At 42.8% G+C, this 141,755-nt stretch overlaps 6 protein-coding genes across 11 annotated transcripts in view; 4 read left to right on the plus strand and 2 right to left on the minus strand.

Moving 5' to 3' along the window:
* Window positions 1-1,013: 1,013 nt before the first annotated feature.
* Window positions 1,014-5,121, plus strand: srm (spermidine synthase). Its single transcript, XM_076094713.1, has 8 exons — window positions 1,014-2,024; window positions 2,548-2,668; window positions 2,778-2,870; window positions 2,982-3,135; window positions 3,211-3,294; window positions 3,538-3,683; window positions 3,860-3,982; window positions 4,086-5,121. Exons 1-8 carry the CDS (start codon window positions 1,894-1,896, stop codon window positions 4,101-4,103), a joined length of 870 nt encoding a protein of 289 aa, XP_075950828.1. The 5' UTR covers window positions 1,014-1,893; the 3' UTR covers window positions 4,104-5,121.
* Window positions 5,122-8,091: 2,970 nt separating this feature from the next.
* LOC142948913 (somatostatin-1B-like) lies at window positions 8,092-8,937 on the plus strand. Its single transcript, XM_076090935.1, has 2 exons — window positions 8,092-8,196; window positions 8,708-8,937. The coding sequence occupies exons 1-2, from the start codon at window positions 8,092-8,094 to the stop codon at window positions 8,933-8,935; spliced, it is 333 nt and encodes a 110-aa protein (XP_075947050.1). The 3' UTR covers window positions 8,936-8,937.
* A 13,208-nt stretch (window positions 8,938-22,145) lies between these two features.
* On the plus strand, window positions 22,146-28,293 carry masp2 (MBL associated serine protease 2). The gene is made up of 8 exons (XM_076102311.1): window positions 22,146-22,153; window positions 22,229-22,451; window positions 22,540-22,717; window positions 23,195-23,326; window positions 24,384-24,580; window positions 24,759-24,900; window positions 28,119-28,164; window positions 28,263-28,293. Exons 1-8 carry the CDS (start codon window positions 22,146-22,148, stop codon window positions 28,291-28,293), a joined length of 957 nt encoding a protein of 318 aa, XP_075958426.1.
* Window positions 27,440-33,936, minus strand: dffa (DNA fragmentation factor, alpha polypeptide). The gene is made up of 6 exons (XM_076094725.1): window positions 33,680-33,936; window positions 32,142-32,300; window positions 31,882-32,051; window positions 30,068-30,260; window positions 29,082-29,206; window positions 27,440-28,738 (listed from the first exon to the last, which is right to left on the minus strand). Exons 1-6 carry the CDS (start codon window positions 33,771-33,773, stop codon window positions 28,574-28,576), a joined length of 906 nt encoding a protein of 301 aa, XP_075950840.1. The 5' UTR covers window positions 33,774-33,936; the 3' UTR covers window positions 27,440-28,573.
* A 1,516-nt stretch (window positions 33,937-35,452) lies between these two features.
* Window positions 35,453-83,229, plus strand: pex14 (peroxisomal biogenesis factor 14). 6 transcript variants are annotated; one of them, XR_012954721.1, is made up of 11 exons: window positions 35,453-35,558; window positions 37,037-37,087; window positions 54,376-54,460; window positions 60,652-60,777; window positions 63,170-63,255; window positions 64,787-64,889; window positions 68,577-68,674; window positions 74,370-74,461; window positions 76,893-77,289; window positions 78,807-78,900; window positions 80,130-83,229. XR_012954721.1 is itself a non-coding variant. In XM_076094747.1 (10 exons), exons 1-10 carry the CDS (start codon window positions 35,523-35,525, stop codon window positions 78,828-78,830), a joined length of 1,098 nt encoding a protein of 365 aa, XP_075950862.1. In that variant the 5' UTR covers window positions 35,453-35,522; the 3' UTR covers window positions 78,831-79,209. The 6 variants fall into 6 exon arrangements, 3 of the variants coding, with proteins under 3 accessions (XP_075950862.1, XP_075950879.1, XP_075950851.1); XR_012954722.1 differs by having other exon boundaries at window positions 76,893-77,265; XR_012954718.1 differs by lacking the exon at window positions 80,130-83,229 and having other exon boundaries at window positions 76,893-78,421; window positions 78,807-79,209.
* Window positions 83,230-94,380: 11,151 nt separating this feature from the next.
* casz1 (castor zinc finger 1) overlaps window positions 94,381-141,755 on the minus strand; it is a 59,174-nt gene continuing 11,799 nt past the window's right edge. Inside the window, exons 3-20 of the mRNA XM_076102322.1 lie at window positions 126,568-127,131; window positions 120,255-121,155; window positions 118,127-118,192; window positions 115,452-115,542; window positions 112,740-112,904; window positions 110,952-111,124; window positions 109,496-110,364; window positions 105,755-105,887; window positions 105,305-105,368; window positions 104,146-104,300; window positions 103,711-103,833; window positions 103,284-103,604; window positions 102,988-103,186; window positions 101,977-102,148; window positions 100,252-100,400; window positions 97,719-97,929; window positions 96,606-96,959; window positions 94,381-95,858 (exon numbers count right to left, since the gene is read on the minus strand). Of these exons, the coding sequence (XP_075958437.1) occupies window positions 94,591-95,858; window positions 96,606-96,959; window positions 97,719-97,929; window positions 100,252-100,400; window positions 101,977-102,148; window positions 102,988-103,186; window positions 103,284-103,604; window positions 103,711-103,833; window positions 104,146-104,300; window positions 105,305-105,368; window positions 105,755-105,887; window positions 109,496-110,364; window positions 110,952-111,124; window positions 112,740-112,904; window positions 115,452-115,542; window positions 118,127-118,192; window positions 120,255-121,155; window positions 126,568-127,131 (5,978 nt within the window). The 3' untranslated portion in view covers window positions 94,381-94,590. The remainder of the gene's footprint in view (window positions 95,859-96,605; window positions 96,960-97,718; window positions 97,930-100,251; window positions 100,401-101,976; window positions 102,149-102,987; window positions 103,187-103,283; window positions 103,605-103,710; window positions 103,834-104,145; window positions 104,301-105,304; window positions 105,369-105,754; window positions 105,888-109,495; window positions 110,365-110,951; window positions 111,125-112,739; window positions 112,905-115,451; window positions 115,543-118,126; window positions 118,193-120,254; window positions 121,156-126,567; window positions 127,132-141,755) is intronic.

Below are 141,755 nucleotides of genomic sequence, written 5' to 3' on the forward strand. Positions count from 1 at the left end.
GGTGATATTGTACAAAACTACATTCTCAAAATGAACCTCTGAAGCTGCAAAACTACAAATTATGCTCTAATTGAAGGTTAATTTGTCTCTGTATATAATACGGTCAGTATTACGAGCACACAGAAGCAACGGGAAAAGGCCTGTAGCTGGTGCACAGAAAATCGATGTAAGCAATAATATGTCTGAGTGCAAGCATACAGTTTGAGCATAAACGGAGAAAATCCAAGCGCAAGCAGAGCTATTCGAGTTCAAGGAAAGGTGGTTGTTTTTTAATAAATCATCTATCTGCTATGAGCTATCTGTTAGATTGAATCACTTACAGTATATGGTTCAAGTGGCTGCTCAAAGGTCTGTCTGAGTCTCTGATATATACACACTGCAGATATCACATACAAAGGCGTTGGAACAGAATCATTTACATAAAGTCTGGACATTGTTTGGATCCGTTTCTTTGATAATTCGTTCTGTCAAGAGTCAATTTGTCCTAATCTCGGAAGGCGTCGTGGTTGCAAATCAGCCTACGTGTATATACTGACGTGAACACAGATTTACTATCTTCCCTTGGCACCCGGTCATAAGTACACAAACGGATGAGAAAGCTTGCGTGAAGATCGCTTCACACAAGGACACAGACTTTGTGGAATCAGCTGCCTAGATTACACTGGCTAAACAAAAAACATTTAAGTTTTTCCAACACTATCAAATTGAAAGAACACGCTCTTGAATAAAGTTAGAAAAGAAGCTCTATATAATAAGACCTTTCTTCAGGACTGTCAATACATTTTAGTTTACTTTATCCTCTGAATGAAACTGTCTCCTGTTATATACACCTCAGCCTTTTGCAAACAAAGAAACTTAAAAATGTTTAAACTTACATCTGCTGTGGTGGTCGCAGTGACTCAAATGGCTCACCAAAGAGCAAGGGGGAGCCGTTTGCATATGATTTATTCCACTTTCCACAGTAGATCATTTGCACACAATACATGACACTGCAAAATATACACTCCATAGCTATACATACTGTTTGTGCAGTGAATATGAAAATACATAATGATGTAAAAGAAAGTTGTTGGTGTGCAACTGGGAAATGTAAGTTCTTTGGTGATCTGAAAGCCTGAGACTTGAACATTACGGACAATGTATGATGTGATATCAGACATTCAAAATTCCAAGGATTAACATGTTACACTTATTTACAACATGGTCCTTGGGTGTTTCAAGACGAGACACAATACTTAAAACATAAAACTAAACAATGCATTCATGAAATACAAAATGATATCTGCACAAATTAAATACCAGACACCCTCATCAAAACAGAAGTAGTAGTGAATTCATATTTTTTTGGATTTACCTATTTACATGTTTCTTTCACACAAATTCACTAATGTTTTTTCGTTTTTGCACACGATTTCGTCAATCACATTTTACAGTAGCCTTCAAAAACTAATCTGAAAGCTGTATTTGTGCTGGGCAACAAAAAGGGAAGCTTGATGGTTGTACAATATGCCCCAGACGGCCACTTTTAGGCTTGGAGTGTATGTTTTTTTGTTAAAGTATTAATAACTGGAGGCCGTAGGCTACGTGAAAATACAACAAACGAACAGTCATCCTCCCTTGTTTTCTAGTAAGGGCAGGCGCAGTGGCTCCGTTTCACGTGGGCTGCAGCCTATGGGCGTTGCTGGTGTTGTGAAGTCAAACAAACGTTACACAAACCGGTTCATCCCGGCACCCCATTGGCTAACACGACGGTACGTCACTGACGTCAGCAGCGCCCCATTCGCTACATAACGGAGATGTCAATTTCAGCCGGGCGACGATCAAGTGTCACTTTGGTCACATTGCCACACTTTCAAACACGTTAGTGTTATTTTGTAGCCGTAGAAAACTGTCATGGAACACATAAAGGATGGATGGTTTACGGAGTCATGCGCGCTATGGCCGGGGCAAGCGATGAGCCTCCAGGTGGAAGAGGTCCTCTACCAGAAGAAGTCCGATTTTCAAGACATTATGGTTTTCAAGAGGTGAGTACTTTTAGCTACAAAACTTGGCTAACGGTGCTAGCTGTTAGCGCCCTCCAACCAGTGAATGAGCAACCTAAAGCTCGTGGGTTTTGAGAAGTTTCTTCCGCTTAGCTTGCCTGTGAGTTGTTTCCTTTTGTCCCCGAACCGGGTTTTATCTCGCAAACAAACTAGCTAGGTAGCGAGGTGGTGGGGTGACTCCTTCAGTCGATGGAGAGAAACGGTATCCGATACTGACAGGCTAGTCACGGCAGCAATCTCTGAATTTGTTTTTAAGAACGTCAGCAATCACGCGCAAGACACCTGTGATTTAATTTGGCTTTATTGGCATGAAGGTTAAAAAAAAAAAAAAAATCTTCCCAAAGCATCAAAATGAAAAAGTACACCATAATATGAATATCAACACAACATTAACATAACTATTGCTGCATCTTGCTCAAGTTTTGTAAACGTTTATGAGTTCTCAGTTTCTCGTAACCTTTTTAAACGTGACTCTCATGCTTTGCTGTAATATCTCCTTTTTCAGTAAAACCTACGGGAATGTCTTGGTGCTGGATGGAGTGATCCAGTGCACAGAGAGAGACGAGTTTGCCTACCAAGAGATGATTGCAAACCTTCCACTGTGCAGTCACCCTTCCCCCAAGAAGGTATTCCTCAGATAAATTGTTGGGGAATTTAAAGTTGTTGCAGTAGGGCGCCAGCCAGGGATTAGTCCCGTTCCTTGATTTGACAGTCAGCCGCTTTCCACTTTCACAGGTGCTGATTATTGGCGGCGGAGATGGCGGAGTGCTGAGGGAAGTGGTGAAGAGTCCACTGGTGGAGTCGGTGGTTCTGTGTGAGATCGATGAGGTAGGAGCAACAACACCGACGGGGATTCGGGCTTCTCTCTCAAGGGCCATACATTATATTGCACCTGAGCTTCGCCTGATCACATCAGTATTGATGTCGTCTTCTGTGTAGGAAGTCATTAACGCGTCCAAGAAGTTCCTCCCGGGGATGGCCAAAGGGTTTTACAGTCCCAAGCTCATCCTCCATATTGGAGACGGCTTTGAATTCATGAAGAAGAACCAGGATGCCTTCGACATCATTATAACCGATTCCTCCGACCCCGTTGGTGAGTGCCGCGACGCCTCTCTTTGCCAACTGTTATAGGAGGCGGTCAATTTCTGACTTCTGAATTTTGTTGCAGGACCCGCTGAGAGTTTGTTCAAGGAGTCTTACTATCAACTGATGAAGACGGCGTTGAGAAACGGTGGAATTCTATGTTCCCAGGGTAACTTTCATACTTATACTTTATATTTCAGTTTTGTGTTAAAAGCTGGAGAAATGCTGACTTCAGTAGAAGTCATAACTATGCTACATCCAATGTTTTGGCTTTCATTGACTCACCGGGAGCTGTTATGTTCCCCATTCATATAGTCTGACCTCCAACTACCTCCAGATAGAACAATGCTTAAAGAAAAGGCAGACAGGAAATGAACATGCCCTTTCTTCTGCTCTTGTGTCAATCTCACAGGAGAGTGTCAATGGCTCCATTTGGAGCTGATAAAGGAGATGCGAACCTTCTGCAAGACCCTATTCCCTGTGGTGGACTACGCCTACAGCACCATCCCAACTTATCCCAGCGGCCAAATTGGATTCATGCTCTGTAGTAAAAATCCCGTAAGTGTGTGTCGGTCATTCTCCATCTGCCATCCGCCACTTGCTTGATTGTTGTCTGATTGCCCATGAATGCCACTGCCCCATTATACAACCTTTCTGTGGCGAAATAAACCTGTCTGCTGTTTCTTGGTGATGGGGGGGATGTCCATCGAATGACCCTTCACTTTTTGAATTAGGAAACAAATTTCGTGGAGCCAATGAGAACGCTGTCAAAAGAAGAAATGGAAAATATGAACCTTAAATATTACAACCCTGAAATTCACAAAGCGTCGTTCGTCCTGCCTGAGTTTGCAAAGAAGGTAAACGTCGTTAAAATCATTTTCATATATCGGTGCAATTTTTAAAAACTGTTCACACGTATTTGCTTCCTTTTTCACTAAGTGTCTTCTTGACCGTTGACAGGTACTCAATGAAGCATGACCAGCAACAGCAAGACCGTGTTCATCCTCTACCTGGCCCTCTGACCACAGATAAACAACCTTGTTCTAAGGCTTCTTCACCTCCTCGGCACAGTTCAGCACCACTGAAGAGAGTAGCCTCCTTAACATGTTCTGGATGGGAGCACCTATTAATCATCACTGGGTGGGAACTTGCTGAGTTATACAGTGAGAAGTGTTAGTCCGCTCCAATGTTTCCTTCCTTCCTTCCAGTCGTACACACTGTTTTTATTTTACTGATGTATTTGGTTTTTTTTCATTTTTACTCTGTAATCGTCTTATCAGCATTTTGTGACGAGCGATTTAATGGACTGGGCTGAGGTGGGAGAGCATTGCCGTCAAACCTGACCTCAATCTGAAACTGTGTACTGTCTGTCGGATTCACTGAATCTACACCTTATGTAATGCATTACCTTACTACGTAGTACATTGATGTACTTTTCTTTGTAATGTTTGATATCGGTTTGTGCTCATAGGAAAACACGCAGTCGCCATCTGTCGTGACTGCATATTCACAGTACTAATGTGTCCTCTACACACAAAAACACTATAGTGCCTGAAATTTGTTGTTGGTAGGAAAAAAAAAAAAAGACTTGCTTTGAATCTAAGTGTACCAGGCACATAGTGGCCTAGAAGAAACCTCATGTGTCAATAATTGACAAAAGTGTCCCTTTATCACCAACATTCTACAAGATTAACATCAATTTTCTCCGCTTTGACCATCAATTATAACGGTGTTAAAAAAGCAAATTGGGTCTGGTGTTGGAGTTCTGCAAAGCAAAAAATGTGACTGAGATGTGAATTCATTCTGCCATTATGAACCTTCAGTATTGTAGAAGGCTTGTACTGTAGTGAGCCTGTAGGCCGAGTCATTACATTGGTCAGACACCTTCAGTTCCAGGTACAAGCGTCAGTCCACATGGAATCTGTTGAGAAATATCTGAGCAATGAATCTGTGATTAATTTTTTTTTTAAGTACTGTAATAAATTGGTAACATAGACTGGTTGTTCTGTGTTCATTCATCCGCTGACTGGTTCACTCAGGCATTATGCTTTATTTGCATTACCACTAAACACAGGACTAAATTCTGGTTTTCTACTTGCGATATCTTTAAAATTAGTTGCGCTTAAAAAGCAATATTTGAAAAAGGATTCTGTGCTTGTTTCACTCTGGCTTCAGGACCGCAGAAAAATAGTTAGGAAGTAACGATCTGTTCAAGGTTTCTATCCGCTAAACCTGTGTTTTTGAGCTGATCTTTACCAATTGCAGCATCACTTTCCAACCAAGTCCAGGTTAATATGTGATGTGTGTCGGCTGGGGTTCACTGCTAATGGGTAACACTTTAAGTATCCTTATAGGCTCCGGTGTGAACAGCGTTGTAGCGCCAGTGAGGTCCAAGTGCAGTTTCAGTATTCAGGCACTAGATGGCATCCTTTAATCTTTCATCAAATGCATATTGAGAGAATACAACCTTGTATTTTGAGTCTTTCTCTGAATATTAAAGGGAAGCTCCCCTTGGCCCCATTAAATAGTTCAGATCAGTCAGTGTTTTGGGATGTGAGGCGCCACTGTTGCCTTCAGTTGCATCAACTGTAGTGATTGTGTAATACCTCAGCTCTCACTGGTTTTCTATTAAAAATTGACCAACCTGCGACAGTGCAGCGCATTATTATCATACTGCCTTTGTAGTGCCTTACGGTGGCTGTAGTGAAGGTGGTTCGTGTTCATGAGTGTTCTCCAACTGTGATATAGGAAATGAAACAAACAGTGTACCCACTGTCTTCCATTAAGTCAATTGAGGGACTACCCATACATATTTAATTCCATGTGTTTGTTTTAATGATAATAAACACACACAGTAACAGAACTTTGAAGACTGTCGCTTGTCTTTTTAAACCAACTGTACATGTTTCCAGTGCAGTAACACAGATTTACCCACGTATCCAGACGCACCCGTTAAATAGAAAACACTCAACACATAAGCCTCAACTCATCTTTGAGTCTGTGTTCCTTTATGATCCCTTTCAGAGAGCAGTTGAGGTGTTGCTTGAGGCCATAAATGAAGTAGATGTAGTGAAAATGGAGGCTTCCACGCACATTAATAAGATCCGGGAGCACCCAGACCTGTCGTCATGCTGACGTTTTTTCACATGTATGAAGTCTCTTTCAGGTCAGACTGCAGATATTTGTACGGGGCCAATTTGTTGTAGATTCTTCAAACACACTGGATTGCCAATATAGACGTTCCAACAGTCGGCTAATCTTCGGATTGGCTCCGGGCCTTCTTGAGATCTGCAGTGTATGAAGAAAATACCTCAAACACTGTTATGAAAGCACGACAAATCCATTTGAACATATCAACCAAGGCGTACTGGAATGTAGGTATTGTATGTTTCCTGCCGGTAGCAACATCCAAAGACGTCACAACAGTAAACCCTGTTAATTGTGCTATTTCAGCGGTATATCCCGGAGGGCAGCTCCTCAAACACATGAAACTATTTTTTTTCTCCGACAACAGAGTATGTTTTATGCTGTAATCAACTCCCCATAATCAGTTTTGGTGAGGAGTTAAGCTCGTATAGACCAGTATAATTGGGTTTTGCAGTAGTTTAGGAGTAGCTCAGACAAATTGTTTTCTTGAACTTCTATTTAGCTACATGCAATATTTAAACATAAATGAGTCTTTATGTAAGCAGCAACTTATGTGTCAGACAAATGCATATTAAACGTATATTATTTGCTGCCAGACTTGTATAAAGAGTAAAGACGAGCAAACAATGTTTGTGCTTCATTAATATTTCAGCTAATTTTATATAAATCATACTGTCCAGAGCAAAGCTCTGAAGAATATTAACTTGGCTTGGGAAAAAAAAGGTAATTTACTCATTTTGATTATGTACTGGTTGCTGGAAGCCGTTTCTCACTTTCTCACTGCTGGAAGCCGTTTCTCGCCGTTTCTCACTTTTTCCAAAGCCTGCCTATCCTGACCCAAAGGCCATTGTTTTGTGTTTATTTCAGACAACAAATAAAAATCAATCACATTGTATCCACTTAACTGCTCATGTTCATGTCGACCACGGTTAACCATCAACTCCATTGTACACCTATAGCACTAAATTGCCGAAGAAGAACTGCTTTTTTCTTTTAACAGCTACGTTTCCTCCACTAGATGGGTGATGAGCATTTCCTGAAGGCACCGCCTGCAGTAGTGGTCAGTGTCAGACCGCTCAATTGTAATCTGCAGGTGTCAGAGAGGCGCACGGAGGCACTGTGACAGCAATCAGCGAAACACTGGCATAACAACGATAAGTCAGCATTGTGGTCAGTTTGTATTTCTTTCAGATGTTTTGTTTGCCGCTACAGGAAAATGTGACCACTGTGTTCTTGTGTGTTCAAGACATTTAGAGTGCATTATGAGTTGTGGGATTGTCCGCCTATACCTGCCAAAGAGGTCTGGCCTGAGATTGTCTATCACAATTGTCAATACATTAGTTACATGTTGATGTCAAAACCTGGCTTTGGCTCGGTGACGTCGTCGCCCTCTGCAGATGTTCCCAATTTGTCAAAAAGGTTAAGTGTTCAACGGTTCCATTTGTTCTGTCCTGAACCCTTCATCTCCCCTCCTCCTCCACACTCACATATACACATCCCCCCCTAGCACCCTCCACCCTCCGTCATACACCCACCACCCACGTACAGGGTGGTGGGTGTATGACGGGGTAGAGGCGTATAAAAGAGTGAGGGACTTTGGACGTAGAGCAGAAGAAACATCAGTGGATTCCAAATCTTGTGACCAGCTGCCACCAACTGCACTGCACTTTCTCCACCACTCTCCTCTGGATCTCTGAGCTGCTCAGACTCTTCATCTCTCTCTTTCTCAAACACACACTCACTCACACACTCGTATCTCCGTGAGCCTCCTGCTCCTGTGGCTGTAACTCTGGTCCGTCACCTGCACTCCTGTCACAGCATGCAGCTCCTGGTGGTGTTAGCAGCTCTCATGGGGGTTCTGTTCAGCGTTAGAGCAGCCGCCTTGCTTCCCTTGGAGGATAGGGGCTCCATCCATGTGAGCAGGGTAAGGAGATTTTCATTGTTCATTTGTAGTTCATGGGGAATTTTCCCTATAATTGCAACTGTTATTGATAGATTGGGGTACATTTTTTTTTAAATAATAGTAATTCTTATTATTATTATTATGTTATAGTAATAATTAGAACTTTAAAGAAAATGATCTTAAAATAAAGATTGCTTGTGAAATCAACAAAACTAAATCCAATTCAACTCAATTTACTTTGTATAGCTAAAAAAAATCACAAATCACAAATCTGCCTCAGAGGGCTTTACAATCTGTACACATACGACACATCTTGTGATATTTCTATTTTGCATTTAAAATAATCTAGTCTTTAATTCAGCCTGTTTATTTGTACCGTCTTAAATGTGAAAAGTAAATCATGATACTTTACAATTGAGCGGTCCAGTCAGATAGACGTAAGAAGTAACATTTTCACATTTTCCATAGTCTTTTTTCACAATATGTTTAATAATAATATGTATATATATATATGTATCTGATTTGTGGTCAGGAGCTGAGCAAAGAGCGCAAGGAGCTGATCCTGAAGCTGGTGTCAGGCTTGTTGGATGGAGCTCTGGACACCAACATGCTGCCGGGGGAAGCAGCACCTGTGGAGCTTGAGGAGCCGCTGGAGTCTCGTCTGGAGGAGAGGGCGGTCTACAACAGGCTATCATTGCCTCAGCGTGACCGCAAAGCCCCCTGTAAAAACTTCTTCTGGAAAACGTTCACCTCCTGCTAACAGTGCTCTGCCCGCTGACTGTGCTCCTTCTCCCTGCCAGCTCCTCATGAACTGTAGTAGACCTCAGCTGTACATATCATCTACACCTGTCAGACATCGATGGACTTCACTGACACAATGTGTCTGTTTAAATATTAATTATATACGTGTCTTTTTATGTGTACAATATATGTATTTATGTATGTAGCCGTTTCTTTAAGGGTCAACAATAAAGCATGGATATATAACGTTTGAGATGGTGATCACAGTTAAGTGCTTTTGTAAATTGTTCAAAAAAAGAAAAGGTCATATTTTCCACCTGCTTCAACAATATAAATGCAATGTCCAAATTCATGCAAAATGGTGGCTGTATTTTTTATTGTGGGTGAGAATCTTTACTACACTAAAATTGTGGAAATATATTAGGGAATGTATTTCTATATCTGCTCAAAAAAAAAAAAGTTGCAGTCGTAAATGGCGCAATAAGTATTCAGAGACAATTTTCCCCTTCTTCAATGAAAGCTTTTTTTAGTGCTGCTCGTAAGAGATAACAGAGTGTGGTTCATAATACTGATATCTTACTTATTCTGCTTTGCAGGCTACTTGTTGCCGTATAACTGTCTTCCTAGTTTATAGGCAAAGAAAATGTAAACTATATAACTATAATGAAGGGGGAAACGTTTAAAAAAACATTTAAAATTCCAATAAAAGTGCCACAATTAGATCCTTAAATTAAAAGCATAGAATAGATTTCAAAATACAAATCATACAATTACTGGGGCAGGTAGAGTAGGCGACATATGCTGCATGTTGTTCCATCTCTCTCCCTTTTCTGTCTCTCCTCAGCAGTGGTATCTTATTAAAAAGCCAAAAATAATAATAAACATCGAAGAAGAAAATTACCTAATTAAGTAAAAATACTTTTTTATTGTTTTATAAATGCAGATATGTAAAAAAACAACAACTTGCTGTTGAGGGTCTGCAATGTGAAAAGGATTGCACATATTTTATAAGAAGCAAGACAGTGGTCCTTATTAATTCCTAGTCACAACTTGAGGGAGACGTTGCCGTGACTTATCACTGGTCGTTAAATATGTCAGTAAGATGGGAAAGTAGATAAATCAGAAGCATCCCTCGCATTCACTCAATGCTGTCGGTAGCAGCAGCATTTAAGGCACACGTAGTCCAGAAGGTGGAGACCTGTTGTACAATAAAACAGTGAACAAAAATCTAAATAGCAAAAGATGTGCGTAGTGTTGATCGGAATCTGACGTCACAGTTCGACAGTGAAAGCACAGACAAGGCTGCTGCTGCATGTTGAGATTCTTGCTGCAAACAAGACCCTGCTGCGTTGGCGACGGGCGGTTCGGACCTCAATCAGTCACACTGCAATTACCACAGGCTCTCTTTGCCCTTCTGGCAAATTACAACCACCGTGATATGTATGTCTTTTTACCTTACTAAGGTGGGGAGTGGAGTAGGTGCTGGTCGCAATCAAATATCGACTTTCAAGCCGGGCCCACAGTCGCTATTAGTGAACTGATGGATTTAATGTGGGAATTGACATGCAGGTGAAATATCCTGCTGTTTGAGCCAAATCAAATGAGTACTTTCTTTTTTGTTGTATAGTTGTGAATAAATGGCCAATCACAACAGGCTGAGCAAAATCCAACCAACAAAACCAACAAAACAACTCTTTGCATCAAATAGAGGACGGCTGAATAATGGCTGACAATTACAAGAGCACTTTCAGTACACTATTGAATAATAAACATATCAAAAGGCACTTATTTCTTGTACACTGACGCCTTTGCCGGCTCTGAGAATTCAATGAAATGTGTAATTTTTGCCTCGGTGCTCCAGGTTTTCGGCAAACACCATAACAGCCGGCCCTGCAGTGTTGATCGGGTCAAGCTGTGTGTTGTATCAATGCAATATTCACCTCAGCTCAAAGATAATAATTTGTATTCTTTTCATTGAGCTCTATGTACTTGAGATGTAACTGGTGTTTTTGTAAACGTCAATGAGCAGCTGCCGTTTACTTCCAGCTGTAATTTATGCCCATTGCTGTGCAGATGTTTGGCACTGGGCAATAGTCAAATTAAATGCCTTATTGTGAAATGTCTGAATTCTTAAATAACTTACAATAGTGTACCAGAGTCGCTACACACCCTTTACTGCCAGAGTAGAGGCAAAGCTCAGAGTAGCTCACTTTCCTCAACTCAATTTTCTTTCTGAACAGGATGAATAAGAGATAATGGCTCATAAGTGTGCTTGTTTCACAGGTGCAAAGACATGAGTTAACCTAAGTTCACAGTACTGATTCAATTACAGGTGGAACATTAAAGGCCACCGTGATGACATTTCTTTTCCTTTTTATTGACTGTTCGGGGGAAAAAGCTCTTGAATGATCCATCCGAGTTTGCGTTGAAAAAAAGCTGCATAATCCCCTGAAAGCAGCATTTGATGGGGAGTTACAGTTCAACAAATTTCAAAGCGATGTAATTACATGGTTTTGGCAAACGCTGCCTTTAACGATGCTGAATAGACAAAGGCTCCTGTGGGCTCGCTTGATTACAGTTCATCACACAGCATCCTTCATTCTTATGTGCAGTGAAAAGCACCGTACCAAGTGAGCCATATTCAGGTTTACAGCTTGTCGGAGAGACACTGGACTGTGTTAGAACAAAACACACAATCATTTTAGGAATAGAGAGATGTCAAACACAAAAAAAAAAGCATTTCCTCTCCCCAAAAAGGCAGCTTCTGATGCCAATCAGTATTTTTGGGTTTGAGATGATAAACTCAAAACAATTTGATGTCAGTGGAGGTGCTGTCCACTTCTGACTTCATGGCCCTGGGCTCAAATGAGCGCGCAGAGGAGCAACATCAAAGCCGATGCCTGCAAGCAAAGCATTTTATTGGCTTTCCTTTTGATCTGAAGGAGGAGGGAAAGGAGTGCTCAGGCCTAACTGTGTAATTCAAATATAAATGTGAATTCGTATGTGCCGGTGTTTAAAAATAACAAAGCCTTTGGTTTTGTTGGTACTTCTCATACGGGGAAAAAAAACAACATCAAAGGGAACCCACCGTGGTTGCATAAATGCAGAGATTAGTTTTAAACTTTATGGGATGTGATTATATATGGTGTGATATGGTGCGATTTCAGATATATATGCAACCCCATATATATATATTGTATAATAAAAGGACTGCTAGTAGTAAAAAAAAAAAAAAAAATTCCATGAATCAAAATGTTCATATCAACATTTTGTCAAATCACGAGGCGTAGCATAAAAGGGATCGGTTGCTCAAGCTGCCTCACTGAATGCTACATGATCACTGTGTTTGTCTCTGCGTTTCACGGATGTGTCGGAACTCATTTTTTCAACATCAAACGGTTCGCTTACCTGGCCTCGATCGGTCAAGACAGGCCAAATTAACACCCGGCGCTCGGCTAATGCTTCTGAGGAAAAGGGGCTAACAGGCAGGTTGTGTGGCGGCTGTCTCCCTTTTACAACACTATCAAGAAAGAGTTACGCTGAAAGAAATTGATTTACATAAAAGGGACTGTAATGATCTTTTCAAATGACATTTTTAACACATTCAGGTTGCTGCAGCTGACGTATTGTTAATAGCACGTGTTCTGTGTACTCAAAGCATATTGAGTCAATGTGTAGCAGAGTGAATTGAATAAAACAACATAACCGCGTTCATTTTACATCTTAGCAAAGAAAAAGAAAACACATTCCTGAATTCCTGAAATCCATGTATTTCATACATTATATACAGTGAGTGTACATGCTTTGTTTCAGAAACAGAGACGGAAGTTCCGTGCAGTCTGCAAACTGCCTTATTCATCTCTGTCAGCCGGGCTCGATTTGTTTAGTTGTGACATTTGAGATGTTGTACCCAGAGCACAGTATGGTTGACTAACTGAGGAAAATGTGAAGTAAAATAAATAAGTCACCAATTTAAAAAATGTTCTCGGGAAAGGACATGCTGCAGGAATAATGGACCTGTTTTGCTCTCTATTGAGAGATCATTAGCACCTTTTCAGGGAGTCTATACTCTAATCAGTTGATAGTATCATAACGTCTTCCTGTTGTCGTTGCCTCCTGTTTTATTTTTTTATCAAGTTTATCGCAAGTAAGTGTTAACAGATACCTTAACAACAAGACGTCTCGGATTAAATGAATTACGCTTTTTCAAAAGCATCATAAAGAGCTACATCATCAGGAGTAGGGAGCCTATGGCCGCTGAATGATGCCCCCCTGTGCCTGAGCAAAGTGTTCCAGCACACACAACACACACGCCAAAGTGTCCTCTGATGTATTCCTCTCAAAGAGTTCCCGTGTTCGGGAGCACGCGATGGGAATGGAGAGATTGTTTTCCCCAGCAGGGTCTAATGATGCCTGATGGCTTACTCAGCCGCCCAGTGCCAGCGCTAAAAGCTCATCATTATAGGGCCCTCTGCTCTTTCAGCGCTAAAGCCGTGGCCCCGAAAATGAGCTGTCACAAAGCGTGAGGAAGGGATGCAGCACGCCGGTCACTGAAGTGACCCCGTTCATTCTGAATGCCACTACTTTGGGAAGCAGGGCAGGTCTGTGGTGAGAAAGAAAAATAACACATGGCTTCAAAGATTTAGTTAACGAAGACCTTTAAGTGCTGTATGGATGCAAACCGCAGGCAAAAAGTATCAATCTTATCAGTTTAATATGAGATTTCTTAAACTAGAGCTCATTAGTGCACCGACGATGACAACTACCCCCCTTTTTTCCCCTCTACAGTGTAATTACTACCAGTAGACAGAATACATAAGACTAGATAATCCCCAATGACTATGTTGAAACAAGAGTCTACAGCGGCTTTGTGAGGCTGTACTTCTCGGCACAGCCGTCTTTTGAGCTAAATGCTAGCATCAGCATGCTATACTCCTGGGAACATGCCGATGTTTAGAAGCAGGTATAATGTTTACCATCTTTTTTTTTTAAGTACGGCTGTCATTAGTTTTGCAGGTTCTAAAAGGTATTGCAAGTACCGTACAATATAGGCTACCAAAATAAAACAGCAACACAAAAGCAGGTGGACAAGTATTCATTTATGAGACAAAAGGCTTTATATCTGTGATACGCTATGCAGTTCATGACATCCTTCACTTCTGAACCTTTCCAGCCGAATGTTACACCAGTGGACTATAACCATGTTGATGGCAAATCACCTAAAATTGCTCAGTGGGTTATGTTTAGATTTTGCATGCAAGGCCAATTTTACACTTACCAGACCTACCAAAATAAAAGGGTCAGTTTATAGAACACTATATCTCTGTAGCTTTTACAATGCCAGACATAAAATGTTGTATAGAAACAGTTATTTGCATGTTTTAATAACCATTACATTTGAGTCACGTTACGCAGCAAGACAGAAGACTATTGGTGGAGCAGAGGCATTTGGTGCAATGGTGCGGGGGTGGGCTTGTACTTTTGGTGGCAGCGCAAAACATGTAAAGATTAATTGTTTTGTGCTTCGTTGACCAGCTGAATGACTCTCTACACTGACAGCTAATCTCATCACTTTATTTGCTCTGACTCCTGCTGTGAGAATGTGTCGTCCAAGCAAATAATTGGTGTTTCAAGGTTGTGAAGACCAAACTTCAGATCCTTAACCGGGCTGTGAGCCTCGAGAAACAATATATACTGGGGTTGTTATGGCAAAAAAAAGTAACTGCCAAGGTCACTCTCTATCATTAGTTATGTCATGTCCTATAGCCTCTGTGTATCATTTTCCATCACTGAGGGCTGCTGTATTGTCAGTAAACGTCAATCAGAGTGTCCATTGGGATATAGCAGCGGGAGTTACCATCGCAGTTCATTAGTTTGGCTTTTACCCGAAGCATTAGACTCATGACCAGGAGCCACTCATGTTGATAGTGTCATTAGAAAAATAGGACTGCAGAGAGGGAGGAGAGCGCCAGAAGATGATATTGACTGTCTTGTTTAAGCACTCCAGTGTCCTGTATGATGTGTACACCATAGGTCTCTAATCACAAGGGTGACAATCCTGTGATTAGCTACTAAAACAGTCCTTGTTTTGCTCAGCCTTTGCACCTGTTATAGATCGGTTGCCACAGCAGCAGATGAGGGTCTCAAGTAATGTTATTTTCCCCCCCAGTATGTAGCGCTGCTTAAGACAATTTTCAGGACAATTGGGCCCTTGTGGGATGACAATGCACCTGATTGCCGTCGCTCTAACAACACGACACCCCCTGTATGTCAAATGGTCTGACCGCAATACAGAGACACACGCGCGCACAGAAACACCCACATCCTAAATGTTACCACAGTATAACGGGTGACAGTGATGGTTTCCTTTTATTAATAGCATGTGAAGTCCTTTGCTGCTGCCGACGAGAGTCGTGCCATTACTCAGATCGGAAATCCATGTTTAATGTTCAGGCTGACCATCATTTTTCTCAAGTCTAACAGACCCGAAAATGTTTAATCAATTATACAAGAAATAACCCACCATTAATATCCCTGCTGGAGTTATTGAATCATGGCCTGTCAGCACTATTATATAGTTTCATATCAGTGACACGCGTGTGTTCACAATGAGTCGATGTGTTATGTTAAGAGATATTCACTGCTGATCACTTGCAGGCTTACCAAGAACTTAATAGAGGTGAGTCATTTCTTTTCTTGGAGGCATTTTCTAACTTGTGAAAGTTATGTTGGGTGAGCAAGTTACAAAGTCTCTGCTAGCTTTAAATTGTAATTCAGTAGTTTGGTGAAAGAGAGCTGTTTGAAATGTGATTAAGGAAAAAGCACGGTGGCGTCAGGCGCCCTAATGAAGGAAAGGATTCAGGGGCGAGAGCAGCACCTGTGTGCCATTTCTCATCATTGCTTGCTCCCACCAATGTCACTGAATGCTTTACTGCCTTATGGCAGTCCACTGAATTGCTAAAGCTGGGGCCTGTTTGAATTAGCAAGGAAATGACCGTATTTGTTATCCGTGAAAAAGAGCCGTGCAGGCCAAATCTAAAGAGTAATGGGCTTGACGTCAGGAATGGAATCCAGCACAAAAAGGCTCAACATGAATTCATCAGGAGCCATTCTTTGCCATTAGCATCTGGGGATGCTGGTTACCGGGATGAGCAATAAATTATACACTGAACATGTGGGTCTAGCGTTTGGGACACTTTGTCGTAAATGTCACAGCGATATGCTATCATTGCATTTATCCTTAAGTGAGACAATACAACCCTGGTTAACACATTTCAGTGGATTTTGAGGATAATTGATTTTTAAAAGCTCTCTTTTAACCTTGATGTATTTTGCATCCAATATCTATTCATGCATTCAGGTGTATTGGGACAGTATGTCTGTAAAATAGGGGCAAACACTTCATACAATAACTTGCATAACAACAAAATGAACCACATTCACTAAAAGGTTCACCTGTTGTTTTAACCAGAACACGTTATTAAGATGTGCAGCATTCACCTGCCATCAGGAAACAGAACAATTCGTGTATTCTTAGAAACCCCGAAAATAAAAATATATACTGACAGCATTCAATCAATTCGGTTTCACAGTCAAGCGTAGTTTGAAAATTTATTTTACAAGACAAACAAACGACTTGTGACTGGATTCGTTAAGATTTAATATTTGTTAAAGTTGGCAATTTGTATTCATCTAAAACCATCCTTTAAGGCAAACTGCAAGATCATTTGGTCCATTTTCCCGCTGTGTGTTCTCTTTGAACCAAGATGAGAGCACAGCACCAATAGCATTCTTTATTTGCATTCATTTGCGAGTCCTATTTTTACTTCAATTATTTTCTCTGTAACCATGCCTAAAGAAAACTAAAGTGAGTGTTAAACAAAAATAACGTCACGAGACATTTCTAGGTGTTTTTGTTGTTTTTTTGCCATTTAATGTATTCTCTGTGCCCACGCACAATAAGCAATAACAACGGCAATGTTAATGGAAGCATTAGACTGAACATGCTGCTACCCACAGAACAAAGAGAAATGTTAATATATATTGAAGGCATTCAATCAATTCTGTTTCTTTGGCTCGTGAACATCTGGCCCGGAGGCAGCAGCACGGTGAGTCCCCGGAACGGCAAGAAGCCACAACATTCAAAACCCTTTTTCATTTGTTCTGCGAATTAAATGTGTATGTTCCTGCCAGAAACATTTTACATTTCGGCATTGAAAGTTGAGGCGCTGACAATCAGTGAATAAGTATCTGATACTAAGAGGCATCTTGGCCCGTGTTGCTTCTAAACTGCCTTTTATTTGTAGTTTATTTGTGCTGTGGAAGCCGTGTCTGCATAACTACAGCGGAAGAGCAAATTACAGTGGATTAACTCTACATTGTTTCTCGGTGTTGAGCTAAAGTGACACATCCTCACTTATTCAAGTCCTTAATTACAGTTTACAGCATGTGGGGGGGGGGGGGGGGGGGGGGGTTGAGACTACTGTGATTGCAGCCAATAGAAAGGACGAAGAGGATGAGGATGGTAGAAGGATGTTGTAACACTCATAAAGTGTGATACCATGTACATTTTTTTTTTCCAACTCAAAATGTTTAGAGGGATGTGTAAACTGTGCAAGATGAGGAAAAAATATTTGCCTCCTTCCAGCATCTTATTCACATTGATTTGAAGCGCTCTCTCTTCCTGCATCACTATCGCTGCCTCTTGTTGACTCTCCAGATACTCAAACAACCACTGTCCTTTCTTCTTTTCAATTGATCTCAGGTGGCCTACTCTTCATTTAATGACTGACTGACTTCCTATAAGGAAGCACTTCATTAAGGCATGGTACAGCGAGCAGGTGAAACAGCTCTGTGTGGACAGTGTCTGTCTTGCGCACATGGACAGTCAAGATTTGATCATGCTGAAATCAAAACAGCCTCTGCCTTGTGTCCCTGCATGTTTTGTGTGCATGCTCCGTGTGTGTGAGAACATTATCTATGGTACATGCACAAACACATCACTGGGTTTAGTCTTGCAGATGTGTTTTGTTCATGACGCACATGTATAATAATTGCCCCAATATTCATATGCACCCTGAAACAGGCAATGATGACAAACGGCACACAGGCGCTGCCTGTACAAGGTTGTCTTCCGATGTTAAAACTGAACTGCACAATATTATTCTGAAACATAATTTTTTATTCTTGTGTTTGATTCCTTGTATTTCATTTTTTTCACGTTAGTCTTTTATTACTTTTTTATTTTTCCATTTTGGTATACTATCATAGCTTTAATACGCTGATTGTGTTATTATCTCCTTCATTATCACCTGTATTGTTGAATACTGCCACACCTAGCAACAATAAAATGAACGTTTCTTTCACACCTTAAGGTGTGACCTAAGGATGTGAATGGTGTGACCTAAGGGTGTGAATGGTGTGACCTAAGGGTGTGAATGGTGTGACCTAAGGGTGTGAATGGTATGACCTCAGGGTGTGAATGGTGTGACCTAAGGGTGTGAATGGTGTGACCTAAGGGTGTGAATGGTGTGACCTAAGGGTGTGAATGGTATGACCTCAGGGTGTGAATGGTGTGACCTAAGGGTGTGAATGGTGTGACCTAAGGGTGTGAATGGTATGACCTCAGGGTGTGAATGGTGTGACCTAAGGGTGTGAATGGTATGACCTCAGGGTGTGAATGGTGTGACCTAAGGGTGTGAATGGTGTGACCTAAGGGTGTGAATGGTGTGACCTAAGGGTGTGAATGGTATGACCTCAGGGTGTGAATGGTGTGACCTCAGGGTGTGAATGGTGTGACCTCAGGGTGTGAATGGTATGACCTCAGGGTGTGAATGGTATGACCTCAGGGTGTGAATGGTGTGACCTCAGGGTGTGAATGGTATGACCTAAGGGTGTGAATGGTGTGACCTAAGGGTGTGAATGGTGTGACCTAAGGGTGTGAATGGTGTGACCTCAGGGTGTGAATGGTGTGACCTAAGGGTGTGAATGGTGTGACCTAAGGGTGTGAATGGTGTGACCTAAGGGTGTGAATGGTGTGACCTAAGGGTGTGAATGGTGTGACCTCAGGGTGTGAATGGTGTGACCTAAGGGTGTGAATGGTGTGACCTAAGGGTGTGAATGGTGTGACCTAAGGGTGTGAATGGTGTGACCTCAGGGTGTGAATGGTGTGACCTAAGGGTGTGAATGGTGTGACCTAAGGGTGTGAATGGTATGACCTCAGGGTGTGAATGGTATGACCTCAGGGTGTGAAAAGGTTGTAAAGCTGGGCAGCTAAGCATGCAATGGAAAAGTTGCTGGTTGTCAGTAGCTGTGGGCATTTGGAGGGAAAGGTTAGGTTTTCCATTTTAGAACAGACTGCAGGGCAGATAACACTCCTTAACCCACCAATAAATCTATTTTTCCAGTCAATAAAGCCAACAAGTACATTATGAAGGATCAGCTGCTTTGCAACTACTAATAACAACCGATTTGACATTTCAATGCCAATCACTGCAATGACATTTAGAGAGTAGACTTACTCTCAGCAACGGCAAACCTTGAAACACTGCTTTCAGCAAGGGACATTCTTCTTAACAACACTTGCAGTGAGTCATTTTGTGACAAACCATATTTCATATATCAAAACGCTATATACGTATATCCCCAGATTGTCTTAAAGAGATCATTTTGTGTTTACAAAGTCGGATTGTTGGCCCATTTATGATCGTCGACACCCCAAAATAAAGATGCTTTTTATAACAACAAATGTTTTACATTCAAACATCTCGTGTGGAAAAGGCTCCTGAATTCCCTGATATGAACATTCACTCAGCCCGTCTTAATCCCCTATCAATAGCAGCTATTTGTAATTTAAGCCTTTCTAGAGTATTATTAGTTTTATTATCTGTTTTTTGACGGCTCACAATGCTCCAAGATTAGTCATTTAAATGAAAACAGAGTCATCTGTTAGAGCATATGTAAAAATCTGCATTTATTCCATTACAATTTTTCAAATGCTGCTAGTGCTGTAGTAAGAGTTAGCGATAGATTTATAGCTATATATTTGAAAATAGTTTGAACTGTCAATTGATTTGCTACTACTTGTGTTTATGTATTGTGTAGATAAGGAAATTGTCTTATTATTAGGGTTTATTTACTTTAAACTGAATACGCTTGGTTTATAGCTTACCTCTTCTTCTGTATATAACCATACACCAACCAACAAGTGGAGTGTGTTGAAAGTATTACATAAATATACTAGAAAACAATTTAGTGCACAGCAGATCATCACCAGGACCCACTCTAGGCCCTTCCCTGGTTGCAGTGCTTCTTCAGCAACACAAGGTAGCCATCTCCAGCAACATGAGAGGAGTGGCTATATATACGAAGAGCGAGATCAAATCTCTCAAATCAACCATCAACGTCACGGTAGGTGCCCAAGTGGTGTCAGAGGAAGTACTCCTGACTGTGTTAGAAGATGTCAATCAAGTCTAAGAGAGATGGCCAGAAGGTTCCAACAGCATGCCATTCCATTTATAAAACACAACATATTCTTTCGTGAGGGAGAAAGAGAAGATCTCTCTTTACCAAGTAGTATAACTGGAAGAGATATGTTTTAAAGTAATTGTGCAAAATGCACTAGATGCCAGTAGGAAGGCATTTATCAGGAGGTTTATAGTGTAATGAGGGGGGATGCAGCTCCGTGAAGGGTAAGCTGAAAAAGCCCAGGATCATTCTCTATTCTCATTTGCAAGATCCCACTGAGTTCCATGGAAATAAAGCCTAAAAGCTCCCACTCCCAGAGGCAACGGAAATGAGATTCTGGGTCTGAATGACGCATAGAACATAAACGCCGCAATCATTATCAACTGTTTTTTTATTTTTTATGATGAAGTAAGCGTTTCCAGGAATGCTTTGTTTTGTGTAAGAGGGTGTCATTTCTGCTGGAGCGTCAATACCTGAGTGGCAGCTGGATGATATCCAAGAGGAGAACATCTGCCATCAGACTCCACAGTGGCTCCACCTCCCACCAGCTCACAATCAGGCAAAAAGGAAAAGGTTACGGCACCATTTAAAAAGAGTTCCATCAGAGAGGTCATTCGCAAAGAGAAAAAAAGCTTACGTGGATAATTATTGTAATTCACTTCAAATACTAGCCATTAGTGCTTTATCGTTGGGGAAATGGGTGTTGGTCATTACAAGCTTACTTATTATGTTGCTGGTTGAAATGGCCCCATCACTATTGAATAACATCAATATTCATATTCCATCAAAACAGAAAGCATAATTACTCTACAATTCCCTCATTGTAAAAGCCTGTACAATGAAGTCCAACCATAAATTTGGCATGTAAAAAATACATTTTTTTTTTTAAATGATGCAATCTGGTTTCCATCACTCTCACACGTCCACAGGGCCTGAGGCTCTCTGCCCCCAGACCCTGTCCTGTCTCTCTCCCCAAACCTGCCATCCTCGTAACATCCACTGGATGCCCTCAGACTTTCTTGCCAGTCCTGGTCACCTGACACCCCCGCCTATCTACACACCTGTTCCCACTTTCCTCATCAGCCTGCCTTGTGACCATTAAATCACTGAACTAATCTTGTCCATCTGCATTTGGGTTTCTTTTCTTGCTGCCTGAATTCAACCTCATGCTAAATGTTGTGGGTACAGTCAGTGCATTCATTTTCCGAAGCTTGTACCAGCAATCATGACAGCGGGTCTGTAATAATTAGTAGCGTGAGTCTGATCTGACCAGCATTCCTTTTTAAAAAGCTTTACAGCACACTAAAGTGTGTTACAGGTCAATCTGCGTTTTTTTTGTTAACATTTCAATTCAAGATTTTATGTTAAAATTTTCAATTCAAGAAAGGAGTCTTAAATTGTTTGTGTGTTTTTTTTTTTAGATTTAGTTTGATTTAGACATCCATATCAGTGCTGTCGGTCACCTTCCTGTGTTTGGTGAACGCAATTAATTATAAAGGAATATGTGTAGTTGTGTCATATTTATCTAAATTATAATGCCCCACGTGTAAAAACTGCTAGGAGGTGATATAAGGGTTAAACAGAATCAAATGAATATAAATGATTCTGGCATTCACCAGTTTGACAGATTTCTGCGCCAGAGGGAGGTGGGGAATGATGACAAACTGATCATGTGCTCGTCTCACTTTGTTTACCTAAATGTCGGCAGCTGGGTTCATTTACCCTCGGCTCACTGGGGGTGAACTATTCCAAAACACGCGAACATGACCAGGTGAGTGTCAGTTAGCATTTTATTTGTGCAAAAATAATCCTTGAAACTACTGCCATCACACCTAATTTTGCCCAGTGGGTGCCGTGTACTTGCCCTATTTTCCCTCCTCCGTGTCTCACTGAGTGTGGAAATGACAGGGTTATATGGCAGCTTCACTTCCCCCAACTTCCCCCAGCCATACCCTGACAACCAGCTCGAAGTGTGGAACATCACTGTCCCAGATGGCCACAGGGTCAAACTCTACTTCAGCCACTTCAGCATGGAACCCTCAGCCCAGTGTGAATATGACTACATCCAGGTAACATGCTGGAGAAACTCCAACTCCCATTCTCTGCACTGGAGTCCGTGGCTTACTGACTAAAATGCCTCTGACCTTGTCAAACTAGGTTTTGGCAGAGGGGAATGAAACCTTGCGGTTCTGTGGTGAGGAAGAGAAGAACTATGAAAGGACCCCGAGGAACACCATCATCCTATCAGCCGGGAATCTCATGTCAGTGGTCTTTAGGAGTGACTACTCTAACGAGGGACGATTCACGGGCTTCCAAGCATTTTACACTGCAGAAGGTGAAGCAGAATAGTGACACGTGTTGCCCGAAGGCAGACACAGTTGTTGGTGGCTGTAATTGCACGAAGCAGGGTGTAAGGGAGTTTATAGCAAAATAGGAGCAGGATTATATCATCACAGGTAAATACAGTAATGTTTTAAAATTCATATTTAGAAAGAAATCGGTTTGTCCAAAAAACATAATTAATTTAAACATAGATTGACAGTTTATTTTTCTTTTCCATGTCATTTTCATCACCCAGTTACTTTTTGGATTGAAGATTTGATGCCTGTTTTCATGCAATTAATACTTCAAACTTTTCTTTCAACATCTAGCTGTTGTTTACGTAGATTGCCAATCAACATTTCTGTGTGTTAAGACAAACCAGACTCATTCGGTGCTTGATTCTGCGGATAAAGTCTGCGATTTAAAGTATGTTGGAAAATACATATCTACTGTATAGTGTTTCATTCTCTCACCTCTCTGTCTCTAACAGACATCAACGAGTGTCTGTCCAAGATAGATGGGGAAAGAGTGTGTGATCATTTTTGCCACAATTACATCGGCAAATATTACTGCACGTGCAAACAAGGATACCTTCTCCATGACAACAAAAGATCCTGCACAGGTAAGAGCCACGCAGACTAAAGCTCAAGAGGCATGTCCATCTGAGCTCAGTCAAAGTCAATCAAAAGTTGTATAGTGAGGTTCAGAGTTAAGAGCCTGCTACAAAGCCTTTAACTATATATTGATACGGTTTATGGTGTTTATGGTGAGCTTCAACATACTTCCACAGCTTTTGTTGACTATAATCAAAAATAGCCATTTGGCGATTAGGTGTTGGGGTGTTGAAAATACAAAATGCTGCTAATTTCAGAAATTTTTACGAAAAGTCTGGATGAAAATACGGTCAAATGGTAGTGTTGTAAACATACACACTTATTGGAAAGCCAGGCCATTTGCTTTTGTACTGCAGAACAAATCTTCAAATAACAATTCTAATATTTCCCAGAGGGCACACAGTTGATATTGTATTAGATTGGACTTCCTTCTATCATAGCCGGCCTCTGCTAAATAATTTCAGACTGAAAAGGCGCACTGATGCATCAAGTAGTTGATCTTTTCCAGCTGGTGTGTGGCAAGGTTAATTACTGTCGATTCCTGAGGGAAAATCAACTTCAAAGTGGCATTAAAAATTGATACCTGTGAAGCATAAATAGTGTACTGACACCAGGTAATTAATCACAATTACCAGTTGATGTGCCTTAAATTATTATTCTTTGCTCGAGGAAAAGGGGGTGGCAAAACAAATCATGCAATGAATAGGCAAAAAATGATTACCTGCCTAGAGATTGTACTAATTATATGAATTACAGGAACTCGGCCTCTTTGCGATACTCATTTGTTTTTGTCCGTAACAACATCTGCACACTTGCCGGGGCAATAATGCAAAGCCAAATGAATCCCATCATTTACGATGCCAGTAAATGTCTCAATTCGACAGGAAAAAATGTTTTCTTCTAAACCAAAAACTTTTTCATAGCCGGTAGCTTATTGTTGCACGTAGATCATTAAACGTAATCATTTAAATTAACATGCAAACCCTGAGGACTGGACAAGATATCTAAAACATGCCTCAACATGTTGAAGTGGGATTCTAATGTGTGTGTGAGTCTTCCCCACAGTGCCATGCCACAGCCAGGTGTTGACCCTGCCATCGGGGGTCCTGACCAGTCCGGGCTACCCGAGCCCCTACCCGCCCATGAGTCAGTGTGACCACACCATCCGTCTGCAGGAGGGCTACAGAATAATTCTGCACTTCCTGGACCCCTTTGACATAGAGAGACACTCAGATGTCCCTTGTCCGTATGATATGTTGAAGGTTAGTCATGTGACAAGCAATGTATTCCTCCTCATGCCCGTAGAGGCAGTTTGTTACAGACCTGTCCTCCTCGGGTGATATACTATACGGCCATGCCGTTTCCTGCATAATTTTTTGGCAGACATAAATCAGTCAGGCCTTTAATGAATCGTCTCATTTGGTCTTCCCCTTTTGCAAGATTTCAACAACTGGACAAGAGTATGGACCTTTCTGTGGATCCGTGCCACCAGGTCGCATTGACACTGGAAGTTACCAAGTGCGTGTTGCGTTTAGATCCGACTCCAGTGGGAAAAACAAGGGATGGAAGATCAAGTACACCAGTATCAAGGCGGAATCCTGATGGCTTGTTGACATGAGCAATGTTTGTGTACTTATACGCCATCTGTCAATTTTACACAGTGACTTTTACAACCTGGGACTTTAACACAACCGTGATGAAGCTTGGATATTGTGTTTGAGCATGAGGCTTGCAGAATCAATATTGTGATGATACTTTGGTATGACATTATGAAACTGGTGCTACAAAAATACTCTCCAAATTTCAAGGAATTTCATTGATTGCATCTAATTTCTAATCTAGTTTAATCCTCTTTTAACTACTTTTGTATTAGGTGTTTCACTGTTGCATAACTCAAAAGACACTTTGACTTAATAATGTACACGTAAAAATAAAAAGCCCATTAAAATACTGTAAATGTTTTGTGACCACAACATAGAACCTGAAGTCGCATATGATCAGACAAGCATTTTAATTAAACAAAGAGCGGGTCTTCCTCAAAGCAGTGTAGCTCGATGCAAACCGTTCTGCTCTTTAATGCTCTGGCAGAAATAAGAAATGAATTCTCTGCAGTATTCTGGAAGTCAGTCAGTCTGGTCTGAGAAGTGGTGAATGTTTGTCGTTTAACCTTCATACATTATGCAGCTTGTTCTCAGCTCTGCTCCTTTTATCAAAACAGTCATTATAGGGTTCTTCGGCATGAAATTGCCTCTCATTTCACACCTTTGCATTCACTCGCTAACATTTCGTCCGCCTGTGCCCCACAAGTAGTACGGCAAAAGAGCACGCCTGAACGAGTGGATGCGAGAAAGAAACACACTTGTGTTGATTTCTATCCAGTGTTATATCCAGGGATCCTTTTTTCTTGGAATTAGTCCAACACGACTTTTCTGTGAACTTTCTTTTAACCCTCATCATGTCGACTGAACTGTTATGCTGCTACATGCGCTGCACTGTGAAGGCCAACACAACTTGGCAAGGTGTGTACTGACCCATACGTCACCTTGGCATTTGCAACCCCACAAAACCACAAGGCCTTAGGTGGACATGTGTTCTCTGAAAGTCATCTGACCGCATGGAATAAGGTTTGTTTCCAGCATGAAATTCCCAGACAGTCCTCGGGGGCAACTGGGTGCTTACAGAGCAAACGGGCAGTTGTTGCCCGAGCACTGTTAACTCATAATCGTATCCACCAAAACAGCGTGACTAATGCTCAATACCCCACTCACTTCTAACTGTTCAGCTAGTTGGAGCCAATTCCACAGCAATTACACACAGCATGAAAGCCATTAACCAACTGTTGGAAAATATGTAGCAGCAGCAGCATGCAGCCAGTAGGCTTATAGCTAAAAACCCTTCATCTTGAGCATGAATGTGTTGTACTGTATGTGAGGAGAGAGCTATAAAAGGAGGCTTACTTATTTCTGACCATGGGAAGAATTCATTAATCAGTATTTTAGTGACTCTAAATTTTATTCTCACAAAGAACAGCTCCTATAGCTTTGAGCCCAACATTGTATTTGGCGTTAGATTTAGGTCTTCAGAGAAAGTAGTCTCAAGAATGGCGTCTGTCTGTGAAATCCGCCATAATAATAATAATAATAAAGGTCAAGAGATCTGTCGAAAGCTTGAGGGCTGGTGGAATTTAGAAAACCCTTCTTACCACCATTCAACATGTTTATAAAAGGCACCTTCAATCTAAGAATGTACGCTCATATACAAATTCCCATGTAACATTTGTCGTGCATGTTCAAATCAAATAGAGTGTGAACGCACCGGAGAGCTGACACGTGACAAAGGGTTATACAACGGCAGAGAGAGAGAGAATGCTCACCTTTGGGGAAGCCGCGTGTCGTAGACTGAGTAACTAGGAGATCTTGATGAATAACAAATACTAAAGTACAAGACAGTGGTGTCATCTCAATCTCACGGCGACACAAACGGATGATCCCTCCGCAAATTCACCCGTCATTCATGATCACTGTTCAAGAGACCAGTGATGAGACGACAGGCATGACAAAGGCTATCTTCTACATGACCTGAGTCACATGGACCTGCACACATAGTACACACACCATCTTACATCACACAGCCCCGACACTGATACATAACGTCTATAATAGATGGTCTTAAGCGAGCTCTCATCCAGAAATATTGGTTCTGTGCAACTCAGAAGCTGTCATTCTCACCCATAATGTGTTCAGTGAAGCTTCCCCGTATGACCTGAAATACTTCTTATCCTGTCATACCCTTTATTGTTAGAGTGATGAATTAGTCGGCGTACCCTTTTCAAATGAAGCTTTTATACAAATACATTTGGTTGACGTCCGCATTTGCATACATCTCTCAGTAATGCATTTCTCTCAGTATGATCCTGTCTGCACTCCACGTCAGTCTATCGCAGTGCTGTAGAAGTTCCTTTAGCATCGTGCCTTATGTAGAGAGTTCCTGTGCTCATCATATTTGGTATTTCTACCATTCTTTGTATTCCACGTAGAGATTCTCGAAATGGTCACACATCAGGTGATGACATTTCACACCACATGCATGAAGACTGGTGGTACAACATGGAAAGGATAATGCCACATTCAGGTAGTTTATTTACAAAAAAAAATGTTCATGTTCCCTGTAGGGGGGCCTGTTTATTTTCATCACAAGTTAGAAGTTATTTGGGTCCAATAGTGGCCCTCAAAACTGACAAAAAGGTCAAATCAAAGGAACCAGCTGATTGAAATAACAACACCCATCCCAAAAGATCCCATATACTCAAGATATAAATGTAATTTCAGTGAAAGCACCTACATTATTTCAAAGAGATACAAAACAAATGCTGGAGATCCACAGGGTTTCTCTAGCTAGTTCAAAGCATTTTTCTAACCTATAGTGCACGGGGGGGGGGGGGGCAGTATGTAAACAATAACACCAGGAAGTTCATTTAACAGTTTATATAAAACCTTAAAGCAATGACTCCACATATTGGGAAGAACGCTTTGATACCACTCTCATTCCTATCAGCTAAATACGAAGCTGCCATAAGCATAGCTTAGCATACAGACTGGGAACAAGGGGAAACAGCTAGCCTGGCTCTGAAGGTAACAAAAGCTAGCGCCCCTTAATCTCATCGTTTAAATCGCACCAATGAAGTACAAAACCCACAAGTTGGGGTTTTACAGGGATAATGTGTACTTCTTAGGTGTTAATTGCTGAGCTTACCAGGGGCTGGTGCGAGCTGGCTGTTTCCAGTCGTTATGCTAAGCTAAGCTATCGGGCTGCAGCTTCATACTGAACGAGTGTTCAGAGAGCGATGGCATCGATCTTCCGAGCGAACAAGAAAAGCGAATTGGCATATTTCCCAAAATGTTTTGCTTTTCACATGGATATGTTTATCTGTGATTATTTTCACAGCATGGCACTCACCAAAATAAGGAGCCAATAGAAAAGTGGTTAACGCCAGCATGTCTTTGATAAACATGACCTGTGCAAATGACTCTGCTTCCTCTTGAGGCAAAAAGCATTCAAGTGGTTTGCAAGTTCAACAGAATTATGCAAACGTCAACATCATTAACATTCATGGGTTCTAGCGTTATGGATCCTATTATTAACCCAAGGTAAATCCCATTCTTCTGACCCTGAGGCAGGTTGTGTGAGTTCTTATCAGTCTCTTCTCCGGTGAAGCCTCGGCCCAGGCGTTTTTCTAGACCCTCCTCCGCGCTCTGCTAACTGGACTCCAGCTGTGTGTTGCTCCTGATGGACTGCACGGCCTGAACCTGCTGGAGACGTCTGGTCAGCTCGGCTTCGCAGGCCTGCAGCAGCGCAGAAGTCCTCATTCGGTCCCAGCCCAGCACCTGCTCCATAGCTTGCACCCCTCTGCTCACAACCATCTGAGGAGACATGGAAGAGGCTTCATTTCAAACAGTGCAAATGTGAATATGTGAGACTGTATATTACTGACTCATCATTTTAGATTGTTGTGTTTTAGACAGATGTCTGCAATCCAATCAGACAGCCTTGTAATAAGTGCTCTCTTTATATAAGTAAGTAAATGGCCTTTGGATTACACAACAGAGTCACTAATAAACTATGCATGTGCTGCGTTAGGACTTGCAGTTTTCCATAATTGCTTCATCATTTTCTCAGCTGCTTATTAGACTCGATGGGTTTTTGTTACAGCACAAGCTGCAGAAGTTCTGAGGCATACTGGATCAGCGGTGTGGGGGGGATTACCTGCAGATCCTCAGTGGAGAGTCTGGTCTCTGGGCTTGTTTTGCCTTTCAGGACCATCAGTGTCCTGGTCATGAATCCGGATGCAGAGTCCACCTCCATTGCATCCACCACCACGTCTCCGGCCTCTGACACATTAAAATGGATTCCCTTTCAGGATCATTTGTTGTACACGGGTATAGTTACAATGAAACGCAACACGAGGGGGGATTATTCAGCAGCAACAATGTTTCCACCTAGTGGCCAAAAGGCACAATCACCGCTCTTCTCTCATGAGCCATAAGTGTTGGCACTGAGAAAAATAACATGTAAAGAAAAATACTTGTTTTTAATTTATAATTGATTAATTATCTTGTCATAACTACATGCTTTGCTACAATGCAAATACAAAAAGTGAAGGATGTCAACATGGGTGTATAAAGATATTGCTGTTGAATAATAATAGTGTGCTTAGCTCTTAAAAATAATACATATATCAAGAATTATTGTGATTGTTTTAGCCTTTCGTGTTGATTACGGGTTTGGTCAGCTTTGTCCCTTTGACTCTTGTCCACAGAACAAGCAGAGGAGCCATTACCTTCCTGCAGGCCTACACAATCAAAGGTTAATATTGATTATTTTTGCTGGTCGTTGAACTCATGATTATTGATCAGAGCTATTCATTCCAATTTTCATAGGATAGACTCAGTGGCTTTTTATGGCAAACATCCATCCATATATATATATATATATATATATATATATATATATATATATATATATATATATATGTATGTATGTATACCCTGAACAGGCCATCACAGGGCTGACACACAGAGACAGACAACCATCCGCCGCACTACACCAACGTGCCACCCTCCAAACGATACAATAAAAATTAAAAACAATTGAAAAAAAGAGTGTACACCAAGAAAAAAGTGTCCAATATTATTTATAAGCATTTCCAAATTGTAAAAATGAAAAACCACCACACTATGACACAGCCATACCTTGGCTTTGGTCTTCCTGCTGTCCGTCCTCTTTCTCCGCAGCTTTGAGGTAGAGCTGGAGCAGCTCCTTGGACTGCCTCTCCTCCTCTCGTCTGTCCAGAACCCTCTGCACTGTCTCCTGCAGGTCCTCGGCCTTCTTCACTTGGAAGCCCAGAGCAGAGGCGAGCTCGAGGCACGGCGCATCCACTAATGTCTGGAACAGCAGGTGGCACAAAAATATCCTTTCTTTGAGAACACTACAGTATGTCTATGAGGTGCTTCGACAGCAACAACAAATACAAGGAGGGAATGAACATCAAAGCTAAAGGTATAGCAGATTACACTGTGAACCTGCCTCCTGCCAAAAGGTAAATATTGCCTATTTCAGCTTTAAAGGACAAAACCAGAATAGTGAGTATATACGGGCAGTGTGTGCAAAATCAACTAAAAATACACAACAGTGTCTATTGTACTGATGGAACATGTCACCAAGTGCCACACTGTGGCCGATGCATTTGTAACAATTCCTGAATAACAATGGAGGTCTACTGTGTGACGCCTCTCCCACTGTCTTGGAGGCTGTCCTAGCCAACCTGGGCAGTCGATTGGCCGACATGGGAGGCTTGTCAGCTGATTAGGCTCACCTGGGCCACTGCGCTATGAATGCTGGCCTCCGTGCTCACTGTCTCGCCCTTTCTACAGGAGTTTGTTTTTGGTTGATTTTGTAAGGGAGCAGCATTTGACCCCAGTTTGTTTGGTTTGCAAACCCATAGAGGGGATGCCAGTTTTTTGCCTTTTTGTTCTGGTGGAATCATTGCATAAGCACCCACCACCAGTAGAGACTACTGCCCGAAGACTACGGTTGAGACTACTTGGCTAGTAAGTGGTATTAGTTAGACAGGGCTCTGTGGTGGCTCTTTGACTTCACCATTACACGTGTTTCAGTCCATGTATTTGTGTCTTGCGGGCTTGTGACCTTAAATACACTGCAACATGGCTAGGAGAGTAAAATACATCTGTGCTTTGTCTGGTCTTTAACTTGCTTTGAGCCCTGCATATCTGAAGATGCTTTGGTTCATGGTATAATTTGGGTCTGTAGGGGAGGAACTAGAATATGAGCTGTGGGGAGGTTGTTGCCTTAAATGCCGGCAACTTGGCAGCTTTGGTAAGGGCTGTAGCCCACGCTGTGTTTTGGTTTTCATTTGAACTTTGTTGATTCTATATGCGTCTTGGGAGGACTTGGTTGGCTTGTTAGCCTTTGTTTTATAGGGACCTTTGGGTATGCTACTTTGGTTAGCCCTTGGTAATTCCAGGTTGCTAACCAAAGCACTATTGTTATTGCTGGCCTCTGTGCTCACACTCTCTTCACACAGCTGGCATTCATCCAGCATAAATGTCTTTGAGGTTTTGCACCTTCAACACCTCCACAGCACACATGACAACACGTCCATGCACAGCTTTCATTGCTGATCTAAACACACTTATTTTGTGTTGACCTTTTAGTTTAATACATTTTATTAGAAATAAATCTATTGCATGGACTCCCTCCTCGTCACAGCCCCTGGGTTTGTTTGATGATGGCAAACATGACTTTGCTATATTAGCCTTTAGTCACACAGATAATGAAGCTTAGTGAGAGCAATCTGTAGAGTCTGTCCATGACGTTTGTTAACGATAAGGATACAGAATATTGCCAGCCTTATCCTTTAACAGGACAAAGCTGATGGTGACTACTGAGGAAAGTGGTTTTCAAGTACTATTACCTCGTTTTCTTCCCAGTGCATGCTGGGATAAACATGACTGCAAACACAGTCGGTGAAATGAAGGAAAGGTACCTGTAAATCTGCCTCCGACATGAGGATGATGCTGGCAAGGTCCTGCTTCAGCTGCTGAGCCAGGTCCAGCCAGGGTGCTGCAGCACTGGAGACGTCCACACTATCGGCCTCCACAATATCAGCCTCCAGCAACAAAGAATCTCTGGCCATCCAGGCCGTGCCACCATCCACTACGACGAAAAGCAAATTACTACCTGAACATGCACTTCATTATAAAATAAGAAACGGAAATGTAGACAAATCCCAGAACACCGTCTTACCCCTGCGAACTGGTGACCATGTCTCTTTTTCATGCAACAACATGAACTTTGTGTTTAAAGGTAGACACAGAAAGTAGGCTTGATCCTCTACTATCGTCCCATCATTCTCCAGGACCACTGTGACAGGCTCACCAGGACTGAACCCAAGAAACTCACTTCCTGTGGGAACAACGGAGAAATGGCAGATTTTACAGATCTTTGGTGGATATCCTTTCTCATGAGTGGCACACAGGACTTTGATACGCTTTAGCCATTTGTGTAAAGGCAGTAACAACCATATTGTCTCTGGTGGATTTGCCCCTGGTAGTTTCAGTGGCGGTCCCCACTGAACCTTTACTGTGACATTTGAATTCACATGTGAAGCATCTTGGTGATACAAATGTTATGGTTTCAACTTGGTGGTTTTGATAACCACCAAGTTTAAATGAACAGTGCATGATTTAGGGGGATTTCATTACTATGTTTTATTTCATTTCTATGTTTTCACTTGCGTGTAATCACCAAAAACTAAGAACTGTTGTATTTTCTTTAGCTTGCAATGCGCTTTATATCTAGATAGGGAGCGGGTCCTCTTCAGGGAGTCTACAGTAGCCCAGAGAGGACAAACCGAACACTGGCTCTAGAGAGAGCATTTCATATTTCTACGCTACCTGAAGACCACTGAAGTGTTCCAACACCCTTGGAAAGGGAGGGGTCTTCAGTTTGATGCAACTTTAGGACTAGATGCCACTAATCCTACACACTGCTCCTTTAATAGAGTAATACTGAGCTGCTTATTAGCTTTTTGTTTGTTTGTTGTATTCATGTACTGGTCTGAGACGGTTTAAAAGGAAGGTACATAACTCAGTGCTGCCTGTAACAACACATGTGGTTTTAATGTAAAGTTTTATATAAAAACATTTTGAATTTGAAAATGGAAGTTTTCCAAATAACACTAGAGGTTTTGTGTCATCTGCAGTTACAGGACTTTATCCAGATCACAATTAAATCTATACATCCGAGATGTAGACGGTTTCAACAAACTTGATCAGAAACGTGTCCCTGTCCAGTAGAGCTTGTATGTAAATAGTGTGCGTTGATGTGTGCATCGATAGGGGCAACGCCTGCTGACTAGCATTCCTGGTATGAGCAGGACAGGAGGGAGACCTGTCCTGACTCTTCCTGTTGAGCTCCTGCGAGTTTGAACAAGAAGTGTTTCACTACTCGAGCTCGTTCACGACAGATAAGCAAGTTTAAACTGTGCGGTAAAAAAAAAACACCATTAATGGCGGCAATGACGGTAGCTGACATAGATCATGTAGATCATTGCTCATCATGACATTTGTGTTTCACTTTAGACAACACCCTTCATGCCTTATTAATAACACACAGACCAAAGCAGACTGGCCAAGATCACCGCTAAATGCACGAACACACAGTCAGATTCATCTTACATTTTACATCTCGTGTAATACAGGTTTTAATTCAAATGGAAGCAATACAATGAGACTCACTCTTCAGACGCGTTTACGAGTTAAAGTCGTTATAACACAACTTACCTTTCATCTTCAGGTCATCTAAGGAGGGAACTGCCACCCCGTAGGACTTCTGTCGGGTGAAGTTGCACACCTTACACGGTTTCCTGTCTGTCATTCTTGGCTTGTTGTGGAGAAACGTACTTCTTCTTCTTTCTCTTAACTTTACACTGTCAAACACCGAAACTGTAGTTCTCGTCGATGAGCTGACTGGAACACGGAACCGCGGCGGTCTTCTTCTTCTTCTTCTTCTTCTTCTTCTTCTTCTTCTTTGAGTTGTTTACTGTTGCATTACTGCCATCTCCTGGAGTTACTTGACTCATACAGTCTCCAGCTTGTCAGCTTTTGTTTTTAGTCCAGTCTACTCTTTTAATTTCTTTCATCATGCCCATCCTCTCTGAATATTTCCCGCAACTAACAAACAGTATCTACGTGTGTTCACAGAGACTGGGAAGTATACTGTTCACACACTATGTCCTACCTTACCTCCTCCTTTCTATTTCCTTCTCCATTTCTCACAATACACACCTTAGTTTGTATTGAATGCAAATGTCCCTAGATGTATGTAAATGTCCAGGAACCCAAAATGAATGTGACCTCACTGCCTTGTTTTATTACTTGGATGTATTGCTATTATTTCAAATAGTAGGCCCAAGATCCTGACAATTACTGGACGCACCTGATTGAACACTGAAGAGACTGAGTCACTACAGACTAGCATTTAGTTTGGTTAGATTTGTTCAACCCATACCACAGCCATCAAAACAACTCAACAGTGTACACACTTAAAATGTTCAAGTTTGTTTGTCTATCTCAGCTGCAGAATCTGTATTATCTGTAATTGGATCTTTTGATCAAAGCTGCACATAGTCTGTATATTTACAATCCTGATCACTAAAACTAACTCGCTAAATATTAACTTTTATTTCTTGACTTCATTTGAGGTAATTCCAAAGAGTTTATTTACCACACAGGGATTATAGGCATTATCAAAAACTCAAACAGTGAATGTAGTGCACTATTTAATGAATAGGGAGTCATTTTTGACACAGCCTCTGTCTTCAATGGAGTCTTGAAATGTGTCTGTCAACTTCTCTCGGGAAATATAAAGACAGCATTGTCTTTCCACAAGACATAGTGGTCACAGTAGCTAAATTCATTTCTTTTAATGTGTCACTTGGTGGAGATTATGAAGATTAATGTTCCAGTATTATTACAGCTTTTATAATGATATATCAGTCATACTGGCCTTGATTGACAGGATTGTCTCGGAGCAGCCAGACTCCGAGGCTCGACCAGATTAGGAAACGGACATTGGGGACAACTGCTTCAAGACCTCAGAATCTCAGGGCTCCCAGACTTCCAGGAGCATAAATGGCCCTATTTTCAGTTTTTTTTCTTCTGTCTTTTAGATTAATTTAAGTAACAAAATGCACCACATCTTCTCAAACAATAAGTATTTTAGGGCTGTTCCTGCATTATTAATCTGGAGACCATCTTGTAGAGGGGCCCTGTGTCACAATGTTTGACGAATTATGTCTTTAATTTGTGCATTATTATGGTATTGCATATACTTGGCCAATAAAGCTGAGTTTGGTTCTGATTACGTTATTATAATAAATAATTATTAATAAAAATGATATCAATTCATGTGATACTGTACTTGCTTGTAAACACAAGGGGCTCCTGACAAATTCTAACTAAGCTTTAAAGTGAATTCTGCTGTGTTTACTAAATGTAATCATTAACATTGTGTTGTGGGGAATATGGACCACAGACTTTATGGACCGTTGAGATCTTTAAGGAAAAGCAGTCGAACGTGGCTCACTCGAGCAGCCTGTGCTGAAAGCGAACCAGGGATCGGAAGATGGCATCCACCGACCGACCTGATCCTCCAACACAGGTCTACATTTATGCAACTAGAACATTTACCTCTTGATGTCCAGACCCGACAGTGGACTCGTATAATGTGTTTAGATGTCGTGCACCTTGAATGCCTTGCTGTTTTTGTTGTTACGTTTATAACCGCTCTGTTAGCTAAAGTTAGCATGCTTGCTAGTTAGCACGCTCGCTAGCTCCTTCAACGCTGTAAAAGTTGCCTCTCAGAAATGCTTGCGTTGACAAGTTGTCCGAAAGGCCGAGCTGTCGTTCTCGTGCTGCAACCACATGTTGCCAAAACTTGTGTGGCTCGCTAACCTAGTCGGTTAGCTAGTTACCGTGACCAAATGCACGTCCTTCCACCTAACCATGAAGTCTCCCCTCAGTCTCACTATCTGCAGACAGTTAGTGACATGATGTGGAAAGGTCACAGTAAGTCAAACACGTCTGGTGGATTGTACTCGCTCTCTGCTTCCACTGTTTTGGGTTTAAATTGACAAGCATTGAACATCACGACAAACGCATGTTTTAGTAAGTTGTGTCTCATACATGTGGCCAGGGACAGCTTCTTCTACACTTTGCCTCTACATTTACAACCTCTTTAATTTCAGCAAGAAAATCTGGATGTACAATACGTCAACCAGAATAAAATGTGTTCAAAACCACCATTCAAAGGTAGATTTTATGTTGACTTAACCCAGAGACTGATGAAGCAGGAACGAAAATGAAGTAAGGAACTGAATTCATGATTGTCATGCATGCCTACATTTACAAAACAATGGCTCAATTACTGAATAATTAATTAACTGGTGCATGAGCACAGATATCCATCCAAAATGATCAAGAACCAATTATGCAGCATTAATGTGATGGATTGACTGATTTTGCTCACTGCAAATATGAAGTATGTAGATCTTTTACTTAAGTAAAAGTGTCAATACCGTGGTGATGAAATATTCTGTACCCAAGCTTTCACAATTTTAATAGTACAAAAGTAGTAGCATCAAAATATACTTAAAGTACCGAAAGTAAAAGTACTATCATTATTCAGAATGGCCCATTTTAGAATTGTATATATTGTTGTAATTATTAACACAGTAATGTGTAAATTACTTTACTGTTGCAGTTGGTAAAGTTTGGGACTAATTTTAAGTACTCTATATACTGTTTGGTAGCTTATGACTTCCCCACCAGGATAAATAAGACCGTATCTTAACCGATGATCGTGCATCATCATTTATTTGTTGGTTATGTTTTGTGTTATTAGTCTGAATTTACTAAGTAACTGTAACTGAATATATTAAATGAATGTACTGGAGTAAAAAGTACAATGTTTATTTCAGTATCCAAGCAGCAGGAAATGAAAATACCCAAAGTACTTGAGTAAATGTCCTTAGTTACTTAACACCACTGCTGCTTACTAAACATTGCTGCATTCAACCAACACAGCCTGTGTCCTCCAATAGATGGCAGTCTTATACAAGTGTTTGTTTATCTCCTCAGCCGGGCCTTCCACCCGGAGATGATGCGGCCGCTCCCCCCAGAGAAGCCCTGGTAAGGACTCAGTATTTATACATTACTTGACTGAAAAAGCATTTTGGACTAATTTAACAAACTGGTTTAAATATGCATATTTGATGTAAGTGCTTATTAGATAGATAAAGCAGGTTAGTTCATTTCATTTAATCATGAATCTTGTTTTTAATCAACAGATTTCACTGGTCAGTCCCTTTGCACTGATTAACCAGTGAAATCCGCTGCTGTAGTGTTTCGAGAATGAAACTCGCATCATATTTGAGAAATGGAGAGTTGTTGTTTTTGATCTAGTGACTTAAAGAAGTTGGGTTTTCATCTTTTCATCGACAAACTACTTTTCCTTAGCTAATCAAGTGATGTCACACATTCCCCAGAGAGATGAAGGGTTTAAGGCTTCCAATTAGCAGCCAGTCACTTTAGCACCACACTGATGTCCCCAAGCCCATAATGAGAGGGTACTTTATGTTGCTTGACTTTAGAAAGTTAAAACGCATGTGAAAAGCTCTGTTTTAGCAGCGGGTTCACAGTTGCTTTAATCGTGTTTTGCCACATACCTTTGTGGTTTTTAGTTCATCCCATTGTTTTTGAGTTTGGGTCATGTCCCACAAATGGGTCTTTTTGAATTAGTTCGCCAATAGTCATAGTCACCAATAAAGAAAATACATTTAAAAACAGTAGACTGTGTCTACGTCACACAGCCTGTGTTTAGTCCTCCCCTGCACCTGCAAAAAACAGAAGACTTGAAAATGTAGGAGAAAAGTAAAATATAAATAAAAATGTAATGGCACTGCACCTTGAGTATTTTTGCATTACAGTAACATAGTCATAAATATTCCTCAAAAAGCTATAGAAACAATATGTAATATATATATAGGGTTTTTGTTCCTCTTTTAATCCTTGTCTCTAAAGTCCTCCCTCCAAGTTGTGAATACGTGCAAAACCAGGAACATTTAATGACAATAAACATCAGTTGTTTTCCAATAATGTGTGAAGGAAAGTGTTCATTAGACATCGCTCGGCTCAAGCGATGACAACGATTATAGCCACAAGTTCTTGCCAAGTGGGACGGAATACATCACAGGTACATTCACTGGGCTCGTATGGGCACAGCATCCCGGTTATAGGAGTGCTGTATTGTTCAGCCTACATGTCTCAATGTCATTCACCGCCATTCACTCTTCATCCTCCCCCCATCATCCCTTCATGCCAAGGCTAATTTAATCCTGGGGTTATTGATTGTGGGAGCATTCTCCCAGGCTTTCTTTCAATTTACTTCAATTTCATCATCCCAGTGCGCTTCAAGACTGCCTCCTCCAAAAAGGGAAGAAATTCTTGTTATGAGGGTCCTGATTCGAGACTGGTTGACAAGTCTCCCCGCACCGCCACCGCCCTCACTTCCAACCCCTTTTCTCCTTTCTCTTTTTGATGAGCTGCTCTTTCCCAGTTAAGTGGATTATTACAGTAGGGATAATTCTTGTCACATGGCATTATTTGGATGAGGTGAATAATTGAAATTTATGTCTGAAAGGATTTTATCTGGATGAGAGGAAAGGGAGTGCTGGCAGGGTTGGGAGGGCAGAGAGAGAGAGAGGGGGGGCGCGGCGCACACACACGTTTGTGTAACATTTATGTGCACATGTGCATGTCAGACCAGCCAGTGTGTCAGGCTGGGGACACCAGTCATGTTAACAGGTTCTGACTCACCTCGCCCAGATCAGCAGGCCCTGGCACACGGCACGGCGTGGGCTCTCTCCTCTGTGGGCAAGAGGGCCCGGCTCAGGGGCCGGTGCCACAGCCTTTGCCACCATCCCGGCCCAAGGGAGAGGTCTGGACCTGCAGTTACAGAGAGAAAAAAGAGAAAGGGTTTGAGTGTGTGTTCCACGGTTGACTGGTATACCAGTCGCTGCCAGCCGCTGCTGTTGCCTCTAGCGCTGCTCTTTGCTCGCTCTCACCCCGGCTTGCTTGGTCTCCGTCTACAAACCCCCCCTCCCCTCCCTTCCACCTTCCACTCATCACAACCCCGGCCTGTCTCTCGCCGGTGTCTCCCTAGTCTTTGTGCTCTCTCTCTCTCCCCCCCCCCCCCCCCGCAGTGACACCCTGCGCCTCACCCCTCGTCTTCTCCTATCACTCTGTCCTCATTGCTTTCACGATCCTCCCAAACACATCGCAACAATCATTATGTGTGTACAAATCCCTTTGATCACATCATTTAGAAAACAGGGTCAGTTCTGAAACAGTTCAGGAAATACAGCAACGCGATAACCAGAAGCGTAGGAGCACGTTTTGATATGAGACTAAATATTGTATGGGATTGAATTCAAATGTTTTTACCTCATCACAACAGTTGCATTAAGTAAATATTTTTAGTTATTTGACTTCTCCACATTACTAATGTATTTTATTTTTTTTTTTCAGAAACTAGTTTTATGTATAAAAAAAGAAAAAAATAACATTATTAGCCAAAGTATTTTGTCAGTGTCAATATGAAGAGCAGGGCTGCAACTTACAAATTATTTTCATTATCGATTAGTTTGCCGATTATTTTCTTGATTAATTTTTTGTCTATAAAATCAGGCGACATCTTCAAAGCCCTTATTATATCTGACCATGAATCCAAAAGCCAGAGATTTTAGTTTTACTCTAATTCATGACAAAGAAAAGCAGCAACCCGTCACACCTCAGTCCGCTTGTCCCTGACTGTGATTGTGAATTCCAATGTGTTTGGGTGTCTCTGGTAGAATGAGGTCTGCTCTTTTCTCTCCACACACAATGAAAAAGGTATGCATTTGTGTGTGAGAGGATGCAAGCATGTGGTTTACTTATGCAGGAGGTGCGTCTGTATACCATTCGCACACCTCTGCGTGCACTTGGGCATATATAGTGTTAACCGAGTCTGTGTTTGTGTGTGTGTGTGTGTGTGTATTTAGGTTTGGGGGGGGGGGGGTTAGTGCAGCAGAGGGAGGGTGGTAATGGGAGGGGAAAAAGAATTGTAAGAAGAACATCCCCGGTCTCACTGCAACTTCAAAAGCTCCCCTTCCCCAGGATATTAAGCGACTGTGATGAAAAATTTAGCAAGCGTTAAATAAGCTGCTTTGAAGTGATCTGTTTTGGCTCAGCAGTCTCCAAATTTCCGTAGCCCCTCTGCAATAGCCATCACACTATGGGGGGGGGGGGGGGGCAGGGCAGTGTTAAGTGCAGGAGTTGTGAGGGACCTGGCAGGATGGCAGAGGACGTGCCAACCGTAATTGGTCCAGCCAGCGACATGAAGGCACTGCCGTCCCCTGTTGTATTTTTCTGGCTCTTTTTCACCTCATTTCACCTCCCTCTGCTGCTGAACCCCATGAGTCGCAGGCAGACAGATGTTCCTCATATGTTCGCTCTAAAAAGAGATTTTCTTTTTTTCTTCCCTAAAGCGTGGGAGTAACACAAACGTAACGCAGTGGTGATACCAGGAAGTCAGAGGTTACTCTCGGGTCTCGACTCTGTGTTTGTAAAACAATACGTCCTCCTCTGCGTGTGTGTTCGCTTTACTGCTTTATATGACTTGGAACAATTATTTTTAAAAGAAGAAAAGAAAATACGGCACATTTCAAGTGATTTGGACCTTTTTTACACTTCCACCACCATAAAACAAAACTAACACGAAGTTAACCTCCTATTTGATAATTCATATTTCAATTCATTTCACATTCAACACTTTCAAAACCATTGTTTTAATTTTTGAGTACTGCAGGTTTCAACACGCCCCAAATTAATTATTGGGGCAGAATAAGAAATGGGAGCCAGTAATGAGGCGGGTATGGTAACTCCATTCTGTCAAGAAACTAGGCTACCATTTAGTTAGTCAGGGGAACCTTCTCTGAGATTTTCCTTTTTTTCCTCTTTGCTCATTACTTTAATTGTAATTGTAATCCTTTATTGGAGCTGTCTGCAGTAAAGGAGAGTTATGGTCCGAGTGGGGGCGCGAGCCATAGAGATATTTCATGATTATTGGAGAAGACGGTCACTAGGTGGCAGCCACTAGTTCGGCCTCGCTGTAATTACTGGGTGGGAAGTGATGGCGAGAAACTGTGTGTGTGTGTGTGTGTGTGCGTGCATGCGAGGGTGTGTGAAGAGAGATTTTTCAGATTGTAACACACTCCTTGAAAGAGAAAAGTCAAATAAATCTGATCACCTGCCATCTCGCAGTCAATAGATTCAGTATCCTGTCACATTGACTGTAAACATGCTGAACACTCTTGCAAAGGCACAGAACAAAGGCGTGTGCTGAAAGCATCAATCTTCATATTTTTATGTTTAATTTCACATACGTAAACTTACTATGAATGTGATCTGAAGGCTGTATTTCACGGTGCGGCCTATAATGTGGAGTGATGTGGGATACGGGGATGACATGACAGCAATTGTGTGTGTGTGTGTGTGTGTGTGTGTGTGTCTTTTCCCCCCATGCCCGTAGGTTTACTGAAACATCTGCACACCACCGCTCGTTTCAGTGGTCAGGCTGAAGTTTTTCTCTTTTGAAAAATGCTCAATTCTCTGTTTCTCAGCGCAACACTCATTGTGCATCATGCGCTGTTTGTTTCCGTGGTTAATGATACAGGAAGGGCCCTCCGTTTTATTGTTGCTGTGTTGCACTTTTCCCCCCTCCTCGCCCAACCCGGCAGCCAACCTCCTTAGAGGACTCCGTATGAATTCTCACTGTCATGTCCAAGGACGAGTGGCGCAGGGTCAGCTAATTGCTTTTATGATTATGATTTCACGTCAGATTTATCGTGCATGCTCGGAGCACATCTTCCAGGTCCTGCCGACGTTGCTGGCTCGGATGGGGAAAATGAGTTTACAGCTTCTGGCTGTGACTTCTTGTTTAAGTGCAGGTCACACGTTTTGACTCATTAGAGTTGAACGCAGAGGGTGAATCACACGGGCTTTTGCTGTAAAAGCCCGTGTTTTTCTACGTCGGTAAATGTGCTTGTTTTCTCATCTTTGGCCTCATCGGAGCATTTGTTGACTTCGTCCTCAACATGTGCTAAAGATTGGAGGTCACGAGCGGGGAATGACACAGACAAGGATTTTTGGTTTTTCTGTTCGTTTGAACTTTTTACGAGCCATAAATCTCTTGTCTTCATTTCTGTTCACAGATGAAATCGTGACGCCTCTTCCCCTCATAGTGTGACAGAGTTATCAGGCGACTTTTATTTGATGTCGGGGGACTTTTTCTTTTTTTTCTTCTGATGGTTCCTCCCACCTCTTTGAAAATGATGAGCACAGATGAGTCCAACCCATTTTATACATTTTATTTATTTTTTTGCGGTTTTCTGCCTCATGTGCTGAGCCGGACTACATCTGCATCGCTAGGCCCCCCCCCCCCCCCCGACAATAGCGTCCTGATCTTTTGGATGAGAGCATTGGAAATCCTTTAATTCACTGTAAAGTTCACGGTAAATGAAGAAGAAGCTGTTGTCACTGTGTGTCATTAGTACGCATATTTTATGTAGATACCAGAGTCTCACGTCGTGGCTGGTGGCTCTTTGATTTGTTGCAGTAATTTGACCTCGCTCTGACCTGCCTGGCTGGGCCGCAGTGTGACTCGTGACAGATGCACCCTGGGAATATGGTTTGGATAGTTCTCCGACGCTCGAGAGGAATGTTAAAGCTAGTTTTACCCAAAGTTCATTCTGGAGACGCATGTAAAGTCTGTGATTAAGCCCAATTCAATGAACTATAATGAATACTTAGGGCTTTATTTGTAGGGTTTTTCGTCTCTTCGAGTACATTAATGTAAACAGGATGGTAACAGCTGTAATTTCCTATTCTCCCACAATTTAGTGAACTGTCATATGTTTTCTTAAGAAATGATAGAAATACGACACCACTTTAATTACAGCGCAGTCATTTTGCCTCGATATACTTGGGAAAGTGGCCTTATTGAGCCCGAGCTTCCTTTCATACTCTCTATTCTGCTTTGTAATTACTTCAGCTTGATTTATCGTCTTTTCTTTGTGTTTACGGTTGTAAACTGCTCGAGTGAGTAACTTGGTCTGAGAGTGGCTTGTCTCCTCGCAGCGAGGCTGGAAATCTCCCGATGAATCTGAGATGTCTCCGCTGTCAAGACTGCTCACATCGCTCTCAGCCTCCAATGTCACTTTCAAGGCATAATTACACAAGTTGTGTTGATTAGTATGAGAAGCAATTACGCCGGCTTTCCGCCGCAAATGGAGAATGTGATGGCCCTTGATTGACAGGAAGCATCCTGGCTTTAATAAGTAAATGACTATGGTAATTCAGGTACTGAGACCCCTTTTGATTTGTCAGCATCTTTCTAATTTTTGGGATGTCCTCTGATTTTAATGAACATGAATTTGATTGAATCCCCGTTCCCTGCACCCATCCGTCTGTCTCGCTCCTCTCTGACCAGCAAGTGCTCTCACGAGGGAGCCATACGCTCACGCTTTCAGAGCCGTCCCGAAACAATCCCGCTGCCGCTGCTGAATTATTTCTCTGAGAATGAATCCGGTGTTTAAAAAAAAAACAAGAGGAGATTAAATGAACAGCATGTGGGTTTTTTGGCACAAATGGTTTTTAGCACATCAGGCTTTTCACAAGTGTGGGAAATCAGAGGAAAAATGATTTGTAATTGACACTTTGGGGAACATTCTTTTCTCTTTTTATCTGGCTTCCCAGTAAGTTATTAGCTGTTAATTTGTCGGCAAGCTCCCCTACAGCGCCAGATATTTGTTCAAATGCTGGGATCCCCTCAGTGCATTTGTAACTACACTCCTGAAAACGCTGCCCTGTCTAATTATGTAATATAATACTGCCTTTTAGGCAAGTTTCTTTTAATTGAATAATATTAGTTCTAGCTCAGCGTTAAGCTATTGGAACAGCAATACTTGAACGAGCTCTTTATACTGTATGAAATACACAGTGGTGTGCTGTAAAATGTAGCTAAAACAGAGTCTGCCGTTTGCTAATTTCATAGATCCATCAAGTCGTATCGATTCTAAGCTTTTGCACCGTGATCTGTGTATTTTTAGATTTTTGAATTGAGGCCAAACATTTAAATAATGCTGAAATGTGATTGGCTCACCCCTCAGTCTCATATTTCTTTCTTTTGTTAACCACAGTTGGCCTAATCAAGTAATTCCCTGTTTGTCTTGGTAACCCCCTATAGAGTCATACATGCATAAATATAATAAAATAATTTGCTCTTGCACTCCCTAGCCCAGCTGTAATTTATATGGATTGAATGAGTGCTGCATTGTGGAAAAGCACGAGTGGACCAAATGCTCGTTTGTCACCTCTAATAAATGTTGGAATGTAAATTATGAAGTTATGCTTCAGATGTAAATGCACTTTATTCCAGTCCTTTAATGTAAACAGCCCACTCCAATACATTAAGGGGGGTAGGCAGGCGGCGGGGGGGGGGGGGGGATTTGACTTGGAATTTTTGACTGTTTCCATAATCAATAATAAACACAAAAGAGCCTAGATGGGGAACGTTATAACATATCTGAAGTCTGGTTCATAAATTATTGCATGAAAGCAGGCTTGTACACCAAAAATGTAAATACATTAATGTTATTAATAATGTAGTGACTAATAGTTCTATCAAGACTGTAATAGCAGTTTAATGGAATATGACAGCAAGAATGTATTACACTTCTTACATTCAGACGGGACCTTACATGACATTTATCAGGGATTTCTGAAACAATTTTTTTGATTATTTTGTTAAGTTAATTGCTTCTCCCCCCCCCCCCACCCGATGTCTTCTCTGGAAGAGAAGAGGGGCAAAAACTGGTAATGGATATTAATTAATATGTGTCACTTTTCTAGGTTTGATTAAAAATAATGAAAGCAAAATGCTAATGGAATTTCAGAGTTTCTCTGTGTGTGGCACCCCGAGATTGTGGCTCTATCTGGGGAATCTGATAGCTCTACTCTCTCCAGGCTAAAATGAAAGTGACGGAATACTGAAACTGAGATCAAATATCTTAAAAACCTGCAAAAATAGAGCACTTACGTGAAAACGTTGCACTCTAATTAGCCCGGCTTCAGATGTGTGATACAGAGGTGCATCGTCTGGAAAGTTTTCAGTGTGTTTATAATAAAAAAAAAGTTAAGACTGGCGGGCAAATCATCTGCTCTTCTCAGAATGATGTTATCAGACGAGGGAGTTTTGTTTCTGAATGAAAGACGCGCGTGAATCATTTCTGACAAGCTGCTGTCTTGGCAAGTTGTTTTTCTCTAATACAAGGTTGTTTGCCAGAAAAAGGATCCGCGGACCTGTATGCGTTTCTTTCCAAGTATCTTTTGGCCTTTCATTTAAATGAGACGCTTGAGCTACACTTCACTTGGCACTGATTATAGCGGGACGTCTAAGCCTTCCTCCAGTAGTCCACCACTGTCAGCATGGGGAACCCTTGCCAAGACTTCTTTGTGTCTGTGTGCTGTCTTCAGCAGAAAGAGGCTATCATTAAGGTGGGGCACAAGTGTAGACCAGCAGTGAAACAGAGGCTGGCATAGTAAAAAAGAAAAAGCAACCGTAGCCACTTGCACAACTGACAATTATCCAACACCTGGACCGGCTCCCCTCCCTGGTATGTGCGTCCAGACTGTCGACTTCTTGTTAATGCAGTGATTAACAGGAAGATTGCATTTGTTTTCCCGTGCAGCTCTCCTGGCAGCGCTGCTTTGCTTTCTCTTTGATTAAAATAGTGGATGAATGAATGCATTGTGGCTCATGTCATGAACTTCAAAAGAAAGGGAGAGCATGAGATGATGGAAACGTAAAAAGAAAATGGAAGAAAGGCCGAGGCCTCTTTGTCACTTCCACATTGTGGGACGTTAAGGGAGGCATTGGCCTGAAATCATTTGGAAAAGAGCAAAAACGCTCGTTATTTGTCCCCAAATATTACTCCGCATCAGATTTTTTAAAAGTTATTTACTGTCACCACGTGACTTGCCCTGATCTATTAGACTTCCATACGGCGTGGAAAGTAGTTTTAGGTATCATGGGGACGAGAAAAGGGGAAGTGAAGGGTCTCCGTCAAACGGCCCGTACTTTTTGAAACGCAGAGGGAGGCATTGTCATGTGTTTTCTGTGTCAAGGTCGACAGAAAATGTCAGAACAGGTGCGCGTCTGCTGCTGAGCTGCTTGCCAACTCAGCCCCTTTGCTGTAACACGCCACCCCGCGTGACATTGTGGCGGTTCACTGTGGGTCGTCTCTTCTCCTCTTTCTTTTGGAGGAGCCTGGTAAAACACGTCACCACGTGAGTTGCTGTAGAGAGTTCAGACGGGTGTCGACGGCGAAACGTTGACCACTGCCTCTGATTGTCACATAGTCACAAAAAGTATGGGTGCTGTGCAGGAGTGACGTGCAACATTCCTTTGTGATTACTCACATTCTCTCCTGCTGCTGTGATCTGATTCAATCTTCCCATTTTAGGAGACATTCTTTTAAAGGAGAGGGAACCCTGTGTTTTTTTATTATGGTAAATTAATGTCCTTGGCCTTATGAGGAAGAAGACGGTACAATAAGTACCTCTTCAGTCTGTGTGTGTGTGAGAGAAATGTTTAAAGCTTTAAAAATTAAAAAATCAGGGATCTAAACAAACAAACAAACAAAAAAAGCAAGAATGTGCGAGCGTTGCATGACAGCCCGTGATTTAAGGCAGAATGGATAGAGTAGTTTCGTAGTTGTGCTGATTTATAGCGTTGTTGTGTCACATATAGTTTTTACAGTCTGCATCAGCCAACTATGTCGCAAAACCTGAAAATTCTGTCTGAACCTCCTCAGAAGAGGTGGATTGTGTTTTAGGTGTGGCATAAATCGAAATGTCACGCATGCCTTTGTCACTTTATGACATTTTAGAACCACTGAAATCTCCAGCGTGTTGCCTCGCCGGCTCTGAAAGGTTGAAATGAAGCATTATTATTCGATCCGACGAGCTGTCGTGTTTGTGTCCTCTCTGGCGTCGGGTTAAATGAGAAGAAAAGAGAACCGCTACTTCCACGACCCCGATGAGTGTTGTTTTCTGACACCGTCAGCGCCGCACTCCTCTCTTTTTTTTTATGCTTGTCCTGTTTCTCGAGGTTAGATTCTTACTGGCAGCTGGAAGCCTCCAGAAAAGGGGAATTAGCCAACATTTTTCTTTGTCACTCTGTGTGATCAGGAACAGACTCTTGCCTGCTCTCTCTTTCTCCAAAAGCAAAACGAAGACCCAGCGCCCCAAGTTTCCTCCCTCAGTCGATGGTGACTTATCTGCTGCTGTGGACGTGTGGCTCAATGGTTTGGCGAGTGTGTCTAAATGTTTCTGACAGGTCTCAGTGAAAGACAGGCCGCAAGGGTGAAGTGGCATGCTTTCCTGCCCCCCCCCCCCCCCCCCCTTTTGACTCCCCCCGTACCGCCCCTGACCAGTAGATGGCGGTGTTAATCTTCTCTGGCTGCGCTCCTGCCTCGATGCGTCTCCCTTTTTTTCTTTTAACGCCATCCCTCTCCTCTCAGTCTCTCTGAGGAAAGAGGGGTCTCACCCCGTGTGGAGGGTCATGCCACCAATTCCTGGCCTCCTTTGAAGACCATGAAATCGCTGATCCAAGACGCACGATTAGTGCATTCAGCCCACTGACTGGAGACGGGTTGACGCGCGATTATAATGTCACTGGAATGTCACAATCTGCCTTGTTGTCTTTGTGAGCGCGCTCTCATCCGGTGGCACAGTGTACCCAAGAAGGAATAATTTGATCAATAAAAAGGACACCTCTCCCTCTATTGTCACTGGCCTCTCTATTCTCGTTTTATTAGTCAATTTGTCCGAAAGGACCGCGCACACAACTGATGCCAGCCACGCTGCATCTTCACCCGGGCTCCCTGCTTCATTTACAGTGCTTCACTTCAAGTAGCTGTGTGTGTGTGTGTGTGTGTGTGTGTGTATGTGTGTGTCTGGGTGGGTGCTGCCTTAGTGAGAGGAGAGGTTTGGATCAACAGAGGAGGGATAGGCTTGTCACTGTAAGTTGCTCGTGACGGAGGCGGCTCTTCTTCTGACACCACAACACAACTTCTGTGGTGTGTCGCTTGGACACAAGCTTCACGTTGTTTGCTGCTGCTGCCGCTTGCGTTTTGCCTCAATCATCTAATTGAATGTGAGAGGCCTTGATGATATGAAGGACAACACAAACTGCCATAGCAGTTTTAAGAAAAAGCCTTTGTGTCCGTTAATGTGACTACTACCGGTTGTTTTCCCCATTTTCAACTCACTTTATTTGATGCTAAAAACTTGTATTTCAAAATGTCAATCTTTGAATATTTTTATTGACCACAGAGCAGTTTTTGTTACTTTTTAAAGATTTCTATGTAATATGATTTTAAGTGTAATTTGTCATTTTTTATGACATTTAAACGAGCAACCAATGATGACGTTTCTTCTTGTATTTTATGTTAGAATTTTGGTAACGTATAATCTCCTTTATAAGCACACTGTTTGTTGTTCCACTGTGTTTGGTAATGGTTGTGATGAAATACATAAAGGCCCACGTTGCTGTTCGCCACAGAATGCTCTCATTGACACAAGTTTGTGTGTTTTGGGAAGTACCAACATTTTTATCAGGAGAAAATGAAAGTCAGCGAGCAAAGATGAGTCATATGTCATATGCAGCCTTATATTTTTATTGCATTTAAAACATTTTTTCATGAACTTAATTTGAATTTTTCACCAAAACTTTTCATACGCAACACATTTCGAAACCCCCAAAAATGTAAGCAGCTTATTTAGCACATTGCTGGTCTAGCGTTGCGCTCTCTTGTGTTAAGTAACGCTCACTCCCCATACTGAAGAGCACTGCTTGTCACAGAATGTCATCATTGACTGTAAAAAAGAAAAAAGGAAAAGAAAAGCTTCGAATTACAGGAAAGAGGCACTGCATTAAAGAACAAAGGAGATCGATGGCAGTACATAAAATTTTATGCGAATGAAAAAAAAAAAATCAACTAATTAAAATTGATTACTCCTGCTTTGTAAATGTGTTTCTGAATTAAATTATTGTATGAAAACATTTTGACCAATCGAGGAGCTGAGGAAGTATCCATTACTGGATTGCAGCTGAGAAGGGGCTTGAATGTTTTGTGGTGGCTAAGTAGTTTGTTGCGCTGCGACTCCCCCACTGCTAAAGTGCCACGGGTTAATCTCTGATGACCCTCATCTCTCAGAGCAGCTCCAGACTCCTGCTTTGGGCCTTTTACCTGAATTAAAAGGAATTTGTGGGCTGTACAAGTATTTTTTTTTGTCCAAAGTGGGCGAAAGTGAGGTGTCACCGACGGAGTCGCTGGTCTTTAGTCATTTGGGGGGCTCTCGGGGCTCTCGGGGCCCCGCTGGGGACGTCCTTATCCAAACAGTCATCTGTCTCGCTAGTTTAGCAAGGGCAACCCCGGGCAGCACGGCCGACGGCTACGCATTAAGAAATGTCAGACTCTGCTTTATACCGTATTTCTCAAGCTAGAATTGGAATTGGGTGGATGCCACATGTTTCCCTTCAGTTTAGATCTCACAGGAATAAAAAGAAATGCTTCACTTTGTTGTTGCGTCATCTTGGTTTTTTTTAGAACACTTTGCTGTTTGCGTGAACTCTGGTTTCTTCGTCCTGAACTAAAATGTCTTTTTAATCTTGTTTGTCGAGATCTTGAACGAGGCTGACTTATTATTTCTAAACTTTCTAACTTTACGTTTACAATGTGAAGGAGGGGAAGGAATCACACGACATCTTCATGCATACCCGACGTATTGAATCATAAATATATGTGGCTACAGTTCGGAAATATTTTTAAAAAATTGCTTTCTTTCTCTCAAAAAGAGAGCCGGGGAATGAACCGTTTTTACAGCTTGGTGGTGTCCTCGCTGGATCAAACGTGCTGTAGCCCCCCCCCCCCCCCAGTGTTTCTCACCACTGAACCGACTCAATTTTTCCATGTTTGTGATGACAGAGCTGTGATAGGGAAATGCTGCTGAATGGAAAGTTTAGTCTGTACATGCAGTGGACTTGAAAAAAAAAAAAAGCTTGATTTCCGTCCACCAACCCCCCCCCCCCCACCCCCCTTTACAGAAATTGCATAATGCGCTTTTGATGTCATGATTGTAGCCTTGCCCATGGCTCTAACACTGACACAGATGCAACGCTGTCTGTTATTTTAAAACCTTTACAAAGCAGATGTCGATGAAGTTTTCCATGACCCTTTTTTCATCTATGTCGACTCTGAGCTTTACATTTTCAAAAGTTACAAGCGTTCGATAAAGATTGACCGCGCTCACAGAAGAGAATAAGACACACAAAACCAAACCACCGTGTTTACCTTTCTACCTGTTTTACTGTTTCAACAGACGTGAAAGTTGGTTTAAACTGCCTCATAGTTTGTCAGGAGAAGAAGAAAAAAAGCCCACGTTTCACCCGTACTCTTTTTGTCAGATTATACTAAAATTGAGTTTCAGTAGTGGTTGTTCATTTAGTTTTCTCACATTCTAGCTTCTCTGAAAAGCGCTGCCCCAAAGAGAAGAAGACACAAAGACTCAAAAAGCTCCTTTTGTACAGTCATTGTCAGAATGGTTCGGCTCCAGCGGAGCTGTCGAAGCTCCTGCAGTGTCTGATGTGGAAGTTAGCTAAATGGTCGGGTCTGCACCTCACTTCCTGATGTCTCTCAGGGTCAATAATCCCCTATTGCTGCTCCCATGAGGCCTTACTTCCTCCGCTAAAGGTCACATCAAGGCGGGAAAGATGTCACAATTAGAAGGGCATTTAAAGCTGCTCTTTTAAAAAGATTAAAAAGCACTGCTGGCCACATCAAGCAGTCAGGCGACTAACGGAAACACAATAATTGCATTAAAACTTCATTCCTTTCTGGTCGGGCTCTGGTATCAGAAAGGTATTGGGTTAAGTCATTTAAGACAGCTCGCCCCTGATAGCAGATCATCCATGAAAGCACCAAATTAATATAGAGCTTCATTTTTCGCCGTCTCTCACTTTCTCTCGCTTTTGGTCCTCCAAACGTGTGTTTGGGGGGGAAACTTGAGACCAGCCTAACGCAATCTTTGTTCATGTCTATCAGTCTGTTATTATATCAGGGGCACTTCTCCACAAATGTACAGGCCGGGGCAATTTGGAATGAATTGATTCACACAGACTGAATCTTATACTTGCTAATGATTTCCTTTTAGCCCCTCCATTGTACCCCCCCCACCCAACTTCTAGTTCCATCATGCCCTTTGCATGTCTTCATTGTTGCAGACAAAATGTGTTTGTAGACGACATGGATGAAGGCGTTGCTTAGAGCATGGGAATTTATTTTTCCTTAAAAAAATGAAACCGCCGATGTGGCTTTTTACTATTGAATCGTTGTGAGATGAGTGTAATATTTTAATCAAAAGTTTAAAAAGATGCTGAGAGATCAACACTTTCAGCTCAGAGTCATTGTTGGTTAACGGGGTTTTTTTGGCCCAAGTAATTAGACTAAAAACAAGAGTCTTGAATCATTTCAAGGTATCTTTTAAATCTGTTGTGGTTCAAATGTTTATTTCAAATACTGAAACTTACTGGAACTTCAACCACTGAAACCAGCCAGAAGAAGCAATCCTAGGGCGTACAGTGTGTTGCAGTTTCTCTATAGCAAAGTCTGAAGATCCTGAAACCTCCCTGATGCACACCTGCACAATATCCATAGGCCTTACTCTATATTATAGTTAAGTGCTATTACTAGTTAGAGCAAAAATATACAACTGGTTACATAGATTTCCTCGGGCGTCCAACCATGTGGTTCGAACATAATTGGATTTTATCCTCATTTCTCACAATTTAAGTTATCACAATTGTAATTTTCAGACAAGTGCAGAGCAAAGTCTTGTCCAATTCAAACTCAATAACGCTGCTTTAATGTTGTCCGTTCATCAACTTCACTCTCTTTAAGTGTGTTGGTTAATGTTATCTCTTCCTATGATTGAGTTTCCCCCTCTTTTTCGGCTTTACCTGACACTCTATTGGTTATCTGGTTTGTAAAGATTATTGCTCTTAACATGGAGCACTTTTGGTACATTAGCAGTCAAAGCTTTACAACAAGCTTTACAAAAGAGTCGTTGATTTAACCAAAGATTATTCACCAGTTTTCCAAAAGGAAGGAAATTCTCCATTTAAATTTTTAAGTTATTTACATTGCCAGCCCAAATGTGCCTTCTACTGTTATCCATAGCATCTCCCCCCCCCCCCCTAAAAGCCCAGTTGTGTGCTACCCAACACTATAACTGGGATGATCCATAAGTCAATAACAAGACAAGACTGAAATCTCTGCAATGTGGTTATAATTGATTGAGATGTCTGGGTGGAACTTGTGCAAAGCGTCTATGTCATCTGCTAAGAAGTGCACTTTTCCTCTCCCTAAAGATCTACCACTACAGTTTTAACCAAATGGACAGTTGCCTCATTAGCTTGCCGCTGAGCTAGCCGCGGCCCTTACTAAGATGTCATACTTACGCCTATTAACATTGACACAATTTTCCTGTCAATGTTGTGCTCTTGAAATTTGAAGAGAATGCAAACAAGGTTTGCTCATTCAGCGTTTTCAATCCTCTATTAGGCCATTACCACTCACGGGGCCGACATCACTCCCGTTATTTACTGGAATAAATATCAGAATATTAGATTTCAGTGTGTTTGTTATCTCTGGTTTCTGCCTTTTTACCACAAGTAGTCTCATTGGCTCACTTACTTGAGCAGTAAGAGCTTCGCCAAGAGCACAATGATTTTGTCTTGTTATCAAAGTGGATATTTTCTCCGTGTTTTGACGGCATCTTTTGGCCCAGAACATCAGTTGGGGGGGGGGTCCACCATGCAAATGGTTTAATCTGCTTGTCACAATGAAGGTTCCGGGTGACTGACTTTAATAAGCCCTCAGCATATAGAGAAACAGGAGATTCCATACCCCTTGCGTAACCCATATGTACATCAAGGTCACGGTAGTGTCACAGTGGAATGGTAGATTAGTGTCTAAATAGATTGGGCCGCCATCTCTTGGGATGAATCTGGCACATTTTGGTCAAATTCCCTATTGAAAGTTTCATTATTGCATTTCTCTTAAACCGTCATAATAGTCTAATTCTGCAGCAAGTCTCCGGATGCTGCAGTATATTTTATGATATACTTTTGAGCTGATTCACAGTCGTCTGAAGACGGGTCAAATATATTTTCAGAAGTTCCATCAAGTTGCCGTGATCCTCTACTGTAACTGTTTGCTTGTCACAGACATCTAGCCCTTAATGCAGCCTCCCTTGCCACACCTACCCCCTCGGACAAGTTTAAACTGCAATTCTTTTGGATTGAAACCGGTTCATAGTATATGCAATGCATTACCCAAAACGAATTACCACTGGCAGGGCGCTCAATCACTTTGTATCTTTCAACACTAAGAGAAAAGAAGAGTAATCAAAACCTTTCAACCTATTAGAGGGATGACTTTTACAATTGAATCACGGGGACCACAGGTGCGATAATAAGTCATCTAAACCTCCCCTCCAGTGTCTTTCCCCTTTCTCTGTGTTCTTACATATTTATCTATTTTAGGAGGCGCCACTTCATGGCGCCCACTCCAAATTTATGTTTTAATGCCATTTGAGGATGATTTTTTATTTTTTTTTCCTCTCCCTCCAATTCTTGGAAATGCATACTGGGGTGGAAAATTAAGGTGCATCTCGAAGGAAAACATAATAGAATCGATGAACGCAGTGCACTTAAAACTACTGATGTTCTGATGCTATTTAACGTTCTAGTGCATTAACGTTTCAAGTCATTACAACATTCAGGCTGGGTGATTTGATCATGGCAGGTTTTTAACTGGAAGAATTACAGAAGTTTTCAGCCTAGGATTCTCAAGTTATTAGATACAAATGATCACCTCTGCATTAAGTATAGATTTTCTTCCACTGCGCACTTAAGAATGGAAGTTTGTCTTTAAGAGGGTAATAGCAAATTAAGCTCCATACTCCATTTGTCCAGCACTCTTGATGGGCTAATTTTATAACTGCTGATTTGGTCATTCCCCACATTTAGCTGGAAAGTGGTCAGGTGGTCTTTCTCCTCGCTGCTGGGTGTGGGGTCTTAGAAGCAAACTATCAAATTGAATCCATTTATGATTTTGTCTGGATTCATAATGAACCTTTTCCTTAAAGAAGGTCTAGAGTGTTGTTTGTACTGTTAAAAGCATCACTTTCCTGCAGACCATATCCTCTCACATTATCTCATTATGAGGAATTAAATCGCATTTGTCTCTTCCCAGATTACCACCGCTGTACAATTTCTACAAAACCCAAAAGTACGTCAGAGTCCCTTGGCCACCAGGAGAGCCTTCTTGAAGAAGAAAGGTGAGAGACATTTGATTCGCTTTAGGTCGGAGGCAATGCAGGAAGCCTTGAAATCCGAATTGTATTAACATTATAATCCATATGTGTTTGTTTACAAAATGTGGTTGGCCCGGGATGCACAGTTTCTTTTTTTTTTTTTTTTTTTGTTGGCAAGATTAGTCTATAGGGGTCAAAGGTTGTGGCTGTAGCTCTTTGCCCTGGGGGTCTAACAGGGGTCGATTCAGCTTCAGAGTGCATGATTCAGGCCCCGTGAATAAATGACACACCAGTTGGGATGCTCCTTTGGGTTCAGGAAAATTAATATTGACAAACTCCCTCTGCATTTTCAATGGAATTATCAATATTGCCTTCCAGCATTTTAACCCTTTTACTTAATTTAACTGTTATCGTAAATTTGAGGCCTGACACGGAGGAGGTTTTCTAAGCAGGGATGGCGGAATTGTTTGCTGGCTCTTCAGTTTCTTTGCAATTCATTGAGATTATTTCTGACACATTGTTTGTGCAATAAAACTTGCAAAAAAAGCTTTATTACTCCAAACTCATTTAAAGTCAGGTTCAATATATAGCGGCGGTGGAAATGTGCAGCGTTACGCCATGTATTTCTCACATGGGCCTGTGGCTGAGCAGAGGGAGAGAGAGAGTGTGTGGCTTTCTCTCGGAGAAGCTCTTTGTGGTGAATATTTTTTATTTCAGTTCTTTGCAGTTCACAGTTGTGTACTTGGGGGACTGTACCTCTGCAGTGCTGGGGGACTTTGCCTCCAGCATTAGAGTAGCCAAACAGTGAAAAGTGAGCCTAAAAGCTCCATGACAGGGGAAGGTAACCCGAAACCAAATCCATGGTTGCCGGCTGCTACGACACGCATCTCATGTGGCTCTAATGACTCTCTATCTTTTGAAATTTCTTTGTCTTTGTGTCTCATTATCGGCAACTAAGGCATGTTCATAATCTACTGTCGGACATCTCAAATGTAATAAGGCCTCATCAATACCAAATGATGTCATACTACGCCACGTTTTCGTCTTTACTTTCTTCTTTGTTGTAAACTCCGCGGAGCGCCGCTTTCCAAAATGGTTTGCTCTTACTGCACTTTAAGTCCATGAAATATGTATGACTCTTTAATGCAGATTTATTTCGGAAAGTCCGTTTCCACTGTACATCCAAACAAGAACCCTCGATTTGCATAAAGGCATTGATCTCAGGGAGAGGGTAAATAATGAGAGACAACAGAGCAATGAAACACTAAGCACAAACTACATTTGAGTAGCACTCTGCAGTATTCATGGGATAACTCTGGACTTGCATGGCACAGTCACACAGCGAACCTGGAAATGTTGTGCGTTTAATATTGAGCTTTCCTTGAGTCGTCTCAGGAAAGTGTTTCTACACACTAATTTCAATGTGAGAGCAGAATTTATAAATGCTTTATGTTACAGGAAATGATGTCCGTAAAAGGCCGTATGGTAAGGTCCACCTTGACGATTTCTATTGTAATAATTATATAACTGAGTTTCATTGAGTAAACAAATAGTCTAAAAGGGTATAAATCAAGAGTCAAATTTAAGTTTGTTGTTCAAATGACCAGTTTTCCTCCATAAGAATGTTCACACGGTGATATAAGATAGTAATAGAACATGATCTGTCATGGTTGCCGATTAGTTGCTTCCTTTTCTGTCTCACTTGAGCCATATTAGGCTTTTTGCGTAGACATAGCAGCAGGCCAGAACTCACAGTTCCCTTGTTTGTGCACCTAGCATGCATTGTCCTCTCAACCCTTTGACCTAGAAACTCAATCATCCTCCTCCTCCCACAGTCACCACAGCAGATACGTCAGTCTTAATTTCTAATACAGTTTAATGTCATATTTATGTAAATACTTCTGGATTTTACTCTATATTAACAGCCAGAAATGTCAAAGCACACATAAAATGAAACAATACCATCTCCCGGTAGAGTGGATTTTAAATTGGATTCCTCTTGCTGCCAGTACTTACGCTGGACAGCTGATGAAGGGGAAAATAGGGCCCACTTTGATTGCATGTTGCAGAATCTTTACACAATAATCCCGCTCCTGCATATTATTTCCCGGCACATTTGAGCCCTAATCTGCACTGAAGGATGCCTCTCTAGTTACATCTTGTTTTTTTTTCCAAAGAGATCCTAATAGTGTGGTTTATTTCAATATTCATTGGAAAAATATAATTTTCTGTTTTCCTTCAACTGTCAATTTGAGGGTATGAATTGGCAATTATGCAGTCCAATATTTCTCGCTGCCCTTCTTGAGTTGAATAAACTGGCTGAAATATTGAAACTTTGTCACTTAGATCCGATATAAATCAAGATTCAAACCCAGATGTTGTTTTTGTTTTTTCTTTCTTTCTTTTGTAGAGGAGACGGGAAATGAGTTGCATTCAAATTGTCTTGCAGCCATCTTGAAACAATTTAGCTTTACTTGTTCCTTGCCAAGATCTAGTAAATTTTATTGTGTTTGAGTGAAATATAATGTGCTCCAGTCTCATCTCGTGAATTGTGCCATCTATGTCTTCTACAATTAACAGATGTAACAACTAAAGAGCGTTGGGCCCCATTTTGGCACCATCATTAAGCCCAGACAATTAGCAGTTACACACATAATTACCAAAAAAAAAATCTAATTCGCAGGAGAAAGTCAACAACATTTTCCACCTTTCAACATGTCACTTTGACCGTGGCCCCTAAACCGACATCACTCAGCCGCTCCCACATTACCAAACTGAGTGCAGTTTGTTTGGGGAAGTAAAGCACAGAGAGTACACATACCGTACATTGCCGCATTACAGTTTAATACAATATTAAATGCATTACAGGCACAGTACATTCTCTGTCAGTGTGACATAAATGATGGCTTGACTTATTTCTTTTTCATGCCATCCCAATTGTTCTTGAGTTGAATAAATAATGCTAATAGATTTCACCCTGAGTAGAGGGCCAGTGATCGAGGGTCACAGGGAACATAGGTAGGCTGTTGGTCTATTACCATACCTGGTTTGAAGGTAAGGGTAAGGTTCATCATCCCAGATATTAATAGGATGCTGTTTGTAAGTGGGGTTATGCGACTCACCTCTCGGACAAAAATGACAATGACCAAGGCCTGCATAGAAGGTAAAGGGATTGATGTGGTTATAAATTACTCCACGGCGCCACCTAGCCTAGGCCTTGCCTACTTTGTCATCAGTACAAGGCGATAAAGTAGGGAAATGAGAGCAGAGTCCCCCTTTTTAATACATAAATGAATACTCTATGAGAGTGGTCATTATTTAGGGCACGCTATTTTCAAGCAGTTGTACCGAACCAAACGACATGTAGAATCTCCCTCGGCCGGCGCGGCATGAGACGCTGAACTCGACCTGTTAATAAGCCATTGACCTCCATCTATTTATGACCCCTGCCGTGCCTTTCTTTCTACATACGATATTCAAAATGTAAGTAATTTTCACTCAAGGACAACTTCATAATTCAGGCCTTGGGGGGGGGGGGGGGGGACAGTGAAAAAGGCGTTCACCTTTTACCACCCAAAATATTTTAGTAAGCAATTTTTATAATTGTCTGTCCGGCCTGGGTGTTGACCCATAAAGTCCAGAAGTGCCAGAATTGGAGAAATGGATTTAATGTAAGAGCCTTGCTGCCTCTTTGCCCTTTAAAAATACCCAGAGAATATGAGCCACTGAAAATAGAGCTGTAAATAACCCGACGAGCAATGGGTTTTCCTTTAAATAAATACCGATCAGGTTTATGTTGAAAGACAATAGAAAACGTAGCCCAGATATGCAGTTTACAGTATTTATAGCTGTAATATCGAGGTGCCAGCACCGTAATTTCATGCCCCAATGAGAATGGCAAGGTCAAAGCAAATGCTTTGGCTGAGCATCTGCTAATACGGTGACTCATAAACAGGCACTGCGTGTATCAGGTGCACCAAATAATACAGTATAATGAAATACAGAATAGCTTTCCATTATTGTTCTTTTTTTATGGTGTCGTCATTAGGTGTAATTTATGTCTTAAAAAATTCATCTCCCCACACGACGATCTGAAATGGGGGTCCAGGGGTCATTCCACAGGTTTTGGAACTCATAATAAATTTCACAATCCCTTTTTTGTCTTTTCCTTTTATATGTAAAACTCACTTTCTTCTCGTTCCCTTTTCTTTTGGATCTGAGGGCTCTTTCATTCGTTGTTGTCCTTCAGATCAGAGCATGCAACACAACTTAGCAAGCTGTAATTTGACTAGTAAACAGCTTTAGGAATCTCCATGTATTTTATTCTGAAGCAAGGGACAAAAACCTTTCATTTGCTGCATAAACAACATCAAAGATGTGAACAGCCTTTAAGGTGTACATACATTAATGCTCTATAGCAGCATAAATGTGGATTAAAAAAAAAAAAAAAAAAAAAAGACTCATTTCAAGGTGAAAGGAGAAAACCTGAAGCTGACGTTTTTATTTCTTCTCATTCGGTGAAACTGAGATCTTTGCATGTCTCACTCAATAGTCTGCCACCATGGAGTCTGCTGTGGTCAGATGAATCAGGAGTCCGGGGACACATTATTGCTTATTTGACAGTGCAGTCTGACTGCACAAACTCAGCACATGGCGCTCACCACTTCCTGGCACTCAGGACCTGCTGTAGACTACAGGCCGGCCAATATTTGCCTTCAATTATTCAACAATTTTCATGGCCATTTGAAGTCCTCGGAGCATTTAAATAGGTGACAGGAGGGACCTCCTCTTGGCATAAACTGTGTGGTAGATTATCAAAGGATTTCTTTATGCTTTTGGGCTTCGGGGATAAGTTAGAGTGGTGTTTCTGATCAAGTTTCAACCAGCTACTCGGATTATTCAAATGGCAGGAATCATTTGATTTGGTTATATCTTATCCACCTTGCAAAATGGAAAGTTCTGCTCTACATGCTTACACAGTTTATATTATTAGTACTCCACAAGGGTGTTTCTGTGTGCTTTTCTTGTGAAGACCACTCTGGAGGTCCGTAGCAGAGGTATGAGGTTCTGGCTCTGTGCTCTTACTGTTAATGAAACCGTTGAGTCATCTCTTGAAACACTGCAACGGAACCTTTTCCAATTGCTCGATTTCTCTCAAAGGACGGAGGAAGCTTATTCTGAGCTTGTGTAAACTCTCTAAATCCTTCAGGAATAGTTCAAGTAAAAGGCTCTCTTACAAATCTGTCAATAAGCAAGGGAAATGGCAAAAGGAAGTAATGGCGAGATGTTCGGGAGAAGACGCATTGTTGGTCCACAATGAGCAAAAACAACATGATGATAAAGATTATTCTGGTTTTTCATCATAAGGTGAATCATGCTCATCAGTGTCTAAGAACTGCTGTATTTAACAGTTTTGGTTCTTTGTCTTCATATTTCTTATAATTGTTTTTCTGCAAATTGGTTCATGTTGTTTTTGAATGTAGTTCATCAAAAGTTGTAATTATTTCTCCTTTGTTTAGACCGAGTCGCTCATTAAAAGATGAGACCCACAGCAATGGCAGCATATGGCGCCTGAAATAAAATCCTTTCTTGCCACAAAAGGAGATGTTCATATTAGATTTTTTTTTCTCCTCCCATCAGATTCTCCATCAGGGAGCCCTTTGCAATTTAATCATCACTAAAATCATTAAAAAGATCTGAAGATTAAATTATATTGGCATTTGCAAAATTATGTAATACATTTACATTACAATGAAGAAATTAAAATAATGCATTTTCGCTGTCTGGGGTGTATGAAATCTCCACATGGGAAATATAACTGGAGAAGTGGACAGACTCTTATTTTCTTTGCCTTTGGTGGCAGTTAATAGGCTCGCAGAGTTTCAGATTTCATTGTGTGAACCTTTCCACACTATCTTCCTTCTGATGGATGTCCCTGAAATGGAAACTCTCTGTGGAATTTCTGAATTATGAAATGAAAATGTATTTTTTGAGAAGAGGGAAGGTAAAATTGAATGAAGATTTGTCATACTTTCTCTAAATTGTACTTAAAAGATTTGTGGGCAGCTTGGGAAGTATTTAAGCGTACATTATGATAGCCAAGGAGCCATTTGGTGTTTCCCATTAACACGCAGTCACTTCGCTGCCTCTGAACGTCTTAAAATGTGTGTGTGTGTGTGTGTGTGTGTGTGTGTGTGTGTGTGTCTTGATTCCAGGGCTGAGGGATGAGGAGGTGGAGTTGGCCATCCAGCGCTCTGGCAGCACAGAAGAAGTCCTGCCTGTGAGCCCTGTGGGGCCCCCACATCCACTCCATGCAACTCAGCTGGCGCTTGCACCACATAGTGAGTGCACACGCCCCTTTTTCTCCCCGTTGATACCTGGTGTATATAAATAGTATTAATATTTTATGTGCGCTGTCTCACCTGGAAAAAAAAGAACTTTAATTTAAAATGTAAAGCCTTTGTTCAGCTTTACCTAGAGAGAGAGAGAGAGATCTTCCCTTTTTGTTTCTATTAATTTAAACCCATTAAACGGGATTATCGGTAGCTCGCCAAATAGCAGGATCTTTACAAGTGTTATAGACATGCATGCCGTACAACATTTGCCTTGATTGTGAATTCAGATACAGGGATATGACATTTCACCGCACAAGCTCGTGAAGTCTCTTGTCATTCTGTTTCGAGGGGTTCCACGCTGGCAAGACCCCACGCCGCAACCTGTATCTTTATTACCTCAGGAGGTTATGAGTGCTGTCCACTGATTTACCAATGCAGAATGAAGTCCGCGTAATGCTTAACCTATATGACAATGATTCCAGATGTATTCCACCCTCATTTATTACCACCCTGTCCTTGACTCCCCTGGCATCTCATGTTTTGTAATGAAAGTGATGTTGATGGGATGGCCATGTAGTTAGGGAGACTCGCGGCTCTCCGTCCATAGTGGGGGGTTTTATATCAAAACGGCTATAAGGGACCTGCATAATGAGGAGAGAGCGGGGAGTCTTGTATGGGGGGGTCACGCTGAAAAGAGGGGGCTACCTCTCTTTGATGTCCTTGTTATGGGGACGGTGCACAGAGACCCGCATCCATCTCTGTCGAAGTAATGGATACTCTGATCTCTATTTCCACGCGGTAGAAGGACAGGAAGGCCTCCACTGAACCCAATAAATTTGAGAGGAGATTGGAAAAACGGGGGATGGATACCACAGTTCCAACAGCTTAAGTGACCAAATAAAAAAAGGAAGATGGCAGAGTGGAAGTGGTAGAGGAAAAAAGAGATAGAGGAAGAATGAAGGGTCCTAACAGGGGGGAAAAGAGCAAGTGAAGACCCCTGCATGGCAGTGATGCAGTGAGGCTCGTTCAGGGTCAACCGCCTATCCCAAGGACTCCCAGGCCTCTCAGAAGCACGGCATTCTGGGATAGGTGACAGTCTGTCGCAGCTATAATGTTGATGAAGACCCAAATTTATGTGGTTACCATATGGATGCTGGAGAATGACTCAAAAATCTTCGATGGTAAAGGTCACGGGTTCACCCCTGAATGCTGCAGCAGCAATGAAACCTGGCCTTGAGCAAGGAGAATAGAATAGCATTCACCTTGAATATACACCATGTAGTCCAATATGACAGCGGGTCTCTCATTTTATTTGCATGTCAAATCACACAAGTGGTAAGGCACGAGATCAATCTGGTTTACTTACTTCAAGTAAACATGTACCACATAACCCATTAGGTGAAATCAGACCTGTAATAGAATATCAGTGGCGTACTTTAGTGGCCTGGCCGCTAATAATTTCATATTCATTTGGGCCGCGCCAACAGCAAACAGGAGAAAAACCTCACACAGTAGATTTCCTCCAGACCGGTTTGTTGTTTAGTGACATTTTCAGTTGAATGCCTCTCTTATGTGGGGGATTTCCACTTTGACAGACAGTTGGCCTACCCAGATGACAGCTTGCACAATGACACACTTTCACATTATCTGTCACTCAGCAAGGCAGTCAACTTCTAAACACACACACACACGCACACACTTACCTTTCAGCCTGCGTTTCGTTGTTTAAAGGTTTATATGCAAACACTGTATTAGGCCCAACCCCCAAAAAGTGGAAGACTAAGGTGTTCTTTATGGAGGAGCAGAATGAAGTGCTTGTTTACCCTTTATAGTTCAGACGTTTTGTGGAAACAAACGGATAAATAGATGGAATTTGAAACCTCACAAATAGATAAATTGTATTGTATGGTGCTCATTAAGTGTACAAGTAAATTGCTAAAAGACTGTACATTTTCTTTATCTAAGAGGACTTGCATTCACTACAAATTGTGTATATTTAGCATCAAATGTCATCATTCTGGAAACCACGTTTCTGGGTTTTTGACGAGATGGTGAATGTTTCAGGCAGACTGGCTTCTTATTCATTAGGGGACTCTTAAAACTTGCTTGTGTTGTCTAATCCACGACAAAGAACCTTTACACAATTAGAACAACTATAAGTTACATTATCACAGTAAGGTAATGCATTGCAGACCTGTTATATTAATCTGCATCTAAAGTATGCAACCATGCATTATGTAGCATTGAGAAAAATCAAAGAGTGACAAAAAAGTACATCAAAACAATCTTACATGCATTGAAATATGGTCAGCAGAAATGTATGTAGTGTACGTGATTTATACTGTACTTTGGAGCTAAAACGTCACATTCAGTTACGGTGATTTATCCTCCTCTCCAGGTCCAGCAGGCTACAGATGGAGAGACTATGGTGCCCTCACCATCATCATGGTGGGCATCGCCTTTGGCTTCCATCAGCTTTACAGAGTAAGTTACACCCTGCTGCTCCTGCTCTATGTTTCCTCACTCACTTTGTTTTCACAGTTAATCTTTCTTAAATTTGTTGTACAAATTATCCTATGCATCCTAAGATCTGTCAGTACTGTCTCCCTGATATTACATTAAAATTGGTGGGCTTAGCAAGTACATCATTTATGATGAATGAGGGTGCTAGAATAGAAGGCGCCTCTGCAGTATGTAACATCACTCTGGTCTTGTTATTAAAGCTGCCCTGCTCTACGTCAAAGCATGATCTCATTTGAACCCCTTCTTTTTAACTCAACCTTCCCTCCTCCTCTCAAATAGTTTTTTTTTTTTCCTTTAAAAAAAATATAGTTGCTAACACAGCACACAGCCATTTTTTTTTTTGACGTCCTACCGTCTAAAAAATAATCACCCTGGTTTTTATCGGGCTTAGCAGCCCTTGAACATGAGCTCATGAGGCCCCTTGTCCCCGGTGACATTAATCCCATAGTGGTTGTTAGTAGTAGTCTGAGTGGCATGTGGAAGCCATTACTCTCGTTTTAGAGGAGGACAGGAGCTTTAGCAGTAGCTCTCGGCCCGGATGACAGGCCGTTCTCCTCTGTGTGTGTGCAAGAGAGAGAAAGGGAGCGCGTATCATGTACTTGCATATGCCTACCTGACCCTGTCGGACATATTGGCTTCTCTATAGATCCAGTTATGTCCTATTATTTCATCCTTCTTTACACATTCCCGGTCTCCTGTCCTTTATTCCAATGTCCCTGCGGTATTTCCACTGATGAGAACACACACTGTACCAGTCCACTGTTTCCTACGTGCAGCAGGGTTTGCCAACCACCGGTCGCCTAGGAGGTGGGATTCCCTGGCGGGACGGCACAGGTTGCTGTCATGTCACTGGAGCGCGGCGCCAGTCGCACCATATGTCCAGGCTTCTGCCCGTGCTTTATTTATGTTATGGCGCACCTTGTAAACACCACACTCCCAGCAACCCACTTATTAATTACTACGTGTTGACACTCATTTAATCTTTTTCTCTGAAAAGTGTTTATTACTTGCACTGGTGTGGCTGCTTGCCACCGGAGTTGGAGCGAAAACCTGGCTCAGGCAGCAGAGGGCTGCAAACCGGCCGCGAGGGTTTAAGCGATCCTCTTCCAGCCTTAAAACAAAACATGTATGCCGTTCAATGGGCCCCCACAGGGTCACTCGGCTCCACACACATTATTTAAGGATTCATTGAGACACTAACAAGCTGTTCATCTGGTTAACACTCACACTGGATAACATACATATAACATTATATATATGCTAACATATAACAAACTTTCATTATAGATTAGTCTGATCATTTAGAATAACAAACAGTTGCTTGGATACTCTTCATCTACCTAATCAGGCAGTTTAGACAATGAGGCACGAGTCCAATAAGACAATGCCTTTGACCCTCTGCTGCCGAGTCGAGGTGGCGCTGTCTTTTCCTCATCTTCTGCCCATTCCGTCCAGAGAGAAGTGTGATGTTGTGCCATGCTTTTAATTGCAGAAATACATCCTTCCCCTCATTATGGGCAGCCGAGAGGACAAGAAGCATCTGCAGAGGATGGAGAGCAACATTGCAGCAATGAGTGGCACGCTGACACAGACAGGTGAAGATTAATATCTTCATCACTTTCTCCCTCCTTAACATTTTCCCTCATTTATCTGTCGCCAAAATCGGGGGCCCCCGCACGTTTTTAACAAATGACGCCGCTGTCATTTTGCTTTAATTTGAAATTGCTTGTTTACTGTCAGGCTCGGGCTCAATTAATTACGTTTCGCTGAAAAGCTCTTAACCTCGGAATATTAATGAGCAGTTGGGAAATGACAACTTTTCTCCCCCCCTCCCCCCGCCCATCCTCTCTCCTCCCCCCCTTCCATCCGTCTCCCCCTGCACCAACCTCACTCCCATCCAAACCTCCACCGCCATCATCAACATCCACCCTCTTCCCCGTAGGTTGCGAGAAAGTTCATTTTAATTTTCTCTGTGTGTGTGTGTGTGTGTGTGTGTGTGTGTGTGTGTGTGTGTGTGTGTGTGTGTGTGTGTGTGTGTGTGTGTGTGTGTGTGTGTGTGTGTGTGTGTGTGTGTGTGTGTGTGTGTGTGTGTGTGTGTGTGTGTGTGTGTGTGCGTGCGGCATGGCACTGTGTGGCGTCTGGGCTCAGCACTGGCCCTGGTGTGATTAAGTGCACAGTGACAGGTGCGGCTCCCATGTTGGACAGGTGAGGAATCTCAACCTGGCTGTCAGACATGGAGAGAGAGAGAGAGAGAGAGAGAGAGAGAGAGAAGCTTTCCGAGCTCTTCGTCAATATAATTAAAAATCCAGGGAGGCGTAAATGAGAGAGGCACTCAGAAAAAGTTTGGTCTCGTTAGCGGTGCTGTTGAACTGGAGTGTTTGTTTTTTTTCCCTGAAAGGGACCGATTCCCATTAAGATAGGTAGACGGGTGAATCAAATGGTGAATCAAAATGTGTTATTTTATCAAATGGTGAATCATAATGTGTTATTTCATTCAAACGTATTCATTTTTTAAATAGAATGAAGTCACATTCAAGTGTACATGAGCTGTGTGCACCTGTCTGCCTGAGATATCAAACAAAGTAAAAGGAGGAAAAGGAGGTTTGTATGTGCAGAGATCATTCCAGGTCTGGTAGAAAAAACTGTGAATTCCCATCATGCACGTGTTTGCAGGGTTCTCAACTGCAGAGTGTTCTTAACTTGAATCATAAATACGACCTTGTCAGATTTTCGCCTTCATCTCCAAATTAAAACAAATTAAGTGTGTTTGAGTTAAGAGCTCCTGTCACGGACCAACATAGTGTAGATGAAAATATGGCTGTTATCGTTGTATCCAGTCACACCCATGCTATTGTTTTCCGGCTGCCTTCGGGAGGCGGAGAGCAGCAGTTTGTGTGAGATCGCGTGCGAGGTGTGTCGACCTGAATCTGATTAACAAATATGTGCTCTTTTATGGTCATTTTCTCCCAACTATGCAAACACATTTCCTCTGTCTGTTTCCCTTGATCTACTTATCACTCTCTGGAGACGTGCCAAGTTACAAACCCTGTTTTGCTTGTCGGTATAGACCGGATTTCACAGTAAGAGTCCTCCTGTGCTCTGCAGCAGAGTAGGTAGGTGAGACTTCAGTGGAGGAAAAAAAGAAGAAAACATGGGTCCTTTCTTCAGCCAGTGTGGGGAACTAATTTGCTATGACTGCAGTAGCCAAGCTGCTATTGTAGTTAATGACTGTTGTAGTTAACAGTTGGGGAGAGGGGTTGCAATTACACTGAGAGTTTTCTCCCTCTGCTTTCCCTTTGTCTTCTTCTCCGTCTCGCTCCCTCTCTCCTCGCTGCACTGAGTAATAGCGACCGACTGCCTCGCTGCTGCCAATTGCTTGAACCCCCTTTTGTTAAAGTTCATGTATTTCTCTATTGCCGGGCGCAATGAGGTGATGTATCCTTTTGAATGGGGACCACATTAGTCTCTCTCGCCAGCCCCAGCTCCAGAGTAGGGGCCTTGACTCCCATTATGATTTGCCTACAACTTCACACAGACAATTAATGAATGGATCTTGGAACTACTTCAGCGCAGCCAGGCTGTAATGGAATTGTGCGGCTGTTTGGCCACTCTTTGTCGGTGGGAGCCATATTGGTGACCAGCTGGCCATTAAAAACAGAGACAGGCCCGGACATATGTAGTGTACATTATATCGCGGTATTTACTGAATAATTTACTGAATACACAATGTGCACCCTCCTCACAGCAGCTGCAAGCCTCACACATCATCTTGTCTCCTATTCTGTCTCACACACACTCACACACACATTGCAGCTACAGCCTCCTTTCTGATTCATGCCTGGCCAAAGTCATTGACTTCATTATTCTTGGCTTCATATCTGTGATAACTGGGGATGTGAAGTTATGCATTTTTGTCAAGTGTCTGAACAGTACAAAGGAGTCAACCTTGTGAAGGGACATGAAAAGAGTCGGACTGTTTGGCTGAAGTGGCTGAAAAAAGCGGTGCCAGTGGTAATTCAGGAGGCGCAGCGTTACAGGCTGGCAGACCGACGCACACATCTGGATAAGCTGTTTTGCGGCGAGGTGGAATCGGAGACTAATAGGGCAGCTCTTGGTTTAGCGTGCACACCCTGTCATAGTAACACCTTTTTTAAACGGGGATGGCCGCGGTATTTTAGTTTTATTACCGTTTTCAGAAAGGCTGGTCACACTCGGGAGCTCAGGCTGAGTAACGAACTCAAATTGTTTGCACAATGGGTTTTTTTTTGGCCCCAACCAGCGATCCTGCTCAAACTCGTATTCCATAGGATTCTAGCAAGCACGGAAAGATCAAACGTTTCTCTGCACCCCACCTATATTGATACAGCCCCACCCATTTAAACACAGGTGTCACTGCGAGATATTAGCTTCTTTGAAAGATCAAATATTTTGTCTGTGTTGGTTTTTCAAAAGAGAAACAGACTCCAAGCCGGGCTCTGTGTTGTGTCCCGGCCTGGGTTAATGTGAGAGGAGGGTTCTTTACCTCCCGTCCAGCCGGCTGCAGCGCAGGCTTTTAACCATCGGCCTGACAACCTCAGCAGTGGACCGCCACAATATCTGTTGATGTTAATCCTATTAGGCTTGATTTAACACTTTACACGCCCATGATTTATATGAATGTTTATTGGTTTTCTGTAATATAATCAGCTCGGGGAAACTTAATGCATTGTTTGGTAATACACGCGTGACTGGAAGCAGGGGGCAACAAACTGTGCCCGGTGTTATTTGAAATCATACACCCTCGTCCAACACCAACACTTGAACTAATTCAATCTTCAAAGTCAATGGAAAAAGAACAATATTTATTAGGATTAGGGGGGACATTTTGTCTGGCAGCCTCCTCCCAAATGAGAGCCTTGTTTTTTCCTTTGTTGATCGTTTGAGGATTTAAGATGCATTAGAAGGCAGTGTCTGGGTGGATAATGGAAGGTTAGAGACTGTTATTTGATTTAAGTTCAGGCACTAGAGATTAATATCTCCATCCTATATGCTTCCCTCCTCCCTTCCCACCCTCTACCCCCAGCACCTCGGACCAAAAAGCTGCGACTTAAGTTACCGGGTATTAGCTTTGATTACAATTCTTAGAGGACGCCTTTGATCAGTGACACAAGTTGAGTCTCATCAGTTCTGTCATCAACGCTTGAAAGAAAATGTTCAGTTCTGTGGCAACCGAACGGCATTCTCACACAATCTGACTTCCTTTTTTACTTTATAGAACTGGTTTTATCATCTTGTTTCCACAGTCAGCCAGCTGCAACAGACCCTGGTCTCCGTCCAGGAGCTCCTGATCCAGCAGCAGCAGAGAATCCAGGAGCTCTCGCAGGAACTGGCTGCATCAGAGGTAGCTACCAGGTTTTTTGCATCACCGTATCCTACTCCAGATTTGAGTTGTTTTTACGTCATTTAGTGACAGCAGATACTGGCACATTTGTTGCTGTTGGCGATGACCCTAAATGTTAATCTGGTGCCTCGCCTATTAGTTTGAAAACACCGGTAACATCGAACTTAATCATTTCAATAAATTACATATTTGTGATATTATATATTTTCGGCAAAGTAACAACAATGAGTTGAAACGATCGTCGTGTAGTTTGAACATGAAAGTAACGGACTGCACCTTCCAGGTCCGTTATGTGTGATTTAACGTTTTTGAGAAAAGCTAGACGGGCACTAACTCTTGAAGTTGCAGAAGAGCTCAGTGAAAGTAAAGTTGCCAGTTGAAATCTCCAGATTGATGAGGAGAGAGAAAGGGTTTCTCGAGGCCTCTGCGTACTAAAATTTCTTGCACTGCCCCGAGTCATAACTAGCTCAGACGGACAGCCTTATTATACTGTATATCATCAGAACACAAGCTGCGAAAAAGTATGGTGCATCTCATCATGGGACCATCATCTTTAACCATATTGTCGCTCCTCCTAGGCTTGATGTTTATAGACCGTTTTCATAATCTACTCAGAATTGTAAGTGTTTAGGTGAATCGGTTTGAGTGATTGGTCTAAAAACTGATGTGCAGGGATGAAATGTTGCTTGCTTTTTTATAACACCGCTCGTAAATCGCTTTATGATCTCTGGGCTCTAAAAAAAAGTGCCTTGGAAGAGACGATCTTAGACAATGTTTTATGTCCACAGCTTGTTAAGCACATGGGTGTTTCGCTGCAGCATCTGGATATCGCAGGAAAACATATGCGGACACATCTGCTTCGGCACAAACGAGGAAGAAAAATATGAATCTCTTCCCTGGATGAGGTTCATCAAAAACTGACGACTCATAGCTCATTTTGTGCTGTTTCAACTTCTAAGCCGGAGTCTCTCTGAGCGGTGCGTACAAAAGCAGCAGCAGCGGCGGCTCAGATCAGCATGTGTGAGGTACGATCCGGTTCGACCCCACGCTCATCGGAAATCTGAAAATTATGAAAGGTTTTCTGTCAGCCAGACTGTAGGCTCCCCTTCAAACAATGAGTTCCCTCCAGCTTCTAAAGGACAAGGGATGTTTTCTCTTTCCATTTGTCAAAACCAGATCACAGATTGGATTAAAAAGTATCTACTTCATTTGCTACGAGTGCCTTGTTGGACAGCGGCAGTGTATAAAAAGTATAATTCACATCAAAACACCCATTAAACAAATCATAAACTCTGCTTTATAGCTATAGCGTTGATCTTAAATTTTCCCTGCGAGTCGGCACAAGGCCCTCTGTTGTCGCAGGCCACGGGGGAAATTGGGAAATTGTTTTCAGGTCCGTGATGTTTGATGAGAAACACATGTTGGAGCTGGTGAGCTACTTATCATTCACCGTTTGCGGCTTTCGGGGGGTTTGCCTCACCACGCTGCTCAAAGTGCGCCACGCTTACTAATTATACCTCTCAACGCGGAAATGTGCCTTTAACCCGAAACACATGGAGCCTTCTAGTTCCTCAGCTGCTAAGAAAACAGTTCTCGTAGGTTTGAAACCGCTCAATTGCGGTGTGCGTTTACTGTCCCTAAACTGGGGACCTCATTATGGAAGTGAGTTTAAACAGACTGACTCATGTCCACACACACACGCACACAGAGCACGCGCTGATGCTGCACATTTCCAGACGTCAGAGCCTGAGACAGTTCCTCTCTTTTTCACTATTTTCCCGGTTATCACAACTCTTTAAAGACATGCTGCTGCATTCTACCGCCACTGGTGTTCAGGATAGATTTGCCACGAGGATGATTCAGCCCTGATGTTAAGCAGCCTGGTCTATTTCTGCTCCATTATCATTACAAATCTGCCTGTTAGCTGTGTTTTCCCTGCTGTCTCAACTCACTGATCGTTCTCTTTATTAGTGGATACTACATAGAAGATTAGAAACCGCCTCCTTGCTTGCGCGAGACGAACTGCCAGTGGGAAAGTGCATAAATAGAGAGAAATCAATTGCACTGTACCAGTGTTTCCACTCAAAAACACTCCTCTGGGGACTTCCTTTTGAAACTAATTCCATCATAAATATACATGCGTTACACGAAAACACACTGTCTGCCGGCAGAGTAACTGTGAATTAATTTGCCTTCAGACACTCTTAAACAAGCCTTGTTAAAGATCTTATCTTGTTGCTAATGGTCCACAGGCATTTATCTTCATTTAACCAGATGCGTTGCCGTCCTTGGGTGCTGCTAGAGTTGATAGTCTTCTTCTTCTTTTTTTTCTGCTTGTGAAATCTTTTCCTTTTTTTTTTTTTTCTTGAAGCACTTAGTTAACCGGCGGAAAGAGGCCGACCCCGATCACACCCAGGCACCCGCCCTAGACATATTAGTGACACGACTTTTAAACCGGTTAGAGTGAATCTTTACCACGTACAGTATTTACACACTAAGAAAAACAGAAGAAGAAAACGCATCCAGCCGGCACAGTGGTGCTTGATAATGTAATAGGTGGCACCTCTCTTTCAGGTTGAGTTGTTCTGTTGGTTTTGGTTGGTTGGTTCATTTGTTTGTTTATTTGTTCATGCACGATGCTTTCTGCGATGTGCAGTGCCAGGTGGGGAATTATGTTCTCCACCCTTAAGGCCACACAGAGCCCTCAGAGCCCTGCACCTGTACATCGGGAAGTATGATGGAAGTCAAACACCAGAGCCAAGTGCACTCAGAACTTGGGATCTTTTTACTTTTAAATCTAAATTCGGTTTTGCAGATGTTGCCTTCTTCAGGGTGAACTTGTCACATGTCGTCTCTAGAACCAGTTGGGTCAAGTGAATGATTGAACAGGGCATGAACATGGAGTAATAAATAGGCAATAAAGAGGTCGTACATGTACGTAGCCAAAGGCCTCGAGACATCTATACGTCCACCTCCTAGGAAGCAGCAGGAGAATCACTGTGTCAACATTTAGATGTATGCATTTAACTCACGTCTCCAAGGAAATACAAGGTGCATTCCAGTTATACATGCAATATTTAAGGTTAATTACAAATTTTAATGTTCGTTTGAAATATCTTTTTATTAAATTGATAGATAAAGATACAACTTAAACAATAGAAAGATTTTGGAATGCGAGAACGTATATACAAAGAAGAAAATACATTGCAAAATAGCATACATATGCAAAACAATAAAGTCAAGCATAAAAATAAATGAATTGATAGTAAGAATAATAACATAGGGGTCTTATTCTGCATCGCACAGTCAAACATTAACTGTTGTACATCCACAGACCTGCAAGTGTCTTCTTGATGACGGTGCTTTTGTAGCCAAAGCCACTAAATCATTGCAGAAGTTAAATATTTTGATCAGCAGTTTGTTAAAACATCACGTCGTACACACGCGTCCGTTGGTCTATTGGATATGTGTCAACACTTCAGGTGGGGCTTTTAAAGTCAGCGGCGTTTCTTTCAATCTTTCCCGTCATTGATACCCCTCCACTCAGCCTCCGCCCAAGCAGCTAGTGCACTTAACACAAGATCCTTACACAATGTGTGTGTGTGTGTGTGTGTGTGTGTGTGTGTGTGTGTGTGCGTGTGTACACACATTCACATAATGTATTTCAAAGCTGAAATCCAGTCCTGGTCCACCATTTAATTAGGTTTCTTCAGACTTAATAAGACGTATGTCAGTGGTAGTGTTGTTGTCTTGATGTGAGATATTATAGGGTGCTGCTCGGTGGATAATGCACATTATGTAGCTGGCGGTTTAACAATTCTACTCTAAAGCCCATTTTTTTCCCCCTTATGTTAAGTGATATAATAATTTTCAGTTATTTGGATCAATTTGCATATATCTTAAGTTGATTCTGTGCCTTGGAATTCTTTTCGCTCAGCCCATACAGCAATTAATTCTTTTTTTTTTTTTTTATGTAAAATGAGAGAGAAGCAGAATCCAGCCTTATTATACGGGGGCCTTGGGGAGGCGAGGGATTAAGATGGTTCTAATGAGGTGACGGCTGTAATAAGAGTGTCTTCAGCAGGCCTCCAATGCACCGCCTCTAAAGCGGGGCTCCTTATCAGCGAGGTTTAGGAGTCGATAAGAGCCCAAAAAAGTCTCCTTTTCTGTCTCCCTTCACTTCTCCTCCTCTGCGTCCCTCCTTCCACTGTAAATGAGTCTGATCCCTTTCAGAAGTGATTCAATTAATTTCTCTTAGATTTAATTACAAGCGAAAGAGTCCAAGTTATCCCTCTCCCCTCGATAGGGGGTCCACGCTGCCTAACAAGCTTCCTCTGGTGAGTCAGGAGAGCCTTAATTAGAGTTTTTACTTTTCTTTTATCCCACTTTCTCCCTTGTCTTCTCCCTCTCTTCCCTCTGGTCTCATCAGTCATCAGTTCTTGCACGTTTGTGCTTTTTATTCAGGAACGGATTGTGTATGGGGAACAATTATCTACATCACTGGTTCCCAGTCTTTTGTGTTGAGACTCTTTACAAGCAACGCCTTCTCATGATGCCTCGTCACAAGTTGCATTTGTCTTTGTCTATGAGCGGTTCAACCAATGACTGTTTGATTTGGATTGCTTTGAGCGCCCTGGGGAGGTACAACTTGCAACGGTTTGATGTAGTAGAAATGTTTTTTCTTCTTCTCTCTTATGTTTTAAAATATCTCACAAACTCAGAGTTATCTTGACCTCCATGTTGGGCCTTTACTGTCTTCCCTGTTTGAGTTGCTAGACGATTTTCATTCATTTTGCAGGAACCCAAAAGTCTACAAGGCTTTGCAACAGCTGTCGTCCAGTTTTAGCACGATTGCATTTTTTCTCCTCAAGGCTTTTCTCAAAACTCATCATTTCATAGCTCGCTCTGTCAAAGTCCTGCCTATCCCTAAAATAAAGTGCTGCGGAGACAGATTTTTGGCAGCAATTTGCCATTCAAATACTTGCCATTATGCCCCTGTTGTGTGTGTGTGTGTGTGTGTGTGTGTGTGTGTGTGTGTGTGTGTGTGTGTGTGTGTGTGTGTGTGTGTGTGTGTGTGTGTGTGTGTGTGTGTGTGTGTGTGTGTGTGTGTGTGTGTGTGTGTGTGTGTGTGTGTGTGTGTGTGTGTGTGTGTGTGTGTGTGTGAGATAACACACGCCTTTTGATAAAAGACAAAAAGAACAAAACAAACTGCTCAGCTTTGGTCTACCTTCATGAATGTGGCCATTGTTCCAGATGAAGTAATTATCCAAAACACTGGACACTGGCCTAATCTTTTCTAGATAGTATGGAAAATTATGTAAAAACAGCATGATTCACACTCACTGGACTTTCTGAGCAGCCGAGGCCATAAAGGTGACTGCAGTGGGATTGTACGTCATCACCAGCAGTAGGCCGTTGGCCCAGGTTGTTATGGTGACGAATGACCCGACTACACAAAAACATGCGGCTTTCAGCATTTGCATTTACCATATTTGTTTACCTTGAACCCAATGTCCTTTTTTCTCCAAACAAAGCTTTTTTTATTATATCATGTTGTTGAGACTGAGCACAGAGGAGTTGTTGAACGATGTGTATTGACTTTGTCCTCCAACCCTGCCTGTGAACTGAACAGTGCTCGTGTGTGTGTGTGTGTGTGACATTTGTTGTGCGTGTCTCACTTGTGTGTTTCCAATAGACATCGTCTTCAACCTACCGCGTTCTGGACAACCAAACAGTTGGAGAGCTGAAGGCTGAGATCGTCTCTTTGAAGGGCTTACTGCTCGGCAGGTAACAAAGTTATCCAGATCACCGTCACAGAATGAAACACATGAAACTGTGTGTGTGTGTGTGTGTGTGTGTGTGTGTGTGTGTGTGTGTGTGTGTGTGTGTGTTCAAGGGCCAACCACTCACTGTTTTGATGCACTTTTGAGATCCTGCATGCAGTCCATTTGAACCATTTGACGGTGTTAAACAGGAACAAAGCTCACATTACATTTATATCTGACATTAAAATATGTTTTAACTGTTCACATAACACCATGTTGCTCTTTTCTGTTATCCCTACTTTATTTTGGGGGGTTTGCACATGTAATAACTGGGTATTGACAGATTCAAGGTTCAGTAGGTTTACTTTAATTAAAATAATATGTTTTGGCATAATAATATTTTATCGTGCTGTTAGGCTGTAAAATGAAAGAATGTGCTCCGGTTGGTGGGCGATGTGGGAGCCCTGTTGTTGTCGTCATGTGACTGAAGTATGGAACCATACGGTGTGGTTTAGGGATCAACTGACTGCTCTAAATGCTGCAAAATGACAGATACATTCCCAATCAAGGGTTGTGGTTAGTGTTTGAAGAAACCGTCCTCAACTAATCATCCCGGATTGATTCTATGTTTTAAAAATGTTTTGTTTTTTCGTACCAGGCAGTAAACATGTTTATTTCTGCTGTAAAGTTTTGGCATTTTTGAACCAGCCTCAAGAGGCCATTTAAGAGAACTGCAGTTTCTTGGCTTCATTTCTCAGCGGAGGTTTGTGAGGTATGCGTAAGGACCCCAGGAATAATGGCCTATGCTAGTGCTAGTATAGATCCTAAAAAACGCTGTTGAGGCTGCATCTGGTTTTCGCCAGCTTAATGTTCTGCATCTTCTCTTTGATGATAATATTACAGCCATAACTGTTGGAAATTGTATCAAATTAGGATGACCAGAGAAGGACAAGACCAGAACAAATGGTAGATGGTCGCTGGGGTCTGTTTGCACCTCACAAGTTTAGCTTTGGGGAAATGTAACACTTTGACTGTATTACGGTGTGTAAGAAGACTGTGAGATGTGGTTGAAAGCTCTAGGGAGACGTTGACCTTTAGATTCATCATTTAAATACATTTATGGTTTTGGGAGTTCTGAGTTTAGATCGCAGAAACAATGATCACATAGTTACTACGAAACAATCATCACGCAACCATCATTATATAACCCCTTCTACAGAACACTGTTGTTGATGGCCTGGAAGTTTGTGCTTGTGTCTAAATAAATAAAATAAAAGAACACGGATTGTCACATTGCTCTTCCAAATTGCTCGCACACTGAAAACATAATCATTAATCTCAAATATGTTTAATCTCACAGGCACTGGAGGTTATAATACTGATTGCACCATTTCTTTTACTTCACAACTTGCCTCGGTCGATTAGCATACTGCAGGCATCAGCTGGTCTTCTGTGTTTTATTGCTTTTATTGGTAAGCAAAATAACACGTGCATAATTGCTCCTATACAACTTCAGTCCTTTTATGGGCACATACAGAAATTACCTATATGAACTAAAAACTTAGCTGTGTCCTGGTAAAATAGATACTTTTCCAATCAATCATTTTATTTGTTTACGGTGTAAAGTCTTATCCGACCCACCTGCCACTTGTTTATGCGCGGTGTAAAGTATTCCGTGTTGTTAAAGGTCTCATCGTCTATTGCCAGACATCCCCTCGTTCTTCCCATCTTTGTTCCCCAATCTAGTCAGGCGCAGCCCAGCTCAGTCAGGCCCCCATTAGCATGCATGATTATGTATCAGTGTCCATAATGAAGCCTGAAGTAGGTGGTGTACATCAGAAAACCGGCGAGGACGAAAATTGCCTCAGAACTGTCTAGTTGAGCATGTTTTGTTCGCCTCGTACATTCTAATCAGCAATAATATCCCCTTTGTCATTTGCTTTCCTGACTTCATCCCGACTCTCACAATGAGTTTTCTGGCAAAGGCTTGAATCACAAACTAAAGGCTCTGAATCACCATCTGTTTCCAAGCGTGTTCCCTTCCTGTTCAAATGATCCAAATCATCTGCAAACTGTTTTTTTTTTTAAACACTAAGAAGCGCTTATCCCATTATGATTCAACGTTGTCTTTTTGATCTTAAAAGCTGCAGTGGATGTGATTAAACAAAAATCTCAGAGCATCTTTACCAGGTGTGACAAACATCTGGCGGTTTGGGGGGGGGGGGAGAGAGCCATTTTCTGATCTGTAATTTTGAGATTTTCATACGGTGCTTTGTGTGTGTGGCTGCATGCTAAAATGTAAACTAGTGTTGAAGATATGTTCTCATTCAACACCTGACTTAGGAGGATATGTGTAGTTTTGCGGCTGATCGTGGGAAAGCTCTTTTCACACATTTTGATCACAGTGAGGTTTTTCATGAGGTCGTGATCTTCCTCTCTCTCGTTTTCTACAGGAGACAGTTCCCGTCCACTCCTGCTATTCCTAAAATCCCCTCATGGCAGATTCCCCTGAAGCCACCCTCGGCACCCGGCTCGTCGCCAGTCAACCACACCAACAGCAGCAGCGACATCTCCCCCGTCAGCAACGAATCCGCCAGCTCCTCCCCCATCAGAGATGGACACCACAGCCCCCAGGATGCACTGGGAGGGCCCGGTGGAGGGCATGGTATCGACAAAGACGACAGCGCTGTGGGCGAGGGCGCAACCCAGGCCCTGGACCTGAAGGACCGCATGGAGGTACAGGGGGAGGAGGAGGAGGAGGAGGAGGAGGAGAAGAAGGAGGAGAAGAAGGAGGAGGAGGAAGAAGAGGAGGATGATCTCAGCCAGGTAGAGGAGGAGGAGGAGGACGATGTAAGCATGCAGACAGTGGATCGGCGTGGTGGGGATGGACAGATTAACGAACAGGTGGACAAACTGAGGCAGCCCGAGGGTGCCAGCAATGAGAGCGAGGTGGATTAGATAGCAGTAGAAAGCGCAAAGACACTCTCCAAACACCGCTTCTCATCTCTGCCGACGGCTTTGTTTCATTCTGCTCCTCTCCGCTCACACTTGTTTTGTTTTTTTATGTGTTTTTTTTGTTTTGTTTTGTTTTTAATCCATCTTCACTGTCTGTTTCCTCTTGTTTCTCTAACATCTTAATCTTGAGCAAAATGAGGCGTGGGCGTGAGAAGACGCAAAACTGACAAATACTGGAGTGTCTAGTTGACACATGGCTTACCTCAATTTACTTTTCATCACGCAGACTAAATGACTGCATGCCGAGCCAAATGCCACGGTGTGACGTTTCTCTGAAAGAGGAAGCGACGAGCAACAGTCAAATCCGAATGACTCTAAAAGGCTGTGAGCAGTGCTAACCGTGTGTGACTGACTGCTTTTAATTTCATCATTTTGATCAGATAATTCACAGCTTTGCCTTGGTGTCCTTGTGATTGTACTACGGTTCTTTATAAAGACCAAAGAGAGCAGCGCTGCACACAATCTCTCTCTCCTGTATAGTGCAGCTGTAGGTCAGGAGTCATATGTTGGAACTTCAGTCCCAAAGTTACCGTGAGCTCCCAGAGAACCATTAGCAGAGTTTCTCTCCCTGTTGACGGCAATAGGAGAGGACAAGCTCTTCCAGGGCCGGAGCTTTTAGCCTCTTTTATGTGTCCTTTCGCATTGGTGTCAGTCTGTCAATAATTCACAAGGCCAGCGGGGTGGCATTTGGGTGAAATAAAAGCCCTGAAATTCGAGATTAGAATGTGATGACGGGCTTTGTTCCATGCCGGTGTCAGAGTGCTCATACGCTCAAAGGAGGAAGAAGATAAATGATTTTTATTTTTTTTTTACCCCCCCCCCCACCCGCCCGCTTTCCTTTTTTCACTGAGCGGCTGAATTGTGCATCTTTTGCGAGCGCGTGTTTGCGCGTGGCAGGCGAGAAAACCCAGACCGTCTGCTGAGCTGTTTCTGCGTCTCCAGCAGGGCAGCTGATTTGGTTTGTGAAGTATGTTAATAATCAAATGATCAACAAATAACAGATGTATTAGTTCATGCAGCTTGAAATGTCAAGGAGGCTAAAAGCGGAAATCTAATACAGAAAGCCCAGTTGCATTGTATTATTTTCCGTGACAAACCCTGCGGTCCAAATTACGTAGGGCCTCCTACAGTGAGTAATCTTTACAGAAAACGGCGGCAATATTTTATAATTAAGCTGCAGTAAGACAACGAGGGCTGCCACAGATGGAAGTTGCAGAACTTGTATCACTTTTCTCAAGTGTGGAGGTGGATGGGGGAAGTTAGAAGAAGAACATTGCCCCATGATTGAAAAGGAAAGTAATAAATGAATACTTGACTTATTGAATTACTCACTCTGTACTCACTGTCTCCAGCTAACAAGAAGAGTCCATGAGTGAGAAGAAGGGGATATCAGCTCTGGTGCCATTTCCACCTCCATCACATGGCCTTCATAGCAAGACAGAAAAGGTAGAGAGGCACTGCTCTTTTTTCACCCGTCTTAACCGACAGATTCAGTCGGGTGATGTTGATCGAGTTTCTGTTGAAATGAGGAGTCAACAACAATACAGTATGCTGTAAACTATATATTTTTTGATTTATGTAGAGCTGAATTTGTATGGATGACTAAGGTTGCTTTAAAGAAGTACATAATCAAGAGGTGTAACTTTTGTTTCGTAGCCACTGTAGAACCAGTGACTGGTCCTCTCTGTAACCTGCTGATTACTGTCTGATCGTCGGCCCATAATTGTACAAAAGTGTAATAAATCTTTATCTCAAGTAGAATCTCTCTTATATTTTCCTTTTAAACCCACTGGACAGTAAATACATGCTGCTGTATGTTACTCTTAAAGGCTCAACCTAGTATTACAGGGATTTTCCACGTTTATATTTTTGCATAAGTATATATTTTGAAACACACACACACACACAGCAAAATACTTGACTTGCAGTAAAGAACAATGTTCCAGTTCTGAATCATAATTGAGTGAAATATACCGTATGTGTATGTCCATCCGTCCAATTAATATTAAATGAAAGAAAAAAGAATGCTCGACAACAAACAAAAACTCAAATCACACAAAAAGTTGTCCTTTAAGTCTGTTGTGCAGTCGTCATTTTAAATCTCTCAGAGATGTTTGTTGGAATGTGGTTGTGTATGTTCAGGTGCAGGATGGTTTTCTGCAACATTCATATCAAGTAACAAGTATTTTTTTCTGTGTGGCTAAAAATTGAGTTCGGTAATAATATAAAAAAAATGAACTTCTGCTAACCAAGTTTGAGCCTTGTACATCCAGGAAATACAAATCCAACATGCATGAATATCCAAATTCTAAAATCGTTTTAGGTCAAAGGTTCTGATATATTTGTGGTTCCTGAGCTTTCTGTCTCTTTGAACCGGCTGTAATTTGTGTCTCAGATACAGATGAGAACCCTACCGTACTTTTCAGAAAGCCATGAAACCTTTTTGAGCTTTCTCTCTGGAATTGATGAGTGACATAGTTTCACATTATATGTGTCAAGTGTTGTTTTCATTGCATAGGTGGATCGTCAGAGAGTCTATCGGTTGTTGGTGTGGGAGTAAGGCTTTCTGAAAAAAAAAATGCATTGAATATGATGAGGAAAGCCATTATAGACTTAAATGTAATTTTTATAAAGGGCTTTATTTTGAAATAAATACTTTTTGCTCATTCCAACAGGGTGAGACAGGCAGAGAGAAGGACAATAAAGGAGAGGTAGTATAATGATTGCAGAGACAAAAGGTATGCTGGGATTTTTCCCAGGAAACTGATTTCACCAGGGTGAAAAGAGGGACCATGTGCTATTTACTGTATAAACTGAACTAATAACACGATAAGTCTATCGCCATGCTAGCAGTTCAGTGAGGTTGTAATGCAAAAACACAATTGCTAATCTAGAGATTGTTTGGGTGAGCTTTAATTCTTACCACCAGTGGGGTGAAAATGTTGATTGTTAAATGGTAACCTAAATCCGATGGCTTCGTCCTCATTAGTGTCCGTTTTAGGACATCTCAGAGTCCGCTTGTGAGGTTCAGCGCTACATTGTCTAAGCTGTTCCTTCTCAATCCCAGCTACACTCAGGTAAAACATGCTAAGCATACTTAAAGAAATAAGCCCCAAGTATAAGTGATCGATACCAATGCTACAAATGGTTCAGCATAGTTGCATGCATTAATGTTACTAACTTGTATAAGATACTAACTACAACATGTACCTTAGCTATTAACATGCTAGTACATGTAACATGTATGAATATCTGTATCTAATTTGATAGAGTTCTCCCACGGTTAAGCATTGCACGCTATTGTCTTTTTTTATTTTCACACGTTCTTCTCTCTTGTCAAAACCCGGCACCCACAATTGCATTACCCACAATGCAACTCAGGGAATCCAGTGTGTAATGCCAGTAGCAGTTTAGCCTCTAGCTAGCGGCTAGCCTATTATCAGATTCGGTGCAGCTCCCTGTTTAGCCACAAAAGGCTTTTTACAACACAGTAGTTATCCATACCTGTACAATTGTTGGAGTTCCCCTTAAATGGGAGTTCATCCAATAGTTTAAAGAAATACTCAGATAATTTTCTCTGCATCTAAAATGTTGGACTGAGTCATTGCTTTATCCTTAGAGCTCCACCTGAAACTAGATGGACGACTTGTCGTGTTGACTTTCATTCAACTGTATCTCAATGTTTGGTGGAATCAGTCTCCCCTCACACAAGCTATGGCCTGATGGGATGCTGCTTTAGATGTAGCTAAAATGCTAATATGTAGGGAGTGTACTGTATGAGCGACTTAGGATCCATAGCATTAATTCATACCAGATATTTCCAAAATCCTCAACTTCAGTGATTCCTTTTGATGTACTTTTTAGCAAAAGAGGGTGGATGCTGGTTTCTGGGAGCATTGACGATGCAGCTCAAGTCACACACTGCCACTGATACAATATCCCACCATAGATTCTCATCCCCCCAAAAAAAGCTGGACTGAAAAAGCCATTTTTTCCACATCCAGGGAATTCTGAATATTGCCGTGCATTATCAAGTGTATGAATTTAATTTATCCGGGTCTAAATGATCAATAGCGTTTCACATATTGATGAGGTGTATAAACTTCTCTGAGGTTCGATACCACATCCCTTTGTAATCCATTAACCTCTCCCTGGAGTTCAGGCCAACCTTAGATTTATAGGGACCGACTGTAATAAATCCACTTGTACATCATTTAGTGTCTTGGGGGATTTCCAGTGCATTCCTGTCCAGAAAGCACCATCTATATTCTACCCTCATATTTTCATTTGCATTTCAAAAATCTTAACAACATCCACCAGAGTCTGCATACCCTTTCAGAAACCTTGTGCCTGTTTAAATACACTTCCTGGGTCGAGCTGGCGTATCAGCCGGTAACCAGCGCCTCTCAGCTTGGTAGTGCAGTGAAGGATTGTTAGTCCAAAGCAACACCTTGGTTTTGACACCATTTGGCTCCCCGGTTGGGAGCCTTAACCTCATCAATCTTGCTGCTAAACGGAGAGCACTCAATAGGGTAGTGTATCGACGCGCTCTGAACTCCATTGTTCACTGGAACTGAGCACTCAGCAGGTTAGAGGGCCGGGTGTCTTCTTGGATCAATGCAAGGGTTGTTAGCCCATAGCAGCCAGTCAGAGGGCTACCGTGATCCCTCTTCACCACGCGCGCATCGTCTCTACTCGTTTAAAACTGCTTCTTGAGCGTTGATCCCGGTCCAGCTTTTGTTTTCCCATCACACTGACTCAGGATATTTCATATCCTAGCAGCATAGGTCCGGTTCTTGAAGCTTCACGCTCCACCCAACATGGCTTCATGACATCTCCCTCCGAGGGGAATTGCGCTGTAAAGATTTGCATAGAAAAAGGTCACGGACAATGCAGGAAGAGGAGGCCTGAGGAAGAAATGCTCCTATTTCCTCTTCCCTGTGAGATAAAGAGCACGTGGCGTGCAGCTGGGAGCAATCTCATGTAATACTTTATTTGTGACACGGCCTTTGGAACTCCACCGGTCGCTTTGCCCCTCTGGAAATATCCTTATACTCCTCGGGAATCCTCGTTTGGACTGATGTTATCAACATCTGTTAACCGCCTTTCAAGACAAAGGTCAAATGGTGACCATTATACTTGTTACGTCAGAATGTCATTGTGAGCACGTTAGCATGCTGCCGTTAGCATTAGGCTCAAGTACAGCCTCACAGAGCCGCATGCATGGCAGCAGTCTCCTGGCTTAATATTTCAACATATGCTAATGATTCAGTGGGTTAGCTGGCCCAAACCTTTCTCTGACTGATGCGTTTCCTCAATACTGTTATCAGCTGTGAAAGTAAGGAAGCACGGGTCACCTCCAAAAGCTCTCCGCGGCTGTCTCTCTAAAAGCAGCTTACCGGCTCTGAGCAGCCGCTGAACACTCGCTCCTTCCTGGTGAAAAGGAGAACATTTGACAAGCCAAGGTCAGCGGGGGGGCTTTGCCTGTATAAGGCTTCAATCGCAGGCCCCAGCGAACACTGCAAAGTCATAAAGCACTTTGTCATCACTCGCTATATAAACTCTCAACAATCAAGTGGGATCACATTCCCTCCCTCCCTCTCTGTGTGGCCTGTGTCACTTGATTTTCTCCTGGCGCCGTTTCAAATCCAAATGGAGTGAGTATCTGGATACTGGAAGGCTGTCGTGTGGAAAGCTGTAGGGCCTCTTTTGAACCTGAAGGAAAGCTTCACTCAACTTATTGGCAGGTAGAGGAGAGCGCTGGTGAGGAGCAGTTAGGGGGGGGGAACAGTGGCAAGCTGTATAAAAAAAACAAGGAGGGGGGGGGGTATTTATGAATGGTCCAATAATGACCCATCAGGAGCATAGTGGGCCACGAGAACACAGAGGGGGGGGGGGGGGGACTAGGTAAAACAAAACAAAAGAATGCCCTTGTCCTGTGCTGGTGGAGAGCAGCGACGCCGTTACGAGGAGATTGGATTATCCAAGGGAAGGCCTGTCAGCCTGCTGAGGGACCACGGCTGCAGGCAGCGCACAGGCAACAGGTGCGGCGCTCACCAGCGTTTGTGCAAATTAGACTAATCACAGGGCCTGACTGTGGAACACCTGAATCATGCTAGCGGGCAGGAGAGGAGGGGGGGAGAAAATAAAGGGGGATAGAGAGTTCAAACACTGACATCTTCATGGCTCTTTGCGTTCACAATGGGCCTCATATTCTGTTAGCGCAGCTATTCAGCTCTTGTACAACTTGTACATAAAAGACGAGGCGTGACTGAGACACGGCGGTGCTCGAGTTGAAGGCTAACGTCAGCAAGCTAACATCCTCACATTGATAATGCTAATATGCTCATGATTAGCAGCAGGTATACAGTTTACCATGCTCACCATCTTAGTGTTAGCAAGCTAACATTTTGTAGTACAAGTGCAGCTGCGTTCTTCAGACATTCGGTCATAAGGGCAAATACAAAAATTGAGCTGATGATGGCGCTAGTAGAAAAGTCAGAGGAAGTTTTTTTACAATCCATCCTGAGGGGGGGGGGGCATGCATGTATGTGACCATTTATACTTTTGTAAACCCTGAACTCTGACATGTTAAATTAGCTTAAGATTGACCAGACCTATAGGACCAGCCCCACAGCGTATACGTTGAATCGTATACGTTGAATCAGCGGCTGCTCAGAGGCCAGCCACCATGAGCCTCGTGTGAGAGGATTGATGGGTACAGTAGGGTGGTCTGTGAAAAAGGGGGAAGGCTGCACATTCACCGACCTTGTCCTCCAAAATTGGCAAGGATTGTCGCAGCGAAATACAATCCACATTTTCATGCCCTTACTGGAGGGGGAGAGCGAGTGAAAAAAATAATCCCAAAATCCCTCAGTGGACACCCAATGTCTTGTTTTGGAGGCTCTGCGGTACTCACAGAATTCTTCTGGTAACAGAAACCCACAGTGAATGATGGACGTTTTCTATTATTAGCATCAGCAGAATCTTCCCAACCTTTGCTTCTTCCATGCTACAAATATCACATTGCTGATGATGTATTCCATATTAAATTACTGAGTTTTAACTGAGCGGGGGCTGTGCAGTGTCTGTTATCAACAACCATAATGTGGAAGATTAGCACACACATGATGCCCACCTGTTGCCCAGCTCTGTTTTATGAAGGTCACAGCTGTGACACTGAAACCGGTCTTTTTAAAGGTTCTCGTGATGAGGGGGGGGGGGGGGTGTGTTTGGTGCTGGTGATATTCAAGAGTCATTCAACAGAAATAAAGCTGATCGTAATGCTTTGATTTTAGACGTAGTGCAACAGTTGTGACCGAAACAAGACGAAACTCCCAAACTTGAACCTGCTGCAACCTGCTAAGAGTTTTCTTAAGTCTCCGCCACTTGCTGCGTTTTAAATGCCACAGTTGTCACGTTTCTGTTTCACCGCCACGCTATTTCAAGTTCACCCTCATTCCCACTGAGACACGAAATGCTTTTTTTAAACTATAGTTTCACAGCAAAACTACTTAGTCAAATCCCAGAGAAGGTCACAAGAAATGTCTTCTTACTCAGTTGATCTCTTGCAACATCATTATAAGGTGAGGAAATCAGTGTGAAGCAAATATTACTGTGTCAGAGTAGGATATTATTAATTAACCACAGCTAACTGTTGTTTTGGCAATCATTCACCATCTGTACAGTTGTGTTGTTACTTAGTTGCTAAAACTCTGCTAGTGATCACTTTTTTTCTAAAGTTTAAGAATGGCCAGTGCATTTATACAACGGTCCAAAGTTTAAAGATAATACTACATCAATAGTATCTCCATTCATTTTATAGATACACAGAGGATATCAGGTATGAAGTGGGTGTAAATTAATATTCAATCCTTTGTTATTCGACAAAGAGACATTGATGTAAAATAGCAAACTTCAGTAACAAGTTTTGCTCTATGATGAAGCAGCATTGACCTGTTTCCATGTATTAAAAAGTATATGTATCTACAGTTTTGCTGTTTTTTATTTAACCTGCTCCCAGGTGGAAGTCAGAAATTAAATGAGTGACACTTCCTGCATCTTGTGACCATAATTCTGGTCGTTTCCTCCTGTACATGAGACTCAATATGCATAGTGGACCAGAATATGAGCAATTTAAGACAGAGTAGTAACAGGTGTGTGTGAGTGCATAAAACATCCTCACATTCAAAAATATGTACAAACAGACAAGCCACTTTAAATGGCTTTAGGGTAAAATCACCATTTTGTTCCACAGAAATTACAATTGAAAGGCTTTCACAGTATTAACATGAGAATGAGTCACACAGCGGCGGTGCCAGAATCAAATGGTTTTACAGCTCTGTCGAGCGCTGTCCGCTGTGTGTTCCAGCCATCATCGCACAACAGAAACACCATGTTGGACCGTTCCAGCTTATTGTCAGCCAATATGCCAGCCTTTTTCCCTGAAAGAAAATGATCCCATTCCCCTCGGACTCACGTCAAATTAGGCAAATTTACAGCTTAGCACTTAAGAATTCTCCGTTTGCCAAGAAAGCAGCAGCAGCGGTGCCGCGCTGTGGCAATTGAAGTGGAATGAGAATTACTCTGGCCTCTGAGAGAGCGCCGGGGCCATTAGATTTTTTTTATTTATTCTTTGCTCCAAGCTCGCCCCTTTTGGTTAAAGACTTATAAAATGATGAAACACTCCCACTCAACTCTGGAGACCTCTGGTCCAACGCTGAGGCAAACTACTTGAAGGGTAATGGCCGCGTGGCCACGAGCCAGCCTGGATCAACCGTTTACTGCACTTGTTTCTGGTCGCTGTCTGCTACTAGTTGTTTGTTACGCTGGCAAAGTCGTGTTTAACTCCGGGGATGACTAATCTGTGGCAATGGGAAAACTTGAGTCAAAGTAAAACAAATAGAACACAATGTTTGGTATTTCTCAGTAAACATTTATGCAACGTGGTCGACAGGAGGCTCATTTTTCACAAGCTGTTTAAAGGGCCAACGCTAATCTTTCTGCTGGATTCTGTTTGTGTTTGTAAGATGACAACTGCGTGTTTACCACATAACATCTCCCATGTAACGTTACACTCCCCCCCCCCCCCCCCACCCCCCCACCTTTTTGAAAATGTCTTCACTTCAAACGGAGCTCGCAGAAATACAGGAACTGTGTTCGTTCCCAACTCGGCACACGTTTATTTTTGAGCACGACGGCCTCATTTGAACTTGTGGCCCAACCATGTGAACTCACGTCCGTCAGCATTTCAAAAGCACCAGTTTGTCTAATCTAGAGGACTTGAGTGTGGGTGTGGGTAAATGATGTTTTTATTGAAATGAAGTTATTGAACTTCATTAATAACTCATAATCTAAAGTGCTAAAATGTCTCTGAGGAAAAGCTGCCTCAGCGTCTGTGATAAAGTCATATAGAGTCACATTGTTCTCATTAACCGTGATGAGCATTTCTGCTGAAGTGCTTTTGAGCAAAAAGTCCTGCCTTCTATCAAACCCTGACCTTTTTTTTTTTTTTTATATCAGAGAGAAACAATGTGGGTCTTTATCGTGACAATCTGATCAGCAGTTTCCGGACGGTTTGCTCAACTTCTTCTCTGTGTGAACTGGCCACAGTTGAATCCAGTTTTTCTGGTTTTTGAAGTGAATAATCTCACCAGCGCTGTTTGTTTTCACTGAACTGAATGTTCCATCAAAACTGTGAGAAGAATGCTTTTGTTATCTTTTTGTCCCAGCAGAATAAAAAATGTGTTGAAAGACAAATATGCCTCGATACACCACCCTTTGAAGAATGTGAGGTGTGTTTATGGGAAAAAAAAGAGTTACCCGGCCAGAAACAACACACAGGTGTTGCACAAGAAAAAATATGTCTGATTCAACACCTGCTGAGCACATACAGAAGTAGATCTGTGCTTCATGGGATCTATGGGGTAATTATATATTTGTATATTTGGAGGAGGATGACGTCAACACTCTTCTGACCAGCGGCTGCTATGTTGAAAAGCTTAAGAACAACCTAGTGCTTTAAGTGTGGTTGGATTTTAAATGGGGAAAATATAAAACAGATGGAAATCTCTGGTTTTTGCAGGTCTTTGTAGACCAGCTTCGGTGTTAGATGTTTGAAACTATCTCATGTTACAGCTCAGACTTTCCCACCAATGGTTTTAACAACGCTCAGCCCATAGACATGAAATTCTTGTTATTTGGGTCACTGTTGAGTACCAAATGTATCATTTGTACCATTTTCTGTGTTGTTGCTGTATATAAATTCTCGTTGTAAGAATTGCTTTGTTTCTTATACATGTAACAATACAGGGCACCTTGCCTTAAGCTCACAGACCTGAGATTACTACGTACACCACACCAAACAAAGGTGCCAAGACTACCTCAGACTGCAGTCGCACACGTCTAACAGCAGCATATCTAAACAGAGCCGCATAAGGCAAAGCCACATGTTCCTATGGCCCTGCATCCAATAAGGTCTTGTTAATGGTAAATTGGATGAGTGTGTGTCCAATTCTCCATTTCCTCAGAGGTGTCTCAGCAGCAACAGCTGCTACCAATGGCAAAGCAGCTTTTTTCACACAGCCCCCCCCCCCCCTTTTCCGCCGTGTGACTGAGGTCTTTCCAAAATAAGCCCATAGACATGCAAAAATAGATAAATGGACATCTATTGCAAAGGGCAGCGGATTTAAAGTGAGGTCTAACTGGGGCAGAGCGCTGAAAGAGGCGAGGGGAAACATCTCATCCAAAAACGTGAACTATAAACGGGCCAATGAAGCAGTAAAATGAGCGGTTCAGCCGTGTCGTATACACATCAGTGATATAGTGTGTAGCTGTGGGTCTCGTCAACAACAAGCTCGACTGTGTCTGATGACAAAGACACGACAGACGGCAGCTCATTCATTTTATGCAAAAGGCTGCTCTTTATTTTCTCGTGGTGTTGAGCAGTATACAATGTGTACTAAAGATGGAAAGACTTTCCTGCGTTCGCAGTCTAGACTGTGATTGCAGAATTTGTTGTTTGAGGATGTAAAATACTGTGATTTGATAGTATAGCACCTTATCTTGTAAATTTAAGTTTTAACTGCGAAGAGAATCTCAGCTGCCAGTCTTAATTACAACATTAATGTTGAGGTGAGGGTTTCATCGCTCTTTCTAACAGGCTGAAGCACGTTCCTGGGTTTTCTGTTTATATTGTAAACCAATTGTGTGTCTGCCGATTTCATGAAGATAAAATAACACTTATAGTTATATAGGTCTTTGAGAGGATGCACCTTCCCATTATTTGTTTGTGGCGATAAACCTAAATTCATAAAGTTCAAGCATTGTTTACCCAAAGGTAAAAATAACAACGTTAGCATTCAACAACTACAGCTCCAGTGAGGATTCAACGGTAGGATAGTGTCTAAGACTCATGGCATGTGTTGATAATTTGTATTATCTTGTTTTAAATGAGAGGGACTCTAATCTTTCTACCAACTTACAGTTGCAGATACGCGTTTAGCTTAGCATATGCTTGAGTTTTTCAAAAAGACAGTTGAATCCGGTTACAAATATTAGCGAGGAGGTCCAGACTAGACACACGAGCTTAAAGCAGCACCAGTAACATGTTATTACAAGTAACACAAACGGCTGCTCATTTTATTTAGATCCAGGCGACGTAGATTGATTTTGAGTTGTGTTTCTGTCCACCTCATGAATGCTAAGTCTAATACTCGCTCTCTTTTAGCTTTGTTTTGGTCTCCACCAGCTTCTGTTTTTTGAAATTCACATTTGCTAGTCTGGTCTGACTCCACCAATTATTAGTGAAATCATTTCTGCTTCAGGAATAATAGGAATATCTTCCAAAAAAAAAATCATCAAAGTTAAAATCACGTGAGTCTGGGAGCATCAACCAGACTGGGGGGGGAGAGATGGCAGATTAACAAACCAGTGAACAGTCTGTTTTGTTTGGATAGCGTGTGCCTGGAGGCAGCTTCTGCAGAGAGATGAGGACAGAACTGAAGTGTACTGTAACGATCACATCTCACTGAAGTATCTCTGTCTCAGGCCCCATGCTGCAGGTGCTTTGTCATGTCGGCAGCCGTCACACTGTAAAGTACATACTGTCCAAACAGCCAATCAGCTCGTGTGCCTTGACTTTAATGGTCTGGAATCATTTTGTTTATTTTTCTGCAGATGTGACACCTGTACAATCAAATATAATCACAATATAGTGATGACGTTATAACACACATTATCACCTTTTTCTGTTGGCTTCATTTAGCGCCTATAGCTCTAGAGAAATAGATGTGTAACATATATTCCCATTGACGCATCTATGGTTGATTATACACTATTTAGAAATGTATTTTATTATTACAATGCATACCTTCATGTCTTAACACTTTATTTCAACCCACTATGTATAGATTGACGTTTTTTTCTGTTATTTGTAGTTTTAGTTATTTTATTGCTGGTGCATCTGATATTTCTCTGATAATTTGTCACTATTACAAATACGCAGATTTAAAAAAAATCTAAATCTATAATTTCAAAATGCATGTCAAATGTGTTTATCACAATTATCAGATATTTTGCTCAGTATCCTAAATGTAATCTGCTTTTTACATCTAAACTTAAAATGCTCCAGCGACTTACTCTTGGTTGTGTGTGAATAATGTTTAATTTGTCTTTATTTCTGTGCGTCCTTTTCTCTTTTTGTTGCAACAATGACGGAGCGTCTTCACAGGTATTATCATAGTTTCATCTCATCATATATGATCACACTCTGTGGCTTCTTGGCCGGCACATTTTTCTCTCTTATTGTTTTTTTAAGCTCTCCCTCTCTGGCTATATTACTGCCGGACTCCACAACAGGCAGGCGGTGAGTCCAGGGCGGGCAAATCTTCATAAATCCTTCCACAATGGCTACCCTCTTCAGACTGCACTGTACAATATCTGTCTTCATCTAAGAGTGCCCAGGCCCAGCCACCTGCTTTTCCTCTGTTCACCCCCTCCCCTCCCCGCTTTGTGAACTTAATAAAAGCTGCCATTAAGCAGTGCTTCATCTGTTTGGGCCCTAATCTGCCTTATAGGCGTCATGTGACCACATATGCAGCGCACACCTGTCGTGTGTGTTCCCAGCCCCCGACTGTCGCCTCTCCACACTGCTCGCTCTCTCACTCAACCTGTTCCTGGCACATCAACCCACTGCATGTCAGCGATGGGCGGCATGCATGCACACATTGTTGGCACTTCTAATATATATGGCCTGGTGTTGTGTTTTGTGTGAAGGTAGAAAGTGTGCATCTGTTGTCAGACTCATTCTTTGACATTCAAAATGACAGCCACAGTGAAAACAGGCCTAAAGTCGTTCAGTATGTTTTTATTTCACCGAGTGAAAAGCTCAATCTTTGCATAAGACATGCAGAAACAGAAGAAAAACATAAATATAGCACAATGAAGATGAACAGCACTGTATCCAAGTGGAAATAAGCAATACGACAAAAATGAATAGTAGTGCTGAGGGCAACAAATTCAAGTAAAAAATTGCTTCATTGTTTACTTTTCATATAAAATGTCTCATGAGTCTAGCCAAATTGAACGCAAACGGGAGATGGCTTTTAGTCCAAAAGTGCAATATATTTTACAAAGTCTAAAATGTTGTTTCTCCACTACGCTGCAGTGAGCAGGAGGCTTTCGTATTACATTTCTCCCAGCAGTGGAAATTCATCTCAGTTTATTTCTCCACCACTTTTTTATACCATCCTTTTTACTCTGTTAATTAAAACAGTAAAATGATCTGTCGTTTCGGCAGCAGCCTATGCGCGATTTGGAGGTCGTTTCCGTCTGGTTTTTGTGTAATATAATTTTCATGTTTATTCTTTTTTTTCTTCTGGTAGATTATATACAGGATGCCAGCTGGCTGACAGATGGTGATGCCTTTACCCAATTTTTTTCCTTTTTTTTTTTTTTTTTTATAAAAAAAAAAAAAAAACATCACAAGAGAAGAGAAGGAGGAAGGACAGGAACAGCTGTAGACGAAGGGACAGAGAGAACCAGCACATCGGCCACTGGGTGCCATGAGGGAGTAGGAGGAGAACCCAGCACATGGCTCAAGGCAAAAAAAAAAAAAGAACTAAAAAAAAAGAAAAGAAATGTGCCCTGTTAACACTGAACAAGACACAGAGAGCCATCTTGTTAGCAGTAGCAGGCCTCCAAATCTCCCTAATGGTCCTCGGCTCTGATCTTGTTCTCACACCAGAATGTCATGAACAACGGGTGACCCCAACAACAAATATTGTTGACTCCTCTACCTGCATGAATGCAGATGTTTTTTTTTTTTTTTTTTTACATTTTTTTTGTTGGTTCCTTCAAATTCTGTGACAGAAAAGTGTCCCAGTTGGATTTAAAGCGGAACAAAGCAGGGAAAAGGCGCACAAGGTCATGAAATATGAATCGAAGCTCTGAGCAGCTGGAGCCACAGGCGTGTGTTCGGTGGCCTGTCTGTCTCTCTCACGGGGGGAGACGCACACACACACACACACACACACACACACACACACTCGCTCTTACTTCAGTAGTGTCAGTGACGGATAGAAAAAAGACACAGAGAGATCGCTGTCGTGACCTTTTGCCCCGCTGTCGTCCAGCAGCACCTTTACCCTCCACACAGGACCCACAACGTCCTCAGGCTGAAGCACTATCAATCACTACATGTGTATAGTTATAATAATTATAGTTTCTTTATTTTCAACTTTTTACAAATCCTGCTATTTCACACCCTCCCACACTTACGCATACATACACACACACACACACACACACTGAATTCAAGTGCACAATGTCTCCCAGCCCCTACAGTTATCTGATGAGAAAAGAAAAACAAACGTTGTGACGCCGCTGCTTTGCAGCAGAGTCCCGGGAGACCGTTCAGTCTGTGAACGAGGCATGCCCACAGCAAAGTAAATATAAACCAAGAATTTCAATTAATGAGGAAAAGAAGAAAAAAAAAAAAGCACACACACATAGATAAATGACAGTGAATAAAATGAGTCGTTAAATAAAACAGAAACATAGATGAATGAATTCAAATCAGTGTATTTTAGTTTGAGCTTCTGACATAGTTTGGAAAAAGAAAAAAAAGAAATCCTGCAAACATAACGGAATCTTCCAATACTACAGTATGAACAACCTTTTCCAAAAGATCTGGGCTAATTAAAAAAAGGTCACGCACACAAGCAAACTATGATGAGGCTATTTGAATTTTTTTACTTTTTATTATTCATTTCTCCTCTTAACGGTTTTCTTTTTAAAGGAAGCTGTTCACGAAAGAGCATTTTGTTCATATATAGTTATTTTTTTACAGAGGAAAATACTGTACAACCTTTTTTTTTTTTCTTCTCAAAACATTATCTGGAGGAATATCATCTACACACATTATTCCCTATATTATGATCATTTATTTCCAATGCCAAGTTCAGGAGATTATTCATGATCAGTGTGTCAAACATATTCGTTCAATATAAACCAGCGGGTGTCTTTGAACGATTTATAATTTAGCACTACAGTAAGTGAGCATTGCCATGAACTTCTTAAGAATTCATTTAAAATCACAGTCTGTATTAGTGTTTCTCATCAGGGCGCTGTCTTTCTGGTGCACCCATTTCCTTTTTATTTTTCTTCAAACTGTCGAATCACGGAAGCAAAATAAAAACCCAGTCTTTAAATAAATCACAGAACAACAGTTCTTTGTCACACTAACATCTATTTGTGCATTAAAGCAAAAGTGAACTAAAACAACATCTTTAAAGCAAAATTCCCTGTTAAAAGATATTTATCATATTTTTTTTTCAGACGGTAAAAATGAACCTAAAAAGTGCAATAACACCCTAGAAAATTCTCATTGGAAGGTCACATAAATATTAAATAAAAACCGTTACAACAGGAGCTAAACCACAGCCATAGTGAATGGAAAAAAAAAGCCATTGAGACATTTTCGATCTGTAAATTTTCAAACATAAAACACACTCTCTGACGTCCCCCACCGATCTCTGCATCTGAGTGACTCATCGTCTGACCCCCCCCCCCCCCCCCCCAACACATCCTGACTCTCCGGCCGTTAATCACAACCTCGCCTGCTTACAGATCGATATGCTTCTGACTAACAACACAACAAAAACGACATAATAACACAAAGATGCAAATGGTAACAAAAATATTTTTTAAATATGCTCATGAGTTATCTATCATCATCGTAATCATCGTGGTCAGCTAATATAAAAGTGCACTATTCACACACAAGCTTGATTCCTCTGCAGGGGGGTTAGATTACAAGGGCTGCGCTTGGTTTTGGTGCTAGTTGAACATTTCTAGCAGAATGTCAGAGAACTGTTGAGCTTGCTGGAGTCCCGACTGCCGAGACTGACCAAATATTTACTGGTCAATTCCACATGTCATTGAGAACAAAGAAAAACATCTGAGAGAGATGGGAACAAGCAAAATGTAACTCCTTTTTCCCTCAGAGTCTCATAATAATAATAATAATACAGGAAAAAAGATCAAATGTTTGAATGTATCCTGTTTCCCCTTAGTGATCCTCCCTTTTTGTATGTATCCCCGGCCCTGCAGTTCATGTCGCCTGTACCAGCAATTTCCTTTTGTATATCGTCGTTCACACACACACACACACACACACACACACACACACACACACACACACACACACACACACACACGCACACACTTACATATATAGTTATATAGAGAGATTTGTTTTTGTTTTTCTGACTTTTTTTTTTTTTTATCCACACACAAAAAAGTGAAAAAAATTAAAATAAATTAAAGTCAAACATGCACGCACACAAAAAGACTGATGTGTAGTAAAATGCTTTACATTGCTGCCCTGTGTGTAAACCAGGGCCTAATTCTGTGTCTCCGTTCATATTTTTCTTTTTTTAATGCATAATTGAATTAATAATGTTGGTCATCTTGTAAACATCATAATAAATCATTTTGGGCTGTCATTTTTCTCCACGTTGTTTTCTGTTGTCGTCTGAAGTCTCTTTACATGATAAATGAGGCCGCTTTCATTCTTGTTTGTTCATAGTACACAGAGTATTTCTTCAGTCCCTACAGTCACTGGTAGTTTTTCTTTCATTTCTTTTCCAGTTGGGAAGTATCAGTGTGGTTATCAGAAGCATCAAAACTCTCGCCATTGTCCTTTTCACCATCAGGCTCCGGCATCGAATCGTCATTCGAGTCACTGTTGAGCTCTGCCTCATCCTCATCCTCCTCGTCCTCCTCGTCCTCGTCCTCCTCCTCCTCTGCGTGCGCCTCCTCCTCTGGCGACAGGTCATCCTCGGCCTCTCCGGACGTTCCTGTGGTGTCGTCCTGAGCTGCCGGCAGACCCAGCAGCGGTGCCGGGTTGTTGTGGCTGGACCGCACCGCTTCGTGGTGCATTTTCTTGCTGAGGTCCAGTGAGTCGCTGAGACCCAGACCGGCGGCGTTCTTCAGGAAGAACAGGGAGCTGCTGGTGTCGGTGCCCAGGTTGAGGGAGCCGTCCAGGCTGATGGAGGACGGTGGGTACAGGCGGTTATACTCTGACCCGATGCTACCTGTTGGATAGATCATGGAGGGAGCGCTACTGTTAATGCTGCGGGACAAACAGTGGACGCCAATGGGGGAAGAAGAAGAAAGACCCATGGAGATCAGAGGGACCGCAGACAGGCTTCCTCCCAGGTGGTGCACCCCTTCCTGTTTGGGCGACACAGACGGCAGCTCGCCACGCTCCTGCTTCTCGTGCTTTCTCTTGTGGGAGTCCATCTGGGACATGCCCACCACCGTGTGCTTACACTCGGGGAAGGTGCAGTGGAAGTGCGAGCACTTGAGCTTATATTTGCAGTCGGGAACCTCACAATCGACACTGGAGCTGAACTGGCAGAAGCCAGCGGCGGTGATCACGTCTTGCTTGCCGTGGTGCTTGCGGTGGGCCGTCACCTTGGTGCTGTCGGTGCAGCGGAAGCCGCAGCGCAGACAGTGGAAGTGGGTGCTGTTGCCTGAAAACTGGCAGTCAGGGAAGCTGCAGCTGAGTGAGGATTTGAAGCGCTTGAAGTCATCCAGGACCAGGTTGTCCACGCGGTCGTGGTGCTGCGCATGCTTGTACATGTGGGTGCGGCCGCAGAACTTGTAGCCACAGTTCTCCCGTGTACAGTGGTAGTGGGTCACTTTCAGAGAAAACTGGCAGCCCGGGTCCTTGCAGTTCTCGTAGAGGTCATAGCGCCTGAAGCCCTCCAGCATCATCCCCTCATCCAGCATCTTACGTGACGACGGGGTCTTGCGGCGCTTGCCGAATGGTGACATGTCCTCGATGATCCAAAAGCGCTTCTTTGCACCGGTGGCCGTGGGAATGGAGATGGTGTTGCCTGAAACAAGGAAGGAAGCACATTAAACTATAATCACTCGGTTCACAAAGTAAACTACAAGCAAATTACATTGCGAGACCGTCCTGGTTGAAACTCTAATGTGCGACCTTACTCAGCCAGAAGTGGTTCACAGCTGAGTAAGCACAGAGAGCCACAATTTGTTTTATTCCTAATTCCCAGAATGATTAAAGGAGGGGGGAAGTGACAGATTGACTTTGGAACATGACACTTTTACAGGGTGTCTCCAGCCTCCAAACAGAGGCGGAGCTGTGGGTCTTAACCGACCCTCTTATCTCCATGTTGTTTTATGAGGGGCACCCACCTTTTGCTACACCCTAATAATGGGATCCCTGTTCTGCAAGACAGGAAGCAGTGGGCCTCGATAAAACTTGAGGCGTGATTAAAATAAGAGGCTGGTAATGCAGCCTGGTTAATGGGAGCTAAACAAGGTCCCGGCTTCTTACTACAGGTGCCAAATGTCTCATAATCCTAGTAAAACGGGGAGTAAAAACACACACAGAGGTGTAGGTGAGGTAATTATACACATTTGTTACTATACCCACTCAGTAAGCATGCACATTTCTTCATTCATTTTCTTTTTTTTGCATGCTGGAAAGCCTTTTTTTTAAATTTCCCCATCTTTCCCCAACAATACTGCAGAGAAAGACTGGATCACACAGTTAAATACTGCTCAGGACTCAATTGACAGTGACAGCTGCAGTGTTGGTTTGCGCCGGGGATAAGTACCTGCAGCATCCTGCACTATAGGGACGTCATTTCTAACCGGAGACGGAGTGGCAATGATGGGGCTGAAAGCTGGTGTGTTGGTTGGCATGACAACACTCCGAGTGGCTCCCAGAGAGGCGCTGAGCAGAGAGTATGACAGACAGGATGGAGAGAGGAGGTATGGGAGTGAGGACAGAGGAGGTCGGAGGAGAGCGGGAGAGAGGGATGGGACCTGGCACTGGAGGCCAGGCTGAGGAGCGAAGTGAGGAAGAGGTGGTGGTGGTGGAGGAGGCGGGGAAGAAGGAGGTGCATTTTGGGTTGCGCTAGTGTCAGCAGGGGTGGTAGGAGCAGAAGTGGTGGCGAACCAGCCTTGTCCTGGAGAGACAGGTTGACCAGAGAGGGTGAAGGACAGACAAGAGGGGAAGAAACACACAGACGGGTACACACACACAAACAAGGACCAAATCCCACACACAAACACACACACACACACACACACACACACACACACAGAGGGATGGGAGGTAAAAAGGGAAAGATAAAAGATAAGAGAATGATACAAAATGAGGCCCATTCAAGACAAGTAACCCACCAGCCAAAACAACAATGGTGCGAGTAGTGGATAATATTGCTCACACATGGAGGCTCAGATTTAGAAGAAAAAAGCAGAGAATTCCTATATTCAGTCAGTTTGAGGGGAAAGGAGACTGTTTCTCCTTTTCCTTTCCTTTCTCCCACCATTCAAACTACTAAAAGTGCACACAGGGATGATCTCGGGCCAAAGGAAAATGTAATAAGCTACATACAGTGCAATAACTCAAACCACTGAGGTACAAAATGGAAGTTTTATGAGGATGACCAGGCAAACTGCAAAAGACCTTGTCCGTGACTCGGAACATAAGAATACTGCATTGTCATCAACCTCATATATTATGATTTATGTGTCATTATGTTATTGATTGTAAATGAAACTACGAAACCAAAAAAATACATGATTGAAGAATGAAATGACAAGTCGCTGGTTTTCCGGGTAAGGTAGACGAATGTGGACTTGAAGCATGACGCATGATGCTGAATGTAAGATTATAAAACTTGAATTCCCGACAGGTATTTGTTGTTGTTGCATGTCCTCACCTGCTGGAGAACCATCGCCTACAGGTGTGCTGGAGCAGCTCCGGTCCTGGTTGGAGGACTCGGAGGAGAGGCCCAAGGGGCTGCCCCCTCCTCCCATGTAGTCCATGTAATCATCAGTCTCGTCCATCATGGCGGACGAGAAGCTGGAGTTCATACCAGGATGGGTCCCCATCATGCCAGATCCATCTGGCCTCTGGCCCAGCGGCATCACCTGGAAAACAAATAATCTTTGTTGTAAGTGATGTGCGTGCAGGGCAGGCAGCGCCTCACCTAAGCTACAAATAAAGGTTGAGACTTAAACTAGAACTATTTCCTGTTCAAAGCCATGATGGGAACTCCTAACTCAACGCTGCCAACGTTTACCAGTAGCGGATAGCTTAAGGGCCGCGATCAGCCTGGAAATCAGCTGTGGCCGCTAAAGGTAAACAAACACCCGGATCTTACCGAGCGGAAGGAACTAAACAGTACACAGACTTTTCAAACAGAATGAGTGACTAATGTTATGTGGCTGCTGCCAGATAAGCAAGCTTTCTTGTTTTTGTTGTCCATGCCTACTCTTCTCCTCCAGCACCGACAGCGTGTGAATAAATGGGGGGGGGGGGGGGGGCACTGTGACCTGAACCATCAGCCAAGATCTCTGCTGAAGCATGAACACTTCACGGCCGTGTCCACTTTCAGATCGCCTTGAAACACCTCCAGCATGAGTGGCATTGGCACTGTATGACGTCATGCGCAATGCAAAGTTAAAGGAAAAACACGAGATATTAAGAAAGCCTCATGGTCGTGACCTGTTAACCTGCCAAGCAAGAGCCAGCCTTTCGGGGAAACAACTTCTACAACAACACTGACATCTTCGTGCAGAGGGATGGGTGCATTGCCTTCATCTACAAATACAGTGAGTACCTTACAGTTGTACCGAAAACCATATCATCCTGAAACTCCATTCATAACATGAACAGTTCAATTCTTATTATCAATAAACTAAGGCAACATTGAGTGCAGTAGTCCACACACACACACACACACACACACACACATACAGCGCGTGAAGCAGTGTTTCAGTCCACTGTCCAAAAGTTAAAATTCATAGAAAAAAACCCCAGCTATAATCATTTTCTAAATGTTTTAACCCAACGAAATATTCTGCTTCAATCCATATTTGTTGGCATAGACTTTCATATAAACAGATACATTTGTTCACCCTTTTAAGAGCTTTGTGTACGCTGTCTGATGTTAGGCTACTGCGCACTGACGCCAATATTTCTCTCTATAGTTTTTCCTTATCCTTGTGTGCTGTAGCCAGACGCTCCTTGTGTGTAGTTGTCAGTGCGCTTTTTTGCTCAATTTGTTGGAGTGATTAAGCTGTTTTCTGTTGGTGCGCTGACACCATGATTTCGCTCTCTTTTTTCCATATCCTGGCGGCCAGATTTTCGTTGTGCATGTGTGTGTGGTTGAGCTTTTGCACATTTTACAAGAGTGAATACGTTTTTTACTGGTGCGCTGACACCAAGCGTGCATTCTCTCTCTCTGTGGGCGTTTATTGTGTTGTACGTCTGCCTAACTAATGTAGACGTTATTTTGGACTATATTATCCATGCGCAATGTGGACATATCCATATGCTACACTGATAAGTTGCTGCGTACGCCTGGCATAGATTTCACCGCACTTTATCTGAAACAAACATCATGGGAGGTAGCTTGTCATTAATGCAGGTGTTGGCTTTTGGCACACAACCAAGCATTTCTCAAGGCAACAAAAGTTTTCTGAAAGAATGAACGTCACGCATTATATAAAGGTTCAACATGAAAAAAGAACAAACAGAACTAGAAAATCCACATGTTTAACTCCAGTTACGGTACAGCATGTACCGCAGAGGTTAAGTTAGGAAAAGGAGTATACTCCACAGTGAAAAATGTCACATCAAAAGAATGTCATGAGTGATTTGTAACCGACTGGTATGACAGGATATGACCGGTGCTCTCTGTTTTGCTCCGAATGAACTTGTTCAGTTTTCAGAATCTGACTCATAATAAACACCAAAACCAATCAAACTAGGTACATACGTCTTGTAGACTTTGGACACCAACTAATTATTGTTGAGCTGAAACATTAAAAACCTCAAACTGGTTAAAGAAGAAAAGCAGATTTAAAAAATGTTCACAGTGAAAATCAGTTATAGCTTTTTGTTTAGCAGCTCATTTGCATATTCCTTTTCACTTATTGGAACAGAAACAACAACTACGGTATGCTTTTGTGGGAACATGACATTTAAATGTAACATCTGGGTTTGTGTGAAAACCGGCAAAATCAAAATCGATGGGCTTTGACGATAGGATAATACATCCAAACATCTACACTCTATAAATAAGCACAATACATTCCCCATTGAATTACTTAGTCAGAGGGCGGGTGAGGTGCTTGGGTTTGTTAGAATATGTTTCAATAAACCCGCTCGACGTCTGTTTAAGTTCACTGAGGTGTTCAGCTTGTATTTTCAGCCAATTACACTTTTCGATTGTTTTGCGAACGTACCTGGGATGGGACTCGGTCGAAGTTCTTCCCGAGCATCCGCCTCATGTGTTTGCGTGCATGTGAGGTCATCTGGTGCTTGAGCAGGAAGGAGAACTGGCAAGCCTCGCGGATGCAGTGGAAGTGGCTGTTGACTTGGTTATACTTACAACCTGAAGAGAGAAGACCAGCAACAGTTCTTAAACTGCTCCATTTGCAGATGGATTCATCTCTGGCTCATCGTGAGGCGTCTGAGAACAGCGACTGCGCTAAATGCAATATTATCAGTGCGGCGGTGTTATGATTAGATCAAACGCAAAGTGAAATATTTTGAGTTTTTTTAATTTTTTTTATTTCATGATATAGCGCCGAACAAAAGAGGGATCGGTTTCAAAGTGTTTGGGAGTGTACATGTAGGAGGAATATTAGATCACTCCGGTGTCACACTGAGCAAGTCAAGGCTTCTGTGCACTAAACCTGTGGAGCTCTTTTATTACACTGACATGCTTTATTCAATTAGGAATTTACATAAATAAATTCTCATTTTCTGTGGGCCAATAATGCACACACCCCTGCAAACCAAAGTAAATATACAATTATTACCATATTAAATTCATTTTTCAAAGTATCTCCATTGTCATTTTTCCTTTTGTCCTCCGTCGTGCTGCTGCGTGCTTCATATTCTTCTGTTCTTTTCTAGTGTTTTAACCGGTGTAGCTCTAATTGCTTTATGATTTCAAATTAAATGAATGTTCCGTTTTGTGCCTGTTAATCAAATACCATTATATAAAAGCAGGCAGAAATAATTGAAAGAGTAACATGCTGGGCATGTGCTAGCATGCCAGTAACCATGGCACCCAGTTTTAAGAGCACAACACGTCTGTGTCATCAAATAGCTTTGGCACACACCGTGTTTGAAACACGCAAAGTTGTGCAAATAACAGTAGCCCCCGTGACTCGGAGGGCCTTTTGTGAGACGGAAACCAGGTAACATCATCAGCGGTGTTCGGTTTAATGTCGCTGCCATGGATACTGGCAACCCATCAATTCTTTATGACAGGCGTGCTAGCGATGGTAATCCTCTCTGTGTTTCCCACAGCCCACACAATACCATTGGCAGATCAGGCTGGGGACAAAAAACAGCTGTTTAGGGCCTGTATTTGTGTGCTTTGTCTCTGCGTTCTGAAAAGCTTGTGTAACCGCCTGAAAAAAACAGATCACTTTTAATTCATTTCTGTGTGATGGCAGCGGTGGCTGTGAGGCGCAGCTTCAGAACACAAACAGCCTAAACCAGACAAGCCGGATAATTAACAAACACAAACCTAATTGCTCATTTCTGACAGGGGCAAAAGGAAGAAGAAAACAACCTGGATGTGATTGCCCCCTCCCCCTTCGACGGCATTGCTCACATAGTAAAGGCGAGACTACCTTTGGGACATGATGTGCCGTTGTGGATATGCAAAACACAGCAACAAAACCCGTGAGGCGGACTTCTTTCATGCCTCTTTATCAACTCGCATAGCATGACACTGTGTTTGCCGACACTGGTCTCTCTCCCTTTTGTAAACACAGGTAATATATCCTCCTGCCACCAAAAATCCATCTACGTCTTTCTCAATTTAAAACTTTTAATCCAGACGGTGCTCCAGGTAGAATATTAATAAAAGCTGGAGTGTGAGAAAAAGTGACGGCAGGCCAAAACTTCTACTAAACTTAAAATCATATCAGATGTGTTTTTTTTTTTCTTACCCAGCCTCCCACACTCCTCCCTCTTGGTGAAATATTTGAAGCCATTGGCGGCGCGGCGTTCTGCCTTTTCGTGCTTCTTCACGTGCCATGGCAGCTTGGTGGTGATGTTAGTGACAAAGCTGCAGCCGGTCCGCAGACAGTGATAGTGGCCCCTCATTCTGAACTCGCAGTGCTGCAGATGAAACACAGAGTTTCCAATTTCATGAGTCAAATATGTTTGAAAGCTTGACTTGATCTTTCTTTGTGTGCCAAGTCAAAGTCAACACTACACACAGCTTCTCCAAAAACATAAACAAACACTTCACAGCCCTTTTTATTTTTATTTTTTATTATTTCTGCTCATTTGGAACATCCCACATTTCTAAGCACGATGGCTTTATTTTTTTTTCCTTCCCACAAACACCCCTCCTTTTGAACATGTCTGTACACCACCATCTGTTTGTGAGGCCCAGATCCCAAAGGACTGGTCCAAATATGATCAGCTCAGTTCAGGAGATGCAGACTAAGGGGCGGAGGAGGGAGGAGGAGGATGAGGAGGGGGAGGGAGAGGGGGAGGGTTAGGGAGGGGGGGGATTTTTGCGAGAGGGGTGATTTTCGACACATTAATGAATTCATTTAAATGGTTTTCCAAATACGGGCTCATGAGAGCAGGCAGGGGCTGCCATTTAGGTTTCATTTGCGAAGCATTCCCCTGATTTTTGCCCTATTCCAGACAGCCTTGTTTACTGTGCAAGTGACAATGATTTATTGGGTAATATCAGCTAAATTGGCCTTTTCTGAGAGGAGAATGCGGCAGTCAAAATGACATCATTGACATATAAACAGGCATTACTGGGGTGAGTCGACTGTCTTTTTCAGCAGAGATGGAAGACGGGGAGCGGCGGTTGTGAAAGCCTTGAGTCAAATAACCTCAAATACCGGTCTAATAGATAGCATACTTCATGCTTAGAAACCTCCGGGAGATGACAGTAGGTGATTCAGCTCCTGGCGCACTTATCAAGCCTCACTCACCTGGTTGGGACAGAGACACTGGAGAGAGAAGTAGGAAAACTGGTCGCGGACGTTGATCAGGTTGTTGTTGGGGTTGATGTGGTCCAAACAGTGGGACTCGGCCTTGCCAGTTGTCTTGCACACATACTTGCAATTCCCAAACAAGCAGTGGAAGTGGAACTTGTTGCTGTACTTGCAGTCAGTAGCCAAACAGGGATCACTGGATGAATAAAAAAAAAAACGGAAAATGCAGTTTATGGTCGAATAAACACACTGTACTGTTAACGTAACAGGAAGAAGCTAAATGTTTCTCCTACTTTTCCGGAAACTGCAGGAAACCAGGTTTGACTTGGGGTTTAGAATTCTCCAGAGAGGTGGTGGCCAGAAGGGAGTTGGCCGGCAGGTTGGGCATCGAGGCCGGCATCTGAGGGATGCTGCCAGTCAGCTGCTTCCAGGCCAGCAGGGCGGGAGGCGGGGAGCTGTAGCCACCAGAGGAGGTGAGGTGTGCCACATCCATGGAGGGGTTGTTGGCCATAGAGACGGGGGCAGCGGGCTGCAGCAAGGCCCCCTCACCGGAGTCCTTGCCCTCACCGAACTGAGGCTCTGACTTCACGTTCAAGGTGGCGCGGAGGTGGAAGCTGAGAAACAAGATGGAAGCTCATTTTTTTATGTTGATCAATAAAGCCGAACGCTAAAATGTGGAAAGGGAGTATTTTCAGATTATGAAGCAGCGGAAACACTCACTTAGCATGTTTTATGGCCCCATCCACAGTGCTGAAGAGTGCGCCGCAATCCTCCACCATGCAGTGAAAGTGCACTTTCTGTAGGAAGTCACACTGAGCCTCACAGAAGTCGTCTGTGTCAAACCTTTAACACAAACAGATAATGAAGACTGTCAGTTTTTTTTTCCGCCTTCCCAGAACATTGACAAACAGCTGGCTCGACTCGTGATCTGACGGTAAATGTCCTTTGTGCTGCAAGTCATTACAAATTCCTGCAAGACCAGATTCTTTGTATTTCAGGGGGTTTTCAGTGATGCAGTACGTGAGGAATTGTATTTACAGAAAAAGGTCCTTCTATGCACAGTGCTTTTAAACACTCTGACTGTATTCTCGCTTTCAAAACAAATGAGTCAAGTCTAACTCCAGCGACTCTTTGTACTTCCTCCATGTATTATACCTGCGGAGGTATGTCCTCCAGATCTCGGCGGATTTTTCTGGCAGCGGCCTCTTCAGCACTCTGTTCAGATACTGTGCTGCCTCCGAGCTGTTGCCTCCCTGGCCGGCCTCCAGCTCTGTCTTCAGGTGCATGGCGTTGAACAGGGCAGGGTTCACCTGTGACATCTACAGAGCACAAAAACAACCCGCTGCTGGGTTAGCGGAACATACGGGAAGCCGGGCACTTGCATATGTTAGTGAGAGTGTGAGAGTTTACCCACACAAATGGTTTTGGCGAAGCAAAAAAAAAAAAAAAAGAAGCAGAGCCAGATTTACAAACATCCAAGCTTTTGCTTGAGTGCAGGCCAAACGTGTTTGCCAAGTGTCCTCTGGGAGCAACTGTTAACCCTTTTATGTGCTGCGGTGGCTCGAATCAACCCCCCCCACCCCCTCCGAAAGCTGCCATGACACGAGGAGCTGTTGGACAACAGGTCTTCAAGCCCCTCCACTGTCTGGGTTTAATGGCTGCTTTAAGGAGAGCAACTAGGCGACGCGTGTGTCTGTGTGTGGAGGGGAGGGAGGGGGTATTTACCAGTTGGCAAGGGTAAAAAAAAAAAGAGAAAAAAGACTGATCCCTTATTACATCATCAATATGATGGAAACCACCTGGCACATTTGTATAAATCAGATGAGGTGTATGATTAAGACGATGTCCATTTTAATCTTCACCCCCCCCAAAAAAATACACCTTTAAATTTGCATACGCTAACATTTAGACCTGGTAAAAAATGAGGGCAGCGCCTTGTTGTTGTTTTTTTCTCCCCTGACTTTTTAATCTAATAATTTACAAAGTCTATAAATAAATGTAGAGCGAGGCAGGGGGGGGGGGGGGGGGGGGGAGAAAAAGTATGAAAGGAGGAGAAAAAATGGACGGCGGGTTCAAAACAGCTCCTCAAAAAACAAACATCTCTATATATCTGGCGTGGCACCCAGCTACTGCTTCATTATATTAATTTGTGAGAGGTGCAGTGAAAATTACACTGTATGAAAAATGGCTGGAAAATTTAAATGATACAAACTCATCTTATTAGCGGTGAAACATTAAAAAAAAAAAAAAACAGGCCCCTGCGCGTCCCGCTAATTTGTCTTGGGATGAAAGGCGTTTGATGGATGGATCTTACCTTATTCATAAGCGAGGATAAAAGAGATGTATTCCCTGGTACAGGGTGTCCGTTTGATTCATTACTGGAACAAGGAAAATGAACAATGTTTAGTCAAGATTTGCATGAGAACAGTAAATATTACTATTTATCACACGAGGTGTGCCTGTATAATGAAGAAGAAAAATGCTGTCTTCTTATAAAATAAGATATAGTGTGAGTTGAAGGGAAGATTGGAGTTGACGGTTTATACAAACATCCTTCTCACACAAAAACATTGAGAAATATGTTGATGGTTTTATAAATGTATGCACATGTATAAACAAGATATTTTTGACAAATAATTGCGAACATAACCCTGGCTGCCGAGACTGTAGAAACCTTCGTTCCTTGTTCATTTATTTTCGTAGTATATTAGGTGAATAGACATTTGTCATATAGCGTTATTAACCCTTTATGTACCAGGCAGACCTGTGGTCTTTCTTGCTCAGGTCCAGGCTGTGCTCCTGCGTGGAGTCTTGGGTGGCCCCGGAGTTGACGTCCATTGGCTCCTGCTTCACTTGAACCAGATTGAAGTGGCTTGCTGAAGCCGGCTGCCCGTTCCCTGAGGATCAAGACGGAGACGCAGATGAGAGAAGTGACAACAAAGTTATTGTTGGTCAGCATTATTACCCTGTGATGAGATCCAATCTGACTCCTGTCCTGGCCTGAAAAGAATACTCCGAGTGATAATTATTGCGAAATTATGTCAGGCCGTCAAGCCTTTTAAATGGTGATTGAGAGGCGGGAGATATGAGGGAAAAATACTCCTTTTTCTGCAGCACTTGTCACAACTCATTTGCCAGGCTGCCTCTTAACTGGTCATTAAGTGAGATGCTAATGCTGAGGGAAAGTGGCAGTCTCAGATTGGCCGACCCCCCCCCCCCTTCCCACCTTCCCAGGCTGCTTGTTGGCCTGACAACGGGCAGCAGCCAATGCCACTGAGCGTACCCACAAGGAACAGGGGTGCCATGTCGGTCAGATTGGAGCTGACAGCCAATCAGATTGGTTCAAATAGCATGACCTCTTGATCAAATTCTCCTCCAAATAGGTATTCAGTGGATGCTGTGAGCGGGGACAGGAGTGCTGAAATGAAATAAATAAAGACCAGGGGACGACACGGGGTAGAAATGCTGACGGGAAGGTGAATTCTGCCCCACCCCCGATCCCCAAGGGATTGAAATATTAATTTGTCCCGGGGCTACACAGAGAAAGCTGGGCTTTTTGGTAGACAATAAGTGGTGGTTTATTTAAAAAAAAAAAAGTGTGCGGGAGGGGGGAGGTGACTCTGATGTAGCCTCTCAGACACTTTAAGACTGAGGAGCACCAGCGGGCGTGATTGGTTTGGTGAGGAATCTGTTGTTTAGGAGTCAGGGCTGGTGCTGAGGGATAGTGACAGGCAAGGTCATGGGCAACCAAGTGTGTGCCCTTGGCCCTCAGCCTGGTGAGGCTCCTCTCCTTTCTCTCGCTGGGCAGGAAACAAGACGAGCCTACGTAAGGGGGAAGCCGACCAGAGACCCCCCCCCCCCCCCTGCCACGAGATCACCCAGAGACATATCAGGCAGAATAGGAGTAGAAAAGCCAGTCTTGGGCCTTGTCAGCTGAAAGCTGGGAGATGGGGAAGTGTCAGTATCAGTTCAGTTTGACAATGGCTGAGGTTGGAGGGGCTGGAGGTGGAGTTGGGGAGGAGCTAAAGGAAATCAGCGGTTTGAGGTCACTGATTGGTCACCAAGTCCACGTCCATCGCTCCTTCCTGAGCCCCAACTTGAAAGGAGTACACCCAAAATGAACCAGCCAGACAGATCCTGCCTTGTCATTGACAATCAAATTAACTCTCAGACCAAATGAGAGCACATTACATCAAGAGCAGCCTCTCACTATATGATCTTTACTAGATCATCAGGCAGATTAAAGCATTCCTTTACTATATCAAAGGATGCATTTGCTTTTTGAGGTGGATTACAATGCAAAAGTCTCTTCTTCTTCTGCTGCACATCGTGAAGTCATTTTTTTCCTATTCACTTTCTATTCACTAAGAGGGAGAACAAATGAGTATGACTCGATGCAGCTTCTTTCTGGAAATTATCCAGGAATTATGTACCACCATGTAATTACTCCGGATAAGATACAGAGCTTGTGAAAGATCATTTGTACTGTGTGTCTAATTAGTAAACCCTTCAGATGCTTGAATCTCTGGGAAAAACACTTAGGGGTAAATTAGAGCGGAACATTAATACAGAAAAAATACTGAGAAAAGACTGAAAGCAGAAACAGGGAAACATACACAATTCACCACAAAAGAGGTGAAGTTTCACAACCCCATGAAAACATAAATACTGTGAAAAATAGCCACAAACACTGTGACTTTTCTCACACCTTTTTGACAGAGAAGTACAAACCACTTCCTCCTCATTTTAGCCCTAAATGTCCTGTTCACACATTTTATGAAGAAAATATGAGAAACAAAACCGAAGCCGATCCTCCATCCTGTATCTATGCGCTTAACTTTTACCATAAAGTATGTGAGATTACAGCTTCGTTATCAAGCATAGAGATCTGACACGCAGCCTCTCGGTGAGACAACGAGAGGGGTGGTGAAGGCACCATCTGTGGAAGCCCCACCCTCAGTGGGGGCCTTCCCAGTGTTCAGACTACCTGCTGGAAAGCCCAGAGGTGGAGCTCCGCCTGACAGCCTGGGCTCAGCCCGGCTCCCCGGAGCAGCTGCCCCATCTCTCTCACAGGGCCTGTCCTGCTCCAGGAACACCACCAGGAATTGTAATCCTTCCCAGTCTGCAACATCCGGAGACGCCCCCCCTTTGCAGCCCCGATTTACAATCCGCACCCCCACCTGCTCAGGCTCAGCACCGGAGGCCCCACTGTTACCGGATTGCGAGATTGCGCTCTGCAGTTTATTATCAATTTAATGCTTTAACTTCATTTTCCTTTTCAGAAGCTTTGTTTAGAGCAATATGATAAACATAGACAAGGCAATTACCTCCAAAATTTATTTGAATTGTGTTTATGCTAAACAGGTATTGACATGTTTTGGTGGGAACAGAAGGTTTCTAGAAATTCAAAATGTGTTTCTTTGCTGATGCATGCAAGTGTGTCTGAGTTCTTGTGACAGTGGAAAAAAAGCCCCTTTCTCAGCTCTGGTGCATTGAGTCATTTCTGCCTGAACGATTTCAGTTTTTTTATCGGTTTGCATAGAGGATAAAAAAAAAAAAAGAAAAAACCCAACATCTTCTTCTTTTTTTTTTTTTTTTTTTTTGTTCTTGCAATTTCTGATCTTAATTTCATTCCACCTCCATTTGCTTGGAACGGGCACAGACATAGATAAGAGACCAATGAGGAGGAAACATGTTCGACACAAGCCCCAGGAGCCCCCACTCTGAACATCATAAGAGACTTTTACAGGCTCTACTCTCCCCTGTCAGCGCATTTATCTCCAAATGGATTGTGGGTATCTAACAAACGATCAACACAATAACAAGCCCAGAGCAGAGGACTATGCCTCCAGTATGCCCCTTTACGCCTGAAAGCGGCAGTTTTTCTGCCTTTCTCTCTACTGCGGTATAGTGATAGAAGTGACCTCTGAGTGCACTCTGTGAGCTCTGGCTAGAGCGGAGAGAAGTCCACACACGGAAAAAGGATGTGGCTTTTAGTCTACATGGAGTTTATTCTCTTTGAACACTGACATAGCTCAAAAGGTTATTGTTTGTCATATATTTCAATAACCTTGTCTATAAATAGAGTAACAAGCAAAGTTAACCTTTACAACGGACTACCAATTTATTCATGGTTTTATAATTTGCAAGTGTGTTAAGCTGGTCTAGTTACAATGTCAGGGAAAGGAAATATTAACAGGGCTGAATTAATCTGTCAAGTTATTTTTAGATGAATCAATTATTGACAATGGTCTTCAAATCGCTCGTTTTGTCCACCAGTCCACATTTACAATATCGTAAAGCAGAAAATCTAAATATTTGTTAAGCTGGACCAAACTAATATTTTTGCTAAATATACAATCCAAACAATTATTTGATCATCAACATTGTTGGAGATTTTGTTAGAGTTCAAACTTCTATCATCCATTGGCGAGTATCCACAAAAATGACACACAATGATGACACCATGATCACAAAAATGACGACTTTTTGTGGAGTGACTGACCTAGGTGGAGGTTGTTGGAGGGCCTCAGGGCAGCAGCTGCCAGTCTGGCCATCATGGGTGATATCAGCCCTTTGCTTGCCGAGATCTTCTCCATGATGGAGGAGGTGGCGTAGGATGTTGGGGTAGAGGCCATGGCTCCGTCTGCACCCACTGTGGAGCAACCTTGGGTCAGTGAGTCGGTGGGCATGGAGTGAGCCCCAGAAGATACAGCCGATATCAGGCTAGCGGCCGGCGGAGGTGGTTGGAGAGGCATCCTCGGGATGAGGGGGAAAAACGGGTGGGAGCCGCCCATGGCACTGTTGGAAAGAGCGAGGGCCACCGGCATGTTGCTGGGCAGGGCCTGGGACAGCAGGCTGGACATACGCTGGCCTGCACTGGTCATCGAGGACGTGAGTTTGAGGGCATGGCTCAATGTAGAGGAGGAGGAGACAGCGGTGGTGGGCGTGGCCAACAGGTGCGATACAGAGGTGGACTGCTGGGTGGTGGGCGAGGCACTCAGGCTGGAGTTCTTGCTGCTGATGGTCGAGAAGTCCATCAGGTCGTCGTTGCTCGACTCCTCCGGCTCATCCTTTGCCGTCAGGTAGACGGAGGAGAGGCCCATGACACCGGAGGAGCGGATGTGCCGGCGCTCGTGTTTGCGCTTGTGAGAGGTCATCTGGCTAGTGGAGGTAAAGGTGAAGCCGCAGCCCGATCGGATGCAATGGAAGTGGTTGGTGGCTTTGCTGTAGACGCAGCCCTCGTACTTGCACTCCTCATACTTGTAGAACTTCTTGAAGCCATCTTTGGCATAGGCATCGTCCTTGATGTGGTAGCTCTTGTGCTTCTCGATGTCACACTTGTTCTTGAAGGTGAATGTGCATCCTGGGCGCCTGAAAGGAGAATGGAAAACAAAAGGGAAAACATGATTCCATATGATGCTCAGCTACATAGCCTCCTCAGTACCTTGGTGCAGATGGGAGTCACGGATAGGGCCCACATGATTCAAATACTTAACAATGGAGGAATGACAACTGAGGCTGTTCGGTAACACAGCAGCAGCCCATTGACATGTTGCCACCTGCAACCGTTTCCGGAGGCATACATTCCAGGGAGGGAGTTTGATGAATCAACCGAGTGATTCTATGTCCACTGATAATAGTGTTGTGGCGCATGTGCTTCAAACTAAAAGCTTGATGTTTTTTTTTCTCCTTCTAACTGTGATTCAATGATGCTCAAAGAACCTCACGGTGCAGGACAAGAAACAGGGGAGCCATTAGTCGTGACTTCACTTGTGTGCTGCCTATTATTTAACAAGGAATGTGCCTAGATTTGTTTTTTTCTGCTGTTGGCTTTTGGATTTGTTTAAATTGCTATATATATATATTTGTGTTGTGTTACTTATATGTGTTACTTTTGAATGCATGTATTTTTATAGATGTAAAAAAAACATCCACCACATTAGGCCTGCAATATTCACCTGCAGTGGAAGTGTGTGGTCTTCTGCCCGTAGAATTGACAGCCTACTGTGCCACAGTCCTCAGTGGCACGAAATCTCTGGAAGCCATCGTTGATCAGCTGGGCATTCTTTTTATGGAAGTTTTCATGGGTCATGACGTCGGAGGTGCTGGTGTACACCTTGCTGCAGCCCACCTGCAAAAGCAAAGAAGAGCATGACAATCGAAAACAAGATCTTGGCCCAAAGCGGACATGAAAGTTTCAGTTTGCAAGAATGGTTTTAAAAGAGCCAGCTACTAAAAGGCAGTGCTTTAAAGAGATCTGATAATACTGTACGCGCTATCGAGAAAGGAGCTCGGTGTGGTTAAGAAAATGCAAGTGGCCTAGAAATGTGTGAAAGCAGGTTGTTTTCTCATGTTCACAAGTTTCAATTCAAACCCGTGAATTGGAAACGATCTTGTCATTGTGACAATTGGAACAAAGAAAAAAGGGACTGAAAGAGGCAGTGGTCACAGCGGGTAGCTGAAACTACAGTACCTTCCTGGCAAAGCTGCCTTTTAGTGTGTGACAATGCAGTCACCACGAACTTACTGTAATTCTGAGAACAAATTTGAGAGGTGGAGGGGGCAGAGGAAAGCAGATGGGAGTAGATGACTGTCTTGGTCTTTAGTTTAAAATGTCCTGGTACTCAGGAGCCCTCAGAGCCAACAGAGGGGGGGGAAAAAACAGGTAATGTTTGAATTAAAAGCAGCAATTGTATATCATCCCTGGCACTTTTCACCCGCACACAAACCGGGCAACTTCTCCATATTGAGTCAAACAATGAAAAAAATGCCACTCTGTTTCTTTTCCCCCGGTAAATCAAGAGAGGCGATGCCAACATCTGCAGGTTCTCAGGGACTGTTAAAACAAGGGCTGAAACGTCCTAATAACAATTACGCCGTTAGAGGGGTTTAAAAGAGAATGTATCTCAAGCCGTCCTCCACTGCGCTGCTGCCCTGTCGGCGAGAAAGCTCTCGGCACAGTGACACATTGAAAATAAGCAGATGTGAAAAAACTTAAACAAATCCAGAAGGGGGAATAATCTTCAACTGGCTTGCTTGGTACTAAAAGATGAAAAATGTGTAGTTTATATAAACACCTTACTGAATTTTATCCATGCCAATTAAGGAGCGAGAGAGCGAAGAGGTGGGGAAAGCACAAGAAGCCTCACGTGTGTTCTCCCTTTTTTTTATTTATTTTATTATTTTCTATCGTTTACTTTAGGACACGTTTTGCCAAACTGCTCTTTGAAGACACTTTGGTGTAAATGGAAAAAGCGTGGAACTGTAATTCCATTTCACAGATGTAGGTAAGCTGTGTGACTCTCAAACATCCGGTAGTCGTGTTACGAGCCGCCTGACTTCCCAGACGCAGGCGTCGTCTGTATCGTGACGCTCTTGTGCAGTTTTAAAACCGTCCTGAAACGATGTCATGGCTGAAAACGGTTGTTTTTAAGGCTCTTAATGGGTACAGACCCAGGCTTTTAGGCTGTACATGGACTATGGTTTACTGACAACCACCTTTATGGTCTGGCTCTGGAATGTAAACTTATTGATGACTTATATTTCACATTTTTTTATATGCATAGATGAGTTGTGGGATATTTGTACTGTATGTAATGCCTCAGTACGTGTGGCCATATTTGCAGATATTGTCTTCCGTTTCCGTGTTTGTGTGCATTCATGCCTACTGCACGTATTTGTCGGTTTGTTGTGGGTATGTGCGTAGGTGGAGGAGTAGCTGTGAGTCTTTGTAGTTTGTAGTGTACCTGCATGCAGTGGTAATGGGTGCTTTTTCCATTGAGGTGGCAGCCATGGTAGTAGACACTGCAGTCGTCCAGAGGGCTGAAGCGCATGAAGCCATGCTGCAGAGAGTTGTCCCTCTTCTTGTGCATGTTGTAGTGCCTGATTACATCCTGCTTACTGGTAAACCTCTGCAAAAGGGGAGAGGGAAAATGTGCGGCAACAGGTTGGTGTTTATTTAAACCAGTCATAGAATCAGCAACAAGTCACTTTATCTCTGTGGAAGCAGCAGCTGCAGCAAGCAGGAGCCAATTGGCAGTTGTGGAGGGCTGTGCCGACTGCAATGGAGAGGGCCAGGATGTCTTTAAAGATGATGCGTTCTGTGGTTATTGATTTACTTTGCATATCTCAAAGTTGTGTCCTATCCAAATGCAGCACCAAAGGCTCTGGGACTTTTTTGAGCGCAGGAGAAGCTTCCACATGGAACATGAAGTGTGTTCCCCATACCCCAACTGTCTCTACGTGATTTGTTCCCTTCCACTGAAATGTATTTTTTATTTTTATTTTTTTTAATTAAGATGAATCAATTGACATGCAAGATCACAGTTCTGATGTTTCTGTCTCTGGAAAAATTATGTTCCATGCAGATGGTTTCTCAGACATGCACAGGGGAAAACCGAAGACAACAGAAACAAACAAACAAACAAACAAGTGAACCAAAAACGTTTTCCCCTTCAATTCGCTGAGATATGATTCCATTTTTAATTAAAGCTTTAGCGCTCGCTTTTGGTGCCGGCTTCGCCTGTAACGATGAGTGAATATGTTAAGAATCCTGCCTTCTAAAATTACAAAATTAATAAATAAAAAATCCCTCCCACACCTAGGAGTCAGGAAGGGGAAACAACAGAAAAGTCTCTCCACAGAGACTTGCAGCAACCAAATCTGCTGTAATTGGGCTTAAGCTGATGTAACAGAAACTGTAACAGGAGAAGTGCAAATCAATGAGACAGTTCTGCCTTCAATCCATATTTATCTCCAGTTGAGGGAGAAAACATCAGAAAGAACTATTCTAAAAAGCAACTAATTGCTGTACAAAGTAGGGTAATTGCTTTGTGTCATGTGCTCCACTCCGCAAAAGTAAAAAGCTAAGATCTCACACAGCTGTTCATTCTCTTGCTCTTGGCCTGTTTCCCGCTGCATAGTTCTGAGATGTTTGACTCCAGTAGGAGCAGACACTTCATTAGGATTTTTAATCTAATTAATGAAATGCGGTGGATTCGTCGCTTTTTGAACAGATTTTCCTGAAAGATCCCGAGCACAGGCTCACTGGTATCTGACGGTTAACGACAACCGGAAGATAAGTTGAGCTGCGGTCATGGTGCATTCGATCCATCAAGCCGTCCAAAATAGGCCACGGAGAGAGCTGACTGGGAAAAAGATCTCATTTTCAGTTGAGTGGCGATGAAGGTTGGGAGCCACTTGCTACATTTATTTTAGGATTCCCACTAGTGTGGCAAGATGCACACTCTCCCTCATGTACAAGCCCATGAAAGGAGAATGTTCAGACTCAGCCAACAGCCCACAGGCTGGTAGTGGGATAATATTCCTGGAGTGTGTGTCATGTAACATTTCATGAGTTATCGCTTCGAAAGGGGCTGCTCGTCACTGCCTGCTTCTTTTTTTTTTTTTTTTCAGGGTATTGACATCCCAGAGAGCTGGCTTGCAAAGCATATCTGTGTTTCCACGCAACGCACAAGCAACAGAGAAATGTGGACCTGACCGTGGAAATTGCCGTGATAACCTGAACTAACGCTCCAAATAATGACATGAAATGATTTTTCCTTTGTATTCCTCCAAGAATGTGTCCCATCAGACTGTGAAGTGGGATTCATGCAGAAAATGAAAGCTTAGATCTGTCATGCTTTTCACCACAAAAACAATATTTATCGAGCGGTAATCTCTCTTGATCAGGAGCAGACAAAGGAGATTACAGATGAAGATGGCTTAATTCCGAAAAATTGTCAGGAAAGGAAAACACACACACAGCTCTAGCTGTGCATGGATTTTTAGACATCTTTGACAAATCTTCCTGTGTTTGCCTAACACTCTCCGGCCATATGCTACAGCAAACACACGGCCTGAATTATGATCTGCTTTGTGTTTTTTTTTCTCCTTCCTGTGCCGTACATGACAACTCCTGGGACCCGGTTAATAACGTGGGAGGGGATTAAAGACAGTCAGTGGCAGATGTCTTTAGAAAAAAGAACACATAGATAAAAAAAAAGAAAATAGAGGCACGTTTCAAGCATATTTACAATAATCCTTGCGATAAAAGGCCAACTGTCAAAGACCAACTGTGCCTAGAAGATGCCTGCATACCTAGCGGGTGTATACACTCACAGCCTGTTCGGCAGATTAAAGGCCAGCAAACTTTTCATCTGCGTAGACTTTGGCTGGGTGTGACCTCACTAATGAAAAGATGCCACATTATCCTGTTTGTCTGTCCTAGAATCAACCCATCCCCTTTTGTCATGTCCTGAATAAAGAGAAGATTCTTAGCTTCAATTCACCGACCCTAAACCTTGCAACGTCATCCCTCACTAGTTGAGAGTGGCACTTTTACCTTTCGTCTCACTTTTCTCATTGTGTGAGACTCTAAACTAACGTTTGCAGCATACGGGAGAAAGATGTGTATTTGAGGGATGCACAAAAAAAAGTTGTAAAGTACTCACGCTCACCTGGTAGTTACACTCAGGGTCCATGCAGTGGTAATGCTCTCTGTACTGGTAGGCACAGTGCACGTGTCCACAGTGCTGACTTCCGGAGAACCTGAAAACCAAGTTGCACATGTCAACGAGTCCGTATTTTGAACAGCCGCACAGGAGCAGGGAAACGGATGAAAGAGCCGAATGACAAAGCGGCTCAGAAATACGTCAGTGTGATTTGAAAATAATCAGCAGCGTATCAAGAATGATTAGTGAAGAAATTATTTGAAATACCAGGAAGAGCACAAAAAAAACAAACAGACAAAGGAGTTCTCAAAAGCATTACGCTCGTCTCACCTTCAATGTAACACCGCTCACACCCTCAAACTGACTTCTGCTTTCCACACTGCTGCAACAATTTACCCGTCTGTCACACCAATTTCAGCCAAATTAGCTCCATTTAAGCCGTAAGAGACACTTATTACACTGAAACCCTTTCCCCCGACACGCATACACACACCCACTCAAGGAGCCCATGACTACTTTATTCCTCAGCACTGTGAAAACCCCTTGTCAAATCAATGCACAGTTCTTTCAGGTTAACCACAGTTTTATCGAGGAAAGGGGGGTCAGGTATCCTGAGATCGAGGAACGGCTCCGTCTACTTTTCACCCCAAACCCTCTCGCTCTCTCCCCTGGAGTCCAGAAATAAAAGTGATTTTAGTCTGGCACCGCTTTCTACAGGACAGACACTTTTACGGTGGTGATTATAAGTCTGACGACGATGACTGTTAAAATCCTCCAATTACCAGTGAAAACACACAAATAAACATTTGCACTGCTGCTGCCAAGAGCTCCATCTGCTAGCAGAGGAGAGGGGGAAAAGGGAGCTAAGTAATATTTTTTCCATCTCTCTTTCTGTTTTTTCCCTTGTTAGGATTATCCCAGAGCTGCATTTACAGATCACTTTGCTGAGTTCATTAAGCTAATTGAACGGCATATCCACTACTCTTTTTAAGTTGGCTGTGAAGGGTGTGTGTGTGTGTGTGTCTGTGAAATGGTGACGGAGTTAGAGGGGTACTTCAGGAAGGTTTGATGGCTCTTTTAGAAAAGACCAAACCAGAAGTCGAACTACGTGTGAACACACATTAAAGCCAACATATGTCCCCCCAACCATTAGTGATTTCTATACTCTTCTTTCACATACATCCACACACCAACACACACATTTACACTCATGAACACACAAAGCCCCTGCCCCCCCCCCCCTGAGACTATGGCCCACCCTTCTGCTCATTGCCCAGCTGTATCACTTTGCCTCTGGACAATTCCCACTTGCCGCGTGAGGGGGCCTAATGGGCCGCCGCTATTCAGCAGCAGATTAAATATTAATATCGCCACGATACAGAGATTGCAGCGCATCTCCAGTTACAATAGAGCTACACAGATCAAAGTGCCGTGGCAATAGTGGGTGCATGAAAGCATTTAAAGAGTGAAAACTGCAACTAAACACGACCAGGGAAGCTCTTTAAAACATCAAACTGGTGAGGAGATGAAGAACTTTTTTTTTTTTTCTCTCTTTTCACAAGGATTGGGTACGAACGCGTTTACAAAGCTGGTTTTTAGTGTTCGTGTGCTCTCATTAGCCCTAGCTCCAAAGAAGATCCTCCCCCGCCTCTACCTCCCCTCTCGGTGCTACATTTGCCCTTTTTATTAGCCCTCCTTTTCCATTTTTTTTTTCCTTCCCTCCTCTTCGTTGCTTTTTCTTTTTTTCCCAACCCCAACACGGAAATTGAAACTGTATCTGGGCTTATCTGCTGCCTCCCCGTGCATCAACTGCCGAGATGTTTAGACAAATTTTATGCATTATGCAGCGCAAATATCAAAACAGTTCTTGGCAGTGCCAGCAGAAGCCTCATTAAAAATTCCTTAATTAAATCTTCTTGCAAAATGTAATCAGTCCAAGGAAGGGGTTTTGTGTGTGTGTGTGTGTGTGTGTGTCTGTGTGTGTGAGAAGGAGGATGTGTGTGTGTGTGTGTGTGTGTGTGTCTGTCAGTGCCAAGGCTTTGATTTGTGCCCTTCATGTTATGGCTTGGAGAAGTAATCATTAACGCCAAAGCCACTTTGGCTTTTCAAATGCTGTTTTTCTTTCTTTTTAAACGGAATAAACAAACAAATGATAATCACCTTTCTAGTGTCGGCTCAAAATCAATCCGGAATGGGGGACATTGTTCTGTGTCCATTGAAAAGCAAGATACCTCCCCTCCCCTGATGTTTTTGTCTCTGTTGGTGTGAATGACAGACTTTTTAGATCAGTCAGTTCCTCGTGTGTTCAACAATAAGCAGCAGAACTCGAGAAGAACCCGGCCTAAGCTCATATCCTCTCTGTGTCAGTCACAGCTAACAGTAGTTCTTCAATGTTTTAGTGCTATACACACCGTGAGCATTTACTCAACCAGTTACAGAAAGCTACCATCAAACCATTTCACTTTCATTACCCCTCATCTTTCTACTTCCTCTCAGCACATAAATTGTCTTTTCTTAATCAATTTACTGCACACAGAACATTCTCATACCAGTCTAAGATCTAGTTACATCACTGAATAAAACACACCATCAGTGGATTAAAAAGAAAAAAAAAGTAGAAGGTTCATCTCAGTTTTGGGTATATTTTTTCATTGGTGTAGCACATTGAGGGATTTGCATACCTGGCAATATATTTCTGGTAGAGGTTGATGTCATCGCTGGCGGGTTTATCTGGTGGCAGGCCATTCCTAATGCAACAGCAAACACAAAAGAGACAGGATTAATGGTGTGGTCGGGCTGCCTGTTTTATTAATAAAAACAAACTGACACAATATTTACTTACAAGCCGCTGCCAAACTTTGGACTATCAATATACATTTACTTGTGGCATAAGAGCGTTTTCATGTGCCGTATGAATCAGGGATGGAATGCGCACACTTTGATGCATGGTCTCCCACCCAATGAAAGGCAAAATGCAGGAGCAAAGGGACATTAATCTTTTATGGGGGTATTTTGGTGAGTGCTCATATGCAAAACTGGATAATGTGGATGTGGAAGGAAAGCTCTGAAAAGGTCTTTTCTGGTAATCTCTAAGGGCCTCGGCTCTAATGCTGATGCCAAGTTGTCTCCGATCAGTCTGAACTCAGTTCAAACAATGACGTAGGACAACACTGCAGCTTCAAATGCATACGGATCAAACTAATCGACCGACTCGATCCGTTTCGCTCAAATCAGATTCGATTCGAAATAGGAAATCAAGAGGGATTCATCACATTACAGCGGCGTGTGCTGTTTGTCACCTGTGATGTGGTTCCCTTCATGAAGCTGGTTGCAGTGACAGTCACACTACAGTATTGGTTCTGCTTCCTCCCTCTCAGAAATGGCATTTAGCTTCATGTGAAGCAGCCCCACACGGGGGATGACCTGAGGTTAATCTGGCCCAGAGGGGAGGATGCACTGCCAGACATTCTCACTAGCATCCCCCCCCCCCCTCTCTCCCCTCTCCTCCCTGTATACAAGCACTAGACTTGGGTCAGTTATCCAAGCTTGCAGCTCCACTGAGCCCCAACCTGACAAAGGCCAAAGCCTGAGGGAGAAGTGCCAGAGGGCTCTTGAACAGTGTCTTTGATAGGTCTCGACTAACTAGAGACAAGGTCAAAACCAATCAAACAGACTCTGGGAGCTGTTTCCTACTAGTAGTGCACACGACTGGAGGCTAGCTCCCCAAACCCCTCGTTTGCTTCCTTTAAAGTGCACTCGTCAGGCGGTGTGGAGTCGGCCCCTGTGACTCGCCGGGAGGTTAGTCATGGCTCCAAAGTAATTAAAGGGAGAGTTGTTACACCCTAGCCAAACGAAAGAAGTCAGTCACTTTGCGATGACTGTGCTAAATCCGTCTCCACGGAGTGCTACAGCGAGTAAACACTTCATGTGCCTTCGCAACTCATCATGTCGTGGATCTATTGGGCACTATGCGCTATTTCACACTACATTCCTGTTGGCTGCTGTGGAGGTAGCAATTACCTTTGCGTTAGGCTAACTGACTCACAGTAGCAGTTAAGTGTATGTGAGCTTCACATTGGCTCCAAGGTGTTCCACAGGAACTTGGGATCTTTTCAATCCGCCAATAAACTTTAAATTAGAATTTTAATGGATAGGTTATACTTTTTATTAACAGATTTTAAGAGGTATGCATTGTTTTGGTGCAGTTTAATTGCGCAGTCATACAATATCATTTGTCAATAAGCATACATCTCACGTTTAGCAGTAAGAGAGAGGATGACAAGCAATGCTGTCACCTCTTGCCCTTTATTTATTTATTAACCTGTTATTAACTCTGCCAACGTTCTGTTTTCGGCACCGTTTGTCTGTTTCTTTGTTGTTGTTTGTTCGGTGAATATCTAAAAATCTACTGATCTAAGTGGGAAGTTTGGTAACTGGCAAAAGGGTAACTTATTAGTTTTTGGTGTCGCATCACTGTGTCACAATTTGTAACGTTATACCCTTTTGCTCAATCCTGCTAAAGTGAAATGTATGAAATTACTGTTCCTCTTGATTCCCAGGTCAATCACTGATCTAGTCATATAGACCACGCCCATTTTTGGTATCGCAGATTTTTCACCATTTCGAAACACTTCATATTCCTAGACCGGATTTAAGCATTATCAAAAATCTGCATTATCTATCACTATGTGTACTTTGAATCAGATTCAATACGGATTCAACTAATCGAAAGCATTGTGTAGCCTTGGCGGAGGTATGTGCTCTCTAAATGCTTTCTAGTTTCATATGATGATGTTTGAGCAGACTTACTTAACAGAGGACACAGTGCCCGTGGTGATGGAGTCAGTCTTGGAAAAACTGGACTTCAGGTAGTCAGCGGCGTTGAAGCTTATTTGTCCTGTCTGGTCCATTGTGAGCCCTGGGGCGATGCTGGCCCCAGTTGCGCCCACGGTTGGGACACCAGGAGCTCCTGGGTTCCCTGGTGCTGTAGCGAGGACATTGGGCATCATTGAGGCCTCTGGATTTCCCGGCATCAGCTTCTGAATTGTTCTGATTTCATACTTCGAAGGGCGGCCCACTTTGCAAGTCTTGAAGGCTATGGAGCCGCCCATGTCAGGGTTGCCCTCACCAGGCTTGAAGAGGTGCAGAAACTTGACGTTCTCGAGGTCGTACTTGGAGGGTCGCTTGTAAGCGTTACCGTTCTGCTGCTGTAGACTCTCACCCATCTTCAGCTTCTGAATAAAGAAGTCATACTTGGAGGCTCGGGACGCCATGTTCTGGATGTGAGAGGGATTCGGTGGCTGAGAAGTGCCCAGCTGAGGTCCTCCCGGCTGTTTGTGGTCCAGGCTGGCGGGATAGATCTGTGCCTCGGCCCCTGGGAGGCACCCAGAGGTGTGGAGCATGCTAGCGCTCTTGTCTTGGGCCAGTTTTGGGTTGAGGTTGTCTGGTTTTGGTGGGGAAGCATGCATGGGCCAAGGAAGGGTCTCGCCGGCTTTTAGCTTACGGATGTACTCTTCGTACTTTGAGAAGCGGGCACGCCGTGAGGCCTCCTCACTGCTGAGGGATGAGGGGTCTGAGGTAGCGGCTTTGAGCTTCTCAAAGCTGATCTTCTTGGTCAGCTCATCCCTTACCTGCTGGTCATCATAACCGAACATTCCCAAAAATTCATTCATGGTGTTGGCTGCATAGTCTCGCAGGGCAGATGCTTCTCCTGCACAGAGAAAGAGTAGAGTGGTGAGCTCCTTTTTAAAGCCGCTACAAGCAACGTTGCTCAAAACATTTCAATCAGTCAGTGGCCAAATTCACTTCAGTCAATCAGTCCATCAAATGGTGCTCTCCCACTTCACATTGACTGATTCTCACTCAACAAGTGTTTCACTATTGTGATGCTGTGTAGCTGAAGAAGATAGTCTATATTCAACAATGTATTGTTTTGTTTGGCATCAAATGCCTACGTTACGAATTAAGTAATCTGCAGAAAATATAATTTGTCAGCCCAATTATTGAAACAACCCCTCTCTCATATTGTGGTGAACACACCACACCGCCTTATGATAACAAAAGACGTCTAACCAGCTAGAACTAAATCTACTACATGAGAGTCTATCTCTGTTTCTGAACATTAACTGCTTACAATTGATGTCTTACGGCTATACTTGTTATTTCTGAACTGTAATCCATTTAAAAACAGGAAAATGGATTCTAGAGCAGCGTCTACATCTCTGTGCATTCATGTGTCTACAAACAAGCAGTCTGAGGCAATGCTCTTCCTGTTTTGGTTGCACTAAGTCAGTCCTGCACAATTTGCAAGTGACTGTACCAAAGGACACACTGAATAAACAAACCTCTTCTGGTCTTCTATTCTTATTAAGTTATGCTATCAAAAATCATCACGGCATCACTTTTCATATTATATAATTGAATAACATATTAAGTAAATATTGTACATGTAAGAGCAGGTAATCTTAGTAACCCAGTAAGAGATCACGTTAGCGACTTAAGCATGTAGGGGAATCTATAGGGGGAAAACTGTTTAAACAACTTCTTAGAAATGAAGTAACACCATCGGGCGCACCTCCCCACAGATTTTTACGTGATGACTGATGCTGAACGATTTGAAAGTGACATAATTATATCTGCTATCTTCCAGGAAGCGACTGCATGTTAAGTGCGATTCCTAATCCCCGAAGCTTGGCGTAAGGTATTTGAAAATAACATGATTATTGTGTCACCTTTAAGAGTGAAAAGAATGAATCCTTTCCCCCTTTTTACACATTTGTGAACTGAAACATCCCTTTCATTTTAAGAGTCCATTAAATTGGAGAACTTCCCCAAGGACATAGGCGAAATATAGTCAATGTATAGTTTAATTGCATTATGTGGGGGATTAATTCTGGCCCATTAACTTTCATCCAGGTTAGTGCAAGGGGTCAGAGAGCTGAGAAAGGGGGGAAATGATTTTTCCTGAAAGCAGCGGAAGGACAAAGAGAGGAAAGGGTACGTGAGAGAGACTTAGAGAGGGAGGATTCGTGAGGCAGTTGTGTTGTTGCTGATCCAGCTCAATTCCATAACTCTCCTGTTGTGTCAGTTTGCATGTCAGGCAGGATACCAGAACACCCATGGTAGTAATGTACCAGAGCATAATTTCACCTGGGTCATGTAAAAACTTTGGTCTTCTTAACTCATCCTTGGCACAGGACCAGGATCAAAAACCTTTAAAAAAATGTTTTTCACATCACACCATATCACCATCAAAACATGAGCCGGTGAGAAGTAATACCACCTACCACCCGGGTAATTAATACATAAATATTTCTGCTCTTGTCTCAGATTTCTCAGTTATTGCTAAATCAGTCTCCGTGCCCTGCTTTTCACATCTCCCGCGGAGCATGTAAAATAATCCCCAAATTTCCATTGACTGCGTTGGGGTTGCTCCTCTGCGCAGTGGATCAGTATGAAAGAGTATCCAGTGGATCGAAAGGGCATGAAAATATAACAGAAATGGATCATGTATTTGAGAGGAAATGCCTCGCAGATCTTTTTATCAAATCTAAACTGAAACTACAGAGTCAAATATTGTATATTGCATATAGAAGTATTTACTGCAGGGTAGAGTGCAAATGAACTCATTTTATACTTAAGGTTTTGTTTTTATTTAACTGATTATCATGCATGGCATAAAAGAACATTTTGAACCAGTCAAAATGTAATTTGTCTAAACATTCTCCTCAGTTGATTTCGGTGTTGATGACCTCGGTGCTCGGTTGGATTTGACTGCGACTGTGTTTGTAAGGGTACCTCAGGTCACAGTATATCATATAGCTCTAAAGTTAGGACAGCAGCCGCATCAGAAAAGTCACAAAATGGAACTACACTCACTGAGTGAGGGAAAAGAGCAAAGCAGAATAGATGGAAATCATATTTTAAAAATGTTTTTTATATCATTTTGATCGTGTGTCAAGGCTGGTTCTGCATTGACTGGGAATGGATTCATGTCTGTCGACTCTTGCCTTGGAGTAGGTTTCAAATTAAATAAAACATCTATCATTTCTGTGGCCGAGTCCATTGCTTATTACTGCAGAGAGACTAGTGGTTTCTGTCATGGGAGCACCGGCACCTCTTTTTTTTCATATTCTATTTGCTTATGGTTTTATCATCACCTTCTCTAAAAAAAGAAAATTAGCCAAGTCTCTTTATTCATCAGCGGAGCCATGTGGCCTGCTATCAACGAAAGGCAAATGATTGGACTTGAAAGGATTACGACTGGAACTGACAGGAGATAACCTTTCTAAAACACCATGTAAATGAGGTTTCTACTCCAGCCCCATCCGGCTGCCTTTTAAATAATGCCATGTGACACCAGGTGGGAAACTGTGTATGGGTGTATTAAGGTGAGATTGGCCTCTCCACTCATGCTAACCACCCAACCCATCAAGAAAAAGAAAAGACATTTCCCTCTGCACTTTCTCTGGTGTCACTGGAAACTCTATAAACAAGTGGTTTCTAATCTTGACACTTCAGGCCAGCAAAAGCCAACACGCAGCACATACCTGCCTGTCTATATTTGAGGCTATTGGGACACATTTTCCCTCTGCAGATATGATAACAGATGGGCATTATATCTCCTATTGGCTGACCAAACATGGCCATCAGTGTGTGGCATAGCTTCTCTGCTCACAGGACTGAGAGGCAGAGGTGTCGCTGATGATAAAGGTGCATGCTAGTGGCTATATATGGACTAATCTGGGGTTTAAATACGGTTGTCCGTTTTGAACCACACATGCACAATGTAAACTATTTAGTTAAAAAAAAAAAGTTTGAATAACATGCTGTGTTTTCAGTGGAGTTCAGTCAGAGAAACTTTTGCATAGTGGGATTATTTTAGATGGTGCAATAATTTAAATAGTGTTTTAAAAAAGCAAATTGTGTTGATGTCGGTGAATTAGTTTAAGTGTGTTTTGTTTAAATGAGCAGTGGTAGCCTAATAAAGAGTTGCTTTGAATAAATGACATTATGCACATTTGTTTGGACTAATTTGACACACACAAAAGTGCACGGAGCTTCAAAACTTCCTCTCTGTTTGGTTAGTTAATTAACAGGCAGTAAATAGCGAGGGCTTTGAAACGGCTTGAAATGAACAATAACCTTTTACAGTGAACCCAGAATTGCAAATGGAAGTCACGGTCAAGCCCGTTTGATCCATCGCTATGAGCATCTCTGTCTTTGCTTTCATAGTTTTTATTCATTGTTTTTTTCCCCCCATCGACTGGCTTATGAGGGCTCTAATGCGACATCTAAATTATCTAGGAAAAGTATTCTGGGGTTTTGCACTGATAGGAAATCTGCACGATGCCTCAATGTGAGGAGTTAAATGTTTTGAAGGTCGCAGTTTCTCTCATTGATCTTGCAATGTTTGTTAATTACATTGTCACTGATGTTGTGAGAGATAATTAAGCCACTATGTTTATATGCATAATTATGTGCACTCCGCATCAGCCTTTGAAAGACAGCGGCGAGAGAGAGAGAGAGAGAGAGAGAGAGAGAGGAGGAAAAAAAAATGTTTTAATTGTGAGCTGAGCAGAAACACGGCAATATAGATGCCCTAGTTACAATCAACAAAGAGCAACTCTGAGAAGAAGAAAAAAACACTCTAAAGACAAGATTTGCAACTGATGCAGTACGCTCTCCACACAGTCTTCAAACACTCTGGCTTTGCTGTGAGATGTAAAGTAGTTAGGGAGCCAGTGGAGGGAAAGGTGCAGGCCTGCTACACAACAGTAATACATATTTACAGACAGGCGGTTTTTTTTTATGGCCACGAAATAAACACAAAATGACTAATTAAAACCACAAAGCCTCTGAAATGAAACCTGCTTCATTTTCTGAGAAGCCCCTGCCCCCAATTCATTGTGTGGCCAGAGCTGCTGCTGTAAAACAAAAGAAATGCAGACTAAAAGAGCCTGTGTACATGACTCTGAGGTAGATAGCTAAACCTAGATGAAAGGCCAAAAAACTGTTAAAGTGAGGTGAGCAAGCACAAAACAAAACTTGTTTTTGTACCGCAACAACCGGTCTCACTCGCAAATTGCAGTTTTTTTTTTTCCTCTGTGTGTCTGTGAAACACGCTTTATCTACTTGTATAAGCGAGTCATGTTTTTTCTCCTTTTTTTTTTTTTTAAAGCTCTGTGTTTGTGCTGCTATACAAAGGCCTAACTCTCCTATAGCGCGCTTGCATCTAGCTTCAAGTGTCACTGCGAGAGGTACTTTCTCAAATGATAGTTTGTGCTGTTAACACATACTTGTGTTACTTCCGAATGGCTGCCTCTGCCCGCTTTTTCCATTTGATAATCAGTGAATTATATCGTGGGAACATCATGTCACAATTAAAAAGGGGTTATTAGGAGTCATTTACAGGAGCGTTTTATAAAGGAATGTATTAAAATATGTCCATGTCTGCTCACAATAAATACATGGAGCCACTCTATTTCTCACTTAAGAGTCATATCGCGCTGCGATATAATTTCCCTATTTCTGACTTTATTTGACAATTGATCTCTAGGATTTGACAAAAAAACAAAAAACAAGCTCCTCTACGGCAGACTACAACTCCATGTAATAGAGGAGTTTGAAGCGGTGGCTAAGTTTAGTGAGCTTAGGGAAAATCAAAGACTCAATATGTAATCCTGGGTGTAATATGAAGCTTAGCCTGGTCTTGCCATGCGCTCTTGGCCCACAGCTGCTGGGAGAGTGCATAAACAGCCTTACGTTGTAAGCCTACTCCATTTATGAATTTTCTTTTTGCAGTAAACCACACACTGACAAGTTCCTGTTTCCCCCCCCCCCCCCCCCCCCCCGCTGGCCTGCCAGTTGAATCTGTCTTTGGGGGTAATAATGTCACTGGCTATTCATAATGTAACTCTAGAGTGTCTCTTCCCAATAATGGGCACACTTAAGCTTATGCGGATGCGGCAATGTCACCCGCCCTCTATCTAAGCATTAATACTATGGAGTGGAATGCTTTGAAGGGCAAAGGTTGTGTCGGTTTAATTAAGAAGTCTAAAAAGGGTCAAGTATAAATTAGGAGTACGGCGGAGACATTAACTGATTGAGAGTCAAAATGTACCTGTAGAGGAGAAAGGTGCTTGGCGACTCTGGGCCTCTCGCGGCGGCATGAAGGTGTTGTCTTTTGAAGGCCTGTCTTCAGCTTCTTTGCCATCATGGTAACTGCCCTCCTGAGAGCCCGTCACCGGCTCGGCCTCCTCCGCGTTGTCCTCGTCATCGCTGCAGCCCGTGGGGCGTACCATGTACACGCCCTCAGGGGGGCCATCTTCATCATTGCCGACTTTGAGTTCACGCTCGTGTTCGTCGGCGGGAGGCGGCGGCGGCTCGTCGCCGTACTCGCCGTTCACCCACTTCTCGATGGCCTCGCGTCTCTTCTGGTCCTCCTCTAGACTCTGACTGAGGTTCAGGCTCTCGGGGAAGTTGGTCTCATTGTCATCGCAGTGGGAACTGCCACGCTCACTGTTTTCTGCTACACTCTGGTCTCCCTCTGCATTCTGGGAGCTGGTGTCGTACACCACCTGGCGGCTCAGCTTGGCACAGATAGCATTGAGTTTTAGGCCACCTTTCCTTTTGGCGGCCATCTTGGATTTTCCTGAGGTCGTTTCAGTGCATAAACTCCTTTCAGCTAACGGAAACAAGAACAAAAAAACAAAAGATTAGTTTAAGTTGTTTAGCATTACAATTATCTGAGTTACGGTTTAGGGAATTTAACTTTTCACTCAATTAGCAATTTCTTTTAAATGCACCAGAAACAAAGTTTGAACCAGCTTTTCCAAGTCAGTAACTTAGTCCTGATTTTGAACATCACAATGGAAAAACCACAGTGAACAACAGTGACTCCTGCTATTAATATCATCCAAAAGCACTTAACAATAACAGCCTGGAAGGACACAGAGATACTGCACATATCTTTCTAAGTCACACCTCTTCGGTCAACTCAGAGTTGAAAGCAGTGATGAAAAAAAAAAAAGGAGAAAAAAAAAAAAGCCCAGGCAGCTGAAACCACAGGCAGATAGGTATCGGACCCCCTACGGTACTACAAGCAGCAAATACACGGCTACATAATCCTTCACATGACAGCGCCATAGAGACACTGTGAAATGTTATCTTCACTCTCACCTCGAGAGGCTGTGGTCCTGCCACTGAGTGGGGGGCTGCACAGCGTTAAAGCTGTCAGGATGTGGAGTGAAAATGCGGAGCGCTTTTGGTCTTTTTGGATCTGTGTTCTCACGTTGGCTATTCAGTGGGATTACACCCAATAACTGTATTGTAATTGTACTTTTGTTTTACATCTTCTTTACTAAAAGGGAAATGAATTCATGTATACAAGCTCTTTCTACCCTCTGCTGTCTTTTACTGTTGATCTGGCCGAGACAGTAAAAAAAAAAAAGTTGTAGCCGCCATGTTTTACATATCTTTACGAAACAAGACAGACGGCACAGTCTCAACATATTTCCCCCCCAGTGCGGCCTCTCTGAACAATGGAGCATGATAGAGTGTGCTTTGGGGCAGCAATGGGTGGCATTATTTCAACCCAAGTGGGGCTATCTTTATAACATGTCCTCTGATGAGGCAGGAACAGCTGCCTGTGGCATTCCATATCCAGAGCTGCCTTTTTAGGGCAGAAACTGCACTCTAGTTCCTTTCACTTCATTTCCAGAGCCACCAAAGTTCACCTTCCAACAGCATATTCCAGACTCAAAATCAAGGCCAGATCGTTATCAAGTTGTAAATAACTTTTAAAAAGCGAGAAGGAGGTGACCGTGAGTATTTATGGTATCAAAAAAAGAAAAGAAAGAAGAAGCAGTATAACTACCAGAGAGCAGACGATCATTTTAACTTGTATTGTGTTTTTATTTCAGTAGTATGTAAAGCTTTGTCAGTTGAAGGTCTGTGGAAACACTTAAAACAGCATGCCACAGCAGAGATAGTTCTCCCTGCGTGGAGTTGTATTGAATCTTAACTCAGCCACACTGTGGTTAAGATAATACACTCTGCTGAGCTGTGGACACACCATCTTAAAAGACAAAAAATGTGTGATATGAGAGGTAACAAAGTTCTATCTTAAAGACTCAATTCACTTTATATAACAATGAGCACGAGCCTTTTCATTTTCTCTCAGCCGTAAAGCCAAGCACAATCATGTGTGAGCCATTGCAAGTGTTATGTAAATCACATCGGCTGCAAACATAAAATCCTGTTTTCATTTTCTTTTGCAAAGCTGTGGATTCATTAGAGGATATACAATTTGAAGGTGCTTACAGATCACCCCGTCGCCAGACAATGCACCCCCCGTGCTCCCCACACATGCTTTCTCAGTTACTGTATTTACGTTGCGGGCTTCCTCTCTGAAACAATAGCTGCAGGAATTATGTAGGTTTGAGGGGGCCGTATATCAGCGGCACATTACTGTGCAATTTAGTGTTAGACAATTGCAGGCGGGGGGTGAAAGGGTCACCTTTTAGAAGCAGCAATTGTGAAAAAAAAACGGAAAAGAAATCAGCTTGAAAAACTATTAGGAAGTGGAAGACATAAATTTTCAAGTTATTTTTTCTTCAGAAATACTCTCCAAAGGAAGATTGAGGTCATTTGGGTGTTGCAGTGGAAGTCATTTTTTTCTGTTTACCGTGTTCAGTATTTCATGCTTTAACTGCCGATTTCCTTTGCATTGCAATCTCCAGCTCCTTGTAGGAAATGACCCCGACACAGTTGTTTCTTTCCATCAGTGAGTATTTATGTATGATTTTCTGTTAACAATATGGAGTGTGCGTATGACGACTAAGTGCTACTGGTCGAGCATCCAGCAGGCCTCTAACTGAATTATCAGACAGCTTAAGCACATATTCAGTGTTTTCTTTTTAAAGGTAGGGCGTGCTTTAAGACACATTTAATACTGCGGTCTTCCTGTGAGCAGGAACATGCTATGGTTCGATGGTTTATGGAAGCTGTCTGAACTATTATTTATGCTGAGGGTTTCTGTCCACGGCTGCTTTTTTTGCCATTGCTTACAATAGGGATTGCTATGGTAACACCAAGCTGTTTACCTCAAGTCGTTTGTGTGCATGATAGCGTACAATGAGATAAAATCTGTGGGGACCTACATGAAAGAACAACTTTTCCCTCTGGGACCAACTCCCCCACCTCTTCTGAGAGTCCAGTAAGCATTCTGCCTTATTAATGAATATCAGACAGAAAAACAACACTGTCACATGCATCGGACATTATTTACAGTCTGTTTTAGCCTGGTGTGCTAATTGTCAAGGCGGAGACACCTCAGTAAGCACTGGGAGATGGAAAAAAAACAAAAAAAAACAGGCAGGTTTGAATTTGAACACAACGGCTGAAACTAATTTTTCCAACTGCTTATGTTACCGGTGACACTATTTTTTATTACTGGAAACAGTGCAGGGCCTCAAAGGAGCGCCACATACTGTCTCTATAAGGCCAAAACCTGAGGAAAAAGTCCTGAAACTATTTTGAATACATTTGGAGTAGGTCAGGTCCTCTTTCATCTTCAGACAAAAAGAAGTGCATCAAAGTTCTTTCGAGCCCTGTTTCTTCTCAGCGCTGGATGACACAGCTTGTGTTCGAGTCTAGCCCTCCCCACTGACAAACTAACTCTTCCACAAGCTCTAAGCCCCACAGGTCTTGTTGGTTTTTTTGATGCAGAGTCTCTCTGTTTGTGTGCCAGAATGATATCATGCCCAATCAAGTGGTGTTTCAAATCCTAATAACGCTGTTGGAAGTGCATTATTTGTGTGAGCGTGCACAGAATGCAATCAAGGCCGCTCCGGGTAAAGGATGTGGGAGTTGAGACCGCTTGTGACTGGCAGGGTCATGGCTTTACCTCTTTCGGACGTACAAGGCGAGGCAGCTTATGTCCAAAAGGCTTGTTCAATCATCTTATGGAAGATTTAAAGTCACATAAACAACATGTGGAAAATTGAATAACTTGACTTTATTGTTCATTCGCAGTGCAGCGCTGCACCATAAACACGCCGACTCCCTGCAGTGTTGTCAGTTTGTATGGAGCGAGCACGCAGGAGGGTCTGTATATAAGAGACGTAGATATTACCTGTTTAAAGTGAAGCTTATCTCTTTGCCTAATCAAACACAGGTTTGTTTTAGATTCCTGCTGAGTTCCAACATGACTGACACAGGGACAAACACCCCCCCCCCCCCTCGCAATATCAGGACTTAATTAATACAAACAGGGTCTGGGAGATGTCTGTTCAGCTCAGGATTATTTTACAATATGCAACCGAGAGTTGCTGCAGCGCTTTAAAATAAAAAGAAATCCTAGTTATAACTTTATGAACCTTTGGCAGATTAATCGGCAAGGCTGCAGCTCCCTGTGTGTAGCTCAGTGAACCTTTTGTGTCTCCGGCTCTCAAGGGAGATGTATGTGTGAGAGAGCGTGTGTGCATGAGTGTTTCAGGGAAATCACTGAGCCACACACTGGCAAACATACACAGACACACTTTAAAATGATCATGTTTTAATATTTGTAAATTTACAGCTTGCAGAAGGAGAATGTGTTCCTCTTCTCTCTCCCCCCCCCCCCCCCCCCCCCCTGCACGGTAGAGAGGCTGCGGCAGCCGCAAGGAAGTCGAGCAGAAAGCCACTGATGGACAACTACGCCGCGACACCCAGACCCCAGCATCTGGCCCCTCTCTCATTTTTAAAACACAAGAATAACAATAAGCAGGTTGTCGACCCCGCCGTGAGATTTTGCCACAGTTTTCCAACAGTCGGTGTAGCCGATGCTGAGAAATTTCCATTTTTCCGCATGCATATTTAATTGAGTTTTGTCCCAGTGGTGCGGAAATGATTTGTTTTTTGCTCTCTGTTCACTTGACTCCTCTTCGGAGTCGCTAACCCTGATTAAGACGTTCCCGTTAATTTCCCAGCGCACACCTTTTTTTTGTGCATTAATGGTTCTGATCGTCTAATTAAAACTTCTCAGCTCGGCTGCTGATCACCGCTCGTTGTGCCTCTGACCTGAAGTTTTAATTGCCGCATCAGAAGCGATAATAATAATTTTGAGGTTCTGATGATTAAAAACAATGCCATTGCCAACTAGTTGATAGAAGGGGGTTTAGGGGTGGGCGCATCTGAGGAGAAGTTTATGTAGAAAAGAGATTTAGAAAGGGGGGGGGGGGGGGTGAAGGCGGGTATTCACTAACTTCGGAGCAAGAGGGGGGTGGGGGGTGAGACTACTGTAGGTGATCACTGAGGGGAAGTGGGTTGCAAGGCATATGGAAATCTTCAAGCACTATTGTCTCTCAGAGTCTTCCTGAAGAACCAGGTTTGGCTGGGAAAGGGACTTTGCTTTCTCCACCTCAAAATCTTAAATCTGCCACTGGCTGATCCACTTTGGAGCTCTATACTCACTTGGCAGGTTTGCCAGGTTTGGGGAAGAGAGAAAAAGAGAGCATGCGAGCGAGCGATAGAGGCACATAAAAGATGACGACAGTCCAATAGCCTGTGCTTATTTTCATAAAAAGATAATGGCACAATAGGTGCAGTACAAAAGCCACATTGTTCATTAAGTGACTGAATGGAAAAAAAGGAACCCACGGTGACTGTTGTCTCTGTCATAAAACACGATACTTATCAGATGTATATGATACGTGGATTACTGTCAAAACAGGAGAAGTGAGTTGCATGTGATCTTCTTTTAAACGGCACTTTCACACTGTACTTTACAGATCACACATACTGCAGAAGAGAGAGAGAGAGAGAGAGAGAGAGAGAGAGAGAGAGAGAGAGAGAGAGAGAGAGAGAGAGAGAGAGAGAGAGAGACTGCACCAGGGAAACTGCCACCAGCACCGATCTGTCACATTTGGTTCTTTTTTTAACTACTGGATTTCTAATGGATTTTTTTTTTAGGTTCCACTCCAGGATCAATGTTTTCCTGCAAACATATTGTACATGCATGCAGTACACAGACATGTGGACATACAGTCAGGAGGTAGCTGTCTCTTCTCCCCTCCCCCTGTTCCTCTCTCTCACAAATGTATTTTATTATTAATCAGTTGGTTGCACATCTGCCTGCTTGTTGTTTTTTTAAAGCACTTATTGCTTTTAGTCTAGAACATGACCTTGCACGTCGTGTGCCGCCTTTCTGAGAATGCTGACCTTGAAGGACCCGTTCGGACTATTTCACTTCAGCTCGGTCTACGGGCTGTTATCAAACTCCAGCCCTCAGCCAAATGCCCCGCTAACGCCACGCCGCCGCAAAACACAAAGAAACAAACTGCAGGACAAAGGCAGACACATACGGACCCAGTAACACACACGCTGACTGCGCGGGACAATGGCTGAAGAATACAAAGTATATTTCAAGTCCAGGCGGAAGAGGAAAGACGTTGAACTTGAGGGCAATCAGGCAGGAAAGTTGAAATCGAAGGACAAATACGCCCTCAGGCTTCATCACAAACAGGGTAATTACGGTGTTTTCCAGAACAGAGGACAAGCTGCCTAAAATGGTCTAAGGGAGAAAAGAAAAAAAATCTGACATGAGTGACGAGAACCATTCTGACAGCCACGAACCAAAACAGCCAACTTTCATTGGGTTTGCTGCTTAGGGTAATTCATGGGACACACGGCTAACTTGTTAAAATTGTACATAAAATCTGGACACCCAGCTGGCGCCAGATGACAACTTCATTTCTAAGTGTTTGTGTTGTGGGAGGACAAAAACTTTTGCTTTAAAAAATACACAATGGCACACAGTCCCATGCTTCCACAGATAGAAACCAGGGAAATTTATTCCTGCAGCTTTGTTTTCAAGCTTAGCTCCCATGTTCAGTTTCAAGACACCAGGAGTGCAATTTGATAAGCCAACCGCCATGGTAAATGAGCAGACGACCCCTGTGTCCCTCCCTCATGGTTGCTCGACTTGGTGCGGGCAGCAATGCAGTGTGGGTAGTACAGTGGAGAAGGGGCTCAGCGGTGCACCTCTCAAGGGCCCTTGAGCTAATATCTGTACAGATTAACTGCTTCAGTTGTATTTTGGTCACGGGGATCTCTCTTTGCCTTTGTGGCTTGTTGGGAGGGAGAAGGGGAGATGTGTGTGTGTGTGTGTTGTGAGTGTTACTTGCACACTTTCTTCTGTAGCGGCCTGCTCGCCTAAGAGGTCAGGAGCCGGCAGACTGGTGTATGTCGTTCCATGTCATTATCTTTGGGGCCATATTTAATTTATCAGAATCCGGAGCTACACCGCTGAGTAAGTCATCCCCATCCCCTTACGATCACCTAGCCCCTCTATCTCTCCACAGGACACACAAACACACACACACACACACAAACACACACACACACAGTGTCAATCCTCCAGGGTAAACTCAGCACACGCCGCTCCATTAGTTATCAATTAAGTCTGGAAATCTCCACCTGTCTTACACACACAGATGAAGCCGGCACACATACAGTACGTAGCACCCCTCCCAACAGGAAGTTGAGGAGAGCGTGCCTTATTTGACTGCGAGTGTGGGGGAGCGAGCGAGTGCGTTTGTGTGTCCGTGCGGGTGGCACTTACGTCCATGAGGTTAACCTTGATATGAGGCCCTGTCGGGCCAGATAATGTCAATCAATGACAAGCCCTCACAGATAACCCCTAATGTGAAGCCTAAAAAGCAAAGCTGTTTAGATCTTTAGACATGCCCCCTTTCACCAGCATATGAATTGCATTACAAGGAAATGAGCTGTGGCATTTCTTTAATAAGACTCTCAAGACATTTTGACAGCATATATAAGGCACTCTGCCGTTAAAAAAAAAATTAAATAAAGCCCCTGCTGACAAAGCCTCCTCACACAATGCCGGGCTCTGATGGGCAGATCCAAGTCCCTGTTAACCGGAGGAGAGGAAAAGACGTGTAGGGAGGGGGGAAGAAGGAAAAAGAGAACGGTGGACCGTTCTCTTTTTTCCTTCAAGCTCCCGGGGACTTCTTAATTGATTTCCAAGGTTACGTTTCAAATTTGTTTTTCAGATACGGGGGCCTTGTGAACGAGAGTGCGAGTCCATTTTTTTTTTCAAGCGATTTCCCTAAATATTTGGCCTGGTTCGGAACGTTTGCTTCCGATCCCGTTGAACCGCTTCCCCCTCCCACCTCCTCGCTCTCACCTCCCTTTGCTCTTTTTCTCCTCTCTCTCTCTCTCTCTCTCCTTGAAAAGAAAGAAGGAGGTGACATTAACCCAAAACGGCATGCATTTCCAGACAGGATGCCTGCACTGACAACATCGATCCCTGGCTCCCATTAAAACATTTTCTCTGCCTGACAGACTTTTCCTCTTTTGGACTTTATACGCGGTTGGATGAATCACAGGTGCCCGTTAAAATGTCACCCCGAGCAGGTTCTCCACCTGTCCAAAAATGACCCATGGCACGCTTTCAATCACATTATACTCTTTTAATGCTCAATTTATTCTCATGAAGCGCGATTAAAGTTTGATCAAAATACGTTCTGTGTAGGGCTAGGAGAGGAAGTGATGAGAATGAGTCTTCCTGCTCGTGGGATTTGCAGTTCTTAGACCCTGTGGCTGTGACTCGGCTGCCAGAACTTTAGTTTGCTTTCTTTTACTTTTCTGATTGGCAAAACGAAAGTGACAATAAGTTGACATGTTATATGACATTTTAAAGTGTACGTGTGTCCACGGATGGTTGGGGGAGTGTGGGTATGTGCATAATACACTGTAAACACATATGTTAGGGGGCTGTTATGTGTGTGTCTGCTTGCAAGGTTGGAGACAGCAGGGGCACTGTGCTTTGCGCTCTCCTTCTGCTCCTCTCTGTCTAGTTGCTGCAGGTCACGTCATTTGCTCTGAGACACACACTGTCAAATACTGCACACTGACATTTCTACACACTCAGGAAACAAACGATTCGCGTGAGGATAAACACACCACTGCGTCAGTGGCAGCACTAAAACAGCGTGCTTTACCGAAAAAAAAAAAAGAAGTTCAATGTGAACTGGAAGGCGTTACAAAATGTGGCAGTTTTCACCTAAAACAGGAACATTCTTGTTTCTGGGAGTTCAGTAGAGGGAGGAATGTGCCATGACTGAATTTGAAGGTGTGATAAAACAACACTCGCAATAATAAGGGAGAGAAAAAAAAGCAAAATGACTGTTTAAAGATGAAACGGACAAAGCTGCTTTACAGGAAAAAGAGTGCTGTCTATTTTGGGTCTCAGCATGCAAAAGGAAGTGCTGCTGAAGTTGACTCAAACAAATAAATTTGCTTTTGATAAAACCACAGCAGCTACTTTTGCATTCTACACCAAACCCACTTTGTCGCCTTGCATCTTTATCTTTATGACTTGCCACATTTGTGAGAAGCCACTCACTAAATTGTCAAGCACGAACATCTGAGGGGTTTTCAAACGGTGCAGTGTTGACGGCTAAAAAATGCAATTTTATTTTAAAAGTGACAGGTTAAAGGAAAGTCTCAGAAGTGAACGCGGAGCGCTCGCCTATTTGCACTGTATCCAGCTGCCCGTTTTACATTTCTCCAACATTAATATTCCTCTTATTATTATTTTAAAGTGAAAACGGATACTCTGTTGAAGTGCAAATCTGATGAATTACGGGAGCAGATTGCTGCTATTAATTATTAAAACCTATTTTATAAATATTCAGGTCTGTCATGCATCTAATAATGAACGCTTTAGAGGAGGTTACTTCCCGTGCGCATCCTAATGTGTCAGAAATATCACTTTTAATCACGCTCGTGTCAGCGAGTGCTGGGTTTGAACCTGACGAAAAAAATTTCCACCAAATCAAGGAAACTCAGTCGGCCTACTACTGTGCTCATCACAGCTCCTCCGATGCTGCTGTTTCGCATGATCCAGGTTCTCCACCTGCCCGGTCTGAAGAGGTGGAGAACACCTCTCAGCTCCTCGCTGCATTCTTACCGGGGTAATTTGAATGGAGAATAATGCATCGGCAGCACTCTACCCTTCTGGACACACCTAGTCCCAGTGCTACTGCTGCCATATGCTGTGTTGATACATATTCATAACACTTTCTCGTGCGTTGAGTGTTGGTGTGCAATGAGGCTTAAATGAGTGTCTCACATCTTCAAATGGGAAGAGGGGGAAAAAAAGCCGGGCTCAAAGAAAGTTAGACTGCTCTTCTCCTCCTTTCCCCCCCATCCCCCTTCTGCAAAGTAGACACGTTTGGGTGCTGATAGGTGATCCCAGTGCTTTTGTGCGGATGAGCGAGAGGCTGCAGAGTTCGAGGATTGTCTTCAAGAAGCTGTGAGAGGCGGCAACTGTCAGCATGCTCGGAGACACCGTGCTGTCAGGTGGGCCGGTCTTGCTGGTAGGGTGAGAGTCAATGGCACTGCACCATGACCTCTGTACACCCCACCAGCATATGCTGCACAGAGCATACACACAACCAGATAGAGAGAGAGACACACACAGACACACACACACACACACACACTGTGGAGTGCTCTAAGATTAATGCTGTCAGAGCTACAATGATACCCCTTCATTATCTGCACACGGGGCCTCCTTCGTGCGCCCGCTTGCCTCACTGTCCTCTCCGCTGCTTCTCTATGGAGGTAGTAATTACTAAAGCTAACATTTCTTGCACTCTGTGCCTCCAACTACCCTTCACTTACCCATTATTTCTTTCTCGCTTTTCGCAGTGCTTTCAAGTGACTTGCCAGCCTTTGTGCCAACTGGTGACACAGCTGACGGTATGCCGGTGTTGATGGCAGCGCCAGTGCGACTCACGCTGTACGTGCGAGCCCTGTATTATGAGATTATTTGGTGCCCAGCTGATGTGCAATAAAGGCACAGTGTGGTACCCCAGATTCAGATCAGTCCTCTGGGTCAAGTGCTCATTGTGTTACAACAAGAGAGAAGTGCTTGATGTACCACTGCAGTATCTGTTGTACTGTACATTGTTGGTTTAACAGGCTGGGATCAGAGAGATGCTCCCTCTTGCATGGCGTTTTTCATTACCAACAATGCTCTTACTCTTTGTCTTTCTTCTTCCTCTCCCACTGGAACTATGGCTTTATCAAAGGTGATAGCTTGCTCAGGCGCATTTTCTCAAACGTCTTCTTCAGCCAGCCATTTCCCAAGCCGCTCTCGGGTAAACGTCACTCATGAAAACCAGGGAAGATTTGATGGTGAGATCAAAAAGAAAGGAAGGACACAAAGGAGAGCAGGGAGATGTGGGGGGGGGGGGGAAAGTGGAACGATACCCTCCTCCCCCATCCAACACCAACGAGTGCTGAGGGTAATTCCTCCAAGCAGGGCCAGTGTTTTCAGACGCAAATACAACAAAACGTCGGATGCTGCCATGAGACATCAAAATGGGTGATTTTGACTTCAGAGGGTCTTCAGATGCTTGAGGAGCCGAGAGAACAGAAGGTACCAGCAGGCTGTTAACAACCAATGCGGGAACCACGCCAGAAAAGACGGCCTCCTACCAAAAATGCCAATCGGCACCGGATCAGTAAAGGCTTCTGTAATACTGTCATATCCCACCTGAGCACTTTCGTCTGCTGAAAGTGAAATGGCTTGAAAGTTTATCAGCTGCTATTTACTGTACCATTGAGAGAACATGTTAAAAAGTAAAGAACTTCCACAGTTGGGTGCCACAAAGGCAGAAAGACAAAAAAACAAACCACACACAACGAATTCTGGAAGGAGACTGATGTCTTCAACAGGTGCCTTGAAAATAGGAATTCTATGTCCTTTGCCTTACAGAAAGATTTTCATCAGCAAATTAAAGACTTGCTTCGTTCTTTTGAGACCTGAGTTGTGTTGTGACACGCCGAGAGGGATGTCCGCATTTTCTCCCGTGTTGTTCTCGCTCATTCTTGGAGCATTAGGCTCACTCTAAATAGCCTCGAGGAGATTAGGCTGGCTCGTATTCAAATGCACATTTCTTCCAAAACCCACTCCACGAGTGGGCCAAGGAGAGCAGTGCAGGAGCCTTGTGAGACGGTAGTCAGAGAAGATTCAGTCGTGTATAAATCAGCTAAGAGGAGGAAAAGAGACAGAGAGGAAGAGGGAGAGAGAAAGGCTGAGGTAAAAGACAAACAAGTGTTGGCTCTGCTATACGAGTTTAGTTAGCTAGAGAGTTAGTGCATGAGTTATGGCTAGCGAATGGCTGAGGGACGCTGTATTTATGAGGGGACTGAGTGAGTGTTAAATCCCTGGTAAGAAATAAAGTCGTCCCTGAGCGAAGAGGGGAAACATTTCACTCAGTCTAAGAGGTGCCTCGAAAAAAATGAAAGCCATCCCTCTTCCAGGGGAAGCACTATTCCGTATTCCCTAAAATTGCTTTATTCCTTAAAAATGCTATAGATCACATCCAAGTGGATTGAATCTCATATTTGAATAGAGAGGAGGGATTCTCCGTCTGCATGATATCAAGGGAGTTCACGAGCCAAGGAGAGGAAAAGAATCTGATTCTTCTAAAATTGCATGCGGATTTTCTGAGGGATCTTTGGCTAAGGGCGGCTGCCAAAACACACAGTGCACTTGTTGCAGTGCAAGGGTTCATCCAAGAAAAGTTTTCCACTGTGGTTTACCCGGGAAAAAGTTTGATCTTTTTTTTTCAATTGGAATAATCAAATGTATCTATATTAAATCATGGTAATATCTATTCATCTAAATGCAGATATATGTTTCTTTAGATTCCTTTTTTCAACTTCCTATGTTGAATGAAGTCGAACTTCAAAGGTCAGATACAAAGAAAGGCACATGGCCACAATGAAAAAGCAAAAGCTTCACATCACTCTTTGTGCAACTCAAACCTCTCTTCAAACCCAGCAGTGGTCATAATAATTACGACTTAAAAAGGCTATATTTTTACATTAACTTAAAAGGCTATATCTTTTTCTTCCCCTCCAGCCTGTGCGGCCTCACTTACCCTGAGTATCTTCATAAATCACCAGTTACTGTTAACATGTACTCCACAATTCAGTCATCAATCTCCTACCAGGTCAGAGTGAAAACAGAGGGGGGGGGGGGGGGGAAATGTCGGCTTAGTAAAATGTCTCTCTGGTGAATGCTGCTACCACCACCCACTACTCAAACACACACACACAATATGCACGTAGAGCAGTAGCATACACACACACACACACACATGGCAGTTAAATAACAAACACACGCGCCCGGCACACAGCAACCAGAGCAGTCCTGTGGGACAAGGGAGCGGTTGCCAGATCGCCACGGTAACGCAAGCCAAATTCAATTCTGACTTCACCTTTCACTCGGGAAGCTGCTTCCATTTGTTAGACAAACAAATAAACAGCAAGCGTGAAGTTAGAGCCGGCCAACTTCTTTTTTGTCCTGTGAGCCTCGACAAGAAGTACCAGGCCCAGGCTGTGTGAGAGACACCCACAGGGCCGCATGCAAATCTGTGTTGATGTTCACAGACACAGTATTTATTTAACCAAAAGGAGAGAATCTTAATTGTACACGAGGAGGAGGATTATTCCTCTCTGAACCGTGTCTCCGCGAGGGAGAAAGGGACTCTTTTTAGCCTCTCGTCAAGCGAGAGTGTTTACATCAGCAGAGTGGAAAATCCCTCCGATGACAAACCTCTCCATCACAACATCTGTATCTAAACAGCCGAATCAATCTCGACCAACACCGCAAATTACCTCACGTCATATCCGAAAAACATCTGCACTTGACATTACAGCTAAGGGATTTCAGGTGCTTTTTAAATTGTTTTTATTTTTAGCTTGCGGGAGGGTGCATTTCGATTTTTTAAGTGTATTCGTGTAGCCTTTTATCACTTTAACGGCCTGAAATTGCCTTGTAATAGATCAGAAGTATTTCCTTGTAAGTAATGTGTAATTAGTGGTAGATAAAGTATTCAGATCCCATTAGTAAAAACACCCCGATTTAAAAATACTCAATTACAAGTGAAAGTGCTGCATTCAAAACCAATAAAAAGTCAGTACTTTAAAAGTACAAAAGTAAAAGTAAAAAAAGTCCTCGAAGGTAAAAATACTCATTATTACAAATGGGCAGAGTGATATATTTTTACATCGATGGATTATTATTCCTGATTAATATGCCAGCAACATTTCAGTGTTGTGGCTGCTCGAGCTGTAACTAATTTGAAACTCTACACTTTTGGGTAGTTCAATAAAGGCATCGTATTTTAAAAGCCAATCATATCATTTGTTAGTAAAATATTATTCTTTTAAATAACAGTAAATGTAACTATAACTGTGAAATAACTGTTACTGTTAAATAAAGTAAAGTAAAAGTAAATGCAGCTGAAAATTGTACACTGAGTGAACAAATGTACTTTCCACAACCGAATGTCGTAAATGTAACTAGAATATACAAAAGTGGAAGTGTGGCTTGCTATAAGGCATGGTACAAAAAGTACATAACAAAACTTTTGAGGAAGCAGCACACCATTAAAACTAATTAAACACATCACTGACATCCAGTGCACTATAGGCACAAATGTGCATCTGTAATTAAAAACATCATTTTTTTTTCAATCATTACACCTGCTCTGTTTCCTCAAACTCGCTTAGGCTCTCTCTCTTTCTCACACACACACACACACACACACACACACACACACACACACACACACACACACACACACACACACACACACACACACACACACACACACACACACTCTTTGACACCACCCACCACATCACTACACATGCGTGCCTGACTCATGCCAACTGCAACTAGTAGCAGACCCGTTCACCCTGAGGTAGCACTCAACTCCTGCGTGAGGAGAGAGAGAGCGAGGGAGAGAGCGAGTGAGAGAGAGAGAGCGAGAGGGAGTGAGTGTAGGGTGTGTGTGTGAGTCTTACCTGGCAGCAGACCGCCCTCTGCGCTCTGTCTCACCTCTCCCTCCTGCCCTGGAAGAATTCTCTCCACAAAGCAAGGCATTTTTTCCTCAACTGCTCTCTGCCAAGGCTCTGCTCTCTCTCTCTCTCTCTCTCCCCCTCTCCTTCTGTCTCTCTCTCCCTCCCTCTCTCCTCCTCACTCCTTTCCTCTTTCCCGCTCTGTCCTCCTCTCTCGCTGTCTATCTCTCCTCCCTCCTTACCCACCCCCTCTCTCCTTCTCTCTCTCTCTCACTCTCTCTCCACTCCTTCCCCTCCCTCCCTCCCTCCCTCCTAGCACAGATGTCGAGGCTGTGCGAGTTTACCCACTTTACCAGTAGGGGTCCTTCATCGCCCTTCTCCACCCCACAGCCACATGGGGAAACAAAACACACACAGGCC

This window comes from Anarhichas minor, unplaced genomic scaffold (assembly GCF_050575085.1).
Source record: "Anarhichas minor isolate MPS153535 unplaced genomic scaffold, ASM5057508v1 ptg000003l, whole genome shotgun sequence".
Lineage (NCBI taxonomy): Eukaryota > Metazoa > Chordata > Actinopteri > Perciformes > Anarhichadidae > Anarhichas > Anarhichas minor.

What these genes read in the sequence shown, in the direction of transcription:
- srm (XM_076094713.1), top strand. Translation starts at nt 1,894, where the DNA reads ATGGAACACATAAAGGATGGATGGTTTACGGAGTCATGCGCGCTATGG. An exon ending in CGATTCCTCCGACCCCGTTG is followed by an intron (nt 3,136 to 3,210) that starts GTGAGTGCCGCG and finishes ATTTTGTTGCAG; the next exon opens with GACCCGCTGAGAGTTTGTTC. An exon ending in TGCTCTGTAGTAAAAATCCC is followed by an intron (nt 3,684 to 3,859) that starts GTAAGTGTGTGT and finishes TTTTTGAATTAG; the next exon opens with GAAACAAATTTCGTGGAGCC.
- LOC142948913 (XM_076090935.1), top strand. Translation starts at nt 8,092, where the DNA reads ATGCAGCTCCTGGTGGTGTTAGCAGCTCTCATGGGGGTTCTGTTCAGC. An exon ending in GCTCCATCCATGTGAGCAGG is followed by an intron (nt 8,197 to 8,707) that starts GTAAGGAGATTT and finishes ATTTGTGGTCAG; the next exon opens with GAGCTGAGCAAAGAGCGCAA.
- masp2 (XM_076102311.1), top strand. An exon ending in AGCATTTTACACTGCAGAAG is followed by an intron (nt 22,718 to 23,194) that starts GTGAAGCAGAAT and finishes TGTCTCTAACAG; the next exon opens with ACATCAACGAGTGTCTGTCC. An exon ending in GTCCGTATGATATGTTGAAG is followed by an intron (nt 24,581 to 24,758) that starts GTTAGTCATGTG and finishes CCCTTTTGCAAG; the next exon opens with ATTTCAACAACTGGACAAGA.
- dffa (XM_076094725.1), bottom strand. Translation starts at nt 33,773, where the DNA reads ATGACAGACAGGAAACCGTGTAAGGTGTGCAACTTCACCCGACAGAAG. An exon ending in ATGGTCACCAGTTCGCAGGG is followed by an intron (nt 32,052 to 32,141) that starts GTAAGACGGTGT and finishes TTTTCGTCGTAG; the next exon opens with TGGATGGTGGCACGGCCTGG. An exon ending in TGTCGGAGGCAGATTTACAG is followed by an intron (nt 30,261 to 31,881) that starts GTACCTTTCCTT and finishes CTGCTGTTCCAG; the next exon opens with ACATTAGTGGATGCGCCGTG.
- pex14 (XM_076094736.1), top strand. Translation starts at nt 35,523, where the DNA reads ATGGCATCCACCGACCGACCTGATCCTCCAACACAG. An exon ending in CTCCCCCCAGAGAAGCCCTG is followed by an intron (nt 37,088 to 54,375) that starts GTAAGGACTCAG and finishes GTCTCTTCCCAG; the next exon opens with ATTACCACCGCTGTACAATT. An exon ending in AAGGGCTTACTGCTCGGCAG is followed by an intron (nt 74,462 to 76,892) that starts GTAACAAAGTTA and finishes CGTTTTCTACAG; the next exon opens with GAGACAGTTCCCGTCCACTC.